This window comes from Corythoichthys intestinalis, chromosome 2, assembly GCF_030265065.1.
Source record: "Corythoichthys intestinalis isolate RoL2023-P3 chromosome 2, ASM3026506v1, whole genome shotgun sequence".
NCBI classification, from domain to species: Eukaryota; Metazoa; Chordata; class Actinopteri; order Syngnathiformes; family Syngnathidae; genus Corythoichthys; species Corythoichthys intestinalis.
The window spans coordinates 50,120,609-50,253,314 of record NC_080396.1 but is presented as its reverse complement, the minus strand read 5'-3'; the positions used below and the strand labels follow the sequence as shown (position 1 = coordinate 50,253,314).

Below are 132,706 nucleotides of genomic sequence, written 5' to 3'. Positions count from 1 at the left end.
ATCGAATTGATACTATTTGTTTAACCAGTCATTCAACTATTAGTCCTCAGGTGTGACTGTAAAAGTATATAGAGGATATAGAGGTAGTTTGTCAGTCTACAGTATGAGTTCTGCGTTTGGCTGGTGACCACTCCTTTTACCCAAAATGAACCCTGGGACATAAAACGTATGGGTGGATGTTTGCACTTTGTCTGCAAGTATAACAGATGCAGGTTCACTATGGAAAATCCATCCACAAATTTATTTTCTATGTTAGAGCCTTTATACAGCATATCCCAACTGAATTTGGGTAAAAAGTGAGGCACATCATGGACTGATTTCAGACACGGACAACCAACATTTCACACTACAGCCTATCTCCGGAGCCATGGGGAAAAAAATAATTCCACATCAAATTCAAATTTTTGGAATGTGGGAGAAAGCCGGTCCACACAAAGAGGGAAGGGGTCTGTAAATATTCTCTTATAAATTAAAAAAATATATAAATTATTTTTTATTAATCAAAAAATGTAAATAAACAAAAATGAGTAATTTTTTTTTCATTTAATGATCAAAACAAACTAAAAAATAGTATTCTCTATTTTTTTAATATTAAAATTTTTTTTACCTATAATTTCATTTTCCCAAATTCATCCATCCATACATCCATCATCTTCCGCTTAGTCCGGGGTCGGGTCGCGGGGGCAGCTTTAGCAGGGAAGCCCAGACTTCCCTCTCCCCAGCCACTTCAGCCAGCTCCTCCGGCGGGATTCCAAGGCGTTCCCAGGCCAGCCGAGCGACATAGTCTCTCCAGCATGCCCAGGGACATGCCCGGAACACCTCTCCAGGGAGGCGTCTAGGAGGCATCCGAACCAGATGCCCGAGCCACCTCAACTGGCTCCTCTCAACACGGAGGAGTAGCGGCTCAACACCAAGCCCCTCCCGGATGACCGAGCTTCTCACCCTATCTCTAAGGGAGAGCCCGGACACCCTGCGGAGGAAACTCATTTCGGCCGCTTGCATCCGGGATCTTGTTCTTTCGGTCACGACCCACAGCTCGTAACCATAGGTGAGGGTAGGAACGTAGATCGACCAGTAAATCGAGAGCTTCGCCTACTGGCTAAGCTCCTTCTTCACCACAACGGACCGGTGCAGAGTCCGCATCACTGCAGACGCTGCACCGATCCGCCTGTCAATCTCCCGCTCCCTCCCACCCTCACTCGTGAACAAGACCCCAAGATACTTGAACTGCTCCACTTGGGGCAGGATCTCATCCCCGACCCGGAGAGGGCATGCCACCCTTTTCCGGCTGAGGACCATGGTCTCGGATTTGGAGGTGCTGATCTTCATCCCAACCGCTTCACACTCTGCTGCGAACTGCCCCAGTGAGAGTTGGAGGTCACGGCTTGATGAAGCCAACAGCACCACATCATCTGCAAAAAGCAGAGATGCAATGCTGAGGCCACCAAACTGGACATCCTCAATGCTTCGGCTGCGCCTAGAAATTTTCCCAAATTTAGTAACAAAAATGGAAAAAATGGTAAATACTCTATGATTTCTGTAGCCCTCCATCTTTCATTGAGGATGAGGAGAAATGTTATTGAAATTTTATTTGCATGAGAACATGTTGTCCACTCATTATTTATTATTACATGAAACACAAAACTACGTGGTGGCCTGAATCTGGACCCCGGACCGCGGGTTTGACACCTGTGTCATTACTGTTAAAATTGGATGATTAACACTACGCCAGTGGATTTTAAAACACTACACTAGTATTCAAACTAATCGACCAAAAAAAAAAAAAAAACACACACATTTAAATGATTTAGGGTTGTTTGTTTTTAAGAAAATTAGGAACATATTCAAATTGTAATACTAATCAACTCAAACCAAAGGGCGTAGTTTTGCATAGGGATGGTAGAGACATAAATCTAGCAACTTTTAAGGATGCTGAAATTGTCCCCACCAACATTTTGGCAACCTTATTTGCATTGCATAATGACTTCAGATATATAGGTAATTTACATTGTCTTTCCATATGTTATACGTATAGAATTGACTCTACCATTATAAACTGAATTACAGTACTTTCATTATGTTCAGACTTACATTGACCTCTTTTCACTTGCTGAATGTTTTCCCCTCAAACACACAAAATCCCCACCAACTTTTGCAACCTTAATTGCATTATATAAGGACTTCGGGTATATAGGTAATTTAGATTGTCTTCCCATACGTTGTAAGGATAGAATTGATCCTACCATTATTAGGTGAGTTACAGTACTTTCATTATGTCCGACTTACATTGACCCTTTTTAACTTACTGAATGTTTTCCCTTCAAACACACGTTTGATTGGCTGATGACTTGACCCCCCCCCCCCCCCACACACACACACACGCATTCACAACTCTGACAGAAATACAACATGCTGCCTTCTCCGCCCTCTTCGAAGACAAAGGATATTAGTTATTTTTTTCCGCCAGCAGCAGCCACACCACCAATTTTGCTGCTGAAAGTCCGACCTGCATCAGAGTTAGCATAAAATAATCTATGTGAATTTCTCGAACTTTAGGAGGAAGTTGCTTTGAAATATCCTCCTGTATGTTTTTTTTACTGTTAATTAAACTGTAAGAAATGTAGTTTAGCCCATTCTCCCCAGTTTTAATTTTTATTTATGTGATCTTAAAGCGGCCCAAAGGAGCTTTCATTTTTTGTTGAGTTTGGACAAAAGCGGTAGTGTTTTGCTTGAAGTAAGGCTCCATTTTTATTCTTTTTTTTTTTAGGATTAGGGTTATCATCCCTACCAATATTGAGACCAAACCTACGCCCTTGCTCAAACCTTAACCGTTTATGGGGGAACTGACTATTTTGGTAAGTTAATAAAAACATATATACATTAGGGCTGTCAAACGATTAAAATTTTTAATCGAGTTAATCACAGCTTAAAAATTAATTAATCGTAATTAATCGCAATTCAAACCATCTATGAAATATGCCATATTTTTCTGTAAATTATTGTTGGAATGGAAAAATAAGACAAGTCGGTTATATACATTCAACATATTGTACATAAGTGCTGTATTTGTTTATTATAACCAGGAGGACCTGGAGATGTGACTTGGTCCTCATTGAGCTTGAGAGCCGACCCGCCTGATGCGATAAAATTATGACAAGCTTTACTTAGAGCCAATTACCTTTAATTCATTATATAAACAATTAACGCTTGATTAACATCAACTGGCACAACAAAATTGCCATTACTTTGAAGTCAAATGTAAAGAAATAAACATACAAGCACTAATTCAAAATAAAGGGCATTCATATGCGGCTCCCACATTAACTCCAAGCCTTTGTAAAAGTGGGATGTCCTCCTCATAAGAGCTCATTGAACGTGCATGTTTAGCTTTGTGAAATGCGAGCAAAAACACGTTTGTCAGTGCATGGCGCTGTTCATCAATAACTTTATTCCGCCACTTGTCCATAGGGCGAGTGGGGTCCTGTCTGACATCAATAGTTTGCTTAATTGCCACGTGCTCTGTTTTTTCGTGCTTTTCAAAGTTTGGATGGCTAAAATTCTTTGACCCGACATAAAACGCACTGCTCTTGTTAGCGACATTGGGATTCTCATGGCAAATGTTCCACCACATTTCCGTGCGAGCATCATTTGCTTCTAGCCATGGTACCTCCTGCACCCACTTTTCAGCAAAAGTCCTTCTTTTCGGTAGCTCCGGTGACATCTCTGTCGTCGATCTGTCTTTTGACGGGGGTGGGGGAACACTGAAATAATTACTCAGTGGGGCGTGCCTCTTTGACATTTTGAGAAGTGATTTTCTCGTGTCCGCCGCAAATACAGTGGTCAGCCATCGGTACGCAAAAGCATATGGAAGCCGTTGAGGGCCAGCGCGTTTGTCTACGTCCAGTACGCATGCGCGCATGCGGACCACTTATGTGCACCCCTGATTATAACAATAAATCAACAAGATGGCATTAACATTATTAACATTAAAGCGATCCATGGATGGTTCTTAAAAGATAAATGTGAGTACAAGTTATAGAAATTTTATATTAAAACCCCTCTTAATGTTTTTGTTTTAATTAAAAATTGTAAAATTTTCAATCAAAAAATAAACAAGTAGCTCGCCATTGTTGATGTTAATAATTACAATGCTCATGGTGCTGAAATCCATAAAATCAGTCGCACCCAAGCACCAGCAGAGGGCGACAAAACACCAAAAAAACCAAGTAACAAGTCGACATGACACTGTGCTGTCATTTAAATCTGTTTGAGCGGGCGTGTGTGTTAAATGAGACAAATATTTTAACATGATTAATTTAAAAAATTAATTACCGTCCGTTAACGCGATAATTTTGACAGCCCTAATGACAACAACTCCGCAAACACCTGAGTCTCCCAGTCAAAAGTGCCATCAGTGGGATTAAAAGGTGTGCATTCACAGCCAGTCCTCCTAGTTTAAATGAATTGGACCTCAATTGCTGTCAATGTCAGGCAATGAGCTTAATGTGAAAGTTACACCTCTATATGTAGACCTCACATTTCGTTTGTGTAGGCCACAATATTAAATACTAATAAGTTAAATGAGTGACCTCTAAAGCAGAGGTCTCCAAAACAGTGCTCAAGGGCCGATGTGGGTCCAGGAATTTGTTCCGACCGATCAAGCACAGTTAACCAATGAGATTTATTCTAAAAACAAGCAGCACCTCACTGCACCCACTGCGTCTCTATGTGGAATAGTTGGGAGACCCAAGCTCTAAGTATAAAGGGTTTAGTACATTACCCTTTTTTCCACCGGAAATCTAACAGTTATGGTAATGCTCAAAAACTTAGCTTATAAAACCTCTGCCTTTTTGGGCATATTAAGGCCAACTACGCTTCTGTATTTTTATGTCAGCCATCATAGTGGTATTTGAAGCGCCAAGTACTTCTTGAGGTAGTACTTGCTGTAAATGTTTATGAAACACTGCACTAGGTGACTGTGCTGCCATGTAAATGTAATGAATCATTCAGTAATTGTAGAATAAATCTGTGTGGGGGCTTTGCGGCGCCATGTGCATTGACAACCACATATGCATTATTCATGTTTAGCCAGATATTTTCCACGTGCCTTCAACTACCGTATATAAAATTACTTGTCTGCCAATTAGCATTGATCATTAGCCACTTTAACTCCTATTGTGCTCTCAGCCTAATGGGAAAAGGAGAGTCACATTTCTTGAGATTTGGACATCTATAACGAGCCCTATTACACCATTGTCCAAGTCATAGTGTGCCACCCAACATCATGCAGCGCTGTTATTTGCACCACAGACTTGTATATCCCATTACTGTCACCTCCTGCACTCCACCAAACGAGTGTTTTTCTTAATCAAGTGAAAAGTTTTCGTCAATAACCCAGTGCTGAGGAAAGAATTTGTTTCCTGTGTGCAGGAAGAGGCTAGGGGGCCTAATTAGACTCAGCCAATTAAAAGACTGCTCTCAAAATAGACTTGAATAGTCTTGTGCCTGTCTTGAAACAATTTATTGGTAATAAGATACAGCAGTCCTTGTTTCATTGCGGTTTGCTTCCTCCTGAATGAGATTGTCAGTGAGAAAGCAGCACGTCAGCTTCAACACATCCGCCACTGTGGCCTCTTCATGCATTTATAATCAAGTACATTAAGTTTCACTTGTGATAATATATTATTGAGTGTGGCAGTAGTGGGGTGATGGAGAGAGTGGCAGGGCATGAAATGGCCTTAAATCCATACCTTGATACAACCTCATTACCTACCATCAGCCACAGGTATCGATTGCTTCAACTCCATTTGTGGATTCAAACGACTCAGCAGCAATTAGACAATGTTTGTCGAGAGTATAAATAGTCACAAATAGTTTGGACCAAACAGCTTCACATTGATAACTCGGTCAACATATCTTTAAAAACATTCATGAATTTTCCATGTTGCTTATCCTCAAGAAGGCCACGGGGGTGATGGAGCTTATCCCAGCTAACTGTTTTTGCTAACCCAGAAGACTACACCCTGAATCGGTTTGTATAAAAACAGCTCTATCAAATATTATGAATTTAAAGACCGATCAATTTTAATGGACTCTAGACCACGCATTCAGTGTGACATGAATTAAGTTTTTTTTTTATATTCGAGCCATCACTCAGCCAGCCATAAATTGGATAATAGAACGCTGTATGTTAGCAGTGACACAACTTATTCACTGCCATTGACAACAATAAACGTCAAATCCATTTGAACTGCGATGGCAGGTAATATTCATGTTTTCGGGCTAATGATGGCGATAAATGTCCAATCCATTTTGACTGGGACTGGCAGCAATCGAATGATTGCGAGCACCCCCAGTCAAAATGGGCTGAACATCTATCACCGTCAATAGCAGTTATGGGTTCATATATGAAGCAACATAAAAGCAGTTACCACAGTAGAAGATTGTCGATCAGTTTCCTTAGTTTCAGTGGTGCAAGTGGCAATATGTATGGGGATGTTACTGTGTGTTCAATGTAAAAACTGTTCAATTTTATAGCAGATCTGGTTTGTCTATCACCAGCAATGGCAGCCAATGAGTTAACAAATCTTCAAAAAGATGTCACTGGATTATAATCAAACTAAAAATAAAACAAATTACACATAGTGCATTTTAATACAGCTCTTGTATGGCCATCCCTTACGCATGTAGTTTATAGGCTTCACAGGTTTGTGCACTTGTTTACTCAAGAGGAAACAGTTAGTAATTTGGTCTATTTTGGCACAAGGGATAATGAATAGTCTCAGCACTGCTTGTAAATGAATCAGTAGCCCACAGCTTGTCTGGTGTCTCTTTGAGACCTGATCAGACAATTCAATATGAAATATAACCCACCTCATAACCAGTAATTAGTCAGGATAATATCTAGGTGCAATATGAGTCAATCAAACAAGCAAAAAAATAAATAAAATCATGTAATTAACAACAGAGAAGACATTGAAATTTCTAGTAAGACTGGTGGTCGTGGCAAGGAGGTAATGGGTAAGGTAATTAAACAAGAGCTACAGCATAAGTGGATTCCAAAGCACACCATAGTCATTAGTGTTGTTGGGGTATCTGTAGGAAACGTGGGGAGTTTCAAGGCTCCAGACTTTTTTTCTAAACTATTAGCCACTTAGTAAATAATCTAAATTTTAAGTGGCGTAGTTAGAAAATGTTGTGATGCAAACACCCCAATGCTTATTAAGTAATATTTCCTTTCATTATTCTAATACTTGAGCAATAAATCCAGAATGTATGGGAGGTGTGCATGCGTATAAACGTAAAAACGGAACTACTGTGCTGAAGTGTGGAGCAGAAGATTATTAGGAACAGAAAAAAATACAGAACCAAAAGTCTGCAAATTTATCCGTCACACACATACACACACAGATACATGATTTAAAAAATAATAATAATCCCTGCGCAGTCTGAATTTCTGAAAGCAAAACACCCTCATTAGAGGTCTATTTGGAGTTCTAAAACTCATATGTCAGAAGACTAATGGGAAGGGGGAGATAGAACATTCACAAAAAGTGACAAGACAATTTTGAGGCTTTACAAATTGTATTACATTTTATTAATATACCTTCATAAAACAAGTTTAAGACTGTATCAAAAACTCAGTAAAAACATTAGATTTTTTTTGTTTACATTTTTTCTAATGGTGCTATCAGGTATGAAATGTAAATAATTCACATATTTTATTGTTGCGATCATATTCAGATGATACTATTTCTTTGTGATGGGCAGGTAAACATTTTTGCACACTATAAAGTTTATCATCATGATGGTGATCATAAATCTAAGCATACAATTAAAAAATAAAATCAGTTCCCACTGTGGCCTTTCTGTTCCCAACTAGGTTGACTGGTAAAACATGAACATATTTGAATTTCACTGGCACACAATTATTTACAGCTCCATGTGCGGCACCAGGATCCAAAGCAGAGCACTGTAGCGCCCTCTACTCATCAGACCAACAGAATGCAAGCTGTGACTCCACACTGTGCTCTAAAGTCCACTTTATCACGATTCACACAATAAACTCAACCGTGAATCATCCTCTCTGTGGAGGGTCGACATCTAAACAAGCAACACTCCAATGTTGGCACAAACACATTCTGTTAGAATTTCATATACTTCTGAACTTTAGTTGTTTTTTGTACCGCATTTCTAAATCATGTGTGACGCAACTCTTTAAATGGATGAATTCTTTCATATATTTTTTTTTTAAATGCCCAAAAACAACAAAATTTGGTATTTAGTTGTAATGGGATTGCTAAGCGAGCCATACTTCTTCTATGGAGTGTTTCATGTGCACGAATGTCGCCCTGCAGTGAAGCCGCATTCCAATGGCCACCTTCATTGTTGACCTGGCAGCCTCCCTCCCGCCTTTACCATAGCAACAACACAAAACATCTCAGACGGAAAGTTCAGTGGCACAGAAATAATGTAAAAATAAAAAATCCTAATTGCTTTGTTACTAAATTCGAAATTTCATTAGAAATACAATTTGTTTCAAATTTGATGTAAGTGGTCAATTATGACTGAGATGGCTGGTCCACAATTTAACAAGCACATACTGTCAAGAAGCAAAGTATGAATGAAATTAATGATTTTTTTCTTTTTTAATTTAATGCGTTTACACTTTTAGTTTGGATTGTGGTGTTAAATTCCCCTCAAAAATAGTCACAAACCAAACCAAGGACAGACAAGTGATAAGAGCTCTCAAGTAACACGTCAGTGGAAAGCCTCAGGTCTGCCGAAAGGCCCGGTGGGCTACAGTCTCTCCTGATCTAATATTTTCTATACAATAGAAATAGTACATCATTGAAGATAAAACTGTCTCTTTTCTCAGCAAAACAGACAAACCATTTGAAAGAGTCAAAAACGGATCTGAAGAATAAAACGAAAGAGCGATAGAGAAGAGTAATGGTTCAACAGGTTCTTCATCTATTTTGCCTGTTTCAGTAGTAGAACACTGAAATATCTTATCCGTGATGGTCAAAATATACTTATGGTTGCCTGTATTTAATTGAAATCCATTTCAAGTTATGTCTGTTGTAGTTCTCAACAAGCATCCCTACAGTGCACCTGAATTCCAAACTGAACGCTTCGGTGAGCGTTAGGGAGGCACGTAGGGGGGTGGTGACCTGTAGGAGGTCATGTTCTTGGGGCGAGAGCCTTTGCCTTCAATGGGGACGGTGAAAGGTGGTGGTGGCTGGTAAGGAGGCGCGTTGGGATCGTCATCTTGGTAAACCGAATACTCTTCCAACAAGTCCTGGTTCAAAAGGGTGCTATGGGGACCCGCCATGTTGGGGTACTCGGGGGGCGGAAGTGGGGGCTTTTCCTCCTGAAGGATGAGAGGGATGCTGGAAGATGGTGGGGACTTGGAATCATCCAGCTCATCTGCAAATATTATGGGGACTCCTTTTTTGATGAAAGTGGCCTGTTCTTCCATGGTCATCTTCCCTCTGCGTTTCTTGCGGTAGCACACCATGGCGATGATGCCAGCAATTAAGAGGAGGGCGGCGACCACGACTGCAGGGATGACCGTGTGCAGATAGACGTCATCACTGCTTCTACGACCAGTCCCGGGGGAAGGTGTAGCAGTTGGAAGGTCGGGAATTGGCGCAACTTCTCCCGGTGGAATGAAAGTGAAGCTTTTACATTTATTCGTGCCACGAACAGAAATGTTAATAGGTTTAAACTCGGGCTCCATGGCTTTGATGAAAGCTTGTTTAGGCGTACCTTGCGGATTGGCAATCCTGCTGCTGAGAGCTGTAATCTGCTCCTTAGGGCAAGAACCCTGCTGCAAACTATTATTGGTCCATTCTACCACAATGGAGCCCTTAGTGATGCTTTGTAGAGTCACTGTGCTGCTATTGCGATCGCCAAAAGCATAAGCCAACTTTTTAGTCAAAAGAATCTTTTTATGGACATCACCACTAAGGGTTTTAGGGTCACCTTGAAAACGGGCAGCGAAAACGACTGAAGGTTTATCATTAGTTGACCAGTTGTTGACTTGAACCTCAAATGCATCCATGACACTCTTCCCACCTTTATCAGTAGCCAACATAAAGTACTCGTGTTTGCCTTTGTGTTGTTCCTCAGGAAGTCCATACAAAAGCTGGATGGTGCTGTTGAACTGAATCCAGGATGTTTCACTGACTGCCTCTCTGGGAGGGTGCTTCAAAGTCAAACGTAGCTTGTCAGTTGTGCCATCCTCTTTGTCAAAGAATGTATCGGGAGGAATTTTTAACTCAAAGTACGTACCTACCCACGCATTTACCTGGTCGATTGGGTTGCGTATCTCGGGCATATTATTGAGGTCTGGAGCCAAGGAGAGTGGCGTGGTGCGTTTAGGTGGTTTTGCCGTGGTGGATTTGGGTTCCCGGGGAGATGGGGTCGATGTTTTAGGCTTCTTAGGCTTTCTTGTGCCCGAAGGTTTTGGTTTTTTGGTGGTGTTTGGTAGTGTCGGTGAAGCAGTAGCTTCCACAAATGTAGGTCTGGTCATTGTAGGTTGGATGAGGATTGTGCTCGTCGACCCCAATACCCTGGTGGGCTGGGGGGGGCCAAGAACAGGTGTGTGGGCTATCTGATCTCTGACTCTCATAGTAGGCTTCACGGGAAGTGGTAAAGGACCCCGGACAGGGGGCGCAGAGATGTCCGTCGCAGGGGCAATTGAGGGTGAAGTCGGGCTGGGGACAATGCGCACAGGGGGTTCTGGGTAAGTAGTAGGAGGGAGCAAGGAGGGTACTGGAGTGGGAGTGTTGTACAACTGTCGTTTGACACGTTTCACTGCATGAGGCTTCTTGTTGACAATGTGCCAACCAACCACAGGAAAAGCCAACTTGGCTGACATGGTTCCATCCTTTGCAGAAGACTGTACAATGCCGATGTCAGGGATATTGCCTTGGTCAAGGGCACATCCAAGTTTCCATGAGAGCAGAACTCCATTCTCAACAACTTTCTTGGCATTCCCTGGTCCCGCCATGAAAGCAGACATGTCAAATAAGCGGTTGTTGACAACAGGGACAACCCTCATATGCTCAACCGGTACATGTGAAAATCTTCTCATAACAGTCAGTAAAGTCACCCTCTGCTCAGCAACCATCTTTGTCAAGTCAGCATCAAGTATGACGGTAAGGACTGTGACAGGCTCCTCAGGGCCACAAGTGAAAGGCTGTAGGCCACTGACATCAGACTGTAGAGCGAGCAGGGATGGTTCAGTGTCTGCTCGTTCCTCTGGGTATACTTCAATTGAAAAGACCGTACTGGGATACTCTCGGCTGCCAGACTTCTCATGTGTGTCTTGCCCAGACACAGAGATATGATACACACCTTTATCTTGCTCCAGGGCCAAGCCTCTCAGGATGCAGCTCTTTTTGTCCCAATAAAGCCACTGTGGTAGTGTCGGCTGTCCCATTTCAGTAAGCTAAAAACACACACAGACCAGAATATTTACTTACAGACATTTATGCTAATTCCATTGTTCATAAACGGAAAAACAAACATACCCTGGATTGTCATTAATAAAGTGACATAGGGGACATGTTTTTGTTGGTAGTGATCAAATGTTGCAAAAGCATAATTCTGGCCACTGAACTATGAAAGCTATTTCACTTCATTTCAAGATATCAGTATGCTGTGTGGCCCGGAACAAATGTCAACATATCATCCTGATTGTGGCCTGAAGTGTCAGGCAATTTGGAAATTACTAAAGCTTTGGAAAAGAAAAAAAAAAAAACACGAACTGCAATAGCTACAACACTTATGCAAAATGACCACATTGGAAGTTAACTTACAATGGTAGATGGACATTGGTAGATATCACTGTGACCATCTCTGCCTTGGGATTTTCAGAAGCACTCATTCAGTAGAGATCATTGTATGACATTAGCCGCTAAGGTTATCATCCAATAGAGATCATTCCATGATGCCTATGTTACCCAGTTAGACACAAGTGTGTTAGTTATTTCCACTGATAGTTCGACTTATGTCTAGCAACGGAGGAGCATGTGGTCACCAAGTGATATTTACCAGTTTATCAAGTTACAAGTCTGCTTCCATTGGCATAGTATATTGAGGACATCTTGAGATCTCTGTATATAAGCAAGTTTTTTTCCTTGTACTTTTAACATCAAGGGGAAAAAAATCATTCGCTTTGTTAAGGTAGTAAGGTAATGTTAAACAGATTCAGAAATACTTCCATGAGTTTTTACAAAAATTTTCATACTATTTAAAGTAGAGCTGAAACAAATACTCGAGCAACTCGAGTAAATCGAGTTTAAAAACTGATCCGAGTAATTTTATTCACTTCGAGTAATTGTTTATTTTGACAGCTTTAAGCATCTCGTTTTGCTCGGACTACTTTCAATGCGGGACAACGCGCTGATGTCACGTGCGTAGAGGAAGAAGCAAAAAAAACTTACTGCAGCCGACACCCGCTACAAAAGATACCGACGTTACTAAAAACTAGCCCGCATTATGCTACGTTGGAAGCAGGTAGCGTCTGATGCGTCTCATAGAGATCACATGTTGAACTAGATGCGAAATGACAGAGTCAGCGGCGTTAGTAATCAGCCGCCATCTTAAAGCAGTAGAGTGCCAAGCGCTAATAAAGAGCGCTAAGCGCTAATAAATAAGATTAACGTTACTGTCGCTAGCTCACGTAACGTTAGCCCTGCGGAGGGCTAGATTTCTATTAATTATGACCACTGTCGATGCGTGGCTAACGTGTCTTACATACAGGCATTAACATAACATAGCGTTGTGGAGTGATGAGGGTGTAAAATAAATACTTAATAATGCTAACGATCAATTTTAGCTCAGTAGTCATTGCTGGATAAAACACCAAGTAGCACTGGTCCCTAATGTGCTCTAATACAGCCTGTATCATACATTTATTTTGAACACTGCAAAAACTCAAAATCCTATCAGGACTTAAAGTTCAGACTAACTTAAAACTTAACTAGAACTAAAAAATAGCTTGACACAAATAGAAATTCAATTGAAACACGTGGGAAAAAAATCCTAACTTTTAAGTGATGTGTGTTATCAAGCGTAATGGGATTTTTAGGTAAGAAATATATATATATATACATATATTGTTTTTAATAAGATCTAAAAGTTTATTGAGTGAAAGCAGTGAATTAGTCTTTTTTTTATTCTAGTTACATCTGAGATGCAATTGTTGGCTGTTTTCAACAATGTACATCGAAAATAAAGACATTGATTGACTGAAAATGGCTCAATATTAGATGAAATGTCTTGTTTTCTCATGTATAGTCATAATTGCTCTTCACCTAAAAATATATGTTTTATCCGATTATTCGATTACGGTAATCGATAGAATTTTCAGTCGATTACACCATTACTAAAATATTCGATAGCTGCAGCCCTAATTTAAAGTGTTGAATATATTCCGTTAAGGGCTAAATATTTATTGCCGTTCAGGAATTCAATTTATACCATACTAAGAAACTTCGCAATCAAGGCCAGCCCTGCATAATACCGAATTCTTATGGAGGTCACTTACATGAATATTACAGCTGGCATTGTCAGGTAACAATGGAATCCTTAGTTGAAACAACTGGCCCACAATGGCTGAGGAGTCTGGGATGCCAGTCTGTACACCCTCATCGTTTACAGAGGACTCTGGGGTAGCCATGGCTGCAGAAGCAGACCGGAGCTCAGAGAGCATGGACGACTGCATAGAAGCCTCCAGTTCCATGGTGAATATATCCACCTGTCCGTCTTGATGTTCTGGGGCAGCACCAAGGGCCATGGCTACCAGAAGCCCAATTACCAATGAGATAGTCCTACTTGAAAGCCTGGAACTCCCAGCCTCACTACCGCTCATGTCTCCCATTTTATAGTGCATAGCAGTAGGCCCTTGAGCTGCCTAGCAGATGTCCATGAATGACTTAAGAGGCCACATGCACTGAAGTCAGTCAGATGATACGCTTTGGGTCAGATTCTGTTGTTATTGGCTGCGCTCACTGATTGTGTTTTTCCTTTCGTTGTCCTTTGGAATCCATCAAGAGGGATCTTTGGCAGCTGGTTAGGCAGCCATGCCAGGCAGCTTTAAGAGAACACAAAAACAAGACGTTGTAAATATAAATATATAAAAATATAACTATGGCACAAACAGTCAAGCATTGTAACATCATAAAACTCATTGCTCTATATTTTTCTCCACTGGCGATGCAGACACCAAAGACTGCATCTAATAACTATGAAATGATCAATTAGAAAAAAAAGAAATTAGTTACAATTGAATTGACACAATGTTTTACTGTGCATCAAGGGTTGTGAAAGGTCTAATAGTTATTTGCTCATCTGGCTTCTTAGACCTTGAATGGCGGCCGCTGAGCAATGCTGCATTGATTTCTTCTACAAGTAGCCACATGACACTATGTCATCCTTTAGTGATTGTTCATCATCAGTCTTGCCAAAATGGATCCGACATCTATCGCCGTCAATGCAGCTAATGAGTTAAATAAGGTAATGGACGAGAATGTTCTTGTAAGCTAAACATTTTGATTTTGGTTGACAAATTTTCTCCTCTTGTCCGTGTTGTAAGGCCAGCTGTAGAAATTGACGAGCTAACGTCAACAGATATTGTATAATTGCAATTTTTACATGGCCTTTCACTGTTTGTGCCTTGGACAAGCATCAGTTGAGTATATATTCTCCCTTTGTTTCATGTAACATGAGTGTTATGTAGCACATTTGTGGCATGAATATTCCGTTTGTTCAGAATTAGTTCAGTGGCAGTAATTCCATTTGGCACTGTCAATTAAAAAGGTAGCATTTTTTTAATACGCTTGTGTACGACCACAACTGGTGATCACATTTTAATCATGTTAAGCTGACAAAAAAAAAAACATTTTGAGGCCTCCCATAAAATCAAACATTCACAATGAATTAATAACCTGACTAGTTTTGCGAGGGCAGCAATATTCAATGATTATTTCATGTAAAAAAAAAAAAAAAAAAAAATTTAAATCAAATTGTATTTTTGCTTAGCCCTTATTAAACACTATAAGACACTTTTTAAAAATATATATATATATAATTCTCTATAATGGCAGGCATACCACAGTTTGCAAACAATCGCACACAGTACAATAACATTTAAAGGGCCTGTGGTGGCATCCGTTATGGCAATTAAGATTTAATTTTTCTTGGGTGATTTGTGTGAGCATAACCGTGTTGGAAATTTTTAATAAAACAGTTTAGTTTGTATCAACAATAGTATATAAAAATATGCATTGCATTTGTTGAACATCAATTCAAAAAACCTTGAACATTGGGTTCTAAAATTACAATACGCCGTAGGGTGACCTGATACAAGAACATTTGCAACAGAACTGACATTTGCTTTGGCAGTCAAAAATCATCAAAGCATTTCATTTATTTCTAAACAGGGATCAGCACGGCCACAAACCATGAAGGGGAAACTACATTCCACCTTTTGTGTAACAAATAGTATCGAGATAATCACATTTCATGAACAAGTCTTATTAAGAGAAGTCTCCGACCAGAAACTAGTGTATGCCCCACTAAACAATACAACAGTTTAAAAAAAAAAAAAAAAAATGTCAACAAGTATGTCATTTTTTCCATGATCTATTGAGTGAAATTAAAATCCCATACACAAAAACAGAATAATTAAAATAAACCGAGCCCTTAATTTCAGGCACAATTGCCAATTGTATTCAAAAACTTGTTTTGAATATAAAACATCTTGTAAGGTTCATGTTTGAATTTGGTATTCAATGTAAAATACATTAGCAAGAAAATAGGTTTTGCCCATAGGCATGGTTTTATTCCGTATGAGCACTACGCCTCACCCCCGGCTATTAGCACACACTGCAAACAATCTGAGCATCAAAGTACACTCTCCACAATATGGCCTAGATTCCTTACTGTTAACTCACAGTAAGCAAGAACAAGACAATCCACAAATCAGCACTTCCCAATGTGTCAATGCTAATTTGCACTTTTTAACCTTACATTTTAATACGCGGAACAACTATATGCAATTGAAATGGAATACAATGGACTAAAAACAATGTTTATTGGCCTGAGGGATGTGACATTTTAGTGTTGGGACCGCTGAACCATGTAGTGAAACAGTACTAGTAAGTGGTGCTAACAGTACAGCATTTTTCATTATTTGACACTCATAAATGCCATCAGTACAAAGTTTATGAGTTCACTACATAAGACAGTGAGGCACTAGTTATAATGGTAGTTAGCTCATATGTAGGTGTTATATTTAGAGGAGAAATTCTACAAGTGTCAAAACACATGTAAACATTCTTTCAAGTCAACCTGCATTAGTGGAAAAACACACCCTTCCTACAATTCTCATTTCAAATATGAATTCATAAAAGAAAGAAAGTTGCCAGTCATTATCAAAATGAAATTGTTTACAAGAGCTCCCGACCTATTTTACAAACTAATGAAAACATGCTAGCGGTTTAGCCCGAAAAGCCCCGAGGGAAAGTTAAAGCTCACATGAATATATACCCCTTATTGTACGCTTATTAAAATCTCATTTTAAACATCAGACCAGTTTAATATATGGTAAACAGTACAGTGGCAGATTTGCTCCTGGGTGATTTCACTGAGAACAGCGTGAGCGTGAGTGAGGGTAAAACAAATCAGCTCAGCGCGGCGGCATTCTTGCTATATGTCGTTCAAAGGTAGTTAAAAATTGAAAACTATCACAAATAATTAGATCTTGGATGCACAGTGGCGCTCAGGGCCAATTGAATTGACGTAGCACATGCAGCAGCCTCTCCAAAGAGCCTGATCTGAATAACAAACATCCACAAGACAAGCTTGCATGTCCTCATCCTCACTGTCCAACAAAGTCATGGAACATAAGGTGCTAGAAACAAAAATCACTGCATGTTACTAAAGCACTAGTAACATAACAAAACCGTATTCTCTAAATATGGCTTTGTTAATGTACAGCCTGGTAAAAGCCTAGCAAATCTCAAATCCTTTTAGATTAAATCTGAAAACTGGCTGTGATTATGATCCATCTTGTTACGTAGTTTAGACCCCCAACCTCAGCCAGCGACTAGTACAAACGTAGTTTAAGGCAGAAATACAACAATTTAGTAAACCTTTATAGACTACGAAGCAATGATACAAAATGAACCCTTTCCGAGATTTATTAACATCCACAGAGGCCATGGTCGGTAACAACAAACGTTTTTGAGGGTAAACTGAAATCAGCGTCTTTGATGGTCGAAATATATTGATCCCATTCCCTAGCCTTTCAATTAGACTGCCATTTTTCTTTTAGGATTTCTTTTAAGCTTTTTTTTTTTCTTTTACTTTCACTAGCTGGCTCAACCGTGTGTTCGTACTAGCTTCTGGGCCCGCGTCGTTTGCCCCAGGTCCCAATACCATTCACATTTTCTATTTACTGGCCCTTTATAAATGATAAAGCAAGCGACGATGTTAAGATTGAGTATCATGGAGCAAAAGGTTGAAATAGCATCGCCGTCCACAGCTTAGCAATGCCCCGCAGTTGGCCGCCGCTAGCAGATGTGCACCTGTTTTTATTCTAGGCGGATGCGAGCAAAGAGCCGCAGCCGGGGTTTCAAGACTCCACATCTGCGCGAAAATGCACCAAAACACCGCCGAATGAGCCGGTTTTCCACTCGCATACGTGTCCTTGGGCAATAAATGAAATAAGGCCAAGAAAAAAAGAAGTCAAAGTGGAACGGATCAAACTGAGCGGTCGTTGTCTCGCGAGTGTTGCTAACTAGCAGGCTAGCGCCGAGAAAGGGGGAGAAGACGATGACCAATGTCAATCTATCCTTTACGTCGGCGAAGGGGGCCTTGGTGTTAAGTACGACGATCGGCAAGGATGAAGCCAAACACAATAGCGTTTGTTTTTTTTCAATAAAGAGTCAGAGAAAAGAGCGTAACAAGCAGAATGTATACTGACCTTGTTAGCGAGCTAACGTTAGCTCCCTCGCGTCGTAATGTCTCCTCCCCGAGCCACGAAGCTCCGTCGAGGCTTCCGAATCAAAAGCCATCAAAAGTACGCTTCCTCGCCCCCGTCGACGTTCAAACCAACAGCTACTATGCTGTTTGAAGCGGCGCGTAAGTCTGGTGATGGAGCCGATATCTGTGCGGTTTGATTGATAAATAGACGGTCCACTGCTTTGTATGGTGATGAGGTCGCTGGCTACCCCTCCCTGGCTGCCTCCGTCCGTCCTCCTTCAAGGGACCAAGCAGGTTGAGGCCAGTGAGTAACCGGGCGCAGTAACTCCTCCCTCTGTGGAGGTAGCTTGCATCCAGGTGAAAGTTCTGCACTCTTGTTGTGACCAAAAAATGGGGTTGAAGAATTCAGAAGATTAGGAAAGCAGTTTTTTCGGATGGTAAAACTCGACCTGATGATTTGCCCGTCATCTGACTCTTTGATGTTATGTTTTTGTGTGCAGGTGGCCCGTGATTTTGTATGCAATGGTAGACCAATGCAAGAGGTTCAGTTATGGTTATCTGGCTGAATAAAATAATGATTGATTGATTGATTGATTGATTGATTGATTGATTGATTGATTGATTGATTGATTGATTGATTGATTGATCCCATAAATGACCCAGAATTTACTGCCGTGCACATTTTGTTTTGCCAGGGTTGAACCAGGGTTTAGTTTATTAAATTCTTGGCGCAATCACGCTCATATATTTTTTAATTTAATAAGGTATTATAGAAACAAAGTTGGTGAAAACAAAAAAAACAAAAAAATCCACATAAAAAAGATTGATTTAGCTCTTTATCATGTCGGCGATAGCTGTGTGACAGTAAAGTACAGTGATCCCTCGTTATTCGCGGTGAATGGGGACCAGAACCCGTCGTGATAAGTGAAAAACCGTGAAGTAGCGCCCCCCCGCCAAAAAACTCTTTTTTTTGTGTCTGTGGGTGTGTGTTCAATGTACTTATTCAGATTTAGCATTGTAAAAATATTCATATAAGACAGGGGTCCCCATCTGCAGGGCCGCGGAACGGTACCAGTCCGTGTTGCATTTGCTGCCGGGCCGCACGGAAATAATTTATTAACGACCGCATTCTGGCCAAATTAACCCTGTGCCCCTGCTTAACACACCAATATCCCTGTCTACTCTAGATATAATACTACAGGATAGATTAGAATGCCGTCATAGAAATTCATTGATTGTACTGCTAGTAGTACATCTTGTTTTGTGTATATAATATATCTATGTACGCTTGTCCTCGATAATAACTTACTACTAGGCTGCAAGCGCAGCGCATTTCTTCTCGGAAATAATTAGCCCCCACACGAGCGAAGATGACTGGAAAACAGACGTCTTTGGAGATATTTTTTATGGCGAAAAGGGCACCTGACAAGCCAGAAGATGAGCCTACAACCTCGAAGACCCACGAACTGCGAAGGAGTGGATTCATGACCCGTTTGTGAATAAACCGAGTGATTCGAGCATGTCTGTGCAACAGGGGGATCAGCTTGTAGAGATCGCAAATGACGGTGACCTTAAACGTACATTTGAGACAACAACTCTACCGAGGTTCTGGATTAAAATCATTCCGGAATATCCTGACATCGCTACGAGAGCATTGAAAACCTTGCTACAATTTCCAACATCGTATCTTTGTGAAGCGGGCTTCTTAATTAATGCTTAACAATAAGGCGAAGTCATTAATGGTGAGAGAGCGGTGTGCAGTTGTGTGCAGCTAACATGGCAGGATGTATCTGAGGAGAAGTTTTCTACATGTCCTTCCATGATCAAACGTAAGTTAATATTCCTGTCTTTAAAGAAAGTTTGTAGTGTTTACTTTGGAATCGCTGCATTTGCAGCCATGTTTAACGTTACGCACATGTGCAGAACCGCATCCTTGCAATTTTTGATTGGTTGCAAAATTTGTCAGAACACCGGTCTGTGAAAAAAAGACCCAGATAACACCGGTCAGTGGTGCAAAAAAGGTTGGGGACCCCTGATATAAGACATTTTTGTTTCCACTTTTTTCCCTCAAAGTATAGACAAGTTTCCGAAGTACTTCCACTTTACTTCCGCATGTCTGCTCACAACTTCCGTTTTAGAATTTCTCCATCCAAAACAACAGTGGCGCTGCAGTAACATTACTCATCAAAATCCCTTAAAAAGACCATTTGGAAGTACCGCATCCATCTGCCATCATCACGACAGGGAAGGATAACATGTTCATGAAAGGCAGATGTGGAACTAAGGTCGTGCCACCACAAAGACCGATGTTTTTAAGCCATGTTGCCGCTGTGTTACGGAAGGTATGTTCTTCCTATCCCTGTATTTTCATGTGACCGGTGCTCAAAAAATACTATAGCTAAAATCTTGCACATGAAACGACTTGTTGCCTTTGATATTGTTATTACGATGATGACTGTAATTATGATGATCTTTAATATATTTTACTACAACTACTGTATCTGTTGCCAGCCTGTTGCTAATAAGTACGTGTTGGATGGCACAATTATGTAAGCGCATTAATGCAAGTGTTACAAGTTTTTTGTTCATTTGTTTTCAAGTGGAAAACACTGTTAGGCAAGGGAAGACAAGTTGATGTGCCTCACAACAACACTTACTGTACGTTGATGGACCTATAACGAGACTACGTTCATTCTACCCGGGGGTGGCCGAGAGGCTGGGGCTGGGAGACAGTGGCTCGCTTCGTGACGGACCGTTAGCTCAATCCCGAGATCCAACTACGACCTTTTTAACTGCAGCAACTTTAAGATACGCTATTGGAGCTGGAATTACCGAAGACAGCAGGAGAAAGCTCCAGAGTGCTGCTGTCTGATATCACATTATCGTATGCTATTTTTCTAATAATTTTTAAAAATGTGATTTAGTGACCTGTTTTGCACATGCACGAATCGATTTAAAAAATAACATGAAATTGAATCATGTTGTCCAAATGTTTTATTGCGATCAATATCTGCAATAAAAAATAATGACATCATGTTTTTGCTGATATGTACATACCTTGTAGTATTTCCTTGTAACAACAAAATCGGTGTTAGCCCTTCTGCATTCGGCGAATGTAATATTATTTGTAATGTCACCTCATTTTGGTCACTCATCAATCTACACCTCACATCAACACAGGCTGACAGGTTGCTATAATTTTGTCCACGAATGATCAACGAAGTGATAAGAATTCACGCACAGAACAACTCTGAGTCTCATCTACGTCGTGAGTGCATCCGCGGGTAAAATGTGTGCTTTTGTGTGTGTTGAACTGAATTATTGGCCTTGTATGTGCATTTTTGGCACATACCTGTGCGTGTTTTTTCCTGTCACAATAATAAACTTTGACTAGTCCCCTCCATTTCGCGCATGCGCGTCTAGAGTTCGCGGGAGTACGGACCGCATGAGTCGTATGCAGTGGGCATCGCAGGCGATCTGCATTGTATTTGTTGCGTCATTGCTCTTTTATATTTGTAATATCAAATCTAAAATTGTGCATATAATTATCTGTTTATATTGCGAGTGGGGGGGATGCGTGTGTGATATGTTTACATAAGATGATGCTGCTGTTCAGCTGTTATTACTGTTGCACTTTTTTTAGTTAATTGAAAAAGACGAATGGTAGTTATACTATTTCAATGTATGTCCATGTTGTTTTCTTCGGAGTAAAATTACAGCTTTGTTGGGTATAAAAAAATTGGATGTGCGTCATTAATCTTGGTGTGGCACACTGATTGACAAGAAAATTTCAAATTGCCACTCCCCCTCCGGCAGAACTTCTCCCTTGTCCCGGGGTAGGTGGGGGACATTGAGTCCGAGTGGGCCATGTTCATCACCTCCATTGTTGAGGCGGCCGATCGGAGCTGTGGCCGTAAGGTAGTTGGTGCCTGTTGTGGCGGCAATCCCCGAACCTGCTGGTGGACACCAGCGGTAAGGGATGCCGTCAAGCCGAAGAAGTAGGCCTACCGGGCCTTTTTGGCCTGTGGGACTCCGGAGGCAGCTGACAGGTACCGGCTGGCCAAGCAGACTGCAGCTTCAGCGGTCACCAAGGCAAAAACTCGGACATGGGAGGAGTTTGGCGAGGCCATAGAAAACGACTTCCGGACGGCTTCGAGGAAATTCTGGTCCACCATCCGGCGTCTGAGGAGAGGAAAGCAGTGCACCATTAACACTGTGTATAGTGAAGATGGGGTACTGCTGACCTCGACTCGGGACGTTGTGAGTCGGTGGGAAGAATACTTCGAAGACCTCCTCAATTCCACCAACACGCCTCCATTGGAGGGAGCAGAGTCTGGGGACTCCGAGGTGGGCTCTCCAATCTCTGGGGTTGAAATCACTGAGGTTGTTGGAAAGCTCCTCGGTGGCAAGGCCCCGGGGTTCGATGAGATCCGCCCGGAGTTCCTAAAGGCTCTGGATGTTGTGGGGACGTCATGGCTGACACGCCTCTACAACATCGCGTGGACATCGGGGACAGTGCCTCTGGATTGGCAGACCGCGGTGGTGGTCCCAAAAAGGGGGACCGGAGGGTGTGTTCCAATTATAGAGGGATCACACTCCTCAGCCTCCCCGGTAAAGTCTATTCAGGGGTGCTGGAGAGGAGGGTCCGTCGGTAAGTCTAATCTCGGATTCATGAGGGGCAGTGTGGTTTTCGTCCCGGCCGTGGAACAGTGGACCAGCTCTACACCCTCGGCAGGGTCCTCGAGGGTGCATGGGAGTTCGCCCAACCAGTCTACATGTGTTTTGCGGATTTGGAGAAAGCGTTCGACCGCGTGCCTAGGGGAGTCCTGTGGAGGGTGCTCCGGGAGTACGGGGTACCGAGCCTCTTGGTAAGGACTGTTCGATCCCTGTACGACCGGTGTCAGAGTCTGGTCCGCATTGCCGGCAGTAAGTCGAATTCATTCCCAGTGAGGATTGGACTCCACCAAGGCCGCCCTTTGTCACCGATTCTGTTCATAATTTTTATGGACAGAATTTCTAGGCGCAGCCGAAGCATTGAGGGTGTCCGGTTTGGTGGCCTCAGCATTGCATCTCTGCTTTTTGCAGATGATGTGGTGCTGTTGGCTTCATCAAGCCATGACCTCTAACTCTCATTGGGGCAGTTCGCAGCCGAGTGTGAAGCGGTTGGGATGAAGAGCAGCACCTCCAAATCCGAGACCTTGGTCCTCAGCCGGAAAAGGGTGGCATGCCCTCTCCGGGTCGGGGATGAGATCCTGCCCCAAGTGGAGGAGTTCAAGTATCTTGGGGTCTTGTTCACGAGTGAAGGTAGGAGGGAGTGGGAGATTGACAGGCGGATCGGTGCAGCGTCTGCAGTGATACGGACTCTACACCGGTTCGTTGTGTTGAAGAAGGAGCTGAGCCAAAAGGCGAAGCTCTCGATTTACCGGTCGATCTACGTTCCTACCCTCACCTATGGTCACGAGCTGTGGGTCGTGACCGAAAGAACAAGATCCCGGATACAACTGGCCGAAATGAGTTTCCTCTGCAGGGTGTCCAGGCTTTCCCTTAGAGATAGGGTGAGAAGCCCGGTCATCCGGGAGGGGCTTGGTGTCGAGCCGCTACTCCTCCGCGTTGAGAGGAGCCAGTGGAGGTGGCTCAGGCATCTGGTTCGGATGCCTCCTGGACGCCTCCCTGGAGAGGTGTTCCGGGCATGTCCCACCGGCGGGAGGCCCCGGGGTAGACCCAGGACACGCTGGAGACTCTATGTCGCTCGGCTGGCCTGGGAACGCCTTGGAATCCCGCCGGAGGAGCTTGCTAAAGTGGCTGGGGAGAGGGAAGTCTGGGCTTCCCTGCTAAAGCTGCTGCCCCCACGACCCGACCCCGGACTAAGCGGAAGATAATGGATGGATGGCACTCCACACCAAAAAGGTTACTGACCCCTGTTCTAGACCAACATTTTCAGTGCCTGTCTGTATGCTAACTCGTTAGTTGCCATTGATGGCACAAAACGTCCAATTCATTTTGACAGGGAGGGGGCAATTGAACATTCGTTAATTTGCCTCACCCAGTCAAAATTATTTGGATGTATAGCGTTGTCAATGGCAGTCAAGCATGAACATTCAAACCCAATCGTTCCAAGAACCCTAATTTTTTTTACAAGGAGGTTGTCATAATAGTGATGCTGTATTAATTTACACATATGGTGTTGTTGTCTGTGAGGAAGACAAACGATTTTGATTGTCTACGACAGTGCGACAAATGCATTTTTTTCATTTTTATATTTAGAAATACTGTAGCTTGTTTTTGTCTTGTATCGTTAAGTATCATAGATTGATTTTCAGACCCATGTATTGATAACCGTTGTATTGCCATATTATGAGGTAAACGTTATCATGAGCCTTATAACACAAATCATATCCTAAGTTACCCTGAGGCTACCACCCTGAGTCAGAGAGCTAAATGTGGATCAATGATGTCGAAACTAATGACAAATGTCTTAAAAATATCTCATTTTGGTCAAAATCCCTCTTCCTTAAAAAACAATTTGTCATCCATACCATAGGTCAAAATGAGAGAATGACCTGGTTCAACATTAAAGTAATAGAAAATTAAGAGGTCAGTACAGAACAGGGCTAAGGATCAACATGGATAAGAAAGCTTGAACAGGTGCGTTTTGAGTTGGGATTTGAAAAGTGGGAACGTAGATATGTTGCCAAGCTCAGGAAGTAGGGAGTTCCAGAGCTGGGGGGCGGAGTGACTCAACGCTCTGGAGCCATAGGTGGTGAGACAGACACGAGGGACAGAAAGGTGGAGGGTAGAAGAAGAGCGAAGTGAACATGGGGGGTTGTTGGGCTAAAAGAGATCAGATACAGATTTTTCCAAATTGTGGATATTTGGAACTGACTGTTATACGTACAAGCATAATCAAAAGCAGTTAGAAGCAAACTGTGAAAAGAGGTTAGTTGTTGGATACAGTAAAAATAGCCCAGCATATCTGGTATACGACTTTAAAAGTGTCAAAACGTAGACTGGTGAAATGAGTTGCCTTTAAAGGGCCAACCTCTCTGCAAACAAATGGATTTGAAATGGGGGATGATGTGACGTAGGATTATCTATCACATATTGTTGCAAGTACCTTCCCACTTTGTACTTGCTATACACCTACTCACCTCAGACAAGTTGACTGAGTCATGCACGGCTAGCAGCTGCATTTATGGGCAATGCTTTGTGCCAACTGCATGCCATACAGAGACGAGTTTATAAATGGCGTCCATTTCGAGGGAGGAAATGGGGATTTTCGGAACCTGGATTATGACATGTTCCATCCAATTTTGTAGAGAAGGATTTCTTGAGCAGGAGCTTTCTCGCAGCTGGAAGTGTATTTCCAGGTTTGGAGCTGCAAAACCAACGCCAAATGAAGTTCATTATTAACACACCTGTTGTGTTCTACCACAATACATAATACAGTATGTACCTACTGGGGATGGCGTGGCTCAGTGGTGGAGTAGTTGTCCCCCAACCCTGAGGCTGTGGGTTCGATTCTCCACCCTGATGAACTCGCCTAAGTATCCTTGAGCAAGATACTGAACCCCGCATTGCTCCTGGTGCTGTGTCACCAGTAGGTAGATGGCAATGTAGTGTAAAGCGCTTTGAGTACCTTGAGAGGTAGAAAAGCGCTATACAAGTATAACACCATTTACTACCTATAGAATGAATAGCAAATCTGGCGGTCATTGACGCCAAAATATGTGCGAGATATGGACAGAACCAGTCAACATTATTAAGGGATTGAATGTTGAGCTTGGGTCGTGCGTAGTGGGCCAGTGTTTGCTCCCCAATGGAGCTAACATTACTAACACCCTAGATCAAATGTTCAAAACACGTGGTAAAACAAATCTTATTTACATACCAAATCATTAGAGGAAATCATGTCATACCTGCCAAACAATAAAGAACAACCAGAATAACTTGAAAACAAACGTTCTCAGTATTTGGAAGGTGACATTTACATAATTTGCCATTCTTACACTGTTCCTGTAGCAGGACTTGTCCTTTGAGATGAATTACTGCCATCCCAAAATGAACTGATTTTTTCTTCATACTGTACATGAATTCTCGTGTTACCATGCTTTATCATAACTCAAAGTATCAATTCAATCAGTGAACGGATTGTGCATCTACGGTGCTTTGGAATTGTTGAATCTAAGACAGTGTTACCTAAAATAAACTGAGTCAAGGTTAGGTAATGCATAAACGGATGGCTTGAACTTTCCCAACTTTTTTGGCAATACTTCAAGAGTTTGAACATCATTATACGGGAGATCACAGCATGTAATTTAGACCAGTGTTTCCAAATATGTTTTGCACACAACTCTCTAACAAGGAGCTGAACAGCAAAATTCATGCTTGAGCTACAGTAACTAACCAATACATTTCTTGATTAAATTTGAGTCCTCTTTATCACTCTGCTTACATCTTGACATTATAAGAGCAAGACAACATCAAAAAGGAGATCAAAAATATGTCAACATGATGAGGTTCCAAGCAACATATTCTCGGAGAACGTGGCACCTCAGGGAAATGAGGTGCCTTAAAACCACAACCACAGAGACAGCTTTTACCTGAGAGCTTTTAAACAGCTATAAGAGAACATTTTAGCTAATGGGTGCCCTTTATTCTTTATTGGTATTTGTTCTTTAATTATTACTTACTGCTCATTTTGTATGGGGGTGTTCGTGCATGTGTGTGAATGTTGATTGTGAGATGAATGGTAAGGTTTTTTTTTTTTTTTTAGGATGAAACACTTTACTGGAGCAGCGCTCTAATTTCAATGACAATAAAGGCATTCTGATTCTCTGCCTCTTATGTCACACAGCACCCTCATTCAGCAACTATTTGTTACAGGCAGAGAAACGTGAAGTGTCATGCAAATGCACTCCATTTGACGTGCAAGGAATAATGAACACAAAAATGTAAGTTTCCTTTCAGAACCGCATTTTGTTCAAAACATGCTGAATATGTAATTAATGGCTGCACATGACAAGTTACACATTAAAATTAAGATAATCTCAAACGGTAATGATGCAAATTCGATTAATCTAGAAATTTTCACTTTCATCTTAATTCACTTTATTAATTTACTTACTAAGTGTGAAATCCAAAATTCATGTTGATTTTTGTTTTCCAAATTTAAAAAAAAGGTAAAAAAACTACAACAAAAATAGAAACAATTAGCTACAAAGATTTTTTTTGGTGACAAACATTCATCCTATTCATAAATGTAAGGCCAAAAAAATTATACGATCACTGTTTAATTAACATTATGACTTAAAATGCAACGTTAACTAGAATAACTAAGGACAAAAGTGTGTTGAGGTGATTCAGACTACGTCTATACTAGGATAGATCATTTTCTCCGGGGTACTTTGCCGACTGTTTATATACCTATCCGCACTACGTTTATGGTGCGTTTAAGGCCCCCCCCAATTCTCCAAGGTACGCCTGCATTTGCGCAAACTACGCATGTGTAGAAAAGAGCAGCCTAATGTGTTACGTCACCACCCACGTGGATTACCTCTGAACCAGAAGCTCCTTACTCGCCGCCGATAAATTTAAAAATTACAACACCTTCTAGACCAGGGGTCGGGAACTCCGCTTTGTGATCACTGTTTTTTTCGTGAACGCATTTGAAAGCATCACACAGGAACCAGAGTGAAGGGGCGGAGGGCACACTCCGCTTTTATGAGCAGTCGCTGAGTTGTGATTGAAATGAATCTTTAGAAAACAACAAAAGCCTGACATCGTAACTCGAGATGTTAAATCGATGCTCTGTTGCGCACTCACCAGTCGGAAAATAACAAATAGAAACATATGGTGTGGTGCTGCGTATATTTCCTGGAAGCTGCAACCAGGAGTGCTTGTGCATAACAGTGGCAACAGTTTTGACAGGCAGAAATGTCATGAAAAAAACTGCCTTTGTTACCGGGGGTACCACCCAGTTCACTTTTCGTGGTTTAATTTTCCCTTACGCATTTTATATGATGCACTAATCAAAAGAGCCAGAAATAACTCGCGAAGACATAGGTTGCTGACACCTGTTCTACACTCTAAGTCAGGTGTCAGCAACCTATGACACGTTTGTCGGCACTGGCACGCGAAGGGTTAACCAGTGAAATGCGAGCGCAAGGCAAAATTTTAAAAAAAAAAGTGCCTTTTTACCTGAAATTAAGGCATTTTCAGTTGCGCGGCCTGTTATTTAGAGGCTTTACGGGGGCGCCCCTCCCACCTGCTTTTGCGCACACCTCAATTTCTCGACTCCTGCGCATGTCGGATTTTTTTCTCTGCGCTCTCAATTCAGCCCACGCTACTAATGTGTCACGAAGCCAACCAATCAGAGAGCCAGCGGAAGTACACTGTGTTGTCAATCTGCACTTTTTGGTAATTGCGGTGCTTTCAACTCCGCACCGTAGTGTGGAGTGGACCGGCAATTAACGTGGCTCGTTGTCGTTGATTCGTCCGGTGCTTACTTCTGAGAGGTGGCGATGTGTATAAAAACACAGTGACGCGTTGGAGGCAATGTGTATAAAAACATAGTGACGCGTTGGATGGCATTTTGCTGGAGACTTTTATTAACAAAACAAAAACCAGCATGGGACACAGCCACTTATCACGGTGCTCTCCGCGCAACTCTCTCTCAACACATTTGCTTCTCTGCCTGTCTTTTTCTCGCCCAGACGCCCACTTCTTCTTCTATGCTTAACTAGTAAGCCGGTCATATTGTAGGGGACAGCGGCCCCTTGGGAATGCCGGTAACAACTGGTTGGCTGGTTACTTCCGCTAGCTCTGTTTGTGCATTATTCCTCGAAAGCATTGTGTGTCGCACAAGGGCGTAGGTTTGGTCTCAATGTTGGTAGGGACAATATAACCTTAATCATAACCTGCATGTACACATTTTCCTGGGGACGGGACATTAATAAAACTAAACAGATTGGGTGGACGACGGTCAGGGCTACATTTCTCTCCAAGAAGAACCTAATTAATTGATAGGCTTGATGATTGATGCAAAATTAATCTGTATTGACCGATACTAACTTTCACACTGCAAATTTACAGTATAACGTCTCAGTCTGTTACTTTTTCTTGAATCTAGTTGAATAATTCTCATCTTGTTTTGAGTTTTAAAGGCCAGTTAATATGGGTGTCAACAATAATCGATGCGGCGATGCATTCCGATGCGGGGCATGGACGATTCGATTCGATGCGGGCAACAAGCCGAATCGATTCAGCGCATATTAAAATATATAAGTACGTTCAAAAATCTTCCCTGCGCAATTCCGTTGATGCAACGGATTTGGTTTCCCCATTTGTATTATTATTCTCATGTTTAATTTTTTACACACCGCATAACTCTGGTCAAGTTTCCCACCAACCTCGTAGAAGCCAAAATGTCTCCAGATTTCTGCTTTCAATGTGTTAGGTGCATCAATAATCTTTCTCGCTCCCACTTTCTCCGCTTCAGCCATCGTTATGTTATGTCCAATCTCTCTGCTTTCTCGATTAGAGCTTAGTTCGGGCCTAAAAAATCCAGCCCGACCCGGCCCCCATGTATTAAAGGCCGAGAGGCCGAAATTTTACATTATATTTGTAGGCTGGAGCCCGAAAACCCCTCCGAAAATGTACGTTTCATTTGCAGGCCCGAGCCCGTTTTATTTGTGAGGACTCAGCAGGAGGAGCTGTCATATTTGTGTGTGTCTCAGTTCTTTTTCTTTCCTTTATGCAGCACCTGATTGAGCCAGATTGGCGGGGTAATGCGACACACCTGTGCTTGATTAGGAAAGCTCAGTATTTAAGGAAGCTTGTCACCATCTGCAAGTGTCGGACTATTGCTTGCTATTTGCCTTGCTTACCGCCTGTGTGTTCATCGTCATCCTTCGAGTTTCCCGACGTTCTACGGTCGTATTCTGGTTTGGTCATCTTTACTTTAGTGCTCTTTTGGGCTTTGTAGTCAGATTCTTGTACTGTGTTATATTCATGCATTCTAGCGTGCTCTCTTAGTTGTACTTTGTTAAACTCGCATTTTTCGCGTGCTCCCTTTGTTGTATTTTATTATATCCGCGTTTATTCGCGTGCTCCCTTTGTTGTATTTTATTATATCCGCGTTTATTGGCGTGCTCCCTTTGTTGTATTTTATTATATCCGCGTTTATTGGCGTGCTCTCTCAGTTCTACTCGCATTTTGGCGTGCTCCCTTTTGTTGTACTTATTAAATACAAACATTAGCTCTACCTGATCTCCTTGTCTGTTTTTGGGATCCACATCAACGGCTTGCCGTTCATAACAGAATAGTCCGACCACATGGATCCCACGGACTCGGAGGGTCTTTGCCGTGCTCTCGTTGGTCACTACCATATGATCAGTCAACACGAGCAATCGATACGCAAATTAGTGGATGTGATCGGCTCGCTCACCACAAGAGTTGCGAATATGGCTTCGCCTGTAAAGCCCGGTGGTATAATTGACGCTGCTGCGGCGCCCGATCTACCCGCCCCGCCCCCGATGAGCCCGTCGGCTTCTTTTCGGGAGCCGATGTTGCCACACCCTCATCGTTATGAGGGAGAGCCAGGTGCTTGCCGACAGTTTTTGCATCAGTGCTCCCTAATTTTTGACCAGCAGCCTTGTACGTTTGCGAGTGACAGATCCCGTGTAGCTTATGTAATGAGTCTCCTCGCCGGTAAAGCGGCTACATGGGCCATGGCGGTAAGCAACACAAGGCCCGCGATCCGTAATTCTTTTGAAACTTTTGAGACTGAGTTTGTAAGAGTTTTTGATCATCCAGTTAGAGGCAAGGAGGCAGCCAGCCGCCTGTTGGATTTTTTTCAGGGCGATCTAACTGTTGCAGACTACTCTATTCAGTTTCGCATTTTGGCCGCTGAGTGCGGTTTTGGGGAAGCGGCGCTGTGTGGGATTTTTCGGCGTGGGCTGTCTTCTGCGGTGAAGGACGAGTTGGCGGTTCGGGATGATTCATCGAATCTGGAAGACCTGATTTCTTTGTCCGTGCTTTTGGACAATCGCCTGAAAGCGCGTGAGAGGGAACGTGCCATGGAGCCTCGGAGACGTCGTTGGTCATCGCCGCGGAGCGGTCCGACTGCGGTCCGTGGGGACAGCTTCGTCAAACCGCCGTTCGTTTCTACGCCGACGCGGAGTCCGGTCCCGATAGGAGGGGAGCCTACACAACTCGGTGGCGGGCGCCTTTCTGCTGCGGAGCGACGGAGGCGGTTGGAGGCAGGCTTGTGTCTTTATTGTGGCTCGCCGGGGCACCATATCGCCGCCTGTGACGCTGTCCCTTCGCGTCTATCTGGATCTTCGGTCCCAGGGGTTCCCCTTGCCCGATGGGGGCCGAGGTTCGTACATGACAGTAATCAGTCAAGTGAATTGCCCCGCGACGTGATAAAGGAACCCAGCGAACCCCAAGGTGTTATGAGACTGCAACTGCCGGGTGAATTGTCACACGGTGGGGTTAATATTAAGTTTTCTGCTCTAATCGATTCGGGGGCTGATGATTGTTTTGTTGACCAGAGTGTTGTGGACGCTCTTAAATGTACATTAATAAGACTCGCTAGGCCCAAACGGGTTTTAGATCTCGATGGGCGACCCCTGGCGGACGTGAGGTTTATTACGCCTCCGCTCAAAACAAAACTGTCCGGAAATCATTTTGAGGTCCGTAGCTTTTTGGTAATGCCGTGTAAATCTGCTCCGGTAGTGCTGGGGCTCCCCTGGTTGAAAGTACATAACCCCAATATTGACTGGGCTAAAACGCAAATAGTAACTTGGAGTACTTTTTGTTATGCACACTGTTTACGGTCGGCGTGTCTGCTTCCCAGTCAAGCACACACTGCTACAGAGCCAGTTAATTTGGACAATGTTCCTTCTGATTATCATGATCTCAAGCGCGTTTTTAGTGAAGAGCATGCTAAAACCTTACCGCCGCACCGCCCTTACGACTGTGCCATTAACTTGCTGCCCAATGCCACGCTGCCCAACTCAAGGTTATACCAGGTCTCTAAACCAGAGCAGGAGGCAATGAGGGAATACATCTCCTCTTCCTTGGCTGCTGGCCTTATTCGCCCTTCATCTTCTCCGTTGGGGGCGGGGTTTTTCTTTGTTGGCAAAAAAGATGGGGGTCTTAGGCCGTGCATTGACTACCAGGGTCTCAATGACATTACTATTAAAAACAAATACCCGCTACCGTTGTTAGATTCAGCTTTCGCCCCATTGAAATCAGCCACCATTTTCACAAAATTAGATTTGCGCAGTGCTTACCACTTGGTCCGGATTCGTGAGGGAGATGAGTGGAAAACCGCTTTTAAAACCCCGCTCGGGCATTTTGAGTACCTTGTTATGCCTTTCGGCCTCACAAATGCACCTGCCGTGTTCCAGAGTCTCATAAACGATGTACTGCGTGACATGTTGAACATATTCTGTTTCGTATATCTGGATGATATTTTAATATTCTCAAGAAGCCTGCAAGAACATCGGCAACATGTTCGCCTTGTTCTCCAAAGACTTCTGGAAAACCGATTGTTTGTCAAGGCAGAGAAGTGCGAATTTCACCGAGTTTCAATACAGTTTCTGGGGTTCATTGTGGAAAAGGGACAGCTCAGGCCCGATCCCGCTAAAATCCAGGCAGTGGCCGAGTGGCCAACTCCGACATCGCGTAAGCAATTACAAAGATTTCTCGGGTTCGCCAACTTTTATAGACGTTTCATCCGTAATTATAGCATGAGGGCCGAGCCTCTTACTAGGCTGACCTCTAACAAACGGCCATTTATGTGGTCATCGGTGGCAGAGGCCGCATTTGTAGGCCTAAAACGAGCGTTTACGAGTTCACCTGTCCTGGTCCATGCTGATGCTAATCTTCCTTTTGTGGTCGAGGTTGACGCATCGAGTTCCGGAGTGGGGGCCATCCTGTCCCAGAGGTCTTCGGTCGACCAGAAACTGCACCCCTGCGCTTTCTACTCCCGCCGCCTCAGCCCGGCGGAAGCGAACTATGATGTCGGCAACAGGGAGCTGCTCGCCATTGTGCAGGCTTTGCAAGAATGGAGGCACTGGTTGGAGGGGACAGAAGAGCCGTTCCAGATACTCACGGACCACAAAAACTTGGAGTACCTTCGGGCAGCCAGGCGCCTCAACTCTCGTCAGGCCCGTTGGTCATTGTTCCTGACCCGCTTTAACTACATTATTACTTACCGTCCAGGGTCAAGGAATGGGAAGCCCGATGCACTCTCGAGGATCCATGAGCCAGTGGAGGAAGGGCCTTCCGACGAGCCGGTCGTTCCTGACAACCTGATTGTAGGGGCACTACGGTGGGAGATCGAACGTCTGGTGGAGGAGGCCCTGCGGGGTATAACTGTGCCTGGAGGCTGCCCCACGGGCAAGTTATTCGTTCCAGATGCTCAACGTGCAGGAGTGCTGAAGTGGGGTCACGTTTCCAAGTTCGCCTGCCACCCGGGTGTGTCCCGCACGTTCTTCCTCATTTCACAGAGGTTTTGGTGGCCGGGTATGCGCAAGGACGTCATGGACTATGTTGCTGCTTGTACCATCTGCGCTCGAGGCAAGGCGGTTCACCGCCCTCCAGCTGGATTGCTGCATCCACTGCCTGTCCCATCTCGCCCTTGGTCCCATGTGGCACTGGACTTCGTCACTGGACTCCCGCGATCAAAGGGTCATTCTGTCATCTTGACCGTCGTGGACCGGTTCTCAAAGATGGCGCATTTCATCGCACTCCCCAAGTTGCCCTCTGCTTTGGAGACTGCTGACCTGTTGGTGGCGCACGTATTCCGGAGTCATGGCATTCCGAGTGACCTTGTCTCCGATAGGGGGCCACAATTCGTGTCGAAAGTTTGGGGAGCGTTCTGCAAGGCCTTGGGGGCCACGTCGAGCCGGTCTTCCGGTTATCACCCACAGTCGAATGGACAGACTGAACGGGTCAACCAGGAGCTGGAGGCCGCCCTTCGCTGTGTTTGTCAGCTGCATCCGGCCTCCTGGTCATCACATCTCCCGTGGGTGGAGTATGCCCACAACACCCTCATTTGCTCAGCCACTGGGAGGTCGCCATTCATGACCGCGTACGGGTTCCAACCCCCGTTGTTTCCGTCGCAAGAAGCGGAGGTAGTTGTGCCGTCTGTCCAGGTCCACCTGCGGAGGGCCCATAGAGTCTGGAGGAACGCAAGGGATGCACTCGTCCGCACGGCAGCCCGCAACCGCCAGATTGCTGACCGCCACAGAAGGCCTGCTCCGGTCTATCGTCCAGGCCAGATGGTCTGGCTGTCGTCACGAGATTTGCACCTCGCTGGGACTTCTAAGAAGCTGAGCCCGAGATACGTCGGTCCGTTCGCTGTGGATGCTGTGGTGAATCCGGTCTCTGTCAGGCTGAAGCTTCCGAGCTCCATGAAGGTCCACCCGGTTTTCCACGTCTCCCTGCTCAAGCCGGTCTCCACCAGTCCCTTGAACCCCCCGCCAGTGCCTCCTCCTGCTCCTCGTGTGGTCGACGGTGGGCCAGTGTATACGGTGCGTTCCATTCTCGATTCTAGGAGGCGGGGTAGGGGGGTGCAGTACCTGGTCGACTGGGAAGGTTATGGCCCGGAGGAACGCCAATGGGTCCCCCGCTCCTGGATCCTCGATCCGTCGCTGCTGCGGGATTTCCACTCCCTTCATCCCACGAAACCAGGTGGTCCGCCAGGGGGCGTCCGTTGAGGGGGGGGTTCTGTCATATTTGTGTGTGTCTCAGTTCTTTTTCTTTCCTTTATGCAGCACCTGATTGAGCCAGATTGGCGGGGTAATGCGACACACCTGTGCTTGATTAGGAAAGCTCAGTATTTAAGGAAGCTTGTCACCATCTGCAAGTGTCGGACTATTGCTTGCTATTTGCCTTGCTTACCGCCTGTGTGTTCATCGTCATCCTTCGAGTTTCCCGACGTTCTACGGTCGTATTCTGGTTTGGTCATCTTTACTTTAGTGCTCTTTTGGGCTTTGTAGTCAGATTCTTGTACTGTGTTATATTCATGCATTCTAGCGTGCTCTCTTAGTTGTACTTTGTTAAACTCGCATTTTTCGCGTGCTCCCTTTGTTGTATTTTATTATATCCGCGTTTATTCGCGTGCTCCCTTTGTTGTATTTTATTATATCCGCGTTTATTGGCGTGCTCCCTTTGTTGTATTTTATTATATCCGCGTTTATTGGCGTGCTCTCTCAGTTCTACTCGCATTTTGGCGTGCTCCCTTTTGTTGTACTTATTAAATACAAACATTAGCTCTACCTGATCTCCTTGTCTGTTTTTGGGATCCACATCAACGGCTTGCCGTTCATAACAGGAGCAAATGAGGGGATGCAATGCGTGGTTGCAATTTGTGTGGTCACAACTGGTACGATGCCTATGTGCATAATGATAAATTAAAAACTGTCTTTTGTAACAAATTCTCCCAGATAAACAAGACTGTAAGATGCATATTCAATAAACATTTATATCGTTTATATTTGTGTGTCTGTTCTATCAGGTGGATAGTTCATGCGTCATTTCCTCGGCAAAATGCAATAGACATTTATTTCAAATTCTTCGAGTTGGCAGAAAAAAACGCAAGTTTTCTTAATGTTTAAATAGTCTACATATTTTTATTATAATTATAAATGCATTTACACAACGAAATAACGCTGGAAAGGTTTGTTAAATATATTTCTGTGTGGGATATTGTGCTCACTATACGCGCCTCTCTGACAAGGAGAGGAACAGCAGCATATTCAAAAATAAACTAAAATACTTTTAAATAACATTCTTTATTTTAATGACTCGCATCAGAACACACAAAAGAACAACCTGCCTTAAGGAGCACTGAAACAAAATAAATAATGACGTTTTAAGGAACACCACGAACTCCACGATGTCTTGCTTAGCATGAAGAGGTGCAGTCCTTGAAACAAATGATAATAACGATGTTTGACTAATATCTTTTAGGCTAGTACAGTTTTTAAAATGCCTGCCCAGCGTCAATATGCCAGTCTTTCTGCTCTCGTACGAGAGCAAAGCACCACATTTGTTGGCAAGGCCGACAGTTTTCTGTAAAATCTTCCACTATCAATTTAAATCCTTTCTACACACCACTCGTGGATTCTTGCCTTTTCAATCCCACTGTCTTTAGTTTGCTTTTCACCTCTTGCGGCTCTATATCGAAATTCTAAAAAGAAATACCAGGATGCAGCGTTGCAGACTCGCGGAGAGCGCCAAGAGCGGGTGGGGAAGATTAAAAGGAGAGTGGGGCCACGGCGTTCATGTGCGCAAACAATGCACTGGCTCATGTTTGTGATTACCAAAGCGCCTTCTCTCTGTTTTATCCAATTTATTTATTTTATAACAAGTATTCCTTAGTTTAACATCCATACATCGTTTTAATATACAAATATATATTTATTTTTAAAAAAAGTTAGCGAGAGAGCAGTCCAGCCTGACCCGACCAGAACGTAAATGATTGATATTTTGGACCCTACCCGGCCCGAAATTCGGTTGGGTCTGGTCGGGTTGGGTTCGGGCTCAAGATCTAGGCTCTACTGTAGAGGGAGCTACTTTACATTCAAATATCAATCCATTCCCTGGATTGATATTGCGATAAAGATGCTGCTGCACTACAATATTTTCTTTGTCGTTTTCTTTAATATTACTTGAATATTTTTATTGATGGGTCGTTGTGACTAAAATACAGTGACTGTTATTACTGATTTTGCACAGGAGTTCAGATGTTGCACTGTGTGAAAGGCTGCTACTGTGTGTAAAAAAAAAAGAGAAAGCCCTGGTCTCATTCAAAGCACTAATTAAATGCTGTGGTCTGTTTTTTTTCTTTTATAAATATAAATATATATATATATACTGTATATACAGTGGGGAGTACAAGTATTTGATACACTGTCAATGGGTTTTTCCACTGGCAGTGTATAATTGTAAAATTGTTTAATGTCTGACCGCTTGTGTTGCCTCATGATTCACGAAAAATATGCTTTGCTTTAGAATTTTAATGTATCCCAGGCTTTAATGCATCGCAATGCATTGCCGAATCGAACCGAATCGAATCGTGACCCTCTGAATCGAATCGAATCGGATCGAATCGAATCGTGGCCCTCCGAATCGTAATCGAATCGAATCGTGAGGGCAGTGCCGATGCACACCTCTACTAGTTAACATATTGATGCGTCAGATTCTTCCACTTTTAGTAAATATTACCATTTGTTCTTATTAAGCCTATACATATAAAAGTCGGTCATTTTTCACCTAAATCAAGAAAAAATGCTTTCAAATAATGTTTTGAACAGTATCTATTCTTGAATTAAGAACTTTTTTTTTTTCTTTAACCTGTCCTGTTCAGCTGCTTGTCAAAGAAAATGAAGATGTGAGTGTCTGATTGGTAAACAGTTTTAATATATCACATGGGAGTATAATAATACATTTATTTAGAGCGCTTTTCAAGCCACACATATACGCTTAAACGTATGACATACTCCCATTGTGATCATTCAACGTACCTCGTTTATTAGGAGAAAGCAGCGAACAGGAGGGGAACGGAAGAAAAGAAGGAGAGAGACAGAGAGAGACAGAAGAATCTCAAACAACAACAACAAATGCATTGAACGCCAAAACTAACAATGAATATGTTGGCGCTATCATTAGCTAGTTGTATTATTGAATTAAGAACATTTCTGGCAAACAAAATTTTAAGACTAAATATACAAAAAAAATGTTTTTTTCTTAAAATAAGTAATCTTAGTTAATCTTATTTTTAGCTAGCTATTTTATATTATTTTAAGAAATCTGAGTAAAATTTACTTAAGCACTAGCAGATATTTTCACTTATTTCTAATAGATTTACACTGAAAACAAGGGAATTTAATTTTTTTTCTAAAAACCTCTAATATCCCTCCCATGTAACGTAATTCTGTACTGTGAGAGTTGCGTGTGTATGGGTGGAGAGGGAGTGGGGGGGGGGGGGTCAAGTCATCAGCCAATCAAACGTACGTTTGAGGAAAAACAACATGGAATGGCACATTCAGCAAGCGAAAAAGGGGTAAATGTACTGTAAGTCTGAAAATAATTCACTTAATAATGGTAGGGTAAATTCTATCGTTACAACAAATGGGAAGACAATCTAAATGACCTTTATAACTGAACATATTATCTAATGCAAATAAGGTTGCTTAAACGTTGGTGGGGACAATTTGAGCCTCCTGAAAAGTTGGTAGTGATTTGTCCCCATGGTCCCTATGCAAACCTACGCCCTTGGTGTCGCACAACAAGTGTCAAACGCCACTCCGAGACAAAACGTGAAAATTCATGGAAAACAGGGCCAGGGATCACATTAAGGTAGGTATCTTTTATAATTGTAATATAAAATCTAAAAATGTGCATATAATTTACTGTTTAAGTTGCTAGTGAACAAGACAAACTCTAAGAGTCGCCTTTTCTGACTTTGAAGGTTAAAACAGCCCGCTCTATACTGTGAGAGACCTGCACTGAGAATCACACCTGTTCCCTATTGGGAACAGGGGTGGGTGGGTGTGTGTGTGATATGTTTACATAAGATGATACTGCTGTACAGCTGTTATTACTGTTGCACTTATTTTCAAGTTTTGATATTTTCCACAATAAGCATTTATTTTTTAGTTAATTGATAAAGAAGAATGGTAGTTATAGGATTTCAATGTATGTCCATGTTGTTTTCTTTGGAGTAAAATTACAGCTCTGTTGGATATAAAAATTCGGATTTGCGTCATTAATCTTGGTGTGGCACACTGATTGGCAAGAAAATTTGAAAGTGGCACTCCACACACAAAAAGGTTGCTGACCCCTGCTCTAGATGATATACTGTAAACAGTGATTGTAGAAAAGAAAAAAGGAGCAGGAATTCTACGTCTTGATCATCCGCCTCCATTGTTTATAATGCCGGCGTGCCGCACTAAAAGTGGCAATGGCACACTCTATGACGTCACTTCCTTAGTATCTGATTGTTGTATGGCGACAGCAGTCTATATTAATTGGTGGGTAATATTACCCGCCTACATTATCCGTGTAACAACTAATCTGGACAAGAGGTATACTAGTGTAGCCAACATGCCGTGTAGTCTAATTATACGATTAAGGCCATTATCATTCCTAGTGTAGACGTAGCCTCACATTGCAGCTTTGCCTGACACAACCATCCTTTCATTTTCTATACCACTTATCCCCATGATAGTTACTGGTGAGCTGAAACCTAGCTAAGTTGACTTTGATTGAGACCCATGGTAGTACTTTACATTCTGGATTTTATGGCAAATTGGCAATGGCCCACATACATACGTATACCAACGTTTACAGCGACATTTACATTATTTCAAGGGGTTTGTGTTTTCAAGGTGTTTCAACCAGTGCTTGCATTGAACCACGACGCGATCCGATCCCCCTCGTGCACGTCAGGACTGACCCGCGCCGCTTTGACCACTAAGCCAGAAGTGCACCCACTTGAAGGCATCGGGAGGGAGGTTTTCCACGCACCGCACACTACGGGCCCAAATGTACCCGTTACACTTAGTCTTTAATTAGGCAAACAGATGATCTGAACTCGACATAGAAAAGTCAAAGTCAATTCAAATCTTAAAAGTCAGAACAATTAATTAATGTAGGTTTCATTGCATGTGTACATTATATCTCTTCTCATATTCTTCTCATTAGCCTAGTGTATCTTTTTTAATGAGGAAAAGAATAAAATAGATCAAGAGTTAATCCTCAGACGCATCCTGAACTGAGCTCCGAGAGCTCAGTTACGGAGGTATGCTTATTCGGATGCCTTGACATGATGTCACGCATGACAACAATGTATCTTCTGAAGTTTTGTAATAAAAGTCACAGAAATTCTCCAGTCAATCTATTAATCCTTTTACGCTCTTCAATAAGGCCCTGACGTGATGCCCGACGGCAGTTTGAACAACTTCAGAGACATGTTTTTCTCCAAAACACAAGTGCTGATTGACAATAGGGTTCCGCTTTGTTAAACTTTATCTGCAAGGTCAAAGGTGATGTGATAAGCCACTTTGATTTTTTGAATTGTTAATTCCCAAAGATTTACACAAAGCCAAACAGACATAAAAAGACCAAACAAAAACAGGCAGCAGGAGAGAGTACATCATTCAATAAATATGAGGTTTGCATTTAATAGACCACTTTTTTGTAGAAAATGATGTTTAATCTCCATATGCGTTTGCACATTAACTGTCACTCTAAAAGCAAAGTCTTTGTGTGTTTTTGTTTTTATATAGAACATCTGATACATATTAATAAGATGTCCTTTGACAATCACAAGGCATTGCCTTGCATTGATAATTTTGTTTGACTCTTAAGCAAGTGTGCGCTGCACACAAAGATTTTCTTATTGTTGATTTATTTTATTTGATGTTGAGGTGAAGTTTACTTTGAGTGCAGGTACATGCAAAAAGGACTCGAGAGAAACAGTCTTAATCTAATTGAAGATATGCAGAAAGTGAAAATGTGTGAAATGTTATGCACTGAAAGAATTTAAATACAGCCAAGACAAAAGGCTAATTCAAAATACTGGCTCTTATCCGCTAACCTTCTCTGACATGTTGAGACTTACTAAATTTGTCTGAATTAAAAACAAAATACTTAATCAGGAGGAAATGTCCTATTTGCCTGGTTATGTTTACAAATGTGACTCACAGACCTGTTTTCTACCACTTTCATAGTTTATGGGCATAGTCACTATACTTTCAAGGTAAGAACAGTTTAATAGGCTCTGAAATCTTGTATTGTGTCTTCCATGTTTACTGTTGTCATGAACATTCCAGGCAGTCAAGGACCGTTTATAGTCTGGAGTTAGGCGTATTTGTTTGAAGAGGCATGTCTGAATTCTGACTTTTTTTCCGCGTGAACATAGCAAGAAGGGAGAAAATGAAGTTTCAACAATCAAACATTGCAACTGAAATCAAGATTTCTAAATTCCGTTGAACCAGAAATAATACAACATTGAATTTGGCATCAAGTCTGACTCCCACAACTTTTACTTGCACTTATATTATATATTGTAACATGGAAGACGTCATGTTTTGCTTCATGTTCTGTATAATCTTAGTGTTACTTTGATTTATGTTGCTAAAGATCATAGCTTTCCACCATCATGCATTGCAAAGCTTTCAATGTGTGTAATTTTCTTTACCCTTATGACTTCTCCTTTTTTCTCCTTCAGGTCAGAAGAAAAACAACCAAAGAAGGAGATGTTTTCTTGTTGAAGGCTCATGCATGACTGCTTGTAATATCCCGTATTATAATGGGTTTAAATGGGGCAAGAGCTCCATCGGGAATGATGCTTCGAAAGGGAAGTTAGAGGAATGACAGCCTTATTGAAGAAGCAAATCATCACATTAAAACTGTAAAATGAAGCCGTCTATGTCATTACGGTGACAAATACTGTGAAAATGGTCGTTCTTATTATGTGCTTATGCGCAAACAAATGATTAGATGTCGCTTATTTCTGTGGAGAAAATGTGATGCTATTTATGTGATGGCATCATCATACATTGTACCAAACTGAATTCATGGCAGCAAAGTCTTTGGCATAGTTATACAAATCCTTGGCAAACATGATTTGGATTTAAAGATGGAAAAACAGAGCATGTCTATTGTAGTTCACAAACCTGCCAATCATCTGAATCCCTCGGACTCATTGTTCACACCTACGAGGCGACTGTATGTCGCAAAGAGCCATAACGTGTCTTGCATCTGCATAGAGACCATAGAGAATTGATTTTTAATCATCCATATCAATGTAAAATTAACAGGCACCATTGCTGGCCAGTATATGGAAATAATTACATTTTACATTACTTACAGCACTGTACAGTAGCTGCCATGAACATACTTTTTTTAATCACATGCAACTGTCACATAATACTCCCACATAGTTGGTTTTATTGTTAGGATTGAGTTATGTTTATCAAGTGTCTTCAGTTATCCTTCTTCAATCACTACATCAGCAGCAGTAGCTCACTTTTGCTAGACTTAGTTTGGATTTGATTGATTTCTAGCTTGATTGTCCTAACTGTGTACTAGTATGTGAAATATCTCTTTTGGATTAAAATGTACTGCATGGGACTGCCTTACCTAATTTTGCCTGTAATACTTGCAGGCTGTTTTCTCTTGTGAATGTATCAGCTGGATCTCATTTAGCCAAAACACTCATGCACAAAAACACCTGCAGGCCTGCTAGACTAGACCATGATTGCAGTACTGCAGACGTGTTTTCACGCCATTGCACAATTTGACTTTTGATGTATGAGCACCAAGCACAGAAAGAGAGCAGATTAGGAATCAGCTGACTCCTCACATTTTCTTCCGTGTGACTTATTAGAAAGGTTATTCTGAGCGGTCTGTTGCACCGCTGGAGGGGGTTGGAGGAGGAGTGAGACCCTCAATAGGGCAAATTTATCACTTGTAATAGTAGATTACTTTAGACAACCCCTATCAGCTTTACTTAATAACAAATGAAAGTAACCTTTTCTACTTGTCATGCTCCGTTTTACTTTTATGGCAGTAATTGTTTAGAATAAGGTGTCTGGTGAATTAAAGATGCTTTTTGGTGTACAGGTGTCACTCTTTCCAGAAGCAAAGTGAAATATGGTAGAGAAGTTTATCATTTAACTGCTGGAAGATTTGTTTTTTTCCCCTGCACTGTCTGTTTGTTTTCAGTCGCTTGTTATGTTGAGTTGATAAAAGGGCAGGAAGCCGGATTTGCCGTGCCTGTCATGATTGCGCTTGCCCCTGGTCATCTGTTCCACAGTTCAGCATAACTGTTATTCCTAGAGGCGCCATCACCTGTGCATGTTTACTCAGACAGTGATTGTTTGCGAGAAGCCTGCACTCTTCATATGAAAAACCCACTTAGTCACCAAATTAGAGAGATTTGTCTCTTAATACAATACAAACACATTTAAAGATACATATACTTGCTGATAGACAGAACTAGGTAGGACTAAATTATGCAATTAGAGCCTTATAATGTTTTTCACTATTTACGATTCACTAATTTTCACAATTGTATGACATACAAAAAAGACATACTGACACATTTGGGCCCCCACTGTAGAAGAACCCAAATGCCTTTGTTCGCATCAGTGGTTGTCTGGCACAATTGTGACATGCAGTTAGCTCACTACATGTACTGTAGGTGAATTGCAGCGCATAAATATGGCTTCTTTTTTCATCTAGTTTCGGTTTCACATTGATTAGATAAATTAAAATATAAAAAAAAAAAAAAAAAAAGTCCACTATGACCCAGTAGGATATATCCAGCCACTAAAGCAGGGGTGTCCAAACTTTTTGCAAAGGGGGCCAGATTTGGTGTGGTAAAAATTTGGGGGGCCGACCTTGGCTGACGTCCTTTATGTCGAACAATATATTTAAGCAAATTTTAGTAATCCATTCTGTGTGTCACATTTGCTTTGTAATTTTTTTAAATTAATAATTTCAACAATTTCGCAACTAACTTTTGTGGCGTTGTCTTTCGACTCTCGGGCTCTTGCGAAATACTGCTGCTGTGAAATTAAACTAGCTTCAAGTTGCTTCAATTTCTCGCTACGGATCTTCCCTGTAATCTTGTCGTACATGTCAGCGTATCTTGTTTGGTAATATCGCCTTACATCGAACTCTTTAAAAACAGCAACTGTCTTTTTGTAAATGAGGCAGACAGTTGTTGCGTATTTTAGTGAAGAAACAGTCCAATTTCCACCTATTCTTGAAGCATCGGCCGTCGCAGTCAACGTTCTTTTTTTTTGTTGTTGATTGTCACCATTTTAGAAAATTGGGAGTAAAGGCCACGTGGGGTAATGTTGCTTCGAGTGCTGCTGCCTTTTCGTGGGTAAATGAGGAGCAGCATTTAGTGAATAAGATACTTCATATGCTGGTAGCAGTACTGCTGACCAATTTATTTGTGTGGGCCAGACGTTATTGATTTTGTGACAGATGCTGGGGGCCGGATGAAATTTGTCCACGGGCCACATTTGGCCCCCGGGCCGGACTTTGGACATGTCTGCACTAAAGGCTTCAGGTATGTATTTCCATCACTAAAACATGAAACATGTATGGATTTGTATGCTGAAAAATACATTGGAAGAAATATCACCCCAGTAAGGGATGGTCTCACATACTCAGTAGAAAAGCCCAGAGCATTACAGAGTTTGGTTAGTTGACAACGGCTTGCTTTTTGACAATATTGTTGCCTCATTTTGGATAGTTTAGATAGACATGTCAGTGTACTGGCATGATTTTAGTCCCTTAGTCTCCCTGAGTAAATGCATTCATCAAATCAATGAATGGATGTGCCAGAATTTTCTCCAGCTAAATGTGGGGAAGACAGAGGTGATCATTTTTGGGCCAGAAAAGGAAATGTCGACAATCAGCACGCACCTTGGCACAATTTACTTACAGCTACAAATCAAGTCAGAAATCTTGATAATTAAAAATAATTTAACAACGTTAGATTATTGACTCAGACCTAAAATTTGACAGCCATCTAAAGTTTGTCGCTCAATCTGCTAATTACCACCTAAAAATTATAGCCAGAATTAAGGAGCTTCTATCTAAACAAGACATGGAAAAACTTATCCATGCATTCATTTTTAGTAGATTGGACTTTGCAACGGTATATTTACAGGTCTTGATAAAATTTTTTAAAAAATGAATAAATAAATAAATGAAAACAGTCAGGAGCTTTCAGCTAGGACAGAATCCTGCTGCTGCTAGAGTCCTTGTGACAGGCCAGGTTTTGTTCCTAACTTCAGGTGACAGATAGACCACTGGTAGAACAAGAGTTTAGTGAATTTGGTCAGGCTGCAGGTGGACACACATGTACAAGACCTTCATGAACATAATTCATGTGTATTTCAATCATAATTATCAGTGCCTCTAAATTATGGTTAGAAGCAATTCATTGAACACATTATTGTTATCATAATCTTTATGATATTTATGGTATCATCTCAAAGGATAGCGGGGTTACACAGACAAGACCGACTTGGGTGGTCTTCAGGTTAGAGGAGGAACACTATGAGTTTCTCCCTTTTATGCCTTAGGCAGCCATTGATACAGACGTACTGTATTACTTGCGGGACCACATTGTTCACTGATGAATGTTCATGATTGTGAATGGTTTACGAATCAAAAAAGCTGCAACGTAACAAAGTATTTATTCTATGGTGCAAAATTGTCATGTATGCGGTGGATGAGCTGATCTAGACCCAAGTACAGCGAAGTAGGGAGGCTAGGCAGATATACTGTAGATAGGGAAGCAGGTGTGAAAAAAAGATAAGAGTTTAATTTTCAAGAAGTTCTAAACATCGACAACAAACATAAACACACCTATACTGCAAAAGCCAGGTAGGACATTGGCAGAGCCAAACATGACATTGTAAATGACACAACAAGACTGAACAGAACCGGGCAGCTTAAATACGCACACAGGGTAATGAGCCATGATACAGCTGGTGAGCATGAAAGGTAGAGGGGAAGCTGATTGGCCACACACAAAGGAGCAGGCAACAACACGTGACATGACACACACACACAGGAACAAACCAGAATGAAAACCAAACCACAACACAAAACAAGACAGATACAGACAAGAATGAACCTGAACCAAAAACACTCAACAAACCCAAACCATGACAAAAATAAAGAATAGACGTTTCCGTAACAAAGTCATATTGATGCCTGACAATTCACAATTTCATGCCGCTACATCTGTACATCATTGGCTGCTGTGGGTTTTGGTTCAAACCATCATGTCATCAGCCCATAGTTAGTGATGCGCATGCAGGAAGTCACCAACCTGTGCTCTAGTATTGTCATGCAACATTCAGGAAGAGCACGACTGTGCCACAGAGATAAATGTATGTCAGCATGTAGCTTTGTCAGGTAAAAATTGGGAATTAGTCACACATACATCCATCTGAGTCTTGTAAGCCCTATGATCATTTGCAAATGTTGGTAATTAAACCTACATCTGAAACCTCAAGGGTAATTCCACTGGACTGGTCATTAACATGTATGAATCACTGACCAGAGGCAGATCAAGTTATTATAGGACAAACATGGAGCTCGTATGCAGACATCATGCTAAGTAGGTGCCTGAAGAAAGGCCCCTAATGGCCTCTGTGACCAGGGTAATGGTGTTGTTATCAGGAACAAACACACCTCTAATGACTCTCAAACACATTTGTGGAACATCAGCAAGTTTAGAAATCAGTGTCCACAGGCTAACCCGCAGCAAAAGTGATAGAAAACTCTCAAAAGCTCTGGTATGTGGGCAACAAAACGGATTTGTCTTGAAAAAGGGTGACAGAAGTGATTAGAATACAATACAATCACTGGGTTTTAAAGTGGCATGTACGTAAACAAAGCATCATATTTTGTCACTCACTGAGTTTATTGACATGATGTGAAAGGAAATTAGATTATTGACATATTTTTTTTGCTGCATGTATAGCTAATTGACCAGGATAAATGACGAATTTATCTACCCACATGCTTTGACTTGGCAGCAGTACAGTAGTGCTGTGTGTACTTTCCAAATTTGTTAAAGAAGTGGAACTAATAATGCATGCGAGAGGTGGACAATATTGCTTCAAAATTATATGACGATATTTTATCACGAAAATTTGCGATGATATTTTTTGATGAAATGGGAATATACAGGATATATTATATATATATATATATATATATATATATATATATATATATATATATATATATAAATATATATATATATATATATATACAAACCGTTTTTTTTTTTTTTTGACACGGCCATGTTGTGTTGAAGAAACGTATGCGGCGATCCGTTGCCGACCATTACGGTATGTGACATCACCATTTTGTTTCGGTAATACTTCACTTTGATCGGTCGAATGATTTCGTCTGTGTGAAATTCTGCTTTTTTTCACTCTTCATAAAACACAGAATTTAGTTTCTTGAATTCATTTCAGTCAATGTTCATTGCAGCTCCGCAACTCGGACCATAACAAACGTAAAACATCACAGACTTCTGTGTCCGTCAACTATATCTGTCCCTCGGGAAACTCAAACCCACATAACAATAGTTCCTATTGTTACTGTCGTATCTACAGTGATGAGCTCTCTCGGATTTCCGACTTAAGTTCTCACTTTCATTTTACCGTATCAATCCATGGAGGAAACATTTATTCATCATGATAAAACGAGCAAGTTATACAGCAGCCTTTAACAAAAGTCACATCTGTTTTGTTTTCTGCTGGATTCTGGTAAGTTGAAGAAGTTATCAGATCAAATTATTACCGTACATATTGTCAGTTTACGGTAATGTTTTGAACTACCAATGTGCTATGCTTGTGCTGTGTTTCACCAGTCAGTAAAATAACATTTCTGTATCTGTACACGAGCTGTTTTCTTGTATTCTTCTATTTATTGGTGCTAAAATTAGGGTGCGTGTTATACACGGGTACAATAATTTTCCCGAGATTTTACAAGTAAATTTGGGGTGCGTGTTATACACGGGTGTGCCTTATATTCGGGAAATTACGGTAACCCTTGTCTTACACAATTACACTGCAGTGTAAATAGCGCAAATCCTTCGCAATTGATAACTGACACAGCTTGAAACGGAAACAAATATTGGTCAAGTGCTGTTAAACCTTAGAAGTCAAATATATGTTGCAACGGTTTCCTTAAAGTCTGACACATCATCATATTTTGATATTTCAACATTCATAGCACCAACTTGTTTTCCTATTTGGGTGGCAGTCGTCTGTGAGCAGTTTGAAGCCCAAGCTCTTCCAGAACACTGGTGGTCCTCCAATTGTTCACATATAGAAATTGGCTTTGATCCCAAAGGAAATAATGGAAATGGGGAAAATAACATTCCAGGGTCAAACAACCTACAATGACATACAACTACAGTGTACTGTGTTATATTACATGGAAAAAATGTGATTGTTCATATTAAAACATAGAAAGAAAAATAGTGTTGCCTTAAGATGCAAGTTCAATTCATTCCCTGATCATAATTAGATAATCAAACCTCCCTCTGTGTGTGCGAGTTGTTCACCAAAATGCAAATTCCTACAGTCATTCAGACACAGACAAAACCGTTTGATAACTGCTGTGTCACATCTCGGAAGTCTTGTTAATGTTGGTTCATGTCAGATTCTTTTATTTTGGTTGTGGCGTGCCTCATTGAGGTAACTGTACTTCCTGCTCTTGCCAATCAGGCTGATTGTGTCCACCTGTGACCCTCTGTATAAAATAGCCCGCTTCTAACCTTGCCCAGTGTCGGTTTGTCTGCTATCCTGCCATGTCCTACGCCACCTGCTTGTGTAAGCCCCCCCCCCCCCCCCCTTTTTTTTTTCTTGACCACGATCGATGTTTTTTGAGATTGACTCAGTTGATTCGTATCCAACTGTTGCTGTGATTTTTTTGTTAGCTTCCTTTTTTTTTTTTAACTTTACTAACTGGAGAATAAAACTTTTGTTTGAGCACAACTATCGAGCATTTGGGTGGCTTGGTGCATCCTTGTCATGCTGTAAATGATGCTATAAGCTGCAGTAATATAACTTGTTTTTCGCAAAGGATATACAATATATCCTTGTACGTATTTTTATATTATGTGTCTGGATGTGTTGGTGCATCATTTGTTTTTAATTATCAGTTGCTTAAAGCCACCTAATAGATGCAATTTATTGGTCCGTCTGACATTTTCCATTTAGGCATTAAGCTAGCATAAAGCTAACTCTTTCATCTTTAATTAGACAGTAACTTTCAACTAGGGGTGACATCAAACAGGTTAAAACAACATTTTGGGAAGAATTTTCACCATCTGCCAAATTGCTGATGGAAGTGAAAAATTTCCTCCCAAGTCAAAAAAAAAAAAAAAGCAGAAGGAAAAAAGCCCTATTCTAGTTTCTATTGTATCACGAATACTCCCTTTTTTATGATGTGTAATCATATGCTGTTGTTTTATTTTGATTAATTTTGTTTTTTCTCCTATATGAAGCCTATTCAACATAAGCCTATTCAATTCAATTCAGTTGTATTCTATTCTATCAGTTGCACTGTATGTCAACACAGCACTTAATATTTACACACAAACGGGCTAAGAGTATGGAAAGTCCAACTCCTTTGTAAAGCATTGATAACATTTCAGGTCCACTATAGATAATCGTCACCTTTCTTTGTTAAATCTTAAACTGACTGAGCAATATATTAACCAGCCAGGAATTATACAGTCTGAGGAATGTGCTTCACTTCTAAACCAAATTGGGTAAACGTATATCCCTCCCACTGTACGTGTATGTAGACTTGAATAAAGAGATGAAAAGAGAAGACTGACTAATGATAAAGCTATGAGTCAGAGATCAAGGAGCCTTGGTGCAGAGCTAGTCACAATTTGTACATGAGGGAACTGAGATGGAATGAGTCAAAGCTACAAATGCCCCAGCTATATTTACAGTCAGGTGACACGAAACGGTATATATGAGAAGATTTGAATTAAATTCAGTGGCAAGTGTCACTGATAAATTACTGATCGCAGTTGTTATAATGACAAAAGCTGCCTGAGAGAAAAATATATCAGCATTGAAGGAAGCCAAATGTTAGCATTCAAAGATGCCTATTGTGTAGCTCAGCACATCCACCCACTAGCCGCTCCAAGGCTGCCTCCTCGCCTTAACTTTGGCTCAGGGACACTGTGAGATACAGTCCAGTTCACAGAACAGAGAGTGTGTGGCCTTCATGCCAAAGTCCTGTTAGCCAAATCCGTCGGCACTGTGTCATTTAGAAGATAAGGGCCTAATCTACAGCGAGGGCAGGGAGCTCCTAATACAAGGCCACTCTTGTCACTTGTGCAGCATTCTCTACATTCCAGGAATGTGTGTAGGCATGTGCAGACAAACAAAACCCTGAGAATATTTTGTCCCTGTATGCCAAAGGTTCCAAAATAATGATAGAAAAGCACAATAGAGTTTCCATGTTCAATTTTCATGCACAAGAAATACCGTTGTAGGACACCAGGCAATCACAATGGTGCGTTGCAACGCGAGTCTAATTTGTTACATGTCTATGATTGTAACTCAAACATTTGCATCTTATCATTATCCAAATCACAGTAAATGGAAAGCCATTAATCCGGTACTGCCCCCCCCCCCCCCCCAAAAAAAAACATGTATGTAATGTCAAATTGAACTGTGAAATATTGCACTCCATATAAAGATGTCATATCAAGTCACATTTATTACTACAGCCCTTACGCACAATAATGTCTCAAATGGCGTCACAAGCCCACAGATCACAAAAATAATGACTTACTTTTATTTAACCCCGCATCCCCACATGGGGAATGAGAAAAGAAGAAACTTGGAGAAGGGACCACAGATCGTAAATTCCTTTCAAGATGACGTTTATAGTGAATAATGAATGGGAAACATTTATCATAATGAATATTGCTAAACAATGGTATCTACAACAAAATGAAAGAGGAACTACAAACATAAAACAATTACGCAATTAATACATTAAAATTCAATTAAAATTCAATTAAAACCATTTTTGGTCCATTTTTTTACTTCAATTTACCGTAATTTTCACACTATAAGGCGCACCTGACTATAAGCCGCCACCCACCAAATTTGACATGAAAACAACATTAGTTCATAGGTAAGCCATACTGGACTATAAGCCGCAGCTGTCCTCACTGTGTTATGGGATAATTACACCAAAAGATATTAAGCGGTAACACTTTATTTGACAGCGGCATCATACGACTGTCATAAAACCAAATGAACCACCATGAAGCTTTGAACCAATTGGCTGCTAAGCGTCATTGCTTCAAGAAGCTTCATTTGGCCATCACTGCTCCCTTGGGGCAGATAGTCAATCTCTGCTGCCACCTGCTGTCAACACTGTTATTGTCCAACATGCTTTCTCGCATGTACTGCAGCACTACAGATGTAAATAACCATCAAAATTCATGTTCTGTGCTAATTATTTCTTCAGTTATTGTTCCAGTTGTTTCACTAATTGCTAGTTATTGTATTTGGTAACACTTTCTTTGACAGTTGCGCCATAAGACTGTCATTAGACAATCATAATTATGACATCACACTAATGGACATTAATGAATGCTTATAACATATGTCGTATAGTGTTATTCAGCAAATTATCTCACTTTTAAATGGATGTAAAAGATCTGAGCTGGACATAAATGGAGGAAATGACATAATTTGTCGAATGACAACTAATGACATCTGTCATAAGAATTCAGTAATGCCCACGATAGTGCCATATCATAATTACGACGGTCTTATGACGTCACTGTCAAATAAAGTGTTACTTATAAACCCAAATAATTCAACAAATAGGCCGCACTGGACTATTAGCCGCAGGATTCAAAATGAAGGAAAAAAGTAGCGGCTTATCGTCTGAAAATTACGCTAATGGATATTGTGCTGTTCCTTCTGTGGTACACTTCTTGGCTATCTTGGGCCAAGTTTGAGACAAATTTACATGGGGGCACTTCAGCTACTCAGCAAATTGCACTCATATTAGTGTATCTTCATAGAAGATGCAGAAAATATTCCTGGAATTATTGTTATCAGTCTACATGTTTCAACACTGTTTGTGTTCAAGTATCCATTGCCTTTAGAGTTGTGACACTGTGACAAGGCTTTGATGATAGTTTTCCCATGATATGTTTAAAGCATTAACCTAAATCAAAGTAAAATTTTGGCCTGCATGTATAAAGTTTGGTATCCTTTTTCTAACGACGTCACACAATCAATTAGCATTTTGTCACAGGTAAAATGTATCAGCAAGCTAATGTCACTTTAGAGAGGACTGCTTCTCTAAAATAATAATATAACAAAATCTGAACAGGAATTCGATTCCAGCTATCAGTGAGTCATACCTTTTCTGTGCTCACTGCAGCGTGGCCATCTCAGGTTGAGAGGCTCAATACATCACCAGCCCTGATCTGCATAGTTGTTCATTTGGTATGCTAGTTAGCATCCACTGTGCTGAATGCATATTCCTGAATGAGTGCATATGATCAAAAGAATGACTAACGATGCTTCTATAAATACTATTCATTATTAACAGACAGCCAGGCACCGAGGCAAAATATAATGGATCATTCTTAATAGAAATGTTTCTTGTGCATTTCGCTGTGTACATTGTAATCTGCCTAATTGTGTCTCTTAATTGAACATGGCATATATTCCAGGGTTTTATGCAGGCGCGGAAGTCCTTGATCCACAAGATCAAATGTTTACCAGAAGCGACAGTTGAGTTTCTAAATGATTTGTGTTTGCATGTAAATGTGTTGAAGTGCACAAGCACTGTATTGTGCTCCAGGGCAGACCTCATGACTTGTTCGCCCTTTCAAGATCAGACGCTTTTTGAAGGTACACTTCCAAGCTGATACCTGAGACTCAGACACAGCCTTTCATGTTGTCCTTGGGTAGAGAATTATATCATTAGGCTCCATTTGATTTTTTTTCTTGCAAATTTATGTTCAGAAAAGAAAATTCAAATCCTCCATAAAGTGCTTTTGTGACTTCCACATTTTACCCCATAAACGTTTATACTTCCCATTGTACAGTGAATTGTATTAAGTACTGTAGGTGCCATGCATAATCAACACCAAGATGTTTTGTTAAAAAAAAAGAAAAAAATCCAATCTCACAAGTAGTGATGCACGACAATACATTTTTAAACCGATAACCGATAATTTCCTCCTCGTTCCAAACGATAACCGATATTGTCAAACCGATGATTCTATTAAAAGATTTATGTAAAATTTTAAAGTATACACAAGAGAAAATATTACCGTGCAAAAATATAATTTATTGCTCCTTTTTTCAACATCAAATGTGAACAAGTAGTAAATTCTAACATCTAGATAAAGACAGATTGTCTGACATTGTGTAATGGTAAACCTTTGGCAAAAATTACAGCGTAAATACCTATGTTGCACAAAAATGTGTTCAAAAGTAAGCCATTCCTAACATATAACATTACTACACTGCAAAAACACACCTCCTTAAAACTAGTTAAATTCCCTTGTTTTCGGTGTTAATCTATTGGAAATAAGTGAAATTATCTGCCAGCACTTCAAGTATATTTCACTCAGATTTCTCGAAGAAAAATAGCTAGCTGAAAATAAGATTAACAGGCAACTTTTAAGCAATAAATTATTATACTTAATCCTAAAAAAAAAAAAACGTCAGAAATGTTCAAGAATAGGTATGGTTCAAAACATTATATGAAAGCATTTTTTTCTTGATTTAGGTGAAAAATGACCTTTTTTTTTTTTTTTTTTTTTTTTTTAGATGTATGGGTTTAATAAGAACAAATAGCAATATTTACTTCAAGTAAGTGGGGAAAAATATGGAGCATTCATCTGTTGATTAGTCTTTAACACTCAAAACAAGATGGGGAATATTATTTGACTAGATTTAAGAAGAATGATCTGATTAAAACGTCATAAATTTACAGCGTACAGAATACATTACTGACTGGCTGACATCTTGTGAGTGGTTTGGTGCATGTTACAATTATCATCTAAACACTGTGCCGAAGCATGCTTACTTGACATCACTTGTCCAAATGTCTGTGGTGTTTTTCACGAAGAGTGGTGGTCGTATAAACTGCATTATTTTTTTATCCGGGGCTTGGGCTCTCCGGTCACTTCAGTTAAAAAAATGTCTCTCGTCTGGCATCCCCTCCCGCCTGAACGCTCGAGAAACCGGGATGTTCGCCGGAGGTCCCGCCGCCGGGCAATCGGGCTCGGCCCGCCTGCCCCGCCGGCCGCCGGCCGCCTGCCAGACCGGCCAGAGTGGCAGGCTCCGTCGGAAGACGGCTACTTGTCGACTATCGGTCTCCTTGCCGGTGTTTAGCCTTAGATGGAGTTTACCACCAGCTTTGGGCTCCATTCCTAAACAACCCAACCCCGGAAGGCCCCAGCGTCTCTCTATCGTCACAAGCCCCGTATTTTAGCTTAGTTTATGTGTTTTTATCTGTAGCATTCACGCTAGCAGCAGCCTCCTATTCGTTCAAAAAATCCTTGTGATGCAGTTTTAAATGGCTGCTGGGTTAGTGGTGTTGAATGAGGACGCTTTCTTTCCGCCTCGAGGAACCTCTGCAGTGCATGTTTAGCAGATGGCGAGAGCGACGTTTGTTTACCACACTGAAAACAACCCACGTTAATGAGATCCGCCATAATATTGCCTCAGCACTGTTGTGTAACTCCGCCTCCTCTATGACGCCATACTCCTCAACCCATCATCCCTCAGGGGCTTCAGAGAGAGGAGGGGTTAAGGAGGCGGCACTGGAGAAGTGGACAAAACTGCTTCGTTTGCGCACATTTGGAGGCTAAATCAGTATATAATTATCGGATTGCATTATCGGTTGAATTTTTTTTAATCTGGATTATCTGTGTGACGTCATAATTGCCATTATCGGCCGATAATTATCGGTAACCGATATTATCGTGCATCTTTACTCACAATTGACATGCAGCAAAAATATGTCAGCATTTAAAGGTTTTGTAAAATGGAAGTCAACATCGATGAACTATTTAACATGCCAAAGAGATGACGAGTGATTGAACAACCCTGCCAGATTTGAAATAATGTAAACATTGGTAGGTAGATGTAATAAGGCTTAAAAATTGAGAAAGATAAGGGTTGTAATCCGGCCACAGATGTTGAGGGCTGGTCCTCTTACTGTGCCCAAAACACACACTGCTGAAGTGCTAACGGCCAATCAATTCCCTCTACTTATTACGACGTAGAAAATGAATGCTGCTTTGTGTAGCTTCATTTCTACAGTTTGTTTAGTCAACTCATGTACCATGCCAACAAGGCTTTGTGAGCGCAATCACTGGTATCACGGAATCTCTTGGCCACATTTTCGGCATGCCTCACTCACACCTCCGCACCAACGGGACTTGCGAGTGCTTGTTCGATCAGAAGCATTTCTCTCTCGGACACATTTTTGGGACACCACGCTCCTGCTTCTACTCTAGCGGGGCTTTACTAGCGTATACTTTGGGGGAAAATACCTCTCTCTGCTACATTTTATGTCCCACTCACTGCTACCTGTGCAAATAATGTTAGTATTGTGGGAGTAGTTTGCTCCCAAGTTTGTTATGTAGTGGTTGGTAAATGTGTCTGGTAATAAAAAAAAAAACAGATAATTGACCAGCCAGACACCATCGGCTTTAGACTCTGGCAGCAACTGCTTCTGTTTGCATTCAGGAATTCCTTTGTATACCTAGAGATGGCTGCTGCTGCATAATATTGACCCATCTTTACTGTAACATTTCTTTTCAATTTTATTGTCCTTGTTTTGCGCCTCTCTGAAATGAAAGCCAGCTTCTTCCCCACCTTGCACTATACTTATCAGATTGAGTTGCTGCCTGCAGGCACTTTCCCACCACAACACAAGTCGTCAGGCCTTCATAATGCCGCCCCCACTGCAAGTTATCTGCACCTTTGGGTGACACATTATCATTTAGTCCCTTTGAGAATTTGGCCCGAAGCGGCGACTTGTCTCACATCTGCTATGATCTCATCTGGAAATAGTCTCCTTTGTGAAATGTTTAACCAGCAGCACATTTTGACATGAAACCACATGACATGTTCCTACTGAGCAAATACGGTTTGCGAGTCCCACTTTTCAAAGGACCAAAAGTAATAGGACAATTAGCTGGCCATTGGAACCGGGTTTCTTGTTTTTATGGATGATGTCACAGCAACAAAAGCAGCAGGATGACTTTTGAAATCTGGTCTAGTCGGCTCATATTCAGGCAAATGGTTCAGAAATCATAGATTGCACTTCACCTTGATTATGGACAATGGGCCAAAGCATAATTTGAAAGCAGCAAGACATTTTCAAGGCAAAGAATTAGAATGTAATGCAACAACAAAGGAAATCATCTGACCTGAATCTGATTGCGAAGGCATTTCATGAAAGTTTAAGGCAACAAAAAATGCATAAAACAATGACTTGTGCAGTTTTGCTTGAGTGATAATTACTAAAGGAATTAACTGTTACCTACCATATCCAGCAGAGGCTGCTGTGGCTTTTTTGTTGTGGATGCCAGTGAGGAGTCTAATAGACAAAGATTACTGAGTAAAAGTAACATCTTTTTGACCCCTTGTTTTTGATTGAACACACAAAAAAAAACTTTTATAAGTGATCGACGCTTGATTTTTTCCCATACAAAAATCAAAATAGAGAAGAGAAAAAGAAAAAACGACTATCATGACTCATGAGCATTTTCCGCCTAATGACAATTTTCCAAACTAAATAAAAAATTTTGAATAAATTGTTAGTTTGTTTTGTAGTCTGTATGGAATGATGAGGTTTCCTTTCTCCGTTAAATCCACACACACAAAACAGCCAATACAAACAAAAACACTCATAAAACAAGACAAACATCATCATCTGTGAGCCATTTGATTCTAAATCTCTTATTAGTATTCCATTTCCATTCTGGACAAATATATCTTCCATTGTTCAAATGAATGAGCCTGCTTGTATAAGAGGCTTTAAATCATCTCCATTATGGAAATGCATTGAAGTGCATAGTGTTTTTTGTCAGGGTGAACATTTCATTAGTGTTACTCTTTTTTAATTTATTAAAAATGTATGTTAAACTCAATCTGATTGCTACTCTAAAAGTATCTCTAAAGAAAAAGAATAACAAAAACACCTAACTAATTTTGGCGTCTGGGGTTTTCTTTTCCCATTAGTTCTTCTACCTCTATATGTCAGGGCCAAGTCAATATAGTAGAGATGTAGCAGGTAATTCCATTTAGAAAATTTAACCCAAGTTTGTTTGTGCGTGACAGTTGCAGAGTAGAGGAAAGACATCCCATGGTTCAGTGATAATAGTTGTTGGCCCGGTGTCGTCTCTCATTTTTTCAGTCATTTCTAACGAGAGACATTTGTAAAGCTCGGATGCTCCCATACAAGAAGGGATGACGTGCAACCTGTTTGCCAAACAACGGTGTGGGGCGGAGAGCAGTAGTCAGATTTCACTGCAAGCAAAGCTTTTGCAATTTGATCTGATTGCCTTTGTTGAATCTTACTATTTGTAGCAAGGGCATAAGTTTGGTCTGAACATTGGTCGGGACGGAATTGCATAACCTGCATGTACACTTTTTGCCGGTGACGGGACATTCATAATGATCAATGCAAAATAAATCTGTATTGACTTTTATGTGTATTGGTTCAGCCTACAACGTTCAATTCAAACCTTTGTTTTCAAAACCTACTTTAAAAAATCCAGAAAAATGTTGGGATTTTATTAACAAATTTAAATTGCATTATTTGTAAATAAATTATATTAAATTATAATGTTTATTGGTTCAGCCTACACCGTTCAATTCAAACCTTTGTTTTAAAAAACTACTAAAAAAATTCCAGAAAAATGTCTGGATTTTATTAACAAATTTAAATTGCATTATTTGTACATACATTATATTAACATGCACAATTAATACAAGCTTTTTAATCATCTCTTAACTATTCAGGAATTCAAGAAAATTAAGATGTGTCTTAAGACCACTCAACATTGTCTAAATAAAGAAATTAAATATAACTGAAAAAACTCCTTTGTCCGGGAATAACAAAAATAAATAAAAATGGAGCTGTCCTTTAGGTAAATCACTACAACAACAAAAATGAAAGCTCCTATGTAAGCTGCTCTAAGATGACATAGATAAAAGAATAAAATTGTGGGAAGGGGGTAAACCTTGGTTTACTGCATTTCTCACAGTTAATTTAACATTAGCAGTAGAAAACACATACAGGAGAACACTTCTCTCTAAGCAGCTTCCCACCGTAGGCGATTTCGACTTTACGTCGTTTGAGTCTTGTCGGGTTTTTTTGTTTTTTTTTGTAATGTTGACTTTTGTTTTGTGAGGCATGCTATTATTTTGGCACAGGAAGCGTAGAGCAGGTAGTACTTCCGCACGCGAGCACATGTACGGCTGCGCCCACCCAACCCCCCACACAAACACACGCACGCACAGAGCAGCCGAGTGACAGAGGTGACTGCCTACTGCACATTTGTTGCTTGTTAAGCATCGAGGGATACGTGTGGACACTAACTGATACATGCTAATCGTTTGTTACTGCTGTATCAGCAGCTACTTGTAAATGCACATTTGAATTGCTGTTATTGAAATGAGACTAATTTAATTTTGTTTTAGTTTTATTCTGCAAGTGTTGAGGTCATGAGCTGCTGAATAAAATCAGCAGAACACACGGACGTCTGATATCATCATTTGGGAGCTTAGCTCACTGTCTAGCTACGACTTAGCTCCAACATCTTGGCAAGGACACTACAATGACGTATAATACATGTTTTTGGATAGGTATTTTTTTGTTTGGAGGGTATTTAGAGGTATTTAAGGGTTAATTCCAATTTACACTGAAATCCAGGTTACATCACCAGCGCAGGAATGGAACTCGGTCGTAAACCGGGGACTACCTGTATTGGCAAACACTGTGCTATTCAATTTTACAGGATTGGTATGAAAATTATTATCTTTTTTTGACAAATAATGTACCTATGTCAACAATGTAAAGTCAGTTAATTGGACTTCCACAAGGGCAGAGGATACATTATGGTAATCCTGTATATACACCTTTTGTTATTCATGTAGCAGAATAAGTCATGGTGTGCAAAAACTGGGTGAGTAAATTACTGATTAAAATCTTTTTAGTGCAATAAGGTGCGGTGCGGTGAGCATTAAAAGTAAAATATTTGGCTTAGTAGCTACCATAAAAGTTGGGAAACATAGCCAACTGCCAAACCATGTGGCATTGTGCCTTCTGCCTTCTTTAGCTTGATGTTTTTATGCCAAGTACAAATACATTGAACCAATGAAATCTTAATAGCTATCAAGTTGCCACTGTCGGTGCGTGTGTGTGCGTGCGTGGCGTGTGTGCGTGCGTGTGTGTAATTCCCAATGGGATGCCTATACATAACCGCTATGAAAGCACATAACGCCCTCTACTGATTATAAATAGAATACTGGATCTATATGGCACAACAAGTAATCAGATTCACGGTTCATAGCAGTTACAAAAAGTACAACATCTACATTTACGCCTCCACCAGTGTGACACAGTTTTAAATACCATTCATACAACGCAAAATTGCAGTAATAAAGTATGCAACTGTGTCACACACATAATATGGAGAAAATTAGAATTAATATGTATGTAATAGTTACATATTAATGTAACTATTACATTAGGCGCTTATGTCAAGCGCCTAAAACCTTAAAATTTTAGGTGCTTGCTGTTAAACGTAATCATGTGTTCTGATCGCTAGAAGTTCTTTTCCCTAGTCAACTTTGTGATTCATGAAAGGTCCTCTAAAACTGTTTTTATGTTTTCTTGTTATGCATGGTATATGTTTGAAGATGAGTAAGACATTAATCTGCAATATTCAATGCCTTCACTGTCAACTGCTGCCAATTCACTTCAATTATTTGCACTGCCTGAACATATGACTATCTCACACATATTTTATACTTATTTAGATTTTATACTTTAATTCTGCAAGCCACTTTCAAGATTTTTATTTGTTCTGGACTGAAAAGGGAGATGCTCCACAATTTCATTGTACAACTGTATAGTGACAACAAAGGGCTATTCTATTCTAATCTAAGTGCTGGAAATATGCAAAGACTGAAAACAATTTTGTCTTCAATTGCTAAGTCATAGCAAGAAATTCCTTTTTTTAAACCTCCTCAGCGCTTTTGCAATATAAAAAGAAAAAAATAGTTCAGTAAAAACCTGGGTTTCTGGCCTTCAATATCAGCATGGGTAAGTCTGCAACAATCAAGACGGTGGTGCGTCTGGAAATGAGAAAAGTCACTGGTAATGCATCACTGGCAAGTGGTCAAAAGCTAACCCAACTGATAAACCTAATACACGCACTAGCCTCCGTGGCAAATGGTTTATAGTTAACCCCATTCGTACCTCTAACCTCAATCCCGCCCCCGTCAATGAGGTGTCTAGTGGAATCTAGCAGAAGCAGGCTAGTTTTTCCAAAGATGTTTAAACACAAGAAATTGGGAAAGTGTAAATCGAGAAGATATGTTTATGTAACAACCTATGGGCATTATCATTTGCACTTTGTTGTTGCGTGTGTTGGGAGCGTGATCGTTAACGCTTTGCAGTGACGTATAGCCAGATTTGCCCCAATTTCTAGAGTTTTGCAAGCCACAGACAGATGCAACTTTTCCCTGTCAGTGCCTATTTAGCTCAGTTGCATCCCTCAGGTGTTTGCGTTTTATGTTATTCGAGTTTTTAGTAATGGTGCAAGAGAAAAAGCATACCAACTCGTCACATCAAAGTGTTTGAGAGGTACTTTGCCATGTAGAAGGAAGGAAAAAATGTATCATACACAACCGAGAAGCATTGGAATCAAGTGGTGTAGCTTGACAAGGTGTGTCACAGACAGGTTGCGTGGAGGTGGAAGATGGCATGCCAAAATTGTGGGCGAGAGAATTTTTTTTTTCTCTGCACATGCCTCGCAAAGCCCTTGTGGCGAGGCTGTACGAGTGAGACGTGCTGAAAAATTGCTCAAGAGTAAATGCTTCTCCATCACGCATGGGTTTGTGAAGCCACATCTGGCGTGGATATGTGATTGAGGTGTCCCAAAAAGGCAACAGAGAGAGATGCTTCTCCTTAATAGAGTGCCTGTGACACGAAAAAGCATGTTTATTTCATAATACACGCAGTATTTTATGCTCCTGAATGAAATGGACCACATCGATGTGTGAAGAAGCAATGGATGTATTTATTCAATTTTTTTAATCCCACGCTACGAAAATGACAGACTTCCAGCTTCAGTCTTGCATTGAGGAAGAGGGCGCTGTAACGTGTACGGAGGAAGAAGTCCTCTTCACTATACAGCCGTACTGTTGTATGCGAAGGACTAAGGATTCAGATGATTTTGCGGATTAATATGTTTATTTTTCGCATCACGCCACCCAAACGGTTGCAGAAAAATCTGGCTGTACGAGGGAGAGGCGTGTGCGCCTTTTTGGGACTTCAAAAGGTTCCCATTCACCGGTGGATATTTGCCAAAACAAGCCCTACTAGTGTGGGACCATGGGACTTACGAGGAAGTGAGTAAACATCCTGTTTTGTATTATGTCAAATACTGGGATCATTTTAATATGTAGGTGGCTTGCATTTTGTGGCTGACATGCTCCTTGTCCCCTCAGCCGACGACTGGCAGCTTGTCGCACATCCCCCCGCCGGGAGAGCACTATACTCGGCTTATTGCCCTCTTCATGTGCCCGGTGTTCTGTCAAATTTCCGACCGATCAGAAATTGGAACTTTGTGTTAAAAATAGCTGCGAATACAGCGATTACAAAGTAAACACTACAAACTTTCTTTAAATAAAGGACTGCTTACGTTTGATCATGGATGGGCATGTAAAAAGCTCTCCTCATACACATTAGCTGCACATGTTAGCTGCACAACAACTGCAGCCGCTCTCGTATGACTCTCTGTTTACGTCTTCGCCGTGTAGTAAAGCATTATTTTGCCATATTCGGGTTGACCATTTGGCAACTAAACGGTCCTCCGACGTCGGCCGGTTTGTTCAGCGGCCATTGTCCAGCTGCTTCCCGGACGAGCTCTCCTGTCCGTAGTAGCAGGGGAACGAGCTGTAAATTGCACTCTGCCGGGCGGGTTTCCGATCGGCGAAGACAATCGACAACGCAGTCGTCATGTTAAATGATCCTGGCCAGTTATGTGTGATTTTCCGCTTTGAAGACTTTGAAACATCACTCGGTTCGGGTTAGCATGTCGGCTAGCTGTCACGCCACTTGGTTTGTTTAGATTCTCCGAACATTCGTCTCAAAATGATTCTCATTCACATAATAATGCTATTTAACACTTTTTTTCTCTCCTGTCGTCTATGCACATTAAGCATGCGCTCACCAGCATCGCTGTTCTTGAAGATGAGTTGTTCTGGCATACTCTCAGCAAGAAGCTGGATGAAGTAGAATCCATTTTCCATGTTGTAACAAGGCGAGATAGTTGAATGACATTAGGCACTTGAGCACGGTGTGGTTTGAGCACAGTTAGCGGCAGGGGTGGACTGACCAGCTGTGACTTCTGGAAAATATCTTTCTCCTCTTTTTTTTTTTCTTTCTTTGTCCCTTATAATCTGCTGTTCAACATTCAGGTATAAGAACCGCTTTAATCAGTTTCAAATTGGAGACCATGATTCTGTTATGTTCTTTCCGTTCTTTTTTACAGTGAGGAAGGTATCTTAGTATGTGTTAAGAGTAGACTGAGCAAATGTCCTTTTTCCCTAGACATGTCAATTCTCTCACTGGACTCTCAGTCCAGGGCTGTTTCTTAGTCCTTGTCCACCCATAGTCAGTGGACATGCCTACAACTAGTTGAGAGCTGACGGTCAACTATATTTTCCCCCTTTTCGAGCCTTAATTACATTTACAATGTAATAAACGCAATGTTTAATCGTTCATTTATTCATCTGCTGTACTGCTGATCCTCATGAGGATTGCAGGGTCGTTGGAGCTTATCTCGGCTAACTATGGACAGGAGGCGGGGTTCACCCTGAACATGCTGCCTGCCAATCGCAGGGCACATATAGAAAAACAGCCATTCACAATCACACCTATGGAGAGTTTTGAGTGTTCAATTTGCCTACCACTCGTGTTTTTGGGATATGTGCTGAAGCCGGAGTCCCTGGAGAACATGCAAGCTCCACACAGGATGGCTGGAGCCCAGGTTTGAATCCAGGATCTCAGAACTGTGAGGCGAACCTGCCAACCACTCATCTGACCAAGCCACCAGCAATTTTACTTTATTTCAAACTTAGCATGTTTCCTTTTGACAGGACCTGTAAAGAAGCACTTCCATTTATAATATCATTAAAATTACATCAGCCAGGGAGACTGTTAAACACTTACTGATGTAACATGAATCCAAATGCAATTGTCAAATGCTGAAGCCACATATACAGAAATCAGTGGATTTACAAGCATCATTTCATTAAAGGCTGTAAAGAGTAGATTTTATTTATTTATTTATTTATTTATTTATTTATTTATTTACAAAAACTTGACATTTCAACAGGGGTGTTCTATATCCACTGTATGTTTTTCACCAAGTTCTGTGGTTTAGATTAAAACAACAAGGCAGCCTGTAGGCGGTGAAATCTGGAGTAAGAAAAAAATCCAACATCCATATTTTAGAACCAGTCCATCCGACAGAAATACAAATAGAGTGCCGCACTTATCTTAATGTGCAGATGTGCTGCATGGAGCCTTTTTAGCTGACTTTGGGTTGGAAACATAGGCGAGTTTGACTTTTGGGGCGGGGGGGGGGGGGGGGGGGGGGGGGGGCACAACATGTTCATGACCCCGAAACGCAGTGTCAGCAATAAAATTAACTTACGTACAAGAATATTTATAATAATAAGTTAACAATGAGTGTTTTTTTGTTTCCAATCATTCTTGAGGGGAATTCTAAATCAGATTGCTTAGGCAATACTTTTCACCAAGATTGTCATCCATTGAATATGGTAAGCCTGCCAGTGTCGTGCCAATGTAGTTACCCCAGTCAAAAATTGTAACCCCTCGGCGGAGCCATATGGAGGTAGATTTTTTTCTTATTATTCAATCAAAAAAAGTTGCTTCAATTAAAAAAAAAAAAAAAAAAAGCAGATTCAATCAATATATATTTTCAATTAAAAAAAAGGCCCTTCAATTTAAAAAAAAAAAAAAAAAAACTGTTTGAATAGAAAAATTGAAACTAAAAAAAAATGCATGTGAAAGCTTTTTTTCTTTGAGTTTTTATTTTTTATTTCTGATTGAAGCAACTTTTTTGATTGAACTAATGTTGATTTGTCTTTGGGCCACATTTTGGCTAGGACGTTTTTGTCTTTATTATTCAATCAAAAAGTAAGTTGCTTCAAAAAATATATATTTTCAAAAACGAAAATTTTCAATCATAGAAAACATTTTTGAATGCGAAAATATATTTGAGATTGAAAAACTTGCATTTGAACACTTAATTTTTCATTGAAAAAGTTTTCTTTGATTGAAGCAATCCTTTTTGTGTTTAGGCCACATTATGGGTAGGACATCTGTGTCTAAATCATTCAATCCCCAGAAAAAGTTGCTTCAATCAAAAAAAATATTTTCAAATAAAGAAAAAAATCATTTGAAAAATAAAATCTCCCTCCCCTAATTTTTTTTGAAAATTATATGCAAAGCAAATGACTGTCTAAGGTGCTAGTCACATGATCTGTTCGAAAAATAATTTTGACCCATTATAAAAATATCTTTTTTTGTTCATTTCATTCATTTTTGTTGCAGTTTTATTGCTTTACAACTTTTATATATATGGCGGAAAACACTCAGGTGACTTGAAGTTCTGATCTGAGACCCCCAATTTGGCTAAATTTAAAAATTGTACGATATATATGTGTGATACATCATTGGAAAGCTTAAAATCTCAATTTTCTGGGGGAAGAAAATTTTGAACAGGAGAAAAAAATTTTTTTTTTAAACAGCAAATCCCTAACTGGAGGCGAGAGCACGCGAGAGCAGAATTAAAGACGCCACGATTTTAACGAGATATTATTGCGTATTTACCTTGTTTCGATCCAAAAACTCGATTTAGCATGTATCACCGAGTGTCAAGACACAGCTGTGAATGGCCACAGCCAGATTTTGGGGGGATTTTATGGGTGAAACATGTTGATATAACAAGGGTCGCGATGCAGAAATCGCAGACAAGAAGGTTATGCTTATGGTTGGTAACCCTACTAACAACCCAGATTGATCGCCTGCGAAAAGCAGGACATATCGGCAAGCGTAGTGAAACGACCGCTTACATTTTTCTCACCTAAAACAATTTAGTCTTTCACACATGTATGTAGACACGTTTTTGAAATATTGAAGGAAGCTTGAAGAAAAACCTCACAAGCACATAGAAAGCATGCAAACACCAGACGTGATAAATTAATAGATTTTAATGAAAGGGAGGTATGACTTCCGATTGTAAATGTAAGAGTTAGTTATAATTAGTGTCCAAGACGTTAGACAGGGTGATTTTGCAATGGCGCGCAATTGCAATGCTCAACTACTTCCACAAGATGACGCGCGTTAATCAGTTCCATATTCATCAAAACTTCAATAGGAGAAACACGTGCTCTGGTGGTTTCATCTTTTCAAAATCCAGACATTTATTTTCTGATGTATTCCTTGTTTTTGTTGTTGATAAAATGTTATCGTCATATTTAATTTTATCTATCTACTAAGACATGAGCAATAATATGACATAAAGTTTAAAAAAAAAAAAAAAAAAATCCTGAGACGTTTTATTTATGTTGAAGAAAAATCACGTTAACATTTAGTTGATGGTAATAATGTGACAAATGTCAGGCTAGCTGCATGTGATTTTGTTCCGATGCTCCAGCAGGCAGAAGGAACAGTGTGCAGGCCTGCGTGTACACAATGGGACAGGACAGGGGGCGCCCCCTCAGCCGCGGACCGCCTGCCTCAGTCTCTCTCCATCACTGAGAGCGGAGTGGTCGCCTCGCTCCCCTCCTGCCTCACTACACTCCTCCTCGACTGTACGCCGTGCAGCTACGCGGTCGTGGACTCTAATGTGGATACAAACCTGGAAGAACTCCGGTCCATGGCGATACTTTAATTGGATCCTTCGACCAATTGCATCAAAACCGGTAAAACGAATATGACGCGTTTTGTGTGCGTTGATCAACTTGACACCCTGTCAATGTCGTTTGATGGATTTATAAAATGATTCGGCTGTGAACCTGGACCATTTCGACATGCACGAGTGCGCGTTCAGAGATGAAAGCATTATTCTAAATTCTTACATGCGGCTGTAATTACGAAGCCGCCAACTGTCCGAGCATGAATGCGCGGCAGTCTCTCGGTGAGTGAGGCCGGGACAATCGTTGTCTTGTATGAGGACAATTTAATACGAGCGGGGCAGCCGGTTCCGAACACAAAGATCTTTCTGCCCAAGTCCGCGCGTGTAGGCGCCCGATTGGTGCTGAGGCAGCGACTTGGGTGACAGCACCATTATTCACCAAGATGCCCAATTGCATTACTGCTGCATCTGGATAGGAAAGCTGCCTTGATAAGAAGACATCAAAGCAAAGCAAAAGTCACTTCAAATGGCAGTTCAGTGATTGTAGCTCGCAGGGGGCTGCACTGCGTCGTAGAAAGTGTATGCAAATTAAAACATGTTTAGTCTTGTGAAACAGTAAATGGATTTCAAATATTTTGTTACCCAAACAAGAGGATATTGCCTTTAAAACTGTTAGATCAACAGTAATTTCTCAAGCCATTGTATATTATTAGTTATTCATCAATTGAATATTGAATTGATAATGCCAATTCACTCAGGTTTGTATTTGATCCTTGGATTGTTTCGAATAAATCATAAAGTGTTCGGTGAGGCTCTATTCCAAATGACATGACAAAACTAGTAATAGAATTATATTTGAAAACTGCACAATACAAGATGTACTAAACACATATTTCATTGTTTTCCTTGGTAATATTGCATATTTAACATATATGGCTGCATTGAGAAAACTGCACTGCATTATGAAACTTAGACTTGATTAGACTTGACACAATTTTTTTTAAAAAATCTTGTAACACATGCAGGAGACCCCCGCGTATTTGCGTTTAAGCTTTTCCTAATTTACCTACTTGTGTGTGTAAGTTGGGGGGGGGGGCATTAAGTGATTTTAGATTTTGGGGGCAAAATATTAAAGTAGGCTATGTATGGTATCTTTAAGTGAAAAAAAATGATGGTTACTCTTGCCAAACATGCCAAAAACTCATCAAACTCACTGTCAGCAAAAGGCAAGAGACTGTTGTTTGTGTTGAATGGCCAGTAAAGTGCCCCAAATAACCCCACCCCCAAGCCCCTACCCCTCCTGGCAAATATGTCCACAGCAGTGATTACCAACATGGTACGCATGTAGACATGCAGGCAAGCTCTAAAAATAGCTGAACAATTATAGGACATTGAGATTTTGTAGGGATATTGAAGAAGTTATTATTTTAAAAATGACAACATTTATAGAGGTTTATAAAAGAAAAAAAAAAGAAACAAGTGTTTAATATTGACATTAATCAGTTTTTTTTTTTACTTTTTCCAATTATAAGTAGCAATAGGCAGTTTTCTACAAGGTCTAAATATGGTATCAAGGCCAGGATAAAAATAAAGCGCTAGCTCCTCGCTTTATTTGTCAACCATATACAGGTACTTTGCATTGTCTATGTTGTTGTGCTTTGCCAAAAGCTGTTAACTGTGCATTATTTTAAGGGTATCCAAACATAAAGCAAAGTTTCAGAATTTATGTAAGCGTTTGAGATGCTATGGAAGTTTTTTTTATTTTTTTATTTAAGAATCGTCATATTTTTGTAAATGTTATGAGCAATTATAATCACTATAGGCAAGGATCATTTACAGTATTTGCGTATTTTCGTTATTCACTGTTGGGCTTGGTCCTAATATTTAGAAGACCAGTTAAGAGCACTCAAGATGAACAAAGCCCACTATGCACGTTCCTGTTCTCAGTTTACGTGTTCTTCCAATGCCTGCATTAAGTTTTCACTGTGTACATGAGTTTCCTCTCACATCTTGAAAACATGCATTGTAAGTTAATGGAACATTCTAAGTTTTTCCTACGAGTGAATGTATTCTTGAATTGTTGTTAGTGTGTATACATGGCCTACGATTGGCTGTCAACCAGTTCAGGGTGTATCCCGCCTCGTGCGCATGGTCAGCTAGGATAGGTTCAGCACCTCCACGACTCTCGTGAGGATAAGCGATACAAATAATGGAAGGATAATATTTTAAATATATATATATATATATATATATATATATATATATATATATATATATATTAGGGCTGTCAAACGATTAAATTTTTTAATCGAGTTAATTACAGCTTAAAAATTAATTAATCGTAATTAATTGCAATTAATCGCAATTCAAACCATCTATAAAATATGCCATGTTTTTCTGTAAATTATATATATTCTGTAAAATAAATTGTTGGAATGGAAAGATAAGACACAAGATGGATATATACATTCAAAATACGGTACATAAGGACTGTAGTGGGCATTTCACTCTACTGTCATTTAAATCTGTCTATGCTGTCCTCACTCCGAAGCGTCTACTTTTTCCAAAGCTAGACAGCTAGTGAACGACGCCTTAATAATCAGATTTCTTCCTTTTTCACCTGATTTATTAACAAAATGGCCTCAAACATTTGTCCTCTATAGACCGTAGTGAAACTACAAAAAAAAAAGTACACAAGCATTGCATTAGCAACAACGTTAGCTTAGCACGCTATACAGGTTCACTAAACATAAACAAAAAGCGTCTCATACAAAAAATATAACATTTCGCTTACTAACATAATATGTACTTTCTTTACAACAACCATACTTACGGACAAATCTTGTCCAAGGATCATATAAGCACAACATTACAACGTAGGCGTCAGCCCGAGACGTCATGCAGCCATATTGAACTGGCAAGAAGGCAATAAACCATGTCGCAAAGCGACCACAAGAGTTCGCTGTTAGACAGTACAAAAAACCTTGCTGTAAAACTTACCAAAAGGCAGAATACTGTCTGAGCGGGACATGTGCGTTAATTGCGTCAAATATTTTAACGTGTTTAATTTAAAAAATTAATTAACGCCCGTTAACGCGATGATTTTGACAGCCCTAGTATATATATATATATATATATATATATATATATATATATATATATATATATATATATATATATATATATATATATATATATGTTTTTTTTTTATTTTTTTTTTTTATTTTCTTTTTTGGTGGCTCACAGTATTGCTCTTTGAGTCTGTAAAACAGAATCAATAAACACCTGGGAGTGGACTAGTTGACTGATTCAGAGAATCAGGGTCCTCACAGCCTGAAGATACTCATGAATCTTGCAAATACACAGCCAGCCTGCAGCATGTGCACTCAAACAAAAGTGGAAAGAAGTAGGACACGTCTGAAAATTGCACACATCTAATGGTGGGACTGTCAGCATTTATGGCCCAAATATTTCAAATGAAATACTTTTTGTAAATACCCCGACATGTATCTTCACACGCAAACACGGGGATCAATACGAAAAAGATACGTTGTTTTGCAAGCTGAATGAATTCAAACACCTATTACTGCTTGATTTGAGAATGATTGGGAAAAAAAGCTGTCATTTAATGTTGCACACGCATTGTTAAGATGCACTCCAGGCCTTCAAAGCAGCTCTTGCAATGCTGCCTCTCTGTCCAAATGCAATTCCGTAATGCACTCTGAGAGAGGGAGATCTAATAAGAACTGGAAGAGCATCTTCAATAATGAAACCCCACCTGCCTCTGTGCTGCAGAGTGAGGGCTGGGACTGAGAGGCTTCATAAATAACACAAGCCAGACCTGTCATGTGCAGCTCCAGCTTCGGAAGCTGCCAATAATTTTCTAAAAATTGTGATTCCCTACCAGGGCCACGAGAGCTCATCAAGGGTGCAATGGGAAATTATTCAATTTCATTTAATTTTCATTTATTCGTCACAAATTTGTCAATGGTGTTCTATTAAGCCTGTCATGAAACACGTGTTGAAATGGAGAAGAAATGAACCTTTGTTGACATTAATGTGGCAGAGCCGCTCCTTCCAAAAGCCACATCACAGTGCTATCAAATGTAATGTACAGTAATCACCACTATTGTTCTATATCAATGAAAGAAACTGAGCCTAGATTGTCGCCATATTTCCTCAGCAAGGATCCTCCAACGGTTTTTCATGTTATTACTCTTTTCTGTGTCATTTCACGGTGGTATGCAAGACTCTGGCTACCGCTAATGCTATCTATGCGGCGCAATGGAGGGGAGGAAACATTACTAATACTGCTAACCCATTTCTCTGCTCTCTGCAGCTAGGTGGGCTGTGCAAGTTATAATCAGTCTTCACCTTGATATGTGAAGATCAAATCAATTAACAAATTCCCCCAAATTTCAGACCTGACATGCTCATTCAGGTCAGCAATTTGGGGAGCATTATGAGATTCCTGATTAAGAACAGATCTGGGAAATCAGTTAGACTAGAACCAAACTGTATGCTGTAACTACTTCAAGTCATATTTATTTGTTTGATACTAAATCACCAAAATATCCTAAAGAGCTTCACAGACAACGGTTGACATTAAAATATTAAATAGATACAGTAAATATCAGTCTTTGAGTAATTTCAGTACAGGGTTTCTCGTAGGATTTTTTGAAACTGTGGTGGTGGGATGCATCAGAGTCGGACAGCCCCACCATGTCACGCTATGGGGAAATTGCTTCAATCATGACAAATGAGAATTTTAAAAAAAACATATATTTATATTTTCCAAGAAGAACCATAAGAAAGATCTGTTTAAAATATTTCATTAGCCGGGCTAATGAAATATTTCGGCACGTTACGGTCTACATTTACAGTGGAGTATTAGGGCCAAATATTTTATTTTTTTTAAATAAATAAATAAAAGGACTATGAGATTAAAGTCGTACTACTGCTACGAGAAAAAAAGTCGTATTATTATGTAGGGGTAATGCAGCTGTAAGCTGCTAAGCACTTTACGTACATGTACTTTAGCTGGAAGCTACAACAAATCAATAATATAAATCGTTCTATGGACAATAATTTCACGTAGCGGAGGCAAAATATTAAATATTTCCTTATTTGTATTTCTAAAACACAAGATGCCTATGGTATTGTTGATTTGGCAACGCTCTTACATAAAGTATGTAGCTGCTTATTCAGCTATATTATCCCTACGTAATAATACGACTTTTAAAAAGTCAAACTAATACTACGACAATGAATGTCGAATTAATAGTACAAAAATAAAAATCGTATTCTTACGTAGGGCTAACGTAGCTGAATAAGCAGCTACGTACTTTACATTGCATGTTGCTGCCTCTATTAAAATCAACAATATCGAAGGCATCTTGTGGTTTGGAATCGTTTTAACAGATAAGGAAATCCTTTGTATTTTGCCTAATCTACATCACATTATAATCAATATAAAGATTTATACTAATGCTTCGTCATGGCTCTCAGCTATGGTACATGTACGTAAAATTGTTCTCTCGTAGCAACAGTACAACTTACATCTCGTAGCCCTTTTTTTATGTGTTTTTCTTTATTTGGCCCTAATCCGTACTATGTTGCACACAAAAATAGTAGTCCTTCTGTTAACGGACCCTCACTACTTAGATCTTTTCTAAATACTTCAAAATACTGAATCTGAAATGACAACCAGTGACATCAGCAACAAACAAATGCTATGTTACGGCGCGACGATTTGGGTCAAACACACGCCATAAAGAACTTAAACGTTATGTTAATGTCAATATTGAGGTCGTTTTCACAGGCTTAAACCAGAATTACATTAATTAACTTGAAATACCTTTCTGGTGATTTTTCTCCCGATTTCCAGCTCCGCGCCAACATAGTGAAGCACAAGCTTGCAACAGGAGGACCGATGTGATTTTCAAAATAAAGTGTATGAAGGAACAATTTGTATATGATGTGCTAATTCAGATGACTTCTGACAAATAGTGCATAAATAAACGAGGAATATATATTCATTTAGACATATTGCTAAATTGTACAAATTATAAAATAGAATGTATCTTTAAATCTTATAAAAATAAAAATCTAATTTTCAAGGCGTGGCTGCTTTTATTTTTGTGTGGCGGTGCGCCACAATCTTTTATGTATAGGGGAAACAAAACTGCAGTATAATAATAATAACAATGAAATTAAATATTAGAAATAAAAATCACTGATGACTTCCCTAGTTCTAAAAAACCATTTTAAAAAAACAACAACAAAAATCCTTTTGAAGGATCCAGTTAGAACAACATGTATCTTCATTACAGAATAATTAAAAAGAGTTTAGAAGAAAACACAGGAACAGTTGACCCCGGCAACTTCATTTATTATGTTAGTATTTATTGGTCAAAAATCTAGAAATGGAAGGAAGTTATTGCCCCCTGCGAGTATATGGTCTATTGTAAAATAAGGGTTCTTTTGTAAAACAGTTAAAATCCATAAGTGCAGCCTGATACCAGTGCTCTCTTCCATAAAAGTATTCTGCAGAGAGAGAGGGAGAGCACAATATCATTCTCCTCTGATGAGAATCGTAACAGTGCAGGGGAGCAAAACTGTTAACGCTGCTAAATACAGTACATAGACTGTAGCTTTATTCATAGTATTGATGCCTTAAGTCCAAATCAATATTAAATGATTGCTAAATTACGTGAGAGATGAGCAGAACACCTCACAAACATTTGTCTTTATGAAGTGTCACTGAAGAATTTAATATAGATCTTGTTGTGACAGGAGCTTTGTTACCATACAAATTAATTTCCTCTATTATCTCTTGGATAAATGATGTGTAGCAATTAACCTGCCTCTGTGCAATTAACCTGTGCTTGTTGCTATCTAATAACATCTGACTCTCATGGCATTGCTCCTCACCATCTCCCACTTTGTCGAGTGAAACAGATCTTTGTGCTGCACTCCTTATCTCTGTGTTGCAGCATGAAATAAGCTTCCCAAGAAGGGCGTGCATAGAATCCAGTCACATGAACACTGGCTTGTCATCTCGCAGCGCTCGCAAACAGTGCAGATCATTTTGTGATGGTGTTTGTTATTGAGCAATGAAAGGCCTCTTTATTTGAAAAGCATCGTGACCCACACTGCTGTTCTTAAGTCTGACCCGGTGGCTGACAGCGCCACGGGCCATCCTCTCTATGAAAAGATAACACTGTTTTAAGAGCTGCTGTTTTGACCCAGCGGCCCACATGACACTCCTTGTCTCCTCTTTTTTTTCCTCATGAGAGTTGGGATTTGGTTTCCTCCCCTGAAGGAGCTGCTTTTATGGAGTCCGGACCGTGCTAAAAGTGAATCAAATAAAAACGGAATGGCAAAAGACTACCCTCATGACAGCATTTGCCTTTCGTGGGGATTACACAGCTTTCTTTCAACTAGCCATCTGCATTAGTGGGTCTTTGTGTGCAGGACCAATGACAAGAGAAGCTTTTTATCACCCCCTTCAGCTGCCGAGTGCCTGAAATATTTAACTGGGACCACACTATTTTTGGGTTTGTGCTCAGTTTGTTTTGGAGCTTACGTAATACCAAAGTGCACGGTACTGTCAAAGTCAAGTTTATACACCACCAACCTGTGATGCTATAAACATGATAATTATGCGGCTGTCTAGAAAGGGTCTTCACCTGTGATTTATGGTGCAGTCGTGAAAAGAGCTTCGGGCACCGTTTGAAAGTAGATGATTTTAATTGCCATTTTTATTCAGTGTCTTGTAGCTGATGGAAGAAGGACCAATGTCTCAGGTTACCACTTTCAGTGACTTATTGATCCACTCCTCATTCACTCCTTCCAGCCATCCCGTTACTCCGTCTATAGTTCTCAGTTTGCTACCATTCTCTCTTCACGACCTCCTCCCATCTCCTCTCTCCTCCTGTGCCCTGCGAGGTGTCAGATTCTCTGACTCATGTTCTGCCTGTGGAGGATGGGAGAAAAGCAAGGATGAAAGCGAGCTATCGAAAGGAAACTCATTTTGCAGATACAGTGTGACCTTCATCCAGTGAAAGCGATGGGATAAAAGCTCAAGTTAATATCCTGCCAAAGTGTTTCTCCACTATGCCAACAACCATTCAGAAAGATTTATGGTCCTAATAGAAGCCTTCTAATAATATGAGGCACTATAAGTCAAGGCAAAACCCCAGTCACCAGAAAATTCCAGTTCTGAATTAAGACAGATAAATACTGCAGAAATCATACAATCCAAAACAGGATTTTCATCTAAAGCCAGATGTCCATACTTTTAAGACATCTATAATAAGAAACTCATTTTGCAGATTAAATTGCTGCTGCGATTAGAATGATACATGACATTTTGACTCATGCTTCATGCTAACAAGAGCCAGCTTAAATAAGGCTCTGACCACGCCGCTCACTGCGGGTCTGGAAGCACTCACAAGATAACGACTGTCATCCCAGAATAACCCCATAAGGTTTGTTATCTGCACATTTGTGTCAAGACAGGCAGAGGAAGAAACTGATTTAACTAATGAGAAGGCAGTAGATTGTCACTGCATGAACCTTTGACCATTATGAGTTTCATACAGAGTGGACACTGAAGGACAGGGTATTGGCAAAAACCTACTGAATGGCTGTGGATTGACTGCTCTTTAGTGTGTGCCCATTATTTGGCCTTATTGGAACCACTCACTTATAAGCATGCAAATTCTGTCCAAATAGAGGTTCAGCCACATTTTATAGCAACTGATGTGACTACGAGGTGTAATGACAGGAAGATAGTATTGATCTGCCCAATACAAAGATAAGACATTCAGTGCAAATGCATTCATTTGTAGAATCTGTAGCTTCCGGGCTGTCAAAACGCTGCTAAAAAAGGAACGACAGTTGTAGCAATGGTGAGAAATCTTTTCTTGTCTAGATAAGAGCGCTGAAGGGATGAGGGAGAATTTTGTGGAGCCATATCTAACTTGACAGTGCTCTATATTTATAAGCCCAAGTCTACCATAGGAGAATGTGTTTAGGTGTCTATTTAACGAGTTTACATTCTTTTTGATATAATTTGTTCTAAAAAAAAACCTTAGACTGGGAGACAAAACGTAATCTCAGCAATAAGCATTTGTTCTACCTTCAAATAAAAATAAAAAATGATGGTCTTTTTTCTGACATTACAATGACAACCCCAAATAAGCTACAATTGTAAGCCCTAATTTAGAACTGGCCGATACATCTCGTATGTTGTCTGTTGCCGCCATCATGAATGAAATATTTAAAATTATGGAACTCTTTATCAAAGTCAGCAATTGTTCTGTATGGGGTAGATTTACATTTTCTTGAGGGGAAAAAAATGCAAAATATGGCCCCAGAATGCCCCTAAATTACCCTCTAAGTATTGACACAGCAACTCAACTTTTTATCTGCTCCACTTGTTTTGTTTTGGAGGGGTGGGAATATTGTTGAATAATACAAAATCTTGATCCCCACACTTATCACATTTATCAGTGATATCGTAAAAATTTGTGGAAATGTGAGTTTACAAGTTCATTCAGATTGCGCTCCCCTATTTTTTTTTTCTTGTTTCCCTAACATTTCAGATTAGGAGCCACTATACACCTCGTGACGAAAGTTATAGTAAAAATCACATACCTAAATCGACTCAAGCTCAGCAACAAAGCATTTATGCTTTTTTACATCCCACACTGGTGTACAGCTCTTATGTAAACCTGGAAATTCTAGTGTAAATTTTATGATACACAACAGATGCTTACTTGGTTTAAGGTTGCACAATGTAGGATTGATGGCAAAAAATGGTACTGCAACTAGATTAAAATAGTGACTATCACAAAAAAATCCTCCTCCTTCGGGTTGCCAGATTACCGCTTCACATTGGAGAACCTGCTGGAAAAAAACTTTAAGTGGCAAGCGACAAGTCCTCTGTAGACGGTATAAGTTTTTAATTTTCATGCAAGATGTATTCAATGTAATAATGCCAACATTTAGTAATGACGATTAAAACAGCTGTTATACGAGGTTTATGTCACCATGGCCGAAGGGAGGGAGGGCTACTATTCTCAATTTATAACCACACTGGCAAACAAATATATAATTTGATTAAGCATTGACAGCATCCAAAAGACAATTTAATTGCTCCATCCATTTTTATTTAATAACTGACTAAATATATACACGCGGAAAAACTTATCTTTGCCCCCAGTCAATGGATCAAAATGTCTCCACTGGCGAAACGTCCCACAAAAGGCGAATTTGACACCCAAAATACTACTCCATGCTTTAAGCTTGTTTTGCTTAGATGCATACAGGAAGAATGTACTAAAACATGCCTTAAGAAAATACTTAAACATGGTAAAATCATATAAGAGTGGTTTAAATACGCTATGTGACTAATGTCATCAACAGATCAACACTCTGCTTTAAAGCTAACACAAGAAAACACAATGCTTAAAAGTATGAGAGGGAAACGCATGCAAAAAGTATTTTGACGCAATGAAAAGGTAATAAAAGATTCAAATAACAAAAATTGTAAGTACTCGCCGTTTTTAGCCAATGTGCGCATGCGTTCGCACACATGCGCATGCGAACTGGGCATTGTGTAGACCCTAATGTAGCACAACCATGCCAAATGAAGGGGCGTACAGAGCTGTGGCAACCAGGATAAAGACTAGAAACTGGTCTCACGATTGGCTAATGATGAAAACGGAAACCAAATAGGAAAAAAATTGCAGGAATCGTATTTTAAAATGGGCAAATCTCCACTTCCTAATTGAGATCCATTTTAAAAGTACAGTATTTCCCAAAAACGTGTTTCTTTAATGTCTATTTGAAATATTATGGCCATTTCATTAATCATTTAGGTGCAAATCTTACATTGTGCACTTTTAAGATAAGTTAAAATTAGAACAGAAACCATTATAAACCCTTATACAAAAACTATTTTCTGATATAGCAAGTGGTATTATTACACAAAGAGTGTTTCAGACAGGAACAGAAAGCAGCATGCAGTCATGGGTCTCTGGAGGGCCTTGTGGCTGACAAGCGGTTCACTTTGACATGGTTATGCTTCAACTCTAAATGAAGCCAAGGTCTGATAGGGAGGACAGTCCCCTGTGCACCAAGGACTGACCCCTCCCATTATATGTGACATAGCTGAGACAGACACTCTGAGAGATGAAGCACTGCACTTTCATTTCAAGCATCTCCTGTTTCACAGCTCAAGTCTGCCTCTCAGCTGGTTGGAGAGATTGTGGATGAGTAATTGAGATTGCATTAGTAAACTGTTCTTTTTCCAAAGCATCTTTAACTCTAGGGATAGTTCACAAATAGTAGTTATATTGCTGTGTGTCCTAATAAATGTTTTGATATGTTTTGTTGGTATGCAATAGGTGCTTATTGGGTATATACTGTATGTGGACATTATGCATTCATGATATGAAATACAGTATATTCATGGTGGTGTACACCTTGGACTGGTCACCACCCAACCGTAGGTCACAAATAAACAAACAACCATTTTCACTAGTACTTTAGAGCGTTCAATTCACCTACACGTTTTTGGAATATGGGAGAAAACTGGAGAACCCAAATAGAAAAACAAGGTATGCTCCACACAGGAAGGCCAGAGCTTGTATTTGAACCTACAATCTTTGTGGGGCAAATGGACGTAAAATTAAACAATTGATATAACATGTATAGATAAGTGTGCACACCCTTATAGAAATGTGATGCAGGTGTGTTAAGAATTATATTACAGTGGTACCTCTACATACAATCGCATCGACATCCGATTCTTTCGACATCCGACGTAAAATTTGACTCGTCATTTGTCTCGACATATGACAACTTGTTCGAAATACAACGATTTATGACAACGTTGCAGCGTTGTTTTCCGGCAAGCTGGATGAAGGGCAAATTTTCCTTGTGAGAGAAATCAACATGGGTACAAAGAAGGTTAGTGCAGGTGGTGGAAAAAAGTGCAACTTACCATTGAAATTAAGATGGAAATGATAGAGAAATATGAGCTTGGTGTGCGCATCAGTGAAGTGGCTCGACGATATGGCCGCAATACGTCTACGATCTCGACGGTCCTCCTCCAACCTCCGTTTGCCAGTCTTTATGTACAACACAATACGGCTACTAGCCGCCGTTGCCGATACCAACAAGAACATAAAAAGAGAAAGTAAAAACTCATTTGCACCTTTCTCACTCTGTTGTAAGTCACACGGTGTGTTCAGGAACAGCATGCAAAACACAACCGCCACATTAGAACCCGATCCGTTACATAATATTAATGATAATAATTATTATATTATTCCAATTTGTATTTATAATTTATTTGTTTTGCTGTGTGTAATTGCTATTTGTAATTGTACCAGCAGTATTTATTAAAGATTTACTGTATTGTAGGTTTTGAGGCTGTGGAACGAATTATTTGAATTATAATGTATTCTTATGGGAAATAGCGCTCGACATACGACCATTTCGACATAGAAACCAGGTTCTGGAGCAAATTGAATTCATAGGTAGAGGTACCACTGTATAACATTGAATATCACACTGCTCATCACTTAATGTACACACTGGCTGACGAGGCAACATAATGATGGTTGTATCATGCTTTATCATTCTCAAAGTCATCTACTATAATTTTCTTAGTATAAAGTGCACCTGAGCTGTCAAAACACCCACAGTTAGCCTTAAACGGTTCTTCTGTAATGGCATCAAGCATCGGACAGAGCATACATCGGCAATAAATTCCTCTGAATGCTGGTTGAAAACGGCTAGTTGGCGCTAGCATAGCACCATCTCATCATAGAAAAAAGTGGATATCCATCCTTTTAAAATTATTCTTTTGTGCCGGTGCATAGCATTGAATGAATTTTGTAATGAAGCAGCTGGCAATCTTTGTAGGCAGCTGAGATTTCTAATCCGTGGTTTGACTTTTATGGTTCTGTTTTTAATGGCGTAAAAGATCTTCTCTTGACAACAACTTGGTATTTACATGGAAAAAACACTTGCCTTCTCACAGAGTTTTTGGAACACTAACACAAAGATAACTATATATTTGCATTGGAGCACATGACAACTCAAAGTGTTGTCAATTTATCATAATGGAACACTCGCGCTAGCTGTTAGAGACTATAAACACACCAAGTGGCAATGTCATAATGAGGCCTTGACCGCAGAGCTAAAATAAAATAAAATAAAATGTCATTAAAAAAAAAAAAATATGAGAAAAAAGATCACCTTATAGTTAATAAAAATTATGATTTTTTTCCCACCTCTTGGAAAAAATTATTAAAAAAAAAAAAAAAAAAAATATATATATATATATATATATATATATATATATATATATATATATATATATATATATATATATATATATATATATATATATATATATATATATATATATATATATATATATATATATATGTATATATATTGGTGGGTGGGTGTGGGGGGGGTTCATATTGCACTTATTGATGGGCATGATTACACAGGCTATGATGAAGTGGTAGTATTGAACTAGGTTTTAACTTATTCCCACTTCACTTGCAAACATATTACATGATTTGGAGTATTGGACCTATATATTTTAGTTTTTGTTGCTTTGTTCAGCATGTTTAATATACAGTTGAATTAATCAATATCTTAAAATATGTATGTTATGCTGATTACACTGTACATCAGATTTTAGTGAGTCATACCATGCTTAAATGCTTAGGTTTATACCAGACAGGAATATGAAATAAAACTTTCTACATATGCCTCATAAAAATGCTGCACGCACATCTCGAATTACAACCTTATTGATGAATTGTGTTGTGCTGCGCGAGTCCCTTGTGATTCAAGATTACCTAAACATACAGTTTCAAATGTTGATCAAAAGTAAATATTCCTGATTTATTCAAGAAATGTTTGCATGAAGTTAGACCTGCCAGTATCTCAGATAAGTCTGCCATTAGCTATGTACTAGTATGTGGATCCTCTGCACAGTCTCCAAGGTAAATGCAGGACTAGCAAATGTCAGTCAAGTTTGTTTACGTGTGTGTATCTTTGTGCGTTGGCTGTGTCTGTGCACGTTTACACCCGAAGGATCTCATTTAAATTCGAGCAAGACAACAGTGACTAACTGTCCGCCAGTGAAGACGAGCATAAAGTACTAATGGAATACTCATTTTCTTTCCCCTTTTGTACTTGTTTGTGCCTTCCTCGCTGTCTAAGCCTCAGGGGAAGATGCTCTCATTGTGTCATTTCACGTATGCAAATATTGTTTTAGGCTGCAACAATAGAATTCTTTTCTAATCCAGAAAACGTTGTCATGACAATAAACCATACTAATTCAGTCGGCGGGCCAAACTTATTTAGTATTTTTTTACCGTGAATTTTTTTTGTCCCAGGTCAGTAGTTAGTTTATTATTTTCTACTTACAGAAAATGTTCCAACTGCATTTGAGCAATACTTTTCAAGTGATCAAATTGAGATTTTCTCCTTCCTTTTTTTTGTAAACCTCATAGCAGTCAAAATGCTTTCGATCACATGCTGCATGCCCAGAATCAAACTTTAATAATATGTGATATGTACAAACGTTACACTGGAGTTATACTCTATGAAGTCGTTATGTCTTGCCATTGTGAATAAAAATGTGTTATATTTGAATCAAATATGAAATATCTAATTAAAGGCATGTTCTTAGCATACCTGCCTGTATCTTCAACTGATACAAGTACTTTACAGTGGCTAACATAGCCATGCCAGTTGTACTACCTCATACATTCACCACTCTCTAAAGGCCTTTACGTATGGTATTTAACTGTAGAATGTGGATAGGATTAACAAGCCAACAAAAATGAGACCTGCACTTGAGATGCATTTACTGTATTGTTTACTACTGTTGGACTTTATGCAGTATATTTTGAAATACTGTACCTATACTTGATCTTACCCTGCGGCTTAGTCTGAGGCTGTTGATGTGGTATCAGTGCGTTAAGTATCAGTGAAATTTCACGAAAAATGATGTTATACAGTTGTAGGGATGTCCCAATCATATATTTTTGCACCTGAGTCTTAGTCACCTAATTTTGAGAATATGTCGATACCGAGTCGATCCGATAATGAAAAAAAAATGTTTTTTTTAATTTTGTATTTATTTGAACAAAAGTCCCAAACATGTTACAGTCGTGTAATTTTTACAGTTTTCCCTCTTCCGCTTTCCGCTGGGAGTGTTACTGAGTATAAAACGTATATATTTTTGATCTTTTGACAATGCCATTGTATCTCTGGATTATTTTGATACTTTTTAGCCCTTAAAAAGTAAAAAAAAAATAATAATAATTAGGCCTGAATGATATTGGAAAAATTAACATTGCGATTAATATTGCCAAAGCTCCACACTTACTTTTTGCAGTGGTTGCACCTAATTTTTTCCTTCAGGTACACCAACACAAAATATAGGTGCACAGCACTGTGAGTTGGACGTCTTAACCTCTGTCCCACCTTGCCTCTTTCATAATGTGAATTATTTCAAAACAAGAATAACATAGAAAAACGCCTGTCTTAATTAAATGCTTCATTGAGTGAGTCCACCTAAATTCACTCATGAGTGGAGAACAGCCTCTCACTTAAATGAGTTGCCACAGACTGGTGTGTAACAAACTAAATGATGATTGACACATTTGAAGCCTTTGATCGTAGAGCTAACGAGCCTTCCCTCACTAGATCAAAGCTACAAACCTGTCAATCATCATTTACTTTAAGTTCCAACAACATCCGCACCAATGAGCAAGAAAAGCAGCAGTATGGAGGGTGAGAGGCTGTACGAGCATGAAGCACAAAAACATCATTATACACAAGCAGAGCATTTGCATAAGTGCCATCCATCGATTTTCAACTCTGCTTATCCCTGCCATGAAGGGTCACGGGGTGGTGGTGCCTATCCCCGCTGACTTCGAGCAAAAGATGGACTACACCCTAAACTGGTCACCAGTCAGTCGTAGGGCACACACAGAGACAGACAACCATTTGCACTCACAGTCACACCGCCACTGAGTGGGAATTGATCTCACACTGAGTGGGAATTGATCCTATGCTGCCTGTGCCGAAGTCAGACGAATGTACCAATACACCATCAGCGACCCGGGCATTGGTCCATCCTAAGAATATACCCTAAAATTGAGAATAAGGCAACTATAGTCTAAACCGGTCCTCAAGGGCCGCTGTAGGTCCAGGTTTTTGTTCCTACCAATCAAGCACAGACCGTTTAACCAATGAGGTTTCTGCTAAAACAAGCAGCACTTGACTACAATCAACTGATTACACTTGTAAGACACCAGATTTGTGCAAAGTTGTCATCCTGTTTAGTTGGAAAGAAATCCAGCACCCACTGCGGGCTGATGTGAAATAGTTTGGGGACCCTTGAACTTTATGTTATGGACCTCTTGCTTTCAGAGTCAAAGTTTGTATAATGAGTACTGAACTCTCATTCTGTTTGGTCACTTTGTGCTGTTGCCTCCATTTTCGTACAGATGTGCACCAGGTGTAGTATCTTGAGTAGTTTAGTACTTTGTAAACACTTGAAAATGGAAGTAAAAAGACAGTATAGTCAGAGACACAATTTCAGCTCTATGACTGTACTGAAGCAGCATAATGACCTGCAATGTCTCACAAGCCTGGCTTTCAATGGATGCTATAAGCATGTTAAACCACGAAACATCAAAATACTTTGGAAAATATTGATTGTCATAGGAGAGTAAGCAAACATAGCCTTGCTGTCTGCTATGGTGTCACGTGTCCTATTTCTAGGTATTTGCCTAAAGCTTATGTGCAAAGTTTGTCACCAGAGGTTTTTGCTTACCAATGGCCTATTCAAAGCAGGATATGTGTAAATGAAAGAATTACAACTAGCCATCAACTCTGAAAACAACTGGGGATATCTGAAATTGCATGGACCAATGACATCAGAGACCTAGTTTCATGATACAAGAGTCGATTGTTTCCCTTCTATCTTAAATGAGTGAACATTGATGCATACAAAGATAACACAATGCTGCTAATAGATTTTCTTTTTTTCTGTTTTTATCATAAAAACACAGTAATTACAGCAATATTCGGTTGAAATGTATGACAACGCCTTAGTGTCTTCTCGATTGATCATGTAGCAAAAAGCCGACGAGCGCAAGTACTTTGGATCAAAGACAGTCTGCTTTTGTCATTTCAACTAGCCGCTTCCTGTGTGCGTCTAACTGTGTGAATAGTTTGTTTCTTTCATCTCAACAGCTGAACATGTATACTTTGTTTGCGTGTGTATATGTGTGTTGGAGGGTTTGTGCGGGCATGTGTGTGTGAACGGTCTTCCACCTCGTGCCCTCGCCATTGCACGTGTACTCACTTTGACACCCTGTCACATACTGCTCTCTTTGTGCCGAAACCCTGGGGACACCCTGCGTCTTTACCAAGTAAACACTCTATATGGCCGACCTCCTTTATGTTCTAAATGCAGAGGGGAACCCTGAGTGCGTCTTTCACCATACATATTAGGCGTGTGAATTTGGTATAAGCCAACCCAGTCACATCTCTGTTTGATGGTTGCAACCAGGGCATTTGTGTCAGAACAGGTGTGGGCAGTGAAATCCTCGCGACTAGTTATAAAATTTTCTTTTCATCTTGTCTGTCCTTCAGGTATTGATACCCGTGAAAGAAAATGGCATGGGGAAAAAAGGTCTCTGGCTATTGAAATATGTGCAGTGGAGGCTTTGAGCCAGGACAACTTTGATGTGGTTGATTTGCCACGTTGACAAATAAAGATCTAGATTAACACTAGTTCATGAGAGAGAGGCGGTATGACCAATTGGGTACTACTGTCCTGTTGTCTGGCCCCTCATTTTCCCGCTGCCGTCTTTTTAAAAGGTGTATGTAGTGCATTAAGCGAGGTGCGGGTTGAGAAGGATGGACCAGAACAGAGCACCTGGCCTGGTTCCCCCACCAGTTTACCCCGCGCCCTCACACTAAGGGATGTTTGATGTATTAAAACTGGAGGGCCCTGTTCAAGACCTGAATAAAGGCAGCAGGGCCAGCAGCAAGCACAATAGATTGATTGTTGTTTCTGCTTGACAACATTTCGGTGACGTTTCTCACTAAGGCATATCATTGTAGTTTGGTCATACGGGATACTGTTTGTAAATTTGTATTTATTTTATTTTCAAAAATGTTCTCCTTGAGAATTTTGAACACAGATGAATGTTTTGTAAGACAGGGATGCTAGTACCTCATCTAAACACATGTTCTAGGTGGCCAAGTGGTTATCTTGACCGACTCATATTTCAGAGCTTCTTTGTTTGCGGCCTCCCTGTGTGTTCTGAGCTTTTCCTCATATAAATTCAAATATAAAAGAGTACAAGTACAAATTACAAATACGAAAAATAAAACCAAGTGTACCAATGATCCTCTCATCAAAACTTACTTCTTATTTCTCGGAATTTTAATGTACCAAAACTAAGGTTAATAGATATGTCTATGGAAACAACTCAATCACTTACTTCCGGCAATAAGCCAAATTATCTGGCTAATCATGGAAAAATATCAATTTCTCCTAGCATCTTTTATTATTATTTTTATTTTTTTTTTTGTTACACACACTAAGCTTGAGTTAAGAGCAAAGACTACCAAAGGTGGTGATTCATTAGATTTTATTTGTTTGATATTATATACAGTGGGGCAAAAAGGTATTTAGTCAAACACCAATTGTGCAAGTTCTCCAACTTGAAAAGATTAGAGAGGCCTGTAATTGTCAACATGGGTAAACCTCAACTATGAGAGACAGAATGTTGAAAAAAAAACAGACATTCACATTGTTTGATTTTTAAAGAATTTATTTCCAAATTAGAGTGTAAAATAAGTATTTGGTCAACTACAAACAAGCAAGATTTCTGGCTGTCAAAGAGCTGTAACATCTTCTAACGAGGTCTAACGAGGCTCCACTCATTACCTGTATTAATGGCACCGGTTTTAACTCATTATCGGTATAAAAGACATCTGTCCACAAACTCAGTCAGTCACACTCCAAACTCCACTATGGCTAAGACCAAAGAGCTGTCGAAGGACACCAGAGACAAAATTGTAGACCTGCACCAGGCTGGGAAGACTGAATCTGCAATATGTAAAACACTTGGTGTAAAGAAATCAACTGTGGGAGCAATTATTAGAAAATGGAAGACATACAAGACCACTGATAATCTCCCTCGATCTGGGGCTCCATGCAAGATCTCACTCCGTGGCGTCAAAATGATAACAAAAATGGTGAGCAAAAATCCCAGAACCACACGGGGGGACCTAGTGAATGACCTACAGAGAGCTGGGACCACAGTAACAAAGGCTACTATCAGTAAAACAATGCGCCGCCAAGGACTCAAATCCTGCAATGCCAGACGTATCCCCCTGCTGAAGAAAGTACACGTCCAGGTCCGTCTGCGGTTTGCTAGAGAGCATTTGGATGATCCAGAAGAGGACTGGGAGAATGTGTTATGGTCAGATGAAACCAAAATAGAACTTTTTGGTAGAAACACAGGTTCTCGTGTTTGGAGGAGAAAGAATACTGAATTACATCCGAAGAACACGATACCCACTGTGAAGCATGGGGGTGGAAACATCATGCTTTGGGGCTGTTATTCTGCAAAGGGACCAGGACGACTGATCTGTGTAAAGGAAAGAATGAATGGGGCCATGTATCGAGAGATTTGGAGTGAAAATCTCCTTCCATCAGTAAGGGCATTGAAGATGAGACGTGGCTGGGTCTTTCAGCATGACAATGATCCCAAACACACAGCCAGGGCAACAAGGGAATGGCTTCGTGAGAAGCATTTCAAGGTCCTGGAGTGGCCTAGCCAGTCTCCAGATCTCAACCCCATAGAAAATCTGCGGAGGGAGTTGAAAGTCCGTGTTGCCCAACGACAGCCCCAAAACATCACTGCTCTAGAGGAGATCTGCATGGAGGAATGGGCCAAAATACCAGCAACAGTGTGTGAAAAGCTTGCGAAGAGTTACAGAAAACATTTGGCCTCCGTTGTTGCCAGCAAAGGGTACATAACAAAGTATTGAGATGAACTGTTTGTATTGACCGAATACTTATTTTCCTCCATGATTTGCAAATAAATTCTTTAAAAATCAAACAATGTGATTTTCTGTTTTTTTCCACATTCTGTCTCTCATGGTGAGCTTTACCCATATTGACAATTACAATTCAATTCAATTCAATTTTATTTGTATAGCCCTCAATCACAACAGAGGTCTCAAAGGGCTTTACAGAGGCAATATGATACACAATTAGAAATGAAGCAACAAAGATGAATAGATACAGTTCAAGTCCTGGGTATCCCCTATCCTTAAGACCCTCCATGCCGGCAAGGAAAAACTCCCAAAACTCCAGAGTCAATTGGGAGAAAAATGAGAAACCTTGGGGAGTACCACAGTCAGGAGAGATCCACTCCCAGGACTGATAGACAGGAACCCCAGAACGGCTAATGGGAATTAGCAAGCGAAATTATAGTCCGTAAAAATACAGTGGAGTAAAGGAGCAAGAAGAGGTCCCTCCGGTCAGATGAGACGGGGGTAGCAGCGAGGACGTCAATCCAGCCAGGGGTCCGGACAGTCAGGAGGCTGCAGCTGAAAAATAGCCCCTCCCCAGAGGGGAGGGGGGAAAGGCCCCCTCCCCTCTGGAGGGGGCCTGTAAAAATTACAGGCCTCTCTAATATTTTCAAGTGGGAGAACTTGCACAATTAGTGGTTGACTAAATATTTATTTGCCCCACTGTATCTTTGGAAATATATTACCTTAATTTGTGGAATGTACGCTGCTATTTTCCTCACCTGCTTTGAACCCTGCACTTTATGATGCAGTGCGACTTAATTTTGGATTTGTACTGACTAATGAGATCCATATATTCTGGTGTAAATATCTCATAATACAATGTGGACACCTGTGGACATCTTATATATGAACAAATACAGTTTTTTGGGGAAATTTTGGGGTACAGTTTATAATCTGAAAATTACAGTATTATTGTTGTGTAGTCCCTTGCTTCTCAAAGCCAAACCCTCCTCCGTTATAATATTGTACACTGCAAGAGCAGAATATAATATATGGTATTTTGAGATTTAAATGTTTTTCCAGATTTTCAAAAATCTTTCTGTAATTGCCAAAACCAAATGCCTTAAAGGGATTCTTATACGAAACATATGACACATATAGTATTTATTATTAGAATCTTTATTGTCATTCTGCGTAAAAGTAGCTCACATGACATTGTGCATCAAATGGAGGCTGACAGGCTCAGTCTCCTTTTGATTACTGCTGAGGAGCTGTTCTTTTCCGGAAGCTGTGTTTGGTTTCTCCTCAGCTCTGGAATATGTCAGGACACATTGGGGGTGACTCGTGACTTTGGCTGTATCCAGTCTTGGCTTTGCTAATTCTCATATCTGTGCAAGCGGGGCTAATCGGAAACAAAGAGGCTCTGTTCATCCTGGAATCCTACTGCTTGAGAGTCTGTAAATGAGGAGCTCTGATGCTCACCGCCCTCGCCCGGACACAGAACACATGCCTTGTTATCAACCCACAGAATTGTACATACTGATTACTCCACCCATTAGTCTTAATATAATAAATCACTTATGAATTAGCCGTGCCCTTTTGGTGCCCAAGCATAATGAAGTTAATCCGCATATTGCACAAATGTGCTTTGTGATAACACGTATGTTGTACACACGAACCAAAGTTAAATTCATGATGACTTGGGCTCACATCCACAGCTGACAGCCAGCAAATATTCTCGTCAACCTCTTGACCTGAGTTCTATATAAATGGAAATTACACGCCGATGGACTTTTGACTGTCACAAGTCCGAGCATCTCCCCCAAAAAACGGGAACACGATTGATTTGCTGCAATTTAATCCGGCAAAATGACTCTTTGCTGCAGTTACTGCTTACTGATAGATTGGCACGCCACGCTGGCCCATGGAGGAATAAACACATACAGGCAGTCAAGCTTTATGACATCTTAAGAGGGATGTGTGCGGGCATCAGAGCGTGTCTCTGCAAGCTTCAAGTGCATAAATAAACCAGTGAAGCAGTAATGGCCTTGTGCAGTAAGCAAAAGCAATAAAGCGGCCTACAACACGTCTCCCGGGAGTTGGATCTCATCTAAAATAATACCCATTTATTAAACATGATCTGCTCACATACCTCACTGCATCTACTGACGGCATGCAGATTTATGAAACTCACACAAGAGCATGTCAGCAAAGTCAGCAGAGCAAGAGTGCGCACGGTGTCACAGCATCTCACTGAGAATACTCTCAGCAAACAAGTGACCTTGATTAGTCGAAGAAGAGAGCTTCCTGTTACCAAGTGTCATTAAATTGCCAATAAAATCCAGTGCCTCTCATTTTCGGGCTATTGAATGGATTGCCTTGAAACAGTGTACAGTCACACTATATTCCCAAAAGACAAAACCTCTACGGTCTGTTTTCTTTCCCTGGACTGAGAGTGGCTATTAGTATATCACTGAACCGACAATAAAAAGAAACAATAGGCATAATTTGCCAATTTTTGTTAGAAACAAATTTGTAATAGATTATTTAAGGGGGGGTTTACATTTTTTAAATTTTCTTTTCCCTGACAGATTTGTTAAAACGGTTATGATGATATTACTTGACAAGTGATTGAGACCTTGTAAGACTTTTTGGGACAAATTTATCAAAAAGGTTTTTTTCTGAGTCAGTGAATCAATAATCTTGTAATTAGAGGTGAAGAATGAAAAAGATCGTTTGGAAGGACCGCAGCTCATTGTCCAATTAGCAAATACAAGCATAAATTCTTACATTGAAGACCTATTTTAAATGTATTAAAAATAAAAGCGACGAAAGTTATGTTTTGATTTCTTATAAAAGTTAAGAAACAAGCTGGACATTTAGGGTATGTGTTTTGGTATTGTTTGTTTTGTTAAATGGCCTAGCTAGAAGTAGTTCTCATGGCACAGTATTAAGAAGCATCATAAGTCTTTTAAACACATAGCGAGGATTGAATAAATCCAAATTCCAATGAGAGACATGAGCGAACATCTCACACATCTCTAATTGCAACTTCCAAGGTCCTCTCTACTCACTCCTCTATTTACTTGCTAACACCTACCACCAGAAATTGCATCAAAGAGACAAGGAAATTGACAGACCAGAGAGGAGGAACAATTGTTTGTCGAAATGAGACAATTCTTGCACCCGATGCACGCTCAAGACACTTGAGACGGTCCTTAATATGGCGGAGTATGACCCACTTCCAGGTAGCTTTCAATGTTTTGAGGAGCGTGGAGCATTAAAACCGAAGAGACACTTAAGTGGAAGTCAACATGAATAGTTTAACTGATTGGGTGAAAGAAAAGAGTGTTTTTAACAAACTCGCCAAATTTGAATTAATTAAAAAAAAATGCTAACTATATGTAATCAGACTACAAAATGGGGCGAAATAAGGCCAGCCCATCTGGTCTCAGATTCTGTAGTAGTTTCAACTGACTGTGCACAAACCATGCCCCGCTCACGTGCCAAATGTCTACTTGTTACCATAGCTTGTAAAAAAGCATGGATGATATTTTGTTTTGATGTTGCCCATGTCGATAGAACTCATCCACCATGCCAGTGAAGCTGGTTGTGTTCAATTCATCTTACAATATTTATAAATATTGATTTTCGATATGCAGGGCATTATTTTGATTAATCTCAGCAAGTGATTCCATTTTCAAATGATGGCTTATACAAAATTTCCTGTATATCACACTGGACTGTCACTGGTGGACAGCTATTTTGAGAAGCGACTTGTAGCCTACTCACCTCAGGGGCTTCTTTATTGACCTTTGCTAAAGGTGACTTGATTACAATGAGCACCTTCAATTAATTAGAAATAAATGATAGCGCACATCCCAATAAACACTTCCATCAGCAGGGCTGCTGCTACACCTTTGAGTACTCTTAGCTGAAATGGTGTACTAGTATGCTGTATGTTCCATCCCAAAATACATTTTTATTTTTTTACTGTGTTTTTATTAATCACTGATGCAAAACAACAGCGATTGTATTGTTTTGAAATGAAATTAATGTTTCAACAAACTGAACAGGGGCAAAACCACTTAAAGTTTAAAAAAAAAAAAGAAAGAAAGAAAGAAAGAAAAAGAACAATTAACATATTCTTGGCAACAGTGTAAATTGGGCGTGTTTAACAAATAGCTGGCTGACAGGCATCAATGGCATTCTTGCGAACATTACACTATACTGGAGGAAATGTACAGCAACATTAACAACAGTAATATAAACTAAAGAGGGGCATATTCGTGAAAAGAAAAGCAGTCCTACAAAACAATAATGGATCGTTTTTATACTTTAACTATCAAGTTTTTTGCTGTGATCTGTTTTTTCACTAAACCGTGACATCTTGGGTGCATCAAATCTGCTATGAACTGTCTGTATGCATTGTTTGCTAAATTGTTTATTATTTTCTTGTAAAGTTGAATGTCCGAACAATAGCATCGCATGGGTACACGTTAAAAAAAATAAATAAAAAAACGCTTGTGGTGCCCTCAGAATTGTAGAGCCCTATACACGCATGTGCAAGTAGGAAGTAGCGGCCTTGCCCATCAGTTTGTTAGTCCCAAACACCTTCTTGACACAGCCAAGCCTCCTAGTCAATATCCTGTACACTTCTTGTGACTTTGTTATGTCTCAGCAGTATCAGTCAATCTAATGAAAGTAGAAAGGAAGAAAGATATGATTTTGTTCTCTAAGGCCTACGATATAAGTCATTTATGGGGGCTCTTTTGTTTAAAAGTATAAAAGCCATTTGGCTCAAAACACTGCCAGACAAAAACACCCAATTTCCTCTTAAATTAGCTTGGTCATTACTTTTGAGAGGAGACATGGGAAGCAAATTTGCTGGCAGACTAAATGGAAGGTCAACGCAGCCACTTGAAGAAAAGCATGTCATACTTTTTAATGTAATCATGATAATAATATTAATGTCACAATTATTGACTGTAAGTCTATTGATAACTGATGAATAATGGATGTACCTGTGTCCGTGGCCATATTTGGATAGGACAAAGTTAAACTTCATTCTCCTTCTCTGACTTAGAGCAGCACTGAAGGACCTCAGAGAGCCAGCCAAAGAGCGCCGGCCTCGGTTTGAGTGTGTGACCAGCGGATGAGCCTTGTTCATGCGTCTCCCTGTGTGCCACTCCCATATCACTATGAACTGTGAGCAGGACTTTGGAGACGGGGGCTTGGGAGTGACCCTCACATTACGACTGCTCATGCATGGAAAGGTAAAAGCCTGCCGCTTTGTGTCACGCACCATACAATTTGCATCTACCTCATGAATTACAGCCGTGTCAAAGAAATGACATAATCATTACAATTTCTTGCGCTTTCAGGTGGGTAATGAGATCACCGACCGCTTTGGTCATAAATACATTAAAATCACACCATAGCCATTATGAAACCTTACGAGTTGAATCAAATTTTAGCTGCACAGCATCCCTAGTAATGTAGATGAATGCTATGCTTATATTTTTTCTCCTTTGCATGGTCCTTTGTTGCCAGGCAGAGTGCATCTGGCTCAATCATAACTGATTCATAGGTCAATGAAATATAGATGCTATGCACAGTAGGCTCTTTAAATGGTAAACTAAAGGCCCTAGAACACCAAACAAGGCAGGCACACTCTATAAACACCATACTTTTACACATTAATGCAATAAAATTGTTCATCTGTATTGAATTCAGGATACCTGCAAGTGGCACACACTGCAATGATGTTTTTGCTTTGCTTGATGAGTTTGTATTTTGCATTATAGGAGGTTGGCAGCATCATAGGAAAGGTAAGCTTTCTTCTTGTGCTTTTGTTATACATACAGTACCTTCAGATTTTGCACATAAGCTTTATTTCACAGCAATACTTTTCTTTTTTGAGTAATACTTTGATTTGCATTTTTATATGGGTCCTTCCCTATCCCATATTGGAACCTTTATAATTCACAAACCTTTCTAAAACCATAGCCCTCTTGCCTATTTTTATTTGAAGTCAGCAGAAAGCCCTCTGGTTGGAATATACTCAGCCTAAATGTAATTGCCTCAAACCAACCCTGCAACCACCTCCATTACCTCTAATGCAACACAGCAATCCATCAAAAGAGAGAGAAAAAACATTAGCGTATTGACGGCAAGCCTTCTGTTGATGCTTTCCTGTTGGCCCCTGGTGGGCACCCGGGAGTTCAGTTCGGTGAGACCCAGCTGCCTTGTAATAAAAAACCTGCATAAGTCATCAATAGAAGGTGGAGGGACAAAAAAAAAAATCATACGTATATAAAGTCTACTGAAAATAGTTATGCCTCAACAAATATGCAATATGCTATAACATCATGTTCGAATAAGCTCTTTGCTCAAAAACACCTTCGCTGGTCTTTTCCAGTTTACAAAAAGTGAGTTAATTCGAATATCGTGTTTACATGACTTTCCTGTAATTTTTTGACTAATTGTGTTACTAGACTTATTGGGGTTATTTTATGAAGTGGGAGACGGGAAAAGACTGACGAAATTATCATTTAGTTCAATAGAGAAATATGATTTGAGATGTGTTTTGCGATACAAGCATGCTCTTGCAAAAGATCGAGCTCATATCTTAAGATAGCACAATGTGTGCACATTTTATTTTGTTCTGCTACAAAGAAAAGCTCAGGATATCTATCTGATTGTTATGATCTCTATGATGGAAGAGAAAAGGGACAGATGAGTTTTGTAGTGAGAGGTACTTGATCTGCAGCACTTGAACAAAATGGACCAGCTCAGCGTTAGACAAGCTTTCTCTCCTTTATCTCCTCTCATCAATAGCAAACAGGACAGCAGATTCACAAAGGATCACATCCATGTTATCCCTCCAATGTAAGAATGATAGGGTTCAAGATGCTGTTGTAAAGAGATTATCAGTGGTTGGACAAAAGTGCAGAAAAAGAGAAGGGGACATGTCAGTAAAAGGAGAAAAGGAAGCTGACACAAGTCTGATCTTGTTAGATGTTTTTTTTCCATTGTAGGAGGTCTACAGTTCACACCTTCACTGCATAAACAACAGTTAGTCACTCGACCTTTTCTCACATACGTAAATGTCTGATGCTGCTTAGTGTGACACTGTATTGCATCAGAACACTGCAATACTACTTTCTGCTGAATTCTAAATAGGCTTAATGTTAATTATTTTTGAAAAGTAAGACACATCTCAAAGCGAAGGACATAGAACTCTGCTTTAAAGCTGCCCTTCATTTTGTGTTTATTCCAGAAAGGAGAGACTGTGAAACGAATACGTGAGGAGGTATGTTATAAATCACTTATACATTGCACCATTGTTGTCATTTTAACTCTGTCCTTACTCTTGGCTCTCTTTTTATGACTTATTATGATGTCATTTTGTGTGTGCATCGACAATGCCAATTTACCTTATTTATTGCGGTTCCAGATTAATTTATAGCATTTACTGAGAGATGTGTTGTGACAGTTAGTAAAAGAAACATTTCATCAAACCCAAGCTTTTTACAATGGGGCTGGCAGTGATATGATATGATATGATCGCTGCCAATCCCACACAAAATGGGTTGGGCGTCTATCACAGTCAATGGCAGCTAAAAAGATCATTTCAACCAGCATTTACTGCATGAGGCAGAAGGTATTGAACACAACGGACATGTCTGTTTGTTTTTGCTTGATTTTGTTGAATTCAACTAACTCTGTGCTCCAGAAATCTTTAGGGAAACATATATTGTACATACAACACTACTCATACGTGTTCCTCCTGCCCTGTGGGAACAACTATGACTGCAGATTAGTTGGGGACCTTTTCTGCCTTTTCTTCTTGCTCTTCATTATGCTGCATCGTTTCAGTAGACCTAAGCGGTGCCTTGCATCCAGTAAACAGGTGCATCATGGTACTACGCTCAAAAGCGTAAGCCTAAATTCAGACTAGTTTGTATGCTATATAATGCCATAAAATATAAAATCACTTATGAGCAAGGGAGCGAACGATAAACCATGATACAACAAGGGAACACTGCAGTGTTAATGGACTATTCTTTCCTGGGATTTTAGTGTTTAATTTGTAACCTCTTTGGCCAGGAAATAGCCTGTTAATTAGAAAATGGACAGACATTTACAAATACGGAGCACTATGAGCGCTTTTCGAAAAGTTTTTCCGTAGTTTTCAATCCAAACTTCTTTGATTGTTTATTATCAAGATGCTCATTCACCAGTTCCCCTATCTCATTCATTTCGTGTTTAACAACCGCAGTTTTCCACTTGAATCGCTTTTCATAAATCCCAAGGGTGCAGCTTATCCAATGTGTTTGTTTCGACTTGTATTACAGGGTAATTAGTCCGATGCTGCAGAGGTACATTTGATTTCTTCTCTAGTTGCAAAGGTTTTATGTTATGCTCTTTATGGGGCAGACAGATAAATAGGAGAACTGTGAGGTCATGCGACAATGCAGTCTCGTGGAGTTGCTGGACTGGACAGTCGCCCAAGGTGGTCATCCAAGCATGGCATCATCTAGCCAGCCACTTTCGGCTTGTGTTACTAACTGTATGAGTATCATGCCGTCATCGTCCTCCCCACCCCCCAGTGGGCCGCACAGTCACCATAGGAGCATGACTCACTGGACTGACTGAAAAAATTGGCCCAGAGGACACAGCACTGTCCTGTCACTGCTCATGTGACTTAAACCTTGAAATCAAGGACACTGAATGGAACCAAATGAAGGCAGAAGATTTATAACGCCGTAATCATTCCCAGAGCGGTAGATACATTAGATAGTAGCCTTCAGTCGCTTTTCCTTCCTGATCAAATATTAGGCTTGACTCTGATTCCAAGTTAGCATAGCTTTTGCATAGTGCTGGGCGGATGGCAGGTAATTCATTTTATATTAAAAATTACGTGTACGTAGCTCAGTTGCTGATGGTGTACTGGTAGCCAATGCCATCTTAACTTCAACACAGGCAGCATGACTCAATTCAAACTCAGTGGGGGTGTGACTGTGAATGCCAATGGTTGTTCTCTGTGTGTGCCCTTTCATTGACTGACGACCAGTTTAGTCCGTCTTTCGCTCGAAGTCAGCTGGGATAGGCTCCAGCATTCCGTGACCCTAGCATAGAAAAAGTGGAAAGTGGATGTGTGTTAGTGTGTGTCAATATTTAAACATAACTGTAAAAATTAGAATGGAAGGTTTATATAGTCCTTTAGCAAAGCAAAGAGTAATTTGAAGAGTATTTATTGTGTAAAGCGTTTGTCCATAGTTCTCCACATACTTTTGACACTAAAGGTTAATGTACTCATTAATTTCCATTTTTCTGACATGTCTTGTGTGCCTGGCGTTTGTATAATTAAAGCCATAGATGATCATTCCGATATCTTCTTCAGATCTTGTTTAACCATTTTCTAATGATGTACAGTGGGGCAAATAAGTATTTAGTCAACCACTAATTGTGCAAGTTCTCCCACTTGAAAGTATTAGAGAGGCCTGTAATTGTCAACATGGGTAAACCTCAACCATGAGAGACATAATGTGAAAAAAAAAAAAAAAAAAACAGAAAATCACATTGTTTGATTTTTAAAGAATTTATTTTCAAATCATGGTGGAAAATAAGTATTTGGTCAATACCAATAGTTCATCTCAGTACTTTGTTATGTACCCTTTGTTGGCAATAACAGAGGCCAAACATTTCCTGTAACTCTTCACAAGCTTTTCACACACCGTTGCTGGTATTTTGGCCCATTCTTCCATGCAGATATCCTCTAGAGCAGTGATGTTTTGGGGCTGTCGTTGGGCAACACGGACTTTCAACTCCCTCCTCACCCCTCGGCGTCAAAATGATAACAAGAACGGTGTGCAAAAATCCCAGAACCACACGGGGGGACCTAGTGAATGACCTACAGAGAGCTAGGACCACAGTAACAAAGGCTACTATCAGTAACACAATGCGCCGCCAGGGTCTCAAATCCTGCACTGCCAGAGTACACGTCCAGGCTCGTCTGCGGTTCACTAGAGAGCATTTGGATGATCCAGAAGAGGACTGAGAGAATGTGTTATGGCCTGGACGTGTACTTTCTTCAGCAGGGGGACACGTCTGGCAGTGCAGGATTTGAGTCTCTGGCAGCACATTGTGTTACTGATAGTAGCTTTTGTTACTGTGGTCCCAGCTCTCTGTAGGTCATTCACTAGGTCCCCCGTGTAGTTCTGGGATTTTTGCTCACTGTTCTTGTTATCATTTTGACGCCACAGGGTGAGGAGGGAGTTGAAAGTCTGTGTTGCCCAACGACAACCCCAAAACATCACTGCTCTAGAGTAGATCTGCATGAAGGAATGAGCCAAAATACCAGCAACAGTGTGTGAAAAGCTTGTGAAGAGTTACAGAAAAAGTTTGGCCTCCGTTATTGCCAACAAAGTGTACATAACAAAGTAATTAGATGAACTATTGGTATTGAAATCAAACAATGTGATTTTCTGTTTTTTTTTCCACATTATGTCTCTCATGGTTGAGGTTTACCCATGTTGACAATTACAGGCCTCTCTAATATTTTCAAGTGGGAGAACTTGCACAATTAGTGGTTGACTAAATACTTATTTACCCCACTGTATCTGTTGACTTCTATGCCAACAGAGCAGTGCCCGGGTCAACATCTCAGAAGGTACATGCCCAGAGAGAATCATCACCATCACTGGATCCACAGAAAGTGTCTTCAGAGCATTTACAATGATCACATACAAACTGGAAGAGGTAGTGTTTTTTTCTTCTTTCAAATGAAAATATTAAAAGGCTTATAAAGTTGCCAAAATGCTGGGTAGAGTAAATCAAATAAAATTCTTGTAATGGGAAGAGGAGGAGGATAGAAAAAGAACCTAAATCTATTTCTCCACATGATAAAAAAAATCATTTCCTGAGCCTCATCTCAGCAGCATCACTAATGTGCTCTCATCATTATCGATTAGCCTCCGAACGCATAGTGTTAGAGGGGGAAATGTAATTCTTCCTACAATGTGATGCGCTTTCAGATACTGTTGTTAAAACACACTGAATACAGTAAGTCTGCATTAGCGACATGAGTTATCATTAAGCTTTTACTGTTTAAATGTTTGTCCTTTCAAAGTACTAATTTGAATTCTTATACATGCACTGTATAGACATACAGTATACATTGTGCATATTGATATATTAACCTATATGTTCATGATTTGTACATTAATGTGTATTTTTATGATTTGTACATAGAGCAGGCAAGAATGTGGTAATCTAACAGATATAGTTACACTCCAATTTATTTACAGGTTATCATCGCCATCTTGAAAACATCAACTAATGCAAAATTTTCGAAAAGAATGGCCACTCGTATTTTTAGCTATGTTTTCTCATTTTTATTATGCACTCATTCTGTTGGTTCGGATCGTTACAAAGTAGATAGTTTATAATCTTTGCATACACAATCTTCTTCCTGTACCCTGTATAACTGATGTCATGTTGTTGTTGTTTAATAACAAATTCAGCATGGTTTTCACAATGCACAAGTATTTAGAGGTTACTGGTTTGAATCCCATCTCAGGCCTTTCTTTGTGATTTTTACTTGTTCTCCTAGACTTACTGGAGTTTCCTCTGGGCCATTTGTCTTGCTCCTACATTCTAAGAAAATGTGTTTTAGGTTCATTAAAACTAAATTGTCCTTAATTGTGAATGTGAAGTTATTTCTACTGGACTGTCTCAGAAAATTAGAATACACAATATTCTAATTTTCTGAGACAGTCCTGTATATTGTTCTATGTAAAGGACGTCAGCCAAGGTCGGCCCCCCACATTTTTACCACGCCAAATCTGGTCCCCTTTGCAAAAAGTTTGGACACCCCTGCTTTAAATGGTGGATTAATGTACAGGACTGTCTCAGAAAATTAGAATATTGTGTATTCTAATTTTCTGAGACAGTATATGCTCTGTGATTGGCTTACTAGTTACTTACTTACTTACTAGTAGGCTAGGTAGGCTCTGAGCCTATTGATGAACTAAACAGCACTTCTGCTGGTAGCAGTGAAGTAGTACACACCATTTCACCTGTTTTTCAATACCCGCATCAATAGATTCTCACATAATCAATTCCTAAAGTTGGATTAATCAATTAATCCGAACAAGTACTGCAGACCACTTAAGGGATGTTCTCATTGTTTACTGATGAATTATACACTGCCAATTGTCTCCATGGTGACCGTGGGCCTCCACCTCTAATTAAAATGGTGTCACAGGAGACAGTGATGAGGAAACAGGAAGAGCGGTCCACTCTTTACAGATTTTTCTCACTCGGCCCTTTAGTTTCTATGGCAACGTATTGACCGACCCCCTGTGTGCCACCACATTTGACTTAAATTAAAAAACAAAAGAAATGACTCGCCTGCTGGTCACAAAGTGTTCAAATTGTTTGGGTCTCATCAGCGAACTTTCATTAAGAAACGGACCACCTACGCCTCTTTTGTGCGTTACAAAACACACAAGAGAGCTCGTAACGTGCGCTCACGCAATCTTAAACTGCTGTTGCTCTAATAACAACAGACCCGCACTTGAGTATCATACATGTTTATTTGTTCTCAGGTGTCATGATGCTGCAAGCATAAAAGCAATATAATCTTTTGTCATCAGGGCTATTTATCCTGGCAGCAACACAATACACTTCTGGGATTAAAACTTGCATTAGAGTGTGCTTGTGTGTGTGTTACTTATTGTACTGAGAATGGAATCTTCTGTGTTCACACTCAGAACAGCACAGACCACATCTTTTCAAATGAGCCAGTTTGAAAAAAATACCAACCACTGTTTTAAAATGTCTGTCTAGATCTGTGTTGGATATGAAAATATAGCCATCCCCCCCCCCTAATTAGATACAAAAGCTACTCAAATATAGTATAGAATTCTGCACAATATACTGAGGTACAGCAACAAAGTATTTCTATTGTATTACTTTTCACCACTAATTTGCAAGCAAAATGTCAGAATGTTAAGACTTTTTTTTTTCTGTATTTGCCTCATATTTTTAGATCAAATCAAGAAAGGCTTGTGACTGTGTAGATTAGTCCTACAAGAGGCAACGTCAGCACCTCATTGGAAAGGCTAAAAATAGATGCAAGAACCACAACTTTAATGTTTAGTGGTTAGAAAAGATTTTTGAAGAGCTGTTCCGCAAATACAATCTTTCGAGGTTACCCTATCCAGGGTCAAACTAGTTTGATGTCAAATGACCCTCCCGTAGTTTGCGTTTTATCACACATTGGTTGTATGTTGTTGAGTGAAAGTCAGTCAGCCAAGTGTATTTACATTTCAAAGGTTCACGAAATACTCTCTTCATTAATTAAATGTGCCATCTCCTCCCACTCATGATGTTTGCTTGCTTTGCTGCCTTCAAAACACTCAAATGCTGTGACCTAAAATATGTAAAAATGAAACGTGTGGCAGATTGAAATAAATTCATACTCTTGCCTTATTTTAACTTATAATTTGGATCATATGCGATCAATAAAAACATTGTCTGAAAAATATATGATATGGCAGAGAGGCTTTGTGTTGAAGATGATTTTTAATGGTATTTTTGGAGCGTAGATATCTCTTGATTGCTCTCAACTAGCATCAAACTGAGTGTAATGTTGCAAACAAAGGTATGCTCATTAAACACTGATTGTTCATTCAATGAACCCTCAAACGATGAACTGAACTTAGATGGCAATGAAGTGGAAAACTTATTTGAAACAGCTCTTACTCTGGCATTTATAAGACGTGACATTTTGTCTCGATTAGAGATTCTGTGAGAAAGATTTTGTTGTGCTTTGTATTAGTATGAGTTAATAGGTTCGTTTGCAATTGTTTTGTGCATTAATGTGCAATTTTAGTAGTAGCATTTATTTCAAATGTATATTCATATATACAAGTGTATCTTAAATCTTTAGTATATTGTTTCAACGTGGATTTTCAGGAATGCAAGTGCAGATGCTGAATCATGATTTCTCTTTTTGCTTCTCAATCATTTATGAATGACATTAGCAATTGTTGCAAGTGGTGCATATTGAACTCCGCGGCATCGTGAATGCATCTGTCAAAGCCATGAATACAGTCAGTGCAGACAAAAATGATGAGCCCGCTCTTGTGTCATTGTTTCTTGTTCATTTTGAAGGCCTTTTAGAACAAAGGCTACATTTGTCTGGGTGTAATAAATGTAAACAAAAAAAAACCTCATCAGAGCAAGGAACAGATATCTAACCATCACATCAATATGCATGGCATTGTACTGCCAAAACAGTGCTTCCAGTTTTCCATGTTTTCTATTCTATTAGTCACATAAGATACCTTAATTGCAACAAGGCAATAATGTAAACAACAAGTGGAGATAAACATGGTCATGATTATTTTTTTCATGACTGAATATCTTTTCCATCTACTGGTGGCTTGCTGTGATGCATTAAATGTTACTCTTTGTGACACATTCATGTTGATGAATAAGCAAAGCTTAATCTGAAAAATAAAATGACCTGAATTCAAAGTAATGTATTAACCTTTAGTGGGTTGTATTTCCTTGTACATTTTCTCCCTTATCGTCCTGATGTTTGCTTTGTATTCGTGACAGGACCTGACAGCACTGGTAGCCAATGGCACCATCAGCTCCAAGCCACCAGTCACCCTGCGACTGGTCATTCCTGCCAGCCAGTGTGGCTCTCTGATTGGGAAAGGAGGGGCAAAAATAAAGGAGATCAGAGAGGTAACCCACTTCTCAGTTAATACAGTGATTGAGCTTAGCTGTAGGCATGTATACATTTCATTGAGGTAAAGTTAGTGTTATTTTAGGCATACATACACAATTGAAAGTTAGGGGTTTATTGAAAATTGGGTCTATACAATGCTTAGTGTTGACTGACTTTGTCGAGCAGGATTACTTGAACTAACTGAACAAAACTATGTCTATGAATGCAGACATTTTAATTGCGCTATTATGCAACTATATAATGCAACCATCAGCCCTTCCAGTTAAAATGGATTGGACGTCTATCGTTGTCTCACTGGCAGCCAATTGTGCATAAGTGCTTAAGTGGACTATAGGTTCCCTGCAATTGACTGGTGACCAGTTTATGGTGTCCCTTGCCTCTTTTGAAAGTCAACTAGGATAAGCTCCAGCTCATCGGTGACCCTAATGGGAACAGTTGTTATAGAAAATGGATAGAATGACTTAAAGCTGCTTATACTAATAAGTTCAAGATACAAATGTTCTCAGAAAGGCAAGGCTTTCATGTGGTGGCTCTGCAGGTATCCCCACATTCACAATAAAATGCAGTTGCCTAATTAGCTGTAAAGTACAAATGAGGCTGATAGGAAGGCCATATGTTTTAAAGGTATGAAGAAAAGTGTTCAACATCTTATTTTGAACTGACCATGACACTGACTGAGACAAGTTTTCATCCTCAGGAGAATGAATGTGAATGTTTCAAGGTTTAGCATGTTCGTTCATGGGAATTTTGAAATAACACAGCTAAAAAGATTCAATTCAAAAGACTGTTGTTAAGGTAAGCAAATAAAATTGGGACAAAAGAATCACTCTTTGATCACCTCTTTGGATAGTAAGATCAGATGATTACAAAACTTACTTTTGAGACAATATACAAATTGAATGATAGAAACTGCCAGTCCGGTGCCCATCAGAACCATTCAGGTTTAACAAACACATCTTTAGCCAAGGTTGCTTGCCATCTTGGCAGCGCCTTGCAAAATAGGATTTTCTGCAGTACTCCGCAGTGCATTTTTTTGGGCCTTTTAAATAACTCACATAAGTCGCATGGTGACATCAGCTGCATGATAAATTTATAGTCTTTGCCTCAGCAGTGGAGTCATTAGGAGCATTGCGCTTCACTTTCCTAAACATACCGCAACATGGTCGCTCTCTTTTATCACCGACGTAGAAGGTCATCAGGCTAGCAGCGATGCACACAGGGAAGCTGCAGCAGTGTAATTACAACTTGTCTTATCAGCCTAATCTTCCTATGGAACCTTCCCTATCATTTGCAGAGCACCGGAGCTCAGATACAGGTGGCGGGGGATTTGCTACCCAACTCAACTGAGCGAGGGGTAACGATATCTGGGAATCAGGACTCTGTAATCCAGTGTGTCAAGCTCATCTGTGCAGTCATCCTGGAGGTAGGAAACATCCCTCATGTCGCTTTTATTCTGTCTGATTACAGGGTGATGCATCAATCAATCACTCAAGCATTAGTCAGTTTAGTCAGGAAAATAATGTTGCAGAAATACAATATCATAAAATAAATTAAATGAAAAACAAAATGAATTAAAGCCCTAATAACATGCCTCAAACTATTGCATAAAAACATGAGAGGTGACTCCAACCTCTTCCCTGTCAGATTTCACCATATTCTAAAAATAATAATGATAATAAAATAATGAAACTAAAAAGTTGACGTAGGTAAATGAAGACATAAAATATTTGTTAAAACATTAATTGAAAAGATGGTTCCTCAGCTTGTGCTTTAAAAATGAATATACTCTGCTACCCTGAGGCGCTCTGGACCCCTGATCCACAGGGAGAGCTAAAACTGGAATGACAAAATGACTAAAAGTCCAGAGCTAGTTGGCGCTCAAGAGGCTTTAGCCTTATGTTAACATTTTTGAAATGCCAGACAAAAAAAATTGTGCAGCATGTCATCTATTCAGCAATGGAATTTTAATGAAGAGTGTTGTTGAAGCCAGTTTAATTGAAGGAATCATGCAAAAGCAAAGCACCCATGAACAAAACCCTTGCATTTGCTTGGGTCATTAGGTGCACTGTGACAATTTCTACTGAGCTCTCTCAGAGAGTTTTATAGCTGTGCTTCCCCAAATATTAAATGCAGTGTTCCACAGGAGCGTACATCCAACTTCCTTGCATACAGGTTTGGTTTGTACCATGTCCAAAAGGTGATTTAAAAAATTGTTTCTTACATACAAGCAGATGTTTGCAAATGTTCCATTTTGATTAAGCACAAATATAAGAGAGCTACAGAAACAAGTTTTTCAAACATTTCAAGAACCCTCAAAATAGTTGTTAATCTTATTTCAAAATTGATGAATTGCTGATTAATTGATTTATTGTTGCACCTCTGGAATGCAGCGTTTCACGAAAAAAAAATTTCCGACGCTCAGAGAATACAATTTGCAAGACACCTTTACACCAATCATAATCTGATCTTCAAACTTTTCAGGGCGAATGGCCATTTTTAAAACATGATTGAAGTTGTTCATGTTCACCATTTCACAGTACTATAAACTGTAGTGTGTCATAGAAATGGGATGAGAGTCACATGGAGTCAGAAAGTTCCTTTCTCATGCTTCGGGATTGTGAAACTGCAGAAGACAGCAATGAAAGTGGCCTGCAGCAAGTCTGTCCACCTTTAGACACCAGCTCAACAGCTCTCTCGAGCTAACGGGTGCAGAGATAAGAAAAAAACATCCCCGAGCACAGTTTCCCTCCTGTGTCTTCATGGAAGTGCACAAGTCCTTTTTGTTTCGGTGCTACAGCTGGACGTGACTGACTAATTGCTAGTTTGATTCAGTTTATAGGGTCTTTCTTCAAAGCAAGCTGCATTGGGATTCAGTACTAGCGGCTTCTTGCTTTGGGCTCCAAGATTTAAATTATGCAAAGTTATACAAAGAATTTGCTGTGACTGCTCCCACAATAAAGATGCTCTACATTTTTAAGCCCCCTCCCCCTCAAACAGTGGCATCAACTCTGCCATTAACTAGATAAGATATCTACATCCAACCGTGTCGTACACAATGGATAAACTCCTTTTCTGGTTGGTCTTTGAAGAGTTTTATCTCAGAACGCCTCCCTGTGAGGGAAGCTTGATTTCTCCACAAAGGAGCCACAGCGGAAGCTGATGGGAACCAAAGCTCCGAGCTATCATCCTCTGCAGAGCTGCTGTTATTCAATGAATGACCAATTTGAACAAAAGAAAAACAAGAACACGGGAAAAAGCTCATTAGCAGTTTAGAACATCATTAATTGTTATTGTGCTTTAATGTAGCGCAGCATGCCACATTGGCTTTCGGGGCCTTCGTGTTTGGCGGCTTCATTGATGGTGTGCTGTGTCACCTTAAAATGTTTGCTTCTCACAACGAAGTCCTCTTTTTTGGCTCCTTAGTCCCCCCCGAAGGGCGCCACCATCCCTTATCGGCCGAGCCCCTCTCCGGCCGCCCTCCTCATCGCAGGGAACCAGGTGAGGAAGAATACTTTGCTACTTGATTAAACAGTGGGATTTGGAATTTGGAATTTTACCTGAATGCTGAGGAATAGAGACTAAATATGTGAGAAGACTAAATGCCTTTTCACACGAATTCCTAGTGAGAGGGTCCGGTGGCAACATGCAAAGATTGAAGTGCCGACATAGCAGCATTTCTTGAAGTAAACAACAAGGCTTTCGGTAGATAAGAACTATAGTCCACAACACACCCATGAAAATGACATCACTAGATTCAGCTGGAAGGTGGAAAGTTTAATTTAGATCGCAAGCTCCAGTTTCCCCAAATCATCTCCGCTGGACCCTGAGTGGCTAATCGGGAGGATTGGGACACTTCCCTGTGGGCATGCCTGACGTTTAGGCCGGTCGTAATATAGATTTTTAATGAAGCTGTCAGCTAAACTCGTTAATAAGGCATTAACGCAACCCCCCTTTGCACGATAAATTATTGCCCATCTAGAATCCCGTAGTTTGGAATTCAAGACCCCGCGAAGCGCTCCCATTGCCGCCAGCTCTGGGAGAGAGTATCATCCTGTTGACGTGATCCTTCAGTAAAACTTAATTTTGGGTTTTAATGGCCGAAATGAAGCACGGTGAGGCAGTGTGACGTGCATGAACGCGTCTGGCTGTTGGTGCAACCCATTATGGTTGTTTTCGAGCATGTAGGGATGAAAGTACAGCGATGAACATACCGGCGTGTTGGGCAGCTGTTCGAACTGTATAAGTGTTTTGGGGAATTAGGAGACAGCCGTTTTGGTGAGTTCAATCATTTTATCTTTCACATTTAATTTAATTAAAAAAAATTTTTTTTATTATTTTACGTCAGAAATAATGAAACCACTGATAACCAATGATATATTACATGATTGAAGTATATACAGTACTCCTTGAAAATTTTGAATATCATGTAAAAGTTGTTTCATTTTGGCAATTTAACATAAAATATTAAACCAACAAAACTGTATATGTCAATTTGCATATAATGGCTCATCTCAAGCAGTTCCTCATAACTATTGTGGTTCTGAAGATTTTTCAGGTTATTATAACAACAAAAGTTCCCTTTTGATAAGTTATTTGGGGAAAATTCATGTTTAATTGATCTTTACAAGTGTAAAGTAAAACTCTTTTCTTTTTTCTAATTAGACTTAAATTTGAATGACGTAAGGTCAGCACATTGGTCAACTCCTGTGCTAAAATGTGTATTTAAAAATTAAGATATATATTTTTTGCATTGTAAAAAAAATCCACTAATCGCAAATTTGCTTTTGACAGCATGTGATTAATCGCTTGAAAGCACGATTATTATTACAATATTTCAATACAATAGGTCATGATATAAAGTCTGTGTAAAGGTCTGTGGCATGAAACTCCCGGGCCGAAAACGAGTCCCACTCTGGCCCTGATCTCGACATTTAGTAGGGAGAAATTTAAAAAGTTGGAAGGCTATTTACAAGTGTCCAAAAGCATTATGAAGGCTTCCTCCGTTGTCCTTATGACTTTACTTGTGAATATGTCTACCAAATTAACACAAAATCCCTCTGCCTGTGCTGTGTTGTTTTTGGCAGCCCTTTTAATTTTTGTCATAGTCTTTTGTATGAAAAAATTTAGTTATTTCAAAATGTGTACGTCTTTGTCTAGTTTTATTCGGAGAAACCTAATACAAATTTCGCCCAGTTTTGAACGACATTTACTCAAAATGTTTTCGTCTGTAAAAGTAAAACATTTTAGTCCAATGATAAATAAAGGTTTCGAATAATTCTGAATAAACATAGAGAAACAAGCACATATTGTAGCGTCTACAAGGACAACGGCAACTTAGTGAAGATAATACGCACTCAGCAGGACATTTTCTCACTGAAATACACCTAGAAGCCATGAACTGTATGCAAAAAAAGTTTACGCCAATGCTAACGCTAATGCTAAGCCAACATGACGAGTTACATTTAGTGTGTGATAATCACTCAGCACAGACCTTTAAAGGCTCATGCAACAATACAAATTCTCTTTTGCTAAGATAAGAAAAAAATCTCACCATGTGTTTCCAAACTAGCAAGATGGAGTGCACCGTAGCTTGAAACACATCCTAAACTCCGGTGAGGAGAGTGAGGGAGAAGCGCGCTACATCTCACATGAGTAACACAACCCAAACACTGCTACGATGCAAGCTGTGCGCATATTACAGAAACTATGTCTCATTTTCGAGTTGTTGTCGTCTCGTCTGACAAAAACTGGCATTCGTCCCTTTATGCTCCTAAGCCACGTTTGTAGCCCGTCATCGTCACATCAACGTCATGAAAAAATTGTTTATCGACGAAATATCATTGTTATCGTCATTATTGACAAAAACAACACTGTGCCTGTCCCTCTCCTTTTGGAGGTGCTTTCTGATGTCAGAGCATTGCTGCCTTGGAATAGAATTTTTCCATCCATACTGTATGTGCAAATACACACTTGTTGGGCCACCCATAACGTCCAGCAACGCTTTTTAGTGCGTGTACCACCCCCCCACCACATACAAAATCAACAGTTTTGTTCACAGCATGGAGTCTTAACCCTTTATAGCAGGGGTGGGCAAACCGGTCCTCAAGGGCCGCATTGGGTCCTGGTCTTTGTTACAACTGATCCAGCACAGGCAGTTTAACCAATGAGGGGCCAGGGAAACAAGAAGTACCTGACTGCAATCAACTGATTGCACTTGTAAGACACCACCAGATTGGTGAAAAACTGTCGTCTTGATGGCTTGCAACGAAAACCTGCACCCACTGCGGCCCCTTATGGAATAGTTTGCCCACCACTGCCTTATAGGGAAAATGATTATTTTTGGTCATTTAAAAAAGATGTGAAACCCATACAGGTGGGACATCGCATTTTGGCTCGTTTAGGCCACCCTTTTTTACCAATTGTTAATATTGTGGCCAGGTTTCAATCCTAATTATACAATTTATCTTTTTTTTCTAGGATTATTTTAATATATTTTTATGAATAAATAAAATTATACATTGAGAAATGTTAATAAAAATAAAATTAATAAAAAAGAAATGCACACTGGTTATAGCCCCAATAACATTCTACTGTTGATTAAAAAAATAAAAGAACTCTCAATGCCATATGATTTCATAAACACAACTTTAGACATATGAAATTGATTTCAACAATATCAGAAACATGGCAATGGTGCAAGGGCGTAGGTTTGGGCTCAACATTGGTGGGGACGATATAACAGCATAACCTGTGCGTAAAGTTTTTGCTGGGGACGGGACCTTAATATGACCAAACAGATTGGGTGAACGAGGGGCAGGGGTACATTTCTCACGAATATAAACCTAATTAATTGACAGGCTGAATGATCAATGCAAAATAAATCTGTATTTACATTTACTAACTTTCATGTGTATTGGTTCAGGTGATACACCATTCAATTAAAACCATTGTTTTCATAAACAACGAAAACATTTTGAAAACTTCCAAAATAGATGTCTGGATTTTATTAGCAAATTTCAATTGCAATATTTGAACATAACTTATATTGACAGTATACACAACAATATAAACTTGTTGATAATCTCTTAACTATCCCGGAATGCAAAAAATAAACATTTGACTTAAGCTCACTCAACATTGTCTGTCTAAATAAATAAATATAACTCGAAAAACTTTTTAGTCTGGGAATAACAAAAATAATTCAAAATGGAGCCTCCCTTCAGGTAAAACACTACTGCTTTTGTCCATAAGCACAGCCAAACTCAACAAAAAATGAAAGCTCATTTGGGTTGCTTTAAGACCACATAAATAAAATAAAAGTGAAAATTGAGGAGAAGTGGGTAAAACCTTGGTTCACTACATTTCTCAGTTTAATTAACGTTAACAGGAAAAAAAAGAAAAAAAAAATACAGGAGGACACCTCTCTAAGCAGCTTCCAAGTTTCGCAGGTTAGCAAATTCCCACAGTTTAATGTTATGCTAACTCTGATGCCGGTCGGATTTTCAGTAGCACAATTAGTGGTGTGTTCCCCATCTCCACAACATTGATGTCTTTTTACATTACTTACAGTGGCTGCTGCTGGCCGAAAATAAACTTCTAATATCCCTCCTCTTCGAAAGAGGCGGAGGAGGCGGCATGTCGTCGAGGGTGTGTGGGTGTGTGTGTGGGAGGGTTGAGGGGTCAAGCCAGTCAAATGTGTATTTGAGGGGAAAAAATGGACCGCCACATTCAGCAAGTCAAAAGGGGAAAATGTAAGTCTGAACATAATGATAATAACTCACTTAATAAAGGTAGGGTCATTTCCATACTCACAACATATGGGAAGACGATGTAAATTACCTATATAACTAAAGTCATTATATAATGTAAATAAGGTCACAAAGTTAGTGGGGATAATTTGAGCATCCTGAAAATTTGGGAGTGTTATGTCCCTACCGTCCGTATGCAAACCTATGCCCTTGCAATGGTTTATATGTAACTGCGCTCTAGTTCACAATCTTCATCCCATATTCTATCTTTAAAAGGCTGCAGCATGTTATGTACATATTTTCTATTATTATTACTATTATTATTATTATTATTATATTGTGTTGTCTATTTTGGTTGTCTGTTAATTAAACTACTTGAGGTAGTATTTAACCAGTCGTCTTGAAGCCTGAAGTTTTGAAAATTGAAAAGTTTCTAAATTTGAAAGTAATTTAATTAGTTAGCAACTCTACCAAATTTTCACTAAAGATTAAAAAACAATCTGAGGATTCTGAATCCTTAAAAATCTAGCCATTGTTTCACTCACTGTATGCGTCTACTGAAAATGGAAGCTACAAATACCAGCAACATGTTTATGCCTATGTACAGCCCTATTGTGTGAGTTCCACGTATTTTCTTGCTGCATCAGTAGCTAGCATAACCTCATGCTGTATTTGTAGAACGGGGTCGAGTAATAAAACATAGGAAGTTGCAATTGCGCCAGATATCCACCGATGCAATTAAGTGGGCTCAGTTTCAACTCAGAAACAGAAATTCATTATTACATTGTTTTCAGTCTTTGCAAGTTTTCAGCACTTAGCTCGTTTAATGCATTTAAGAAGACATCTATAAATTCACTCGAGAAAGCCTCCAAATGAATTATCTATCAAAGAACACTATTGAATTGGCACGACGCATCCTTGCAAGCTTCCTGGATTTGTGTACATTTGTGGATGTTGCTTTTACAGAAGGCACACACATCCACCCTCCCATGGAGTCAGTCACAAGATTAGCAAGTGAGACCGGAGACCTGCCATCTCCTCGGGCTACAGCGGTGTGCAAATACTCAGAATAGCTGTCAGCGGTTCTGACACAGTTCTTGGCTTTACGGAATGGTGTTATGTTTGCGATATGCCTCATAATAGGCTTTCAAATTAAGCCCAAGAGGTCAGTGAGAGATGGCTTTAATAACGGTCGTGCAGTGATAATTGATGTTTGTATTACTTGTCGGGGGGAATGGTGAGGAGAAGGGAAGGCTCTGTGGATGAGTCTTTGCTTATAAGCCTGTTAGGTGTGGTAAAATGTCAGAACTGCAGCTCCCAGAACCCAGCAAAATTAATACTCACGAGAAAAAAATTGCAGCAACCAAACACATATATTAACATTTTTGGCAATGGACAATAATGATAACAAGAGCCTCATCACAATTGTTAATGAATTTTCTTGGTTTCTTCATGTATTTCAAGGTTTTTGAAGCATCCGATTTCTCACCTCACCCTCTCTACTCTGTCACCCAGGGTGGCCTTGACCTGCAGCAGGTACGTATTGTCCTTCCTGTGAACTGTGTGAAGTCTAAGAATAAATCTTGTTGCTTTGATATTAAGCAAACTCTTGAAAAATAAGACCACATCTCCAAAAGTTGGGGGGCTGTGGGGCAGCTCGGGTGGCAAGTCCAAATTTAAACAGTCCGTCCTCTGGCATGTGGCATTACAAACAACAGCTGAGTGGAAGCTGCAGCTATTGTTCCAGTCTGTCATAAGAGCTATAACCCCTCCTGAAACGTGAAGCCGACGCTTTCTTTATGTCCTGTACTGCTTTTCGTGCATCCCGCAGACGAATACTCATATTCTATGACAGCAGCAAATATAGATCACATATGGATGCTGGTAAATGTGTATTGAACTAAAAAGGAAACAAAAATGTGGAATTTAACATTTGAGGTTAGTGGAGAACAGAAAAAAGTGTACTCCTATTTTAAGAATATTTTGACTCGAGTAAGAAAGTCAACCGAATGACTACTGGAGTATGAGTAAGTATTCATTGAAATAAAACTCAGAAACTGACTTACTGGTGACCTGTGATTTGTTTTTATCAATCAATGCATGAGATCAAAAAGATATTGTCCAACATGAAAACTTTACCTACAACAATAGTAATTCGAATTTAATAATAAATGAAGGCAAATTCAAACACAAGTTATAGTCTATGCTAATTAATATCATTTTGTTTAGATTTGTGAAAGAGCACAGTATGCTAACCAGTCAGTTGACACGAACACAGAAGAAACTGTCATGTGCTCAACAATTTTGAAGCAGAGTTCTTGTAGGCTGAAATTTAAATAGCATTCCGGTACACACTGCATGACACTGCATAATTTTATATTCTCCAAGGTAACATGGATTAGATTTTGATTTGATTGTGAGTCGCACATTGAAGGCCTTTTCATACTAGCGTCAGCCCAGTGTGAAGAGTTGAAGAGTGGTCCACGGCAAGCGCGAAACAGGAGGAGCTATGTAGACTGACGTAGACGCTGTCAGGAAGTGAAAAAAGGCAAGCTTATTTACGAAGGCCTTTACACACTAGCGTCAGCCGAGTGTGAAGAACGGTCCACGACAAGAGCAAAACGGTAGGTGCCACGTAGCCTGACGTAGAAAAGCGGCAAGCATATTTACTATAGTCCCAAGAACCAATGTGTTTATTTTTCATTGCTACACAAGAAAGCTTTTCACGTTTCAAGGAGTAGGGGGCATTATGATAGCCGTGTAAAGAGTTTTTCTAGTTGCTGTGAGAAGGTGGATAGTTTTTTTGTTGTCCGTGAACTTTGTTGTCCGTGAACGTTTCCACACAAACGCACATCGAGGTGCCATTTAGCTTAGCAAGGAGAGGCAGGAGCCATTTTTCGAGTTTTGCAGAGCTTGCGAAACTTTAAAAAAGCTAATTTATCAAGGTTTCGTCGGCCGTGATTTGCTTATATCCTTCTGTCTGCCGAAACAGCCTGATAGCACAGATATCAGTACGACTGCCCCTTTGCTATTGGATGCGTTGTTGATGTAAGCACAGCGGCGCTCTGGGCCCCGCCTCTTGCCGCAAATTCATTCAAACTTGACGTTCCACCCAAAACGGCCGTCCACCGCTCACTTTCACCGAGAAGTCGTCTCCCACATAAACAAAATAAATGAGTTGCCGCTGAACCCTTCACATTAGGCTGCCGCTAGTTTGAAACGGCCTGTGCAGTCATGTGTCTACCTGACTCTGTTCAATTGGTTAAATGGAATCAACATTACTAGTGGTTATGTTAGTGACTTTGTTCAATTGGTGAAATGGAATCAACATTGCCAGTGGTTATGTTAGTGGTTAGATTGTCACGTGACAACTTTCTGTGAAAAATTCGATAAAAAAATAGCACAAGCAATATTAGATGAATGTATACTAGTAGAGTGCAAAATGTACTTTAACTCAAAGTCACGGAATAAAAGTAGTGTTTCTTTCTAACCAAAATACTCACTGAAAAGCGAAAAGCATGTTGCATTAAAAGAGCTCTGACATACAAATATATTGTATCCAAAGAGCGACTTGAAACAGAGCTGCAAATGTAGCAGCTTACTACTCGCCTCAGGCAATGAAGAGCAAGTTTATTGCCTATAATGATTGTTGTTGTTTTGTACTTTTGGGTATGAAGGCAGCATGAATGATGCATTTGAAGGGCGAGCTCTTATCTCCACTTTATGAGCATGGATGGACTCTTGATAGTGGGCAGACTGCTGGCGTCAGGCAGAATTGAGTTAAGCTGAGTGCTGTCTGCTCTGACCAGAAATATATTGATGCGGGCCTGCATAGACACCAGCCTCACTAATTACACGGCAGATTGGGGAGGTGCCGGGCGGGGGCTGATGGATGGAATCAAACAACACGAACTTCAATAATGTGAGTTTATATCACGTCATTAAATTAGGATTACATGGATGTAAGTGTACCAAACACATTTTAAGAAAAAAAGTTGAATTATACTATTATACAGATATACTATACTGTGATGACAAATTTGTCATCACAATAGGCCTAGTAGTTGGAAATCTAACTCATGCAAGAGTCCTTGTAATTAGGAACAGCCGTCATTAGTACAGTTATACACCACTGTAAACTATTTTCTTAAACCTGTGCAGTAAAAAAAACTAATGTAAGGGAAACATACTGTGTAGTTGTGACTGTCTCTTTCATGTATATGCATACATATGCACGTGCATATAATAATGCATGTATTATGCTGCCTCAGGTGAATGAGGCGTGTGCAGGAGGAGAAAGTGGCCATTTAATATAAAAATGAAACAGCATAAATTAAACAATATTTTACATTCTTTTCTTTTTTTTTAAAGTGCCATTTTCTTTTTTTATAATTTGTTGTCGCTGATGGTATAGTGGTACATTCCCCGACTTTGACAACGTGCTATCGATTCACACTCAGTGGCGTTGTGATTGTGAGTGTGGATGGTTTTCTGTCTCTGTGTGTACCCTACGACTGACTGACGACCAGGTGAGAGTGTCGTCAGCCTTTCATCCAAAGTCAGCAGGGATAGGCTCCAGCACCCGATACCTTAGCAAGGAAAAGTGGTATAGCAAATGGATGGATGGATTTTTATAATCTCACCATTTTCTAATTACGCTAAGCAATGTCAAATATAACTTAGTCCCCCCCAAGGAATCATTGATTCCGATTGTGGGTTTTCCTCTAATTTCAACGCCTTCCGTGGAAATCAAAACAGTCCACAGAATAAAGGGTGAGGTGCAGAATATTATGTAATATACAGTATATTTTATTATATATATTATATATAGACTATTTTACCTGGCGTTTTTATCCCGGCTGCTAGATGTCGCAGTATTTTAATGCCCGCCACTGGCCCTGCTCGTCATGCTCGTCATGGATTCCGAAATGCATTGCTTTTACAAGAAGACTTCTTTTTTTGAATGCTGTAATTTTTTTGTTTATATAACGTTCTGCACTTTATGAGCATTTTTTTCTGATAAATGCAGATGGTCTGTTTACAACAGACATATGAAGTGGATAGGTTGTACTTTATTTAACTATTTCCTTCAAAATCTCCAAAACCATTAATTGAGCAATTGTTTTGCATTTTGTAAGTGATGATAATATGTCCGCCCAAGAGTGACAAATGATGACGTTTTTTCATTTATAACAACGATTCCACTGAAATAACACTAATTCCAGGTGAGGACTTGTAAATGGAAGGATATTAAAACCAGGATGCTGGATTTTCATTCATATTAATTGAGAAAGAAGATTTGAGCATGACTTTCTGAGTGTTGCAAGCATGACCATCACTTCCATTGCAACGAAAACAACAGTAAAATAATCATCCAAGTGATTTCCCAACATGTTTACCACATCACACCTTTCTCTATTTACAGCTGCACTAACAGACAAGAGACGTTAAACGTCACAAGTGACATCTTTTAAAGAGGCCTTTTAGAGAAAGGGTGTTAAATGAAGCTAGACTTAAATGTCCAAAGTAGAGCGTCCTGGCAGATGAGAAGATTATAAATACGTTTTTTGTGGTTTGATGTGTCTCAGAAACATAATCATAAGTTTGCAATTCTTAGGTACGAAAATGCATTTGTTGTGATTGGTGTGTTGAGCAGTGAAGCTCTTCCAGTAAGAGAGTGCACAGTCATTGCTAGCCTGCTGTCTTTTATTGCCGCAATCTATTTAATGCAGGATGCTCTCTTACAGGCCTACACTTTGCAAAACCAATATGGCATTCCACACTCAGAGGTGAGTGCATACAATACTCTGAGTAGAAACTAAAGTGTGCGCATTATAATGCCCTTTGTACTTGATTTACAGTTGGCCAAACTCCATCAACTGTCAATGCAGCAAAGCCTCAACCCGGTAGCCCAGCCAGCTTCGACTATCATCCCCGGTATGGACCAAAGATTTGCCTAGCAACTGTCTTTATTTTTCAAAACTGCCCTTAGATGTGTTGGGTAAACATTCACAAAGGAATCTACACATTAGAAACATTTAGATTAAATATTACAATTAAACAGCCGGTAACAAAAAGAACTTTGGTGGTAAAACTACCAAATCTACTTCATCTTCTATAGGCATTGTCCATAATTCATCTTTTTTATTTATTCCCTTCTTCGCGAATTAAGAATGTATAAAAAAAAAAAAAAAAATGTGTGACGTGCCAGTATTGTTGAACTGATCCTGGTGCGGTCTCTTGTCAGGGATGGAAGCAAACGCGCAGACATCTCAGGAGCTGCTTATTCCCAATGATGTAAGGAAACTATATTTTTTTTCATACTTGATGATTAAACACTCTCTAATGCTCCCTGCTGACTGGTGTGACTTCAAAAGGGACGAGAGCTTCCTTGCTAATTATTCTCATTATTCTAACCTCAGCCTAACCCAAGGTTAAAGGGATTTCAACTGCTATGGATCCTTTTGCGTGAATTGTGTGGGCTGCATTGCAGTGTCTTCCAGTGGCTCCCGCGAGTGCTGTGTAAATCCTCTCATGTTCCCTGACCTACTTAGAAGCTGTCTGCTGTCAAAACAGCCAATAAGAACGCAGATAAATATCGTCTCCCTCTTTGGTTAGCCAATCTAAATGCACAAATCATAACCCTTTGATACAATTCGTCATAATTTATTCAGGATAATAGTAATGATTAAAAAATATAATAAATGATATTTGGGAAAAACTAAAATAAAAAACTGAAAAAACAGTTCCTGAAGATAATCCTGACCTACTGCAATATCCAATGTGAGTAGCAAACTGTCTTTGAAACGAAATAATGCAAAAAGATTAAAGGTGGAGTCTGCTTGGTTTCTTTACATTTCTCTTAATCCCATGAAAGGATCAATCCCAACATTGTGTTGCCGCATCTTTCGCTGACTTTCCTCTGCCGCAAGCTCGCTCCATCTCACTGAGGAAATAAGTCTTTGAAAATTGGGTCACAAATAAGTAGCTTCAAAGGGTAAGAGTTTACTTTTTAGAAGATGCATACTGGGAGGTCAGTGGGGAGGTTTTTAAATGAAAAATTAGGGATGGTTTGCGTTTGCTTCTAAATGAGAGCTCATTACACCTCCACCAAGGTGTCTGTGTCGAGTTTTATTGTTGTTTTTATGGATTAAAAATAAGAAGCTGGAAAAATGTCTTAACATTTATATTAAATCATCACATTTTCAATTATTTAGTCTTGTGGTGTGGTTTTTGAGATAATATAACAGCAATATTGTTAATACCGTACATGTAATCTATGTTTTCTCGTTCAACACTGTTTATCATTTTATGTAATCAGAATAGTATATAATTCATGCTTCATTGCATTTAATGTTTTTACTGAAAGAAATTACAGTGTATCACAAAAGTGAGTTCACCCATCATATTTCTGCAGATATTTAAGTATCTTTCAATGGGCCAAACATGTCAAAATGACACTTTGACACAATGAAAAGTAGTCTGTGTGCAGCTTATATAATAGAGTTAATTTATTTTCCCCTCAAAATAACTCAAAATATAGCTATTAATATCTAAACCCCTGGCAACAAAAGTGCGTACACCCCTATTAAAAAAATGTACATCCCTAAATGTCCAAATTGAGTACTGCTTGTCATATTCCCTCCAAAATGTCATGTGACTTGTTACAGGAGTGCTGTCAGCATTGCTGCAGAGATCGAAGAGGTGGGGGGGTCAGCCTGTTGGTGCTCTGACCATACGCCGCACTCTACATCAAATTGGTGTGCATGGCTGTCACCCCAGAAGGAAGCCTCTTCTGAAGACGGTACACAAGAAAGCCCGCATACAGTTTGCTGAAGACAGGTCAACAAAGCACATGGATTACTGAAACCATATCCTATGGTCTGATGAGACTGGTGGGCTTTCTTGTGTAACATCTTCAGAAGAGGCTTCCTCCTGGGGTGACAGCCATGCACACCAATTTGATGTTGAGTGCGGGGAATGGTCTGAGCACTAACAGGCTGACCCCGCACCTCTTTGATCTCTGCAGCAATGCTGACAGCACTCCTGTAACAAGTCACATGACAGTTTGAAGGGAAAATGACAAGCAGTACTCAATTTGGACAGTTTTTTCATATGAGTGTACTAACTTTTGTTGCCAGGGGTTTAGATATTAATGGCTATATTTTAAGTTATTTTGAGGGGGAAATCAATTAACTCTATTATATAAGCTGCACACAGACTACTTTTCATTGTGTCAAAATGTCATTTTGTCAGTGCTGTCCCATGAAAAGATATACTTAAATATCTACAGAAAGGCGAGGAGTGTACTCACTTTTGTGATACACTGTATGTTGTTCTGCATCATAGAGAAGCATGCTGGGTATGTTTTGCACGCACACTCAAAGACCTTGCAAAATCAATTCTGAGGTTTATTCCAAATAATGTATACAGTATATGTTATGATAGCTAATGAAAGTGAAAAACTGGCAAAGAGGAATACTGAATTGTGGAGCAAGCGCACAGGGTAAAACATTTTTTTTCACCTACATTTCAGATTTCCAGGATTTTTTGGGGTTGACACTTGGGAGTCCAGCATGTGTCTCGCATTTGTCACTATAAAATAATTATCTGCCTTTGCTGGCATCAGTGTTTATTCGGCGCAATGGCGTATTACCAAAGTCTATTAGCTCACAATTTAATTATGTAGGCCTATCTGAGGGATTCATCCCAACATTACGAGTACTATCAAAAAGAGACAAATGCCGCAATAGTTAGATCAGTGGTTCTTAACCTTGCTAATGATACTGAACCCCACAAGTTTCACATGTGCATACCCCGAACCCGTCAGAATTTTAAAAATTTTCTTAATTCAAAACCAATATAACTTATTTTTGGCAAGCTAATATCTGAGTGAAATGCCATTCAAATTACTTAAAATTTCAAATATACTACAAATAATTGTGCCATTTGCTGTTGATTTTCATGTTGGAAAATGAATTTTTTTGTTTTCATGTCTACATTCTCATTTTAGTATTGCATCCTTGCATCACATACTATTTCATAGTGTAAAATAATGATGCTTTTTTTTTTGTTTTTTGTTTTTGTTCCTCATACCAAGTACGGGTCAACCTTCCACTGAGCAAACCTGTTACTCCTCCCATTAGACTGAGGGCTAGCAGGTGAAAGAAATGGAATGAAGCCTGTAACTTGGGGGAACACCAATCCAAAACTTAGTCTAAAACGACACTTTGCCTTAAATTAGTGTACAAAAATAGCGCCCTGTGTGTTTTAACCTTCGCCGAACCCCTTAGATTTACTCAACGAATCCCTTGGGTTTGATCGACCCGGGTTAAGAACAACTGAGTTATATCAAACAGACATGAGTGAAATCTAATGCTAGATGAAGGAGCAGAAATCACAGTAGTAAAAAGTTTCTTTGTGGAAAAAAAACCTAACCCTATCATAAAAAGATTGGAAGGGATGGGGTCATAAAAGGGCAATATAATCACTGTGTGAATGTCTACTTTCGTTTCATTCATTCATCGGACACACCCACAGTATTTGAGACCCCACGTGCTTCATTTTTTTATGTTTTTAAAGCTTGTTTTATCTTACAGTGTTATCAACTTTTATATTTCATTCAAATTTGTCAGAGTTATTAACACACATCTGTATTTAAAGACATTTATTTTCTTTATACTCAAGCAGGGGCGAAGCATCAAAATCGTACCCCCAATCCTCCCTTAGGGCCAACATCACAGTGAAAAAAATAAACATATAACCCTTTCAGGACAGTGATCACAGCAGTAGACATCTATTCAAAAGTTATCATTATTTTAGTTCATTTACTACTAGTCCAGGTCACAGAGTATGTGTTGTAGTAGTAAGTAAAAGAAGGGAAATGATATTGAAAAACTATTGATGGCAATACACGTCCTACCCATTTCAACCGGGAGGGGCTGGAAGTGAACATTCAATTTGTTCCAGCTCCTCTCAGTTAAACTGAATTGAACATCCATTTCTTTCAATGGAAGCCAAAGCATGAAGCTATGTGAGGTCACAAGAGATTTATAAAACAAAACCAAAAATTAAATAAAGAACATTCTCAGAGCAAAATACACATAGGCCACACTTATTTAGCTAATTTGATTTTATTTAGAATTATTTTTATTTTTATTACTCATGGCTTTTTAAATTTCATTTCTAATTTATGTTTTGCCACTTTAAAAAAATCTCTACATGACCCTTCAATTAATTCATTAATTTTATTTAAAATTATATATATACTGTAAATATTATTAATTGCTCATAGCAAAATCCGTGAGGGCAACACTAATTGTAAAATTTGATGGAAAATGGGGGCTGTGAAATATTGTCCAGTGTGCCGCAATTGTCCCCTGGGCCTCCAGTTTGACCATGTCCTATATAAATGTACTGAAAACATCTAAATAAAAAAAATTTTTAAAAACATAATTGGTGCATGGAGGCGTTATTTCTCTTTCTGTGTTAGATTAATTGCCACTTAAATTTTTCCTTTTGAAGGCCTGTAAAGTCAACCTTTGCGCGAGTCTGCAAAGAAAAACTGCAGCATTTTGCTCACTGTCTAAAGTGTCTACAGAAGACGAGGAAAAGCAAGCGTTAGATTGATGATTCCTAGTTACACTGTTGCGCAGAGTACAGTTGCAAGCCTTCAGACCTTCAGCCACATTTCTAAAATGCTCGAAAGGCTTTTTTTTCCTCGAGCAAACCCCACAGTAAGTGGTACAATGCATCAGTGGAATGAAGGATACCAGTTCTATATGTGACGGGGACAGCTGTAAGCTCCAGCCATTGTTCCATAAAAGAGGACTTATAGGCACGATTGAGCCCCTGTAGCCCCCCGCCCCCATCAGCGCAATGAACACAGAGGCGCCCGCGCACTCCAATGCACTGCAAAAGTGCTTACACATGGTGAACAGGATAGTGTACTTAAGCACTCCAAAGAGTTTGCTACAAGAGAAATGGCTGTGCGCTGCCCCATTGCATCCCTTTTCCTGCATCCCCTCCGATGTGTAGCTCAGCAGGATGTGGATGGCACACCGTAAGTAGCAGCAAGCATATTGTGCACTCCGGAGCTTTTTCCTTCAGGCTTTTCGAAGGAAAGCTGCTGTCATTTGCAGCAAACTTGGTGACAGCTGGCATCTATTGACAGCTGCAGTGAAAGGCCAGAGGAGATTGGGAGTCTCAGTTGGATAGAGGTGTTATCTGTGATTGGGGCTCCATGCTGGCCATTGTCTCCAGAGTTACTGTTTTTAGGCAGGCTGTTCTGTGTGCCGCCGCCACCCGAGCCAAGAATAGCCAGACAGAGCGAGCGGGCCGCTGTGTGACAAATCAGACTTTGCCCAACAGGCTGCTTACCTCTCTGGAAAGGAATGCCAAACGCAGGAACAAGAGCGGCATGGGCGGTGCGTGCGTTTGTGTATTTCGACCTATGCGTCAGCCACCACTAAGCTGCCGACACGCACACACATACTACAAGTACTTCATCACTGTCTACCCCTCACCCTCTCCCCAACCCCCCATCACACTATATATCTACCAGTGAGGCTGACACCCTGCAATTGAGCTGATACACGCCCTCTGTTGAATATCTATTGTTGGTAGTAAGCCTGGCTCCACTTTGCGTGAATCACAGCACATGCGCGTGTATTTTGGAAGCCTCCACAATTCCAGTCTCCAGTTGTCTCCTCCAGCTGAGAGCAACATCTGATAGATATTGGAGTTGTTTTTCCATCATGTTTTCCATTAGTGAGAAGATGCGTCTCACTGGCGTGCGTTTTGGAAGTGATTTGTTTGGGAAGTCGCGGCCACTCGGAGAAATCAATAACCTTTTAGCCACTCAGATAAATGAGAGGCAAATGTGCCTTCTGTCTTCTCTTTTGCCTGTGCACACTCAAAGGCAATTAAAGCAGGCCCCGGAAGAGCAGAAAAATGCTTTTGACATGCATGATGGATGGATGGATGAGCAACTCACTTCAAACAATGTTATTGCAATACTCAAAGTTGTTTTCCTTATGTCTGCGATTTTCTAATGAGATATGTTGGATTTATTGTTGTCGGGCCAGTTTTTGTACAAAAGACAAAAGTCACATATTTATTCGGGACATGTACCTAGTTTGTGTTAGTTTATAAAAGTACTTGAGAGATCATCACAGACCTAAAAACTAGTCAGTGCTGCCTGGAGACGCGCGTGACCCAATTAAAAATTTATACAACATAGGAGCTATCGATTTCTTTGACTAGCAAGCAAAAAATTAAAATATGAGTACTAATGTGAGTGCTAATTTACAACAATCAGCATTTGGGCAGATGGTGAATACGTCAAAGAATTTTGAATTGGAAAAAAAGGGAAACGTCGTTGACAGGCAATAGCTTGTTATAATGCTGTAATCATTGAATAAATAAACACAAGTGGTGCCAAAACACATGGAGACAACAATGATTACAGGCATACTGTATATTCTTTGCGCATTTTGAAAAAAAATATTACCGAGTTAACTTCTGCTCTTTCCAATTGCAAAAGATGATTTGAAATATAAGTTACGAATGTTGTCATGGAACAGGTTAAACATGTATGTCGAGGCTCCACTGTATCCGCTACGTTTGTTTGGAAGGATTTTTTTGTAATACAGTTTGCAGCATGAACCATGCTTTTCCAATGATTTATTCTTTTATTATATTTAATCTTTTGCAATCATTCCACTGACCAAACAATGATTTTTAATTTTACTAATTTATTTATACTTGCTAGTCTTATCCATCTTAGTGAGCATCCTGTCTTACCGCCCCTCTCTTCACTCTCAGCTGATCGGCTCCATCATCGGCCGTCAGGGCACTAAGATCAATGAGATCAGGCAGGTGTCGGGGGCCCAGATCAAGATTGGCAGCCAACTGGACGGGACAAGTGACCGACATGTCACCATCACAGGAACCCCAGTCAGCATTAACCTGGCCCAGTACCTCATTACCTCCTGGTAAGGGCCAATGCGTAATTTATTTAATGAATCACAGGGTGTGCCTTGAGGTGGGGAAGAGCATGCCTTTAAAAGGGTCAAAAGTCATGCTGTAGTCTTAAGTGATAATGAGCTATGTCCTAGCCTGACACGTAATTGACCCCCAGGGAGAAAGGGAAAGCATTGCAGCTTGTAGTAGGTAGGCGTGTTTTGATGGAATGAAATATTTACAATGTGTCTCACACAGATATACACACACGCATATGACTCAGTCAGTCAACTAATGAGCATGACTGCAGTCCTATGGCTTTTGTCTAATGGACTAAGAAAATCTACAAAAAAGTAAAAACACACTAATAATGAATCGTTAATAAAACGTGAGATTCTAGGTTTCTATCGTCTTGTTGAAACAGAAAATAAACATGATGAAAGAAATCTTTAGTACTAAAATAAAAGCCTTTAATAACACCAGGCGGGGTGTGTGTGTGTGTGTGCGCACAAGGATAATTAATGCAATTTCCCGACCAACTAATGAACACTGATGGGGTGATGCTGGCACTCGCACACGCTTCTCTTTCACTTTGATAGAGCGGGGGGGGGGGGGGGGGGGGGATCTAGAGAATTCCCTCAGCTTGAAATGCACGCAAAGAGCAAAATCTGCCAAGACCAACAGCCCGCCCACCCATATGTCTGCTTAGGATTCAAAATATCAGAAATATTTTCATAAATCATCTCAGAATTTATGGGGGGGTATACTTTGGTTGTCGGAACTCACTCATATATTCCCCTTTATGCAGAATATACATAATCTATGCACAATTTAGGAGTTGATTTCTGAGCATAGCGGTTGCCAATTTTGTAGTGTAAAGTGAAATCCTATTTTTCAACACTATTCCAAATGCTGGCCAGGTAAAATATGTTTTAAAGCAGTGTTTTTCAACCTTTTCTGAGTCACAGCACGTTTTTACATTGGAAAAAATCTCGCGGCACACCACAAACCAAAAATGTTCCAAAATTACTTTCTGTACAGTATATTTACCGTATTTTTCGGACTATAAGTCACAGTTTTTTTCATAGTTTGGCTGGGTGTTCGACTTATACTCAGGAGCGACTTATGTGTGAAATTATTAACACATTATGATATCATTTCTCATGTTATTTTGGTGTTTTGGAGTGACACTGATGGTTTGGTCAACTTGTTAGCATGTTCTTATGCTATAGTTATCTGAATAACTCTTAATAGCTATGGCCACGTTCGCGTTCTACCTTTGGCAGTGTGTGTTCAATTGTATTATTGACATTTTTATATTGAAATGCATGTTTTTAGTTTGTGGCGCTTTCACGCCCACGTGGGGGCGCACTCGCACCTGTTTACGTGAAAAAGAGCGCTCACACGTGAGAGAGAGAGAGAGAGAGAGAGAGAGAGAGAGAGAGAGAGAGAGAGAGAGAGAGAGAGAGAGAGACAGAGAGAGAGAGAGAGAGAGAGAGAGAGAGAGAGAGAGAGAGAGAGAGAGAGAGAGAGAGAGAGGGACGGCTGCGAACCTACGTTCATTGTTTATGCTTTTAAAATATCTACAGAGGCAACACTTGTGTGTATCATCTTTTCTGTTGTTGTTGTGTGTTTTCCACCCGCGATCGGACACTTAGAGCCAGTTTTGTGGTTGTTTGAACGATGTGCTAATGCTAGCAAACACATTCTAACCGTTTGTGTCATTGCTGTAATAGCACCTAATTATCATTTATTTACGCTGATGCGAACCTATTTGGTATCGAGGACGAAATTGATTCAGCAAATTATACGGACATCCAGCATCGTCATTTGGGAGTTTAGCTCGCTGTATAGCCAGGACTGAGCCGTAGCGTCCCGGTGAGAATAATATATTTGCATATCGTTGTTCATGCACTGTACACTGTACACTTATTCAGCATGTTGTTCTCTATTGTATTTTTATTAGGGCTGTCAAACGATTAAAATTTTTAATCGAGTTAATTACAGCTTAAAAATTAATTAATCGTAATTAATCGCAATTAATTGCAATTCAAACCATCTATAAAATATGCCATATTTTTCTGTAAATTATTGTTGGAATGGAAAGATAAGACAAGATGGATATATACATTCAACATACAGTACATAAGGACTGTATTTGTTTATTATAACAATAAATCAACAAGATGGCATTAACATTATTAACATTCTGTTAAAGTGATCCATGGATAAAATGTTATATTAAAACGCCTCTTAATGTTTTCGTTTTAATGAAATTTGTAAAATTTTCAATCAAAAAATAAACTAGTAGCCCTATTCTGTCCTCAATGTGTGTGAGTACACAAATTGACAGATAGCGAACATAAGTTCCAAAAAGAAATCAGACGGTGTGGCAAAGTTGCATGGGCTTTACTGAAGTCATCTCTTTTTGACAGGAGCACGTTTCTTGTATTTTTGTAAAACTGAAAATAACAAGGCAATGTGTCAATAACTTGCATAAATCACAAAATAACATAAAATGTACACACACGTGTCCATTTGAGCAGTAGCACTAGCCAATTAGCTCACAAGCATCTAACAATGTAACTGCATTTCACCATATATGTGAACAAATTCAAATACACATCATCAATAACTATCTAATGCTCATGAATATAAAAAAAGGAGGAATATAACTCACAAGCGATGCATGTATTAGACACAAACAGTGTGATGGGGCTATGAGAACTGCCACTGAATACTGGATGCGGACGTTAGCTGGTCTGAATAGCACTGTCTATTACAAGAGAGTCTGGCTGCAGCCCGCCTCTCTCAGTACCCTGCGCCGCTCGTCTCAGTACCCATCCCGCAGACAGGAAGTGACGCAATATCGCAGCTCTCAGACCGGAAATGACAACATGAAGCTGCGCTCGAGCTCCGAGCTTCCGGTTTTATCGTAATAGTTAGCGTCCATTCGAACGTAAATACTAGTTTATTTTCTTTTCGCACGTCTTTTATTTTCGGTTTCAGCATCACTCATTATTATTTAAATAATAATTTATTTATATGCTCCTTAAATTGATTTGGTGAAATCGGGAGATTAACTCTTTAAGCGCGGTCAGTTTGTTAAAGCCTGCTGATTTTACCAAAATGAAAAACACGGTTACAGTACATCAAAATTAAAATACACACTACTGCAATAAAGGTTTAATTAGTGACTGAAAGATCGCCTGTGACCTATCACAGTGTGTACTTTAGTTTGTCAATTGTAAAATATACTCCAATTGAGAATTATTACAAAATTGCTGTCATCCTTACATTTTTATGAACGGACACATTAATATAGCTTCATTACAATTTAATGTATCAAAAACGTAATATTCTCTCAATGTTGCAACCAAACCAATTTTGTCTTTCATTTTGCTACTTAAATTCATTCATGTGGGTGAAGATCCTAATTAACTAATTCAGAAACTATAATAAACTTTCTGCTCCAGGAAAGGCACCTTTATTTCAAACAGAAATGACAAAAGTTGTCATGTGTTAGTTGTTTTTTTCTTTTATCCCAGACAATAGTTGTAGGTTGTTTTAATTACCTGACATTTTTCGGCAAGCACTCCCGCCTTCATCACAGGTAATTAAAACTACCTACAACTAACATCTGGGATAAAAGAAAAAAAACCAACTAATTCATAAGTGTAGAAAAATGAACTCAATACAACCAGTTCTGATGTGGTAAACTTTATTTTTTTAGTTTTATTATTTTTTATTATTATTGAGAAAATAGATATTTTCTTTAGTCAACAATCTCCTCAAAAAAGGTAAATCCATCTTCCAGATGGTTGAAACAGAACTTGAATGGCTCCAAGACATTGTAGTTCGTGATCATCCTCCTCCATCTGCAGGATGCTTGGGAACTCCTACTGCATTGATTTTTTTTTTTTCCCCTAGCCCTGTCCGAGGCTTTTGTGCTGTCTTGCACAATCCTTTTACCAAAACTGTTCATTGGAAAAGAGAAAGAAAAGAGCTATTTGAATATTACATAAGTAAAATAAAAATGATGCTTTGTTAATTTTATACTTGATTTTTCTTTTCAGGCATTGCATTAAACTAGGTATATAAACAATCTTACCATTTTTTCCCGCCATATCTTTTTGGAGTGGGCCACCACGAACTTGAAGGAGCTGTGGTTGCACCTCTTCCTAAAAATAAATCAGTGAATAAAGGGGGGCATGTTCAAAAGTGCGTCAGAGTAATGGACACTAAAAAGTCTTTAAAAGCTGACCTCAGCAATTATATTCAAATTTCACTTCTGTAACTGATAGACTGGTGGCACTTCACCCTGCAGTAATGCTTTTGCCTCATCTGTCCAATGGGCTAACTCTTTCCTGTGGCTCACATAAGTTGAAAAAATACAAAAATAAGTATTCCACATTTTCCAACAAAGAATTAAGGTGCTGTGCACCTACTTTCCTATGAATGCCATATCAACAGTTTCAAAGACTTACCATGCACCCAAGTTTGAAATTGTCCGCTAGCAATATACACCACCACTTCCTCAGAGTTGGCATATCAGTCTAACAAAAATTAAAAACAAGTGTAAATAAAGAATAACGACAAGGATATTTTGTAGCCCAATTTGAATGATTCGGTGAACTTCATTTTACAATGGTTAAACTCAAAGAGAGCATCCAGAACAGTGCAAAGAGCATACTACAAATGGATAAATGAATACAAATATCACAGAGGACAAAATTGGACAGTTAAACTCACCTACCATCAACATGAAGATGCCACAGTCCTTCCCCTATGGCTGTCCCGGAAAACCCTAACGTAAGAATTTAACCGAGTCACTTCCTTCAAGTTTTGAATCAATGAATATACACACTTTTACAAATACCTCTATTTCACTTCCAATCCTCTCTTTCCATGTCCCCCTGTTGATTGACTGTCAACGTTTTCTGCAATTGAAAATATAGGTTCATATTAAATACAGTAGTTAAACAATTACAAACGTGTTTCCATGCATAAGAACACCAACCAGTCAGGTTTAAATGATTCATGCAAACAAAACAAGGGCGTAGGTTTGCATAGGGACGGTAGGGACATAACACGACCAACTTTTCAGGATGCTAAAGTTGTCCCCACCAACTTTTGAGCAACCTTACTTGTATTATATTCGTCCCTACCAATGTTGAGACCGGGCCAACGCCCTTGAAACAAAACATTCGCAATTTTAGAGTGGCATTTTAGAAATTTGCTTCAAATGATTGGATGAATCATCTGGAGTGCAATTCTGCTTTAATTGAAGGGGCAACATAAAAGGATCGACTGGAACATACCTTCAAAACCAAACAAGGCTATTCTGGATCATCATGGAAATGCCATGCCAATATGAATGGATACTGAATTTCATTAGAGATAACAATAGTTCCCTGATCTCACGATTGGATCTGTTTTTCTTCCCACAAATAATTGGAATTTGGATCATTTAATTTGTTATGATTTGACTGTTCTTTGAAAATGAACCAATGCTCCAAGTTGTAGTTGTTACTAATCAGCCTTACAGGCAAATGCATGTGTGGGTCACATCCTGTAGGCTTTCACCATGTTGCAACAACATAGGGTTCAGCCACAAATATGGTCCTTCCCTGAAAAATACATAATCTATACACACGGACATATGTTATATAAATACAAACGTACGCAGACACCTACACGAGCCCATACAAGCATTCTGTAGGCTACATAGTTAAAATACCCTACACACGCCAAAAAATACTTTTTTATACCTTTGAATGAGCTACTTGTTAGACAAGTTATAAATATGCATTCATATCTGCAAAAAACAAACACAAAAAGTTACATTTTACTTAATTGTACAAGTGACATTATGTTCTTTAGAGAAACTAAATCCTCAAAATTCACAGTTGATTCCATTTCATTGTTCAGGCCAACGTTCCAAAAGTCAGCACGTGTCAATCAAACTTTCTTTTTTTAGACAATCAACACCATTTCTGGCCTCTTTATATTCAAGATTTGCATAAGCTAATGAGAATGTTGATTGGTTAAATAAACAAAGAGTAAATAATCAATTATGTCCAATTGTTAACTAATATAAGGAATAATAAGCCTATCCAGATTTCCACTGAGCACAACATTTGTCTCAGACATAAAAACATACCAGCCGTTCCTGGGCAGGATGAGTTTGAACCGTCCACGAAGCTCAGCATGGTCTTATATTGTCACCATTGGTCCTGTCTGCACAGTGGGTTTTACAGTGTTCGATGTCTATCAAAAAAAAGTGTTCAGCACAGTCCAAAATCTAAAGTACATTACTACTTATGCTACTTACTTCCATTTGGATCTGTGTGACATCCCTGTATCTGCATGGGAAGACTACCATTTGGGGGTCGTGATTTAGTTTCTTCCCAATGGGGTGGTGATCAAGGAGCTAGTAAAAAAAATAATAATAATAATGATGAAAAAATATATAGCTAAGCAGAGTAACAATATCAAGAAAAAATTACAACCTTGTCCTATTTGGATCATGTGACAACATTCAAACTACAAAGGACCAGACAAAACAAATGAAGGCAAAACAACAATACCATACAACAACAAAAACAGCGAGCTGCGAATTGCAGGCATGTACATAATGAAAAATAAGAGTGCAATATAATGAAAACTACACAAAGAAGACTGTTCATTGAGGGGTGAAAAATGTAAAAAGCATTAGCAGCATTAGCCAATTCGCTGCTGAATTCATCAGTACGTATTAAACAATATAAGTAGAGCAAAGTCACATGCAGTTAGTAAAGGAAGACATTATTTAAATTACATTAAGAATACTAGATATAAGTACGGTCTTTTCAACTCAAAATAAACACTTCATATTTTCACCGCAAGTGTTGTTTAACTATTTAACATTTTTAAACATGCATACGCTTTTAAAAACTTTTATTCAGTGCGGCCACTTACCGTGTTTTCTTCGCGAGAGGTGAAATAACGTAACTTGTTTTCGTCGCAAGGGTTGACGACATTTCCGGTCTGAGGGGATTGAGAGCTGCGGTATTGCGTCATTTCCTGTCTGCGGGATGGGTACTGAGAAGAGCGGCGCAGGGTACTGAGAGAGGCGGGCTGCAGTAATGACACTCCTCTCGTCTATTAGTGTGAGTTCGCGTCGACATATAATCACGTCAGAAAAGCGCGCCAAAACCCAAATAATCCGCTGCACTGAATCGCCAGCAGAGGGCAACATTACGCCACATAACATATGCAAGTCACACCCAAGCGCCAGCAGAGGGCGGAAAAACTCCATAAAACACAATTAACAAGTTGGCCTTTCACTGTACTGACATTTAAATCTGTCTGAGCGGGCATAGTGCGTTAATTGCGTCAAATATTTTAACGGGATTAATTTAAAAAATTAATTAACGCCCGTTAACGCGATAATTTTGACAGCCCTAATTTTTATATTAAATTGCCTTTCAAGATGACATATCTGTTATATGTGTTGGATTTTATCAAGTAAATTTCCCCCAGAAATGCGGCTTATACTCCGGTGCGACTTATATGGTTTTTTTCCTCCTCGTTGGGCATTTTATGGCTGGTGCGACTTATATTCAGGTGCGACTTGAAGTCCGAAAAATACAGTAATGATAAAATAATTTCTCAATATTTATACTTACTCAGTGTGAAACTTGAGCCAATTTAGATGAACACAAAGCCGATATCCTGGGAGGAATTGAAGAAAGACACACATGAAGCTCTTCTTCTCTATGTTTTTATTTTCTTATAGCAGTTTGGCTTGAAAAGCTCAGAAATATCAAACAGTGGGACTTTAGCAATGTCTTTAACGGCATCATGGCTGAGCATCTCACTGACAATGGCTTTGCAGGCAGGTAGTAGTAATGTCTCTGCCACAGTGTGAAACTTTTTGAATTTAGTTCTGCAACGAGGTAACTAGATTTGAGGGCTTTCCCATTTACCTTTTTAGTTTTTCTCAAAAGGTTGCCTGTTTCTCTATGTTTTCACAAAGGCGTACAAAATAGTCACTCAACTGCTTTTGAAGTGACGGGTGTTTCATTTGGAGATGACGTTTAAGCTTGCTTGGCGCCATGGCGCTGTTGGATAGCTACTCGTGTCACATTCAAGAACTGCTTGGATTTCTAACCATCAGCCACCTTGCTGTCCTCGAGAATGAGTTGGAATAAAACACGGGAAAGATAGACGGTCGTCACTTATGGATAAAATGGAAAGGACACTTTCTTGACAAGTCTAATCAAATCATGTACAGTAGACGTGCTGAGTCCACATTGTCGCGGACAGCAAGGTGGCTGATGGCTAGAAATCGGAGCAGTTCTTGAACGCGACACAAGCTCATCTGCGCATGAACAAAACTGAAACCTTCTACCCACTCCCTCCTTCCTATAGGCTACGGCAACTCTGCCCGACAATGTAAAAAAAAAAAAAAAAAAATGCGATATTGGATAATTTCTCGCTGCACACCTGACGATCTCTCACGACACACTAGTGTGCTACGGCACACCGGTTGAAAAACACTGTTTTAAAGAAACGGTGCAGTCATTTTGATTCGATTTCTAAATAGTGTACATGGAATATGTTTCAAGATACAGTAAGTGCTGAAAACACATGCACAGACTGAGAACAAAGTACTGGTAGTGCTGAATCTTTTAAGTGACAGCAAGAAACATTTTTTTCTGCTCCTTAAACACCAGGATTTTTTTAGGCGGGCCTAAACTGAGTACCTCGGTTTCTGGCCATCCCCTCCTTCTATATAAAAACTAAGCTCTGTCAATGGCTATATGGCACAATTGCAACTTCCTCATTTACTTCGCCATCAAGTTGTGCAGCCAAGTTACAGACCCCGATATCTTGCATGTTTATGTGTCTTATGTTATTATGGGCTTTGCCTAGGAGATAAAAACAGCTGGCGGCGAGTAATGACGCAGAGTGGCTGACGACCACTGCTGCACAAAGCACGGCTCTCCTGCGGGTTTTTTTAGGACGCTGCTCGCCGCCATCCAGCTGTTTTCTAGCTTTTATTCAGTTCATAGTAGTAGGTGAGCCTATCCTAGCCGATTTTTTTTTTTTTTTTTTTAGGAGAATGGTTACTAGTCAATTACAAGACACATAGACAAGCAAACATTCACACTCATATTCACGCTACACTCTTTAATTAACCGCGCATTTACACAAAGTTTGAGGTCAGGTCACCAAAACATTTTGGGCCACATTTTGTCATTTATGCTAATAACATATTTACACTAAGCAACAACAACAAAGAACTAATGTTGATAACAAGAATGTGCTCAACAGCATACTGAACCACAAAGAAGACCATTGTCAGCATGGAAAATACATATCAACATGACACAGGTGTGATCTTAAACTTGAACTCAGATTCAAATTCCCCAACTCCATTTTGTCTTATTCTGCAACAAATAAACAAATTTTGACCTTTGCAACAGTTTGACTTTTACAACCCTTGATTGTTTGTTTCCGCATGCATGGACCGTTGCAGCAACAAAATATAATCCACTAATCTTCATTCCCTGCGCTTTCTCCACGTCTGGCAGTTTAGAAACGGCCAAATCCACAGCGCAGGCTTCCACCATGGCGACTCCCGTCGACCTCAACATGGCCTTTACCCAACCTGCGTCACCGGCCGCTTCACCCGCTCCTGCCCTGGCTACGGTGGGAGCCTTGACCCCAGCTCATGTGCTGGGCACCCCGTACGGCGCCGTGCCCCTTTCGGGCCTGCTGGGGATGAAGTCCGTCCCTTTTCTGACTCTGTCTAGCCCAGCTCCCGCCGTGGCCGTCACGGCAGCGCCCTCCCACACCACTCTGGCGGCATACACAGCCAAAATCTCCTCAGCCAACTGCATTAAAAAGCCAGAGAGACAGAAGTTTGCTCCTTACTGAAGATGGCATGCCGAAGGACAGATGCTCAGTGTTCTTCCCGCAAACGCCTGATGTAGCCATATCCCTCGGCAGACGTGCCCTTGACTTTGATTCTGCGATGCACCAACAGAGACGAGACCAACGGAGGAAAGCTTTTCAAAATAATTTACAATATAAATCAAGCGTGAGTTTCATGTCAATTGGTGGCCTGCCGTTATTGTCACTTCACTCTTACTGATCTTTGAGAACATGTACAAGGGCTTGAAGCTCATCTGAGACACACATGTTAAAATCAGTTTCACACGTGTGTGTCTCAGGTTGGAGGTCAGCCATAAGTATTTATCCTTCCATAATTTGTAAATTATACTCAAATGACAAAATGCGCTACTGTATGATGCTTTTATACAATGTCTATGTTTGCCTCTGGAAGTTTTTAAGAAAATTTGTAAATGTCTGGGGCGATTTTGTTTTTAATTGTACTGTACTTGACTGTTCAGTGTTATGTTCATTTTGTTGGATTTTATTTTGATTGTGCACTTGTTTAATCTTTATTTATTAGCATTGTTTCATGTATTAAAAGTCTTTTTTTCCTGACATGTTTTGGTCCTTTGTCTTCATACACAGTATGACATCAGAGTGCGTTTGAAGAAAAAAAAAAATCACGATTCATGCACAAAAAAAAGAACCCTGAGGCTTTTGAGTAAATTATCATTACTTAGTTGTGTTAAAAGTGATTCCTGACTATTATTTAAAATCCCCCAACTTTTTTTTGTCTTACCCCTTCCTCGGACAACAGCCATATAAACCAATAAAACGAGTTGTAAAACTTTTTTTTTTAATGATGCAGCTGTGTTCTCTTTTTAATTTTTAAAACATTTTTCACCCGATATATTTTCAATTGTAGTAAGTAGTAGCAAGTAGTAATTATGACTTCAAAGTTTCCCTTGCCACAACCCTTGTGAGGACAAGCGACGCAGAAAATAAATAATTGAATTAATGAAAGGTTTCCCTCACCCAAGGGCGTAGGTTTGGTCTCAATATTGGTAGGGACAAGGGACAATACAACAGCATAACCTTTATGGGGACGGGACATTAATAAGTCCAAACATATTGGGTGAATGAGGGTCAGGGCTACATTTCTCAGCAATAGGAACCTAATTTATTGATAGGCTAAATGATAAATGCAAAATAAATATGTATTGATCTATACTAACTTTTACACTGCAAATTTATATTGTCTTAATCTTCTATTTTATTAAATCTAGTCAAATAATTTTCTCCATCTTGTTTTGAGTGTTAAAGGTTAGTTAACAGATTAATGCGTCAGATTCTTCCACTTTAAGTGAATATTACTATTTGTCCGTACTGAGCACATACATCTAAAAGTTGGTCATTTTTCACCGAGAAAAA

At 39.8% G+C, this 132,706-nt stretch overlaps 2 protein-coding genes and 2 long non-coding RNA genes across 10 annotated transcripts; 2 read left to right on the top strand and 2 right to left on the bottom strand.

Moving 5' to 3' along the window:
* Positions 1–7,545: 7,545 nt before the first annotated feature.
* LOC130912456 (dystroglycan 1-like) lies at positions 7,546–18,346 on the bottom strand. The gene is made up of 3 exons (XM_057830564.1): positions 18,002–18,346; positions 13,562–14,107; positions 7,546–11,458 (listed from the first exon to the last, which is right to left on the bottom strand). The coding sequence occupies exons 2-3, from the start codon at positions 13,904–13,906 to the stop codon at positions 9,146–9,148; spliced, it is 2,658 nt and encodes an 885-aa protein (XP_057686547.1). The 5' UTR covers positions 13,907–14,107; positions 18,002–18,346; the 3' UTR covers positions 7,546–9,145.
* Positions 18,347–40,125: 21,779 nt separating this feature from the next.
* On the top strand, positions 40,126–41,951 carry LOC130930668 (uncharacterized). The gene is made up of 3 exons (XR_009067092.1): positions 40,126–40,192; positions 40,752–40,780; positions 41,252–41,951. It is a non-coding gene; the product is annotated as an uncharacterized LOC130930668 (long non-coding RNA).
* Positions 41,952–65,693: 23,742 nt separating this feature from the next.
* On the top strand, positions 65,694–132,072 carry pcbp4 (poly(rC) binding protein 4). Of its 2 annotated transcripts, XM_057822185.1 has the most exons (14): positions 65,694–65,855; positions 90,993–91,182; positions 91,714–91,737; positions 93,189–93,221; positions 96,557–96,673; positions 100,544–100,675; positions 101,974–102,102; positions 104,103–104,177; positions 109,892–109,963; positions 114,175–114,216; positions 114,289–114,364; positions 114,675–114,724; positions 121,253–121,422; positions 130,972–132,070. In XM_057822185.1, the coding sequence occupies exons 2-14, from the start codon at positions 91,075–91,077 to the stop codon at positions 131,315–131,317; spliced, it is 1,374 nt and encodes a 457-aa protein (XP_057678168.1). In that variant the 5' UTR covers positions 65,694–65,855; positions 90,993–91,074; the 3' UTR covers positions 131,318–132,070. The 2 variants fall into 2 exon arrangements, with proteins under 2 accessions (XP_057678168.1, XP_057678177.1); XM_057822194.1 differs by lacking the exon at positions 65,694–65,855 and having other exon boundaries at positions 91,053–91,182; positions 91,643–91,737; positions 130,972–132,072.
* On the bottom strand, positions 125,095–128,477 carry LOC130907302 (uncharacterized). Of its 6 annotated transcripts, XR_009061444.1 has the most exons (10): positions 128,351–128,426; positions 127,903–127,936; positions 127,725–127,823; positions 127,554–127,660; positions 126,270–126,330; positions 126,147–126,197; positions 125,878–125,946; positions 125,655–125,763; positions 125,502–125,571; positions 125,095–125,367 (listed from the first exon to the last, which is right to left on the bottom strand). It is a non-coding gene; the product is annotated as an uncharacterized LOC130907302 (long non-coding RNA). The 6 variants fall into 6 exon arrangements; XR_009061445.1 differs by lacking the exon at positions 127,903–127,936 and having other exon boundaries at positions 128,351–128,477; XR_009061446.1 differs by lacking the exon at positions 128,351–128,426 and having other exon boundaries at positions 126,143–126,197; positions 127,903–128,341.
* Positions 132,073–132,706: the final 634 nt, after the last annotated feature.

Coding starts and splice junctions, on each gene's coding strand:
- LOC130912456 (XM_057830564.1), bottom strand. CDS start 13,906: ATGCACTATAAAATGGGAGACATGAGCGGTAGTGAGGCTGGGAGTTCC. Junction 11,459..13,561: donor ATGCCAGCTGTAATATTCAT/GTAAGTGACCTC, acceptor GTGTGTTTTTAG/CTTACTGAAATGGGACAGCC.
- pcbp4 (XM_057822185.1), top strand. CDS start 91,075: ATGCGTCTCCCTGTGTGCCACTCCCATATCACTATGAACTGTGAGCAG. Junction 91,738..93,188: donor TTGGCAGCATCATAGGAAAG/GTAAGCTTTCTT, acceptor TGTTTATTCCAG/AAAGGAGAGACTGTGAAACG. Junction 102,103..104,102: donor TCTGTGCAGTCATCCTGGAG/GTAGGAAACATC, acceptor TTGGCTCCTTAG/TCCCCCCCGAAGGGCGCCAC.